Below are 144,179 nucleotides of genomic sequence, written 5' to 3'. Positions count from 1 at the left end.
GAGCAAAACAGGTCTAAACATACCTGAATTTATCCAATAGAAACTCTTGTTTGCAACTGTTGGACTAATGATTACACCATATATCAGCTACATGCAGGAAAGTCTGTCACTGTCTGTCACATCAAATTTGTCTCTCGAACCTGTGTGCACTTACGATGTAAACTTTCATTTATAGCCTAGGTTGTAGCAACCTCATGATGGGGCATTGGGAAAATTAGAGTATAGCCTAAATCTATCAATGTTACATTAGAACTGGGTGAATGGAATTTGAGTGAGAGTCATCTGATATGCTGAAATAGAAATAAGGCCAATGTTCAAGAAGAAAAACAAAAAACAAACATCCTTCCTCGTCTTAAACGGCACCTGCCACCACGGATACAAGATGGTATAAGATCATGGCCTATGGTATTAGGGGTTGAAGTTGGGAACAGTTATTCTATTCATATCCAAGGATTCTAGTAGTCCAGATGATCTTTGCAGTGTTGTGCTGCTTGTATCTGCATACAACCTGAGTCAGTGACACTTCAAAGTGCTCAAAGTCAGATGAAGTCGCTGGATGGAAAGATAAACTTTTCTACTGGTACACAGTAGTGCTTGAGAAGGCATTTGTTCAAGGAGGTACAAAACATGACATGTGGGGGGATACCAAAAAAACACATCAAAGAAACACGATGCTCTGTTTTGAAGTGGGTCAGGAGAAAAGCAAACGAGAGTTTGAGACAGCATTTGTGAAAACAAACAGTTTGCAATCTCTGTGCTAATTTGAATTCTCTGTGTAGGTGGTTATTTCCTCTGGTTAAAGGAGGCTCGTATCAAAGTGCGTGAGTCATGCATGTGAAACTGCAACAGTGGCTCATTCGAAGGGATGTATTTCATCTCACTAACAAGGTTTCCATCCAGCATTTTCATGCAAGTAAAAGTACATGTCTGATAAAGAATGGCCTGATGGAAAGAGCAAATTTGTCAGTTTTGCAAATGTCGACGATACAAAAGTATGATGGGATCTTTTTGTCTGTAAAATTAATTATGCAAAAAATGGCAGTAGAAACGCCATTATGCACAAATGTTGATATAATAAGCATTATATTGAAGTAAACTTGGAGTCACACAATGATATGTTGTGTGGTCCTCCCATTACCAGTGCGATCATTTTGAAATGTAGTACTCCATCAGATATAACTAAATCTATGGCATTTTGACATTACTACTATACAAAACGATCTCCATACACTACTTCCATTCATTTGGATGGGTTACCTTCAGACGATTCCCATGAAACGTATGGAGGTCGTAGAGCAAAAATGAAGAACACCATCATTTTTGTGAGAGTCTCCCCTTTCCGCAGAGTGGTCAAATTAGTTTGTGGCTCAGACGCTACAGATGTTTTTGTGAGAAGACAGATTTTTTAGGATGTGGTCTGACAAACACCACTGTAGCTCGGTCACCTTCCACTGCAGATGTGGAGATGCAGCCCCATGCAAAAAAAAAACGTATCTCTAGTACTGATGGATTTTGATGGGGATTTTTTGTTTCATTATTATAATCTCCCCAATTTCGATCTTGTCTCATCGCTCCCAATGGGCTCGGGAGGCAAAGGTGAAGTCACGAGTCTTCTGAAACATGACCCGCCAAACCACGCTCCTTAACACCCGCCGCAGGAAACATTATTCAACTGATGACTGGGGTCAGCCTGCAGGTACCCAGCCCGCCACAAGGAGTCACTAGAGCACAATGAGCCCTCCCCTAACCCGGATGATGCTGGGCCAATTGTGCGCTGCCCTATGGGACTCCCGATCACAGCCAGTTGTGATACAGCCCGGGATTGAACCCGGGTCTGTAGTGACACCTCTAACACTGTGATGCATTGCCTTAGACCGCTGCGCCATTCGGGAGGCCCTACGGGGATTTTCTTTAATTAAGTTACTTAGATTGAAGCACGGGTGCAGTAAAAGACTTCTTAAGGATTAGGCTACAGATGAAATAAATTATCATGAACTTCACAGGGTGGTGAAAGTGCACAATGATGAGGTTGATGCTCCTTTCAACTAAATATTGAGGGTCTTCAATTGTTATTCTGGTGACGTGAGGATCGATACTTGGCTTCCGTTTGACAAATAAAAATAATCTCGCTCGTTGGTCCACAATAATCAATTTTTATAATGAGGCATTTGTTTTTACAAAAGCATCAGTAGAGTTGAAAATACGACGGAAACCCATTTAACTTGTATTTTTGATTTGATACATGGGAATTTAATTGAAAAGTTATTTTTATGTGCACTACATCATCATGCACAGCCTAATCACTCGTGGACAGATTCTCGTGGATAGATGAAACAGTGAGAATCTGTCAAGGCACAAGTAGAATTATGTGATTACAAGCAGCAGTAGTTCCTGGTTTTGACTACACTGATTATTTGGACGAATCAGGATTGGGCGAAGGCGGTTCTTAAACTTGTGTGGTGATTTTCAAGCCTGTGTGCAGATGACAAACGGTTTTCACTAGATTTCACAGCCACAAAGTCAAAATTGTCTATATCGTAAAAATTCCTGAAAACGAAAATGTCCTTTTTGGCCATGATAAAAAGTGGTGAAATTAGCGGAAGGGATAGGTTTTGCAGAGAGTTTCCATTTGCGAGGGAGGAGTCTTCACTTTCTTCCTTTGCACAAAGGTAATCACAATTGTTAACAGCATTTCCCCCAGAAGTAAAACAGGAAATTACAAACCTCCGCAAGATCATTTTATTTTTGGTTAAACTGATTACGCACAGTGTTTTATCTGCGAAAAAGTCAATTGGATGGAAACACATCTCTGATGGGAAAATGTGCATTTTTTATTGCGGATTTTAGAATATTTGCATTTCAAATCTATCACCAATTGGGTGGAAACCGAATTACTGATGCTCCACCCCCCCCCCCCCCCCCCCCCCCAAAAAAAAAACGCTATTGATTTCAGCTCCCTTAAGAATTACTCCATTTGTCAGTTTGATCAAGTGTGGCCGAGGTGAAATGGCTAGCTAGTTAGCGGTGGTGCTATAGTGTTTCAGTCGGTGACGTCACTCGCTCTGAGACCTAGAAGTAGTTGTTCCCCTTGCTCTGCAAGGGCAGCGGCTTTTGTGGCACGATGGGTAACGATGCTTCGTGAGTGACTGTGGTTGATGTGTGCAGAGGGTCCCTGTTTCGAGCCCAGATTGGGGCGAGGAGAGGGACGGAAGCTATACTGTTACACAAGCAAAATTATTTGACTGATTTAAGACTGTAAAGCTATGTTTCAGATAATAAAGACATACAGTATCTTTGGTCCAGGTGTTGACATTAAGGGCAGAAAGAAAGAAGTGGATGGACAAGAACCAAGGCCTTAATCTAACTGGATTGCAAAGAATTACAACTACAAGAGATACTATGGTATCAGTGGAGGCTGCTGAGGGAAACCATGTGTTTGATGTTGTTGATACCTTTTCACAAATACCTTTCCGCTCCAGCATTACCACATGCCCTTCCTCCCTGATTAAGGTGCCACCAACCTCCTGCTTATGGTATGTATGGTTAGGGATAATGATAGGTCCCTTCAATACCTGGGCTCCTTTTGTAGGTCCAGCAGAACCAACCAAGCAGTCCGATTAACAGAGCTATGATGGACACCCCCAAAACAGCAAAGATGATCAGGACATAGACATTGTTGGCGTTTCCACGGTCGCTGATAGCATCATCTGCGGCGTTAGAGGTGAATGATGGGGATTCTGGAATAGAAATGGCTCCTTAGGTGAAACTAGATGAGACAGTAAATTAAGGTAAAGCAGAGTAGGGTCATGCTGTCTAGAACATCAATCTTCAAGGAACACCATTTTTTACCAAAGGCTTTAAAAGGTCCATAGTTAGCTCATTTAAAATGGTTGCTTGGGTTGGTTTTGAATTTTTAACAGATAGTACTTGTAAAAAAGTTGTACATTTAGCTGGGTTCAATACAGGCTGGACGGACACTGCTTTAAGATGAATAAAAAACATCATGTGACGTATCATGAAAACCCTTATGCTTGACATTGACTTAGAATAGTTATAGACATTATACTGTGAAGAGAGCGATCTTATAGCCTACCTGCGGTGTTACCATTCGATTGAAGGATAAGCGACACCTCATTGCTTTTTAGCATGGGAGGATCTCTATTGATTTGGAACAACATGATCCAATACGTTCCGTTGTCAACTGATGTCAGATTTTGGATGAAGAAAGAGGCCTCTTTATTCTCAGAGAAGCAGAGGTGGCTTTGTAAGCAACAGCTGTGCACATCATGATTACATTCAGCGATCTTTTTACTATTTTTGTAAAGACCAATTGACCGATTACTAAATACTTTGGACATGTTCTGAAGTGAGAAGCGGATGGTGACCCCATGACCTATGATTCCCACCATTTTCTCTGCCCAGTTGTGTCCTGAAAAAGAGAGAGGAAGTTGTCAACAAGTTAGGACATGACCTGATGATTTAGGTACACAAGATGTTTTTTTTCTTCTCTTTTTTCTATAACTTCTATCTCCACCTGATTGCATAACACTAACTGTAAGTTGCTCTGGATAAGAGTGTCTGCTAAATGACTAAAATATGAATTATATTAATAATATTAAATATAAATGTAAAACTATATTGTAAATGAATATTGTAATGGACCTTTAACATCTTTTCCTTTTAATTAAAAAAAAAAACTATGTTCCATATTACTAATTTTACATTTATATTTAATATTATTAATATAATTCATATTTTAGTCATTTAGCAGACACTCTTATCCAGAGCAACTTACAGTTAGTGCATTCGTCTTAAGATAGCTAGTTGAGACAACCACATATCACAGTCGTAGTAAGTACATTTCTCCTTTAATTAAGAAGTTAATCAGCAAAGTCAGTGCTAGTAGGAAAAGAGAAGTGCCATATACTTCAACAAATGTACACAGTGTTGTGTATATTTTCATCACTGTGCATACAGTATTGTTTATATTTCCTGTATATTTATCTTATCCCAGGAACCCAGTTACCAGTTTTCATTGACTAGAGATATGATCCACAAATATTCCTTGGACAAAAATGTCTTCATTGGGATATAGAAAAAATAAACCAAGCAATATTAAAAAAAACATTTTATGATCAAAGTGGAATAAAAATATTACAAAAATTAGAATGCCTTTTAGAAGGTATGAGAGTGCCTCCAGAAAGTATTCATACCCCTTGACTTATTCCACATTCTGTTGTGTTACAGCCTGAATTCAAAATTGATTGAATTTTTTTTCTCTCTCTCAACCATACCCTGAAATGACAAAGTAAAAACATGCTTTTAGAAATATCTACTTTATGTAAGTATTCACACCCTTGAGTCAATCCATGTTAAAATCCCATTTGGCAGCGATTACAGCTGTGGTCTGTCTGGGTAAGTCTCTAAAAGCTTTGCACAACTGGAACATTCAATGTCATCTTGGTAAGCAACTCCAGTGTAGATTTGGCTTTGTGTTGTAGCTTATTGTCCTGCTGAAAGGTGAATTTGTCTCCCAGCGCAAACCAGATGCATGTTTTAGAATATTTGTGTTCTGTAAAAGCTTCCTTTTTACTCTGTCATTTAGGTTAGTATTGTGGAGTAACTACAATGTTGTTGATCCGTCCTCAGTTTTCTCCTTTCACAACCATTAAAAACTCTGTAACTGTCACCATTGACCTCATGGTGAAATCCCTGAGCAGTTTCCATCCTCTCTGGCAACTGAGTAAGAAAGGATGCCTGTATCTTTGTAGTGACTGGGTGTATTGATACACCATCCAAAGTGTCATTCATAATTTCATCATGATCAAAGGAATATTTGTAAAAAGGCACTTTAGTAATACTGCAAAACATGTGCCAAAGCAATTCACTTTTTTTGTCCTGAATACAAAGTGTTATGTTTACGGCACATCCAATACATCACATTACTGAGTACCACTCGCCCTATTTTCAAGTATAGAGGGGGCTGCCTCATGTTATGTGTATGCTTGTAATCGTTAAGGGGAATTTTTCAGGATAAATAGGGGAACAGAGTGGAGCTAAGCACAGGCAAAATCCTAGAGGAAAACCTGGTTCAGTCTGCGTTTCAACAGACACTGGGAGACGAATTCACCTTTCAGCAGGACAATAACCTTAAACACAAGGCCAAATCTACACTGGAGTTGCTTACCAAGAAGACAGTGAATGTTCCTGAGTGGCCTAGTTTCAGTTTTGAATTAAATCTGCTTAAAAATCTATGGCAAGACATTAAAATGGTTGTCTAGCAATGATCAACAACCAATTTGACAGAGCTTGAAGAATCTTGAAAATAATAATGGGAAATGTTGCAGAATCCAGGTGTGTAAAGCTTTTAGAGACTTGCCCAGAAGGACTCACAGCTGTAATCACTGCCAAATGTGCTTCAACAAAGTAGTGACTAACATTTATTAACCCAGGGGGTTAAATACTTGCATTAGAGAGTATTTTGTGTAGATCGTTGACAACAAAAAGACAATTAAATACATTTTATCCCACTTTTTAACACAACAAAATGTGTAAACAGTCAAGGTGTAAATACTTTTGGAAGGCACTGTAATTGTATGTGTGGGCTACAGAGATGAGGTAGTCATTTGAAAGTCATGTTAAACACTGTAATTGTATGTGTGGGCTACAGAGATAAGGTAGTCATTTGAAAGTCACGTTAAACACTGTAATTGTATGTGTGGGCTACAGAGATGAGGTAGTCATTTGAAAGTCATGTTAAACACTGTAATTGTATGTGTGGGCTACAGAGATGAGGTAGTCATTTGAAAGTCATGTTAAACACTGTAATTGTATGTGAGTCCAAGCAACTTGTTAGGCACATTTTTACTCCTAAATTTATTTAGGCTTGCCATAACAAAAGGGGTTGAATACTTATTGACTAAAGACATTTCAGCTTTTCATTTTTAATTAATTTGTAAAAATGTCTAAAAATATAGATCCACGGGTATTGTGTGTAGGCCAGTGACACAAATGTAATCCAATTTTAAATTCAGGCTGTAACACAACAAAACGTGGAAAAAGTCCAGGGGTCTGAATACTTTCTGAAGGCTCTGTATATAGGCCTACTCTACCCCAATTCAAATAAATGCTATGGAAAACATGTCACTTTGTCACATCATCCACAAGCAAAAAGTCACAAACACATTGGGATGAATTATACAGCCCATTTCGCCACCTTGGCCTATTTATTGCCTTAATTCCCTTATCTTACCTCATTTGCACACACTGCATATATACTTTTTTTTCTCTATTGTATTATTGACTGTATGTTTTGTTTATTCCATGTGTAACTCTGTGTTGTTGTTTGTGTCGAACTGCTTTGCTTTATCTTGACCAGGTCGCAGTTGTAAATGAGAACTTGTTCTCAACTAGCCTACCTGGTTAAATAAAGGTGAAATAAAAAAAAATGAAATAAAAGTACAATCTTGGTTGTTCAGAGACATACCATACATACTCTGTGCTACTGCGTATCACCACCTCTGACCTGTGACTTCGATGATAAAGAGTTGGGTTACTAAAGTTCCTTTTCCTATAGTTTAAGTCATAACTTTTACAGTTCAGGAATGTTTTAATAAATAATAATCCTTCAATATTTGATTCGAACATACACAGTCACTGCCATTCTAGTAGGCTACATCTACAGTACATAGACGGAGGAAGATGGCCTACCGTTGAACAGCACGATGAGGACAACCAGTAAGAGAGGCTTTGGGCTAGAGTAGTAGAACATGATATACACGAGGACCGGATCAGAAGAATGGAGCTTCTATCTTTGGCCTAAATGATGTGTCTTCCCCGTCTGCCTCCACTCGTCTAACGCCTGATCTGTTTCTTCCTACCCTCACACTTGAGCTCATAGTAAAGAGAGAAATGCTGACAGGAACTAGCCTGAACCCATATGTATGTGGAACTACAAGCACCTCCTGTGAACAAAGGCTTCAAAGGGGTTCTGGGACTTGTGGTGCAGACTTGTGAGTGTCTCAAGCGTGCCAATAAAAGCCAGAATAATGTGTCAGTTAAAGAGATAGGCTACTTTTAAAGGTGAACTATGTCAGACATTGTCATACCTCACAACTGTTTTGGAACCAAAGCAAAGCTGGGTCCATGCCACAGCACCTGTGAGCCACTCAAATTGTAAGAAATAAAGAATGAAATTATTCCAAGACACTTCCGATGTATAAAAATGTATGGCAAGATAATAAAAAAAATTGGGGTGACAAGTATATATGGTTCACCAGCAACAAATGATGAGGGATTAATCATCGTAAAATCATTCCTCTGATGATGAAATCAAGAATCAAAACATATATTTTCACGAGTACCACTTGCATAAACAGTAAGACATGACATTAGATGAGGTAAACAAATGCCAAAACAGCAGTTTGAAGCTTACTGGAGGATGTAATGGGGTTCTGTGAGGACATGTCAAAGAGAGAGTTGCCGGTGGTCTACAGTAGTGGAGGGATCAAAACAAAGGGTTTCGTTGTGGTGTCTGTGGTCGTAGGGAGGGCGTCCTCTTCAGCTGTTTTTTTTTGTGTGGTCCTGCTGACATCCTTCTGCTGTGTAAATCCTACCATCTTTTTGTCACTTTAAACTGAGACCACAATTGTTAACTGACTGACTTATCAGCAGTCTCTTTATCATGTTGTACTGTAACAAATGCACTCTCTGGAAACATACCTACTTTGAAGGTTTATTTTTCACACTCCGGCTTGAAGTTCCCCCTCAGTGCAAATGGGATTTAGTCTGACTATCCATCCAAAACACCACTTCCACTATTGTTTCTTCTTCACAGTGAATTTATCATCGATAAAGCAGCAGAATTAAATTCAGGATGAGCAAAATGGGATAAGCTTTCCCTCCCCCAATCCTGAACTCAATCATTTAAGGGAATAAATTCAAAACTGACCCAAGTCACGTCTAGGGGCAACTTCAGCATGCCTTCACATGCGGGAACAGGCAAGCTTATCTGGAGCGGGACATACGTTTTGGGGGGAAATCTGTACCATCCTACAGTATACCCGGTCTAAGGCGTATGGTCTTTTCTCAATAGAAATGGTGCAAGTCAAGTCCCGTTGTAGCATACAACTTTGCTCAAATTCGAGAAGAAAAAAAAACAGGATTCTAAAGCCTCGCACTGTGAAGTCAACCTGGCTGGCCATTGGTCGATTTTTTTGTGTTTCCACTGCCTCCAGAATATGTAAATGTTATGTTGTTAGCTAGCCATTGTGACTGTGCGGGTATCTTGGCTAATGTTGCAAGCTAGTTAGTTAATTGTAGAAAGTCCTACAACTTAGTGTTGCAGCCAAAGATGCGGAAGAAATTGTATTCAACTTCACCACGCTGTAACTAACATTATCCCATCCTCCCGATGCCAGCTAGTCTAATGTTTAACTTGTTAACTAGCTAAACGGTTAACTAGCTAAACGTCGTCGATAGCAAAACAGCAAAACAAGCTCGCTAACTAGTTTAATTCCTAACCTTGCTTGCCATGGCAGCTAGCTAAATGTTTAGCTTGATAGCTATCTAAATGGTTAGCGTTGTTGATAGCATGACATCCTAGCTAGTTATCTTAATTCCTAACCTGCTTTTCACTAGCTAGCGGGCTAACCAAACACACCAGATGACAGGTTTGATAGGATGTAGCAAGCTATCTTTCAATACAAGAACATTCCTGTGTCCAGTTTTCTGAAGGTTAGGCATAGGGTTACAAAATTTGTCGGCTGTATATCAACTGCCTAAAAATATTTGGTATGCTGTGCTCTTCTCTTATACCAACACGTAGGCCTAAACACCGCTGACATTGGGTTGAGTAGGCCATATTTCACACTCATCAATGTTTTTAATAATACACTACACGGAATCATCTAGAATTTAATTTTATGCTGTAGCGTTAAGATTTGGACTGGGCAAAGCAGGACTGGTTCTAAACCAGGCAGTCAGGCTGTACCAGGCAGCTGGTTGGTGTTGGCAGCAGGGAATAACAAATAAAACGTGTACATAAATCCAATGTAGTGTATAGTGCAGTGGCCCAATCTTGGCAACAACTCCACTGTTATTTGTACATTTTCCCACGGTAGACCTCATCTGCTCATAGCCATATCTAATTCATTAGCTAACCTGCTCAGTTTACATACAGCATGGTATATAGCTCGATATCTGTCAGTCAATCACAACTGGCTGAATTTTTTCTAGTTCTGCTACGTCGACAGTACCTAGCTAGCTAACTACTTTGCCACTTTGGACAGCTTATCCTTGGACAAGGCGGTGGAAGCGTTGCTAAGAGCCCGTTTGCTATTGAATGACCAATGGGGTGAGGCGTGGGTCTTGATGGTCTCAGAGTGCGTTTCGGTTCTTATTTTAAGCAACGACGACCTTTGGGACTGGTAGTGACATCTCAGGGCTTCATGCCCTCTTCTATTTCTATTCAATTTAAGGGATTTTTTGGGGCATGGGAAACACATGTTAACATTGCCAAAGCAAGTGAACTCGATAATAAACACTTAGTGAAATAAACAATATAAAAATGTTACAGTAAACATTAAACTTACAAAAGATCCAAAAGAATAAAGACATTTCAAATGTCATATTATGTCTATATAGTGTTGTACTGATGTGCAAATAGTATCAAAGGGAAAATAAATAAACATAAATGTAGGTTGTATTTACAATGGTGTTTGTTCTTCACTGGTTGACTTTTTCTTGTGGCAACAGGTCACAAATCTTACTGCTCTGATGGCACACTGTGGTATTTCACCCAATAGATATGGGAATTTATCAAAATTGGTTTTGTTTTCGAATTCTTTGTGGTTCTGTGTGTAACCGATGTGAAATGGCTAGCTAGTTAGTGGTGGTGCACGCTAATAGCGTTTCAATCAGTGACTTCACTCGCTTTGAGTAGTGGTTCCCCTTGCTCTGCAAGGGCTGAGGCTTTTGTGGAGCGATGGGTAACGATGCATCGTGGGTGACTGTTGTTGATGTGTGCAGAGGATCCCTGGTTCGAGCCCGGTGAGGGGACAGACTAAAGTTATACTGTTACATGTGTAATCTGAGAGAAATATGTGTCTCTAATATGGTCATACATTTGGATAGAGGTTAGGAAGTGCAGCTCAGTTTCCACCTCATTTTGTGGGCAGTGTGCACATAGCCTGTCTTCTCTTGAGAGCCAGGTCGGCTTTCGGCGGCCTTTCTCAATAGCAAGTCTGTCCATAGTCAAACATTTCCTTAATTTTTAGTCAGTCACCATGGTCAGGTATTCTAAACCAAGTTTGTATCCTATACCCAACCTGTACCCTTATCCTAAACCAGGTTCATATCCTCTACCCAGGTATTCTGCTTCCAAATATCGGAGAATATGCCAGAGTTGAGGATGATGAAGAGTTTAACTATAGCCAATTGTAATTTGTGGTCTGTATCATCAACCCCACAGGCTTTTTTGGGTTGGAGGGTTTGTATTTTGTCCTGTAGTTAATTCAATGTAATTGGAGAATCCAGTGAGTTCTGGTAGTCTTTAATAGTTGATTCTATTTGATCATGTATATGTTTTTTGATGTTTGTTCTTTGTTATAGAGCCAAAAATATTGGAGAAGTGGTTTATCCATACAGCTTCTGTTTTGGATAGATAACTCTTCGTGTTGTTGTTTGTTTAGAGTTTTCCAATATCTTCTCAATGTATCGGTCTGGTGAAGGTCAGGTTTGCCAAGGTACAAGTGGGTCAGGGTGTTTTTTTTCCTAAGCTTGATTTGATTAAAACAAACTTTTATGGATTTAAAATGTAAAGAATTAAAGTAAACATAAATAACTAATAAGAGGAGGAGGGGTTGGGTAGAGGATATGAACCTGGTTTAGGGTAAGGGTTTACATTTAAAGGGAAGGGCTGTGAATAGGATACAAACCTGGTTTAAGGTAAGGGGACTTGGGTTAGGGAGGGGTAAATAACTGTATTAAAAATAGAAAGAAGGGAATGGAAACTTGTTGTTTAGGATACTAAAGAACAAGTTATTTCAGTATCCTAATTACCTTTATTACCCATCCCCCCTAACCTCTCCTCCAAATCAAGACTACCAATCCTAAATTGAGAGAAAAGATGACTTGAAGGAAGGTGAAAAAAATAACAAGAACCTTGAGTGAAAATATGTTGTTTGACCAAAGAAAGATTGGATGCAAATATCAACTGAATTCTTTCAAAATTTTTCATACAATTGATTTCACTATTTTTTTTGTTTCAAAAAAAAAATCTCCCAATGTGCATTACTTCACTGTCGCTTACAATATAAATACTATTATTTACGTAATTATTTTCATTTGGGGCTAATTATTTTGAACTCAAATTGGCTCTTGGAAGATGTTGTCGTAACACCGTTCAACATTTGAAGTCTTGAACGAGACCTTATGTTTCCAACAACCGTTGAGAAGGTTACGCTTGGTTCGTTACACTTCCGGAAGCGGAAATGTTGTTATGGTAACAGTAGCAAACGTTTATTCAAGCCTCTTGAGGCTTTAGCTCAATCTCCATTGCCATGTTTTTATGTATTATTTGCTAAATAAGCTTTTTTTTTTACCAACAAACACACCATAATACATACGCAGTTAAAATGGAGGGAACAGATACCGGAGGAAATACTTACCTCATTAGACCGAATTATCATCACAAGTAAGTTGCCATACTCAATGCTAGCGGTAAAGTTAGCTACCTAACGTTAGCTATGGTAGAGAGGAAGAGGCGAAGTGAGAGGTTTTACTGTGCCCAAGAAAATCATTTGGGTGGTTGTTGGAGGTTCAAAGGAGTTAAGGTAGTAGTGGTTGGGAGGAAATGGCGACTGCTTGAATCTGAAAGTGTCCAAAAGTGAAGTGTGTGACAATGAATGTAAAATAGTGAAATCAAAGAATGGAACAAAACGAGCAAAAGTTGTGGTAGAAGACAAGGATCGGTCCAATAATGCACTGCGTTAAGAGATTCATTTGGGAACTCCCATTTGCAATATAACGTTATAGGACTGAAGAAATGTGGATTCAATCAAGGTGACTAGAAGTTGCCGAGTTTACTGGTTAATTGTGTTGATGAAGAACAGAAGAAGCGTGCGCTGGATCTGGCTAAGTTGTTCACGTCAGAAACAACACGTATTGATCTTCGCAGTAGGGCGCCTGCCAAAGGAGTTATAGCTGGAGTCTCGTTGGATATAGATGACGAGTACATTAGTCAGACAAGCCCAGGAGTGGTCAGTGTACGTTACCTGACCCGTATGGTAAATGGAAGGAAGGAGAAAAGACTATCGATGTTATTGTTGTTTGATGAGGGTGGATATCATTTGTGGAACGTTCCAAAAACGTTGTAAATGACAAGGTTGTCAACAAACAACGCATACAAAGTTGTATAGCGGCAGAATAAGATACCAGGTAGGCAGTCGACTTTTTAATTACGGTTTTCACTCACCACGTTTATTCTGGAAAATGTCTGCCCTGGTAGCCTATGGACAAACATTAAGAATAAGCTACGTGGTAAATTGATGCCTATTCGTCAGCTAGTTGAATTGATCATGCTACTTTGTATGCGTTGTTTGTTTGCATACTTGTACCCTACGAAGTTTTGGGAACAGGCGATAGCCTCAGCTACACAGATTATTCCTCTATCTATGTCCTGTAGTTTACATGCGCATCTGCCCTCTCATTGGCTAGAATTGTCCTACCTGATCTCGCCTCCCACCTGCCTTCCATATTTGAGGACATATTTCACATTTTTAGAGCGGTCACTCAAATATCTTTCCAATATAATATACAGTCATTAGCTATGCTGCTGCAGCAGTCAACGTTCAAGACATTTTGTTGCACAATTTACTGTTATGTAGACTAGATTAATAGCTAGCTATGAAACAAAATTAGTTGGCCATCTAGCTAGCTAATGTTAGTTAGCAGGGCAGCCTGGTGTGTCTCTGTCTTTCCCTCTCTTTATCATTTTGTTTTTATTTCAGGTTCAAAGCAGCTGTTGTGAAGGAATGCATTCATGATATCCTGAGAGAACAACTGTCTGGGGTGCAGTATGATCCGGATGAGGTCGGCGTTCTGTCCCGTTCATTAGCAGATTGCATAAAGGACAAACTGAAGGGTGAGAAACTACTCAGCCGTTACAAAGCCTCTAACTGCGGGTGACGTTGTGAAACAACTCTTATCCTAATAAGATGAGTAAATGTATGGCAATGAGTGTCTTTGGCTCTTTTTAAAAAAAATGTTACCTTTATTTAACTATGCAAGTCAGTTAAAGAACATTCTTATTTTCAATGACGGCCTAGGAACAGTGGTTTAACGGCCTTGTTCTTGATTTCCTGCGGTGGACAATTTATTACAGCTGTAAAGTCATTGATAATAATCTGCCGCGTTTCTTTTTTATGGCATTACTTTAAGATATAAGGGGAAAACATGGCTACATTTAATACAATTCACGAGTTGATTTAGAAACTATGTTTAACACTTTCTCATGGTTGGTGTCTTGACAGATTTGTCCAAAATCGTTTGACATAAAACACGACTTTTCTTACCTTGCATTTATAGCAGTGTTGTTTGGCCTTAAATCATATATTAAGCATGCATCAGTTTAAAATAAGTCCTGAATGCTTTGCTACCAGTAGACAACAAAAAAATACATAGGGGCTGACCAATTGGATGGCCTGGTCTGCTTAAATGTGCAGCGCCCATTGTTGGCTCAATAACACACATTTTAGTTTGACCATTGTTATCAGGAAATATGCCAAAAGTATGGAAATCATCTCTTGTGCTGCCACTCCATAAAGACGGGGAAAGTAGTGATCTCAATGAATATCACCCCATTCCAAGGCTTCCTTGTCTATGATTCTAGAATCCTTGGTAAATGTACAACTTTGCATGGTTTAGTCCTGGACATCAACCACTGCAGTCAGGGTTTAGTCCTGGACAACAACCACTACAGTCAGGGTTTAGTCCTGAACAACAACCACTACAGTCAGGGTTTAGTCCTGGTCAACAACCACTACAGTCAGGGTTTAGTCCTGGACATAGTACAATTACAACAACCACTACAGTCAGGGTTTAGTCCTGGTCAACAACCACTACAGTCAGGGTTTAGTCCTGGACAACAACCACTACAGTCAGGGTTTAGTCCTGGACATAGTACTATTACAACAACCACTACCATCAGGGTTTAGTCCTGAACATAGTACTATTACAACAACCACTACAGTCAGGGTTTAGTCCTGGACAACAACCACTACAGTCAGGGTTTAGTCCTGAACAACAACCAATACAGTCAGGGTTTAGTCCTGGACAACAACCACTACAGTCAGGGTTTAGTCCTGGACAACAACCACTACAGTCAGGGTTTAGTCCTGGTCAACAACCACTACAGTCAGGGTTTAGTCCTGGTCAACAACCACTACAGTCAGGGTTTAGTCCTGGACATAGTACAATTACAACAACCACTACAGTCAGGGTTTAGTCCTGGTCAACAACCACTACAGTCAGGGTTTAGTCCTGGACAACAACCACTACAGTCAGGGTTTAGTCCTGGACATAGTACTATTACAACAACCACTACCATCAGGGTTTAGTCCTGAACATAGTACTATTACAACAACCACTACAGTCAGGGTTTAGTCCTGGACAACAACCACTACAGTCAGGGTTTAGTCCTGAACAACAACCAATACAGTCAGGGTTTAGTCCTGGACAACAACCACTACAGTCAGGGTTTAGTCCTGGACAACAACCACTACAGTCAGGGTTTAGTCCTGGACATAGTACTATTACAATAACCACTACAGTCAGGGTTTAGTCCTGGACATAGTACTATTACAACAACCACTACAGTCAGGGTTTAGTCCTGGACATAGTACTATTACAGTCAGGGTTTAGTCCTGGACAACAACCACTACAGTCAGGGTTTAGTCCTGGACAACAACCACTACAATCAGGGTTTAGTCCTGGACAACAACCACTACAGTCAGGGTTTAGTCCTGGACAACAACCACTACAGTCAGGGTTTAGTCCTGGACAACCACCACTACAGTCAGGGTTTAGTCCTGGACAACAACCACTACAGTCAGGGTTTTGTCCTGGACAACAACCACTACAGTCAGGGTTTTGTCCTGGACAACAACCACTACAGTCAGGGTTTTGTCCTGGACAACAACCACTACAGTCAGGGTTTAGTCCTGGACAACAACCACTACAGTCAGGGTTTAGTCCTGGACAACAACCACTACAGTCAGGGTTTAGTCCTGGACAACAACCACTACAGTCAGGGTTTAGTCCTGGACAACAACCACTACAGTCAGGGTTTAGTCCTGGACAACAACCACTACAGTCAGGGTTTAGTCCTGGACAACAACCACTACAGTCAGGGTTTAGTCCTGGACAACAACCACTACAGTCAGGGTTTAGTCCTGGACAACAACTACTACAGTCAGGGTTTAGTCCTGGACAACAACCACTACAGTCAGGGTTTAGTCCTGGACAACAACCACTACAGTCAGGGTTTAGTCCTGGACAACAACCACTACAGTCAGGGTTTAGTCCTGGACAACAACCACTACAGTCAGGGTTTAGTCCTGGACAACAACCACTACAGTCAGGGTTTAGTCCTGGACAACAACTACTACAGTCAGGGTTTAGTCCTGGACACAGTACTATTACAACAACCGCTACAGTCAGGGTTTAGTCTTGGACAACAACCGCTACAGTCAGGGTTTAGTCCTGAACATAGTACTATTACAACAACCACTACAGTCAGGGTTTAGTCCTGGACAACAACCACTACAGTCAGGGTTTAGTCCTGGACAACAACCACTACAGTCAGGGTTTAGTCCTGGACATAGTACTATTACAACAACCACTACAGTCGGGGTTTAGTCCTGGACAACAACCACTACAGTCAGGGTTTAGTCCTGAACAACAACCACTACAGTCGGGGTTTAGTCCTGGACAACAACCACTACAGTCAGGGTTTAGTCCTGAATATAGTACTATTACAACAACCACTACAGTCGGGGTTTAGTCCTGGACAACAACCACTACAGTCAGGGTTTAGTCCTGGACAACAACCACTACAGTCAGGGTTTAGTCCTGGACAACAACCACTACAGTCAGGGTTTAGTCCTGGACAACAACCACTACAGTCAGGGTTTAGTCCTGGACAACAACCACTACAGTCAGGGTTTAGTCCTGAACAACAACCACTACAGTCAGGGTTTAGTCCTGGACAACAACCACTACAGTCAGGGTTTAGTCCTGAACAACAACCGCTACAGTCAAGGTTTAGTCCTGGACAACAACCACTACAGTCAGGGTTTAGTCCTGAACAACAACCACTAGTCAGGGTTTAGTCCTGGACAACAACCACTACAGTCAGGGTTTAGTCCTGGACAACAACCACTAGTCAGGGTTTAGTCCTGGACAACAACCACTACAGTCAGGGTTTAGTCCTGGACAACCACCACTACAGTCAGGGTTTAGTCCTGAACAACAACCACTAGTCAGGGTTTAGTCCTGGACAACAACCACTACAGTCAGGGTTTAGTCCTGGACAACAACCACTACAGTCAGGGTTTAGTCCTGGACAACAACCACTACAGTCAGGGTTTAGTCCTGGACAACAACCACTACAGTCAGGGTTTAGTCCTGAACAACAACCACTACAGTCAGGGTTTAGTCCTGGACAACAACCACTACAGTCAGGGTTTAGTCCTGGACAACAACCACTACAGTCAGGGTTTAGTCCTGGACAACAACCACTACAGTCAGGGTTTAGTCCTGAACAACAACCACTACAGTCAGGGTTTAGTCCTGGACAACAACTACTACAGTCAGGGTTTAGTCCTGGACATAGTACTATTACAACAACCACTACAGTCAGGATTTAGTCCTGGACATAGTACTATTAAAACAACCACTACAGTCAGGGTTTAGTCCTGAACAACAACCACTACAGTCAGGGTTTAGTCTTGAACAACAACCACTACAGTCAGGGTTTAGTCCTGGACAACAACCACTACAGTCAGGGTTTAGTCCTGGACAACAACCACTACAGTCAGGGTTTAGTCCTGGACATAGTACTATTACAGCAACCACCACAGTTGTTAATGAACTTGTCAATGTTTTAGACACTAAAATGAAATGTTCCGCTTTTTTTTTTGGACCTGTCAAAAGCTTTTGATACTGTTTATCAGGCTATTTTATTGAATAAGTTGTCCTCGATAGGTCAGAGCTCTGACGCCTGTTGATGGTTTCATGATTATCTTAGTGACAGAACTCAGGCCATCGTGATTGATGGTGTAATGTCTAGAAGTACATAAAGGTGTACCGCAGGGGTCAATTTTTGGAACCTATTCTCTCTATTTATATAAACACATATAAAAAACATATCTCGATGAGCTGGTTGAGAAGCTAAGATTAAAAGTTGTCTTTTTCTACAGAAACAGATGGTGTCTTTCTCTAAGCAGTAGGAAGCAGATTATTCAGTCAACCTTTTTATCTGTTCTTGATTATTGTGATATTATTTATTGAAGTGCAGCTGCTACTACTCTTAAACCTCTGTATGCCATCTATCATAGTGCCTGTCGTTTTGTTAGAGGCGGCGGTTTTGATACTCATCACCGTATCCTGTATCGAAAGGTTGGCTGGACTTCACTAAAAACCCATAGATCTCTACATGAATCCCTTTTTGTTTTACAAGGCCCTTTTTCATAAACTTCCGTCTTATCTAACTTTGTTGTTGAAGTATACACAACCTCAACTATTGAGGTTCCTAAGGTCGCCACAGAGCTAGGTAAATCTGCTTTTAGTTTTAATGCACGGTATTGCTGGAACAAATTTCAAAATACATTTAATAATGTTGATTTTCTGGTGCCTTTCCACATTTGGAAAAGAGATTTTGAGACCTAGATGTCTTCCCTGTCAAAATAAAGGTGAATTTAAAAACACAAAATATTGAGACATTGAACTTGGACCCGGTGAGAATCCTGGATCTCGCTGTCAGACAGTTATTTTGTTATTTTTCTTTCTCAATTTACCTTGTAACAAATACGGTTAATGATAATGGTCTCTCTCTCTCCAATAACAGATGTGGGCTTTGACCGATACAAGCTGGTGGTACAAGTGGTAATTGGAGAGCAGCGAGGAGAAGGTGTCAAGTGAGTGATGTGTCATTGGCTCCTATACCTTTTAGATAATATGTACAGAGGATGTGTCATTGGCTCCTATACCGTTTAGATAATATGTACAGAGGATGTGGCACTAGCTCCTATACCGTTTAGATAATATGTACGGAGGATGTGTCATTGGCTCCTATACCGTTTAGATAATATGTACGGAGGATGTGTCATTGTCTCCTATACCGTTTAGATAATATGTACAGAGGATGTGGCACTAGCTCCTATACCGTTTAGATAATATGTACGGAGGATGTGGCACTAGCTCCTATACCGTTTAGATAATATGTACGGAGGATGTGGCACTAGCTCCTATACCGTTTAGATAATATGTACGGAGGATGTGGCACTAGCTCCTATACCGTTTAGATAATATGTACAGAGGATGTGGCACTAGCTCCTATACCGTTTAGATAATATGTACGGAGGATGTGGCACTAGCTCCTATACCGTTTAGATAATATGTACGGAGGATGTGGCACTAGCTCCTATACCGTTTAGATAATATGTACAGAGGATGTGGCACTAGCTCCTATACCGTTTAGATAATATGTACGGAGGATGTGTCATTGGCTCCTATACCGTTTAGATAATATGCACGGAGGATGTGGCACTAGCTCCTATACCGTTTAGATATTATGTACGGAGGATGTGGCACTAGCTCCTATACCGTTTAGATAATATGTACGGAGGATGTGGCACTAGCTCCTATACCGTTTAGATAATATGTACAGAGGATGTGTCATTGGCTCCTATACCGTTTAGATAATATTTACGGAGGATGTGTCATTGGCTCCTATACCGTTTAGATAATATGTACAGAGGATGTGTCATTGGCTCCTATACCGTTTAGATAATATGTACAGAGGATGTGTCATTGGCTCCTATACCGTTTAGATAATATGTACAGAGGATGTGTCATTGGCTCCTATACCGTTTAGATAATATGTACAGAGGATGTTTGTTTTCCTTTCTCCCAAGCTACTATTTGTGTGCCCAATTTCAAGACCATCTCTGACCATCTTTTTAGTTCACAAGTCTTATGGACCCCACTTATCCTCATAGAAACATTGTTGAGCACTAGAGTGAACAAAGGTACCCTACAGCTTTTAGTAGTAGTTGTATGTGGTGTAACCCTTTAGGGCTAAAAACATAACTAGACTGTAAGGAACTATGAACTCTTGTGTCCTGTACCTTTTTTTTTATCAGGGAGCGTGCATGACACCTAGTGTTGGCTTTAATGTCAAAATGCATTCTGTTGGTCCCTGTGGTTGTTGTATTGTGATTTCCAAAGCTTCTTTCTTTGTATTGAAGTTCATTAAAAGGATCTGATGACTTCTTCCTGTCTCACCAGGATGGCTGCCAGGTGTTTCTGGGATGCTGACACAGACAGCTACGCTCAGGACATTTTCATGAATGTAAGTGTTTTGTCTTCCAGTCTGGTATGAGGGAGGAATTGTCGTTTAAAAAAAAAAAAATGTAATCGTCTGTGATAATTACTATTTTCCCTCCTCTAGGACAGTTTGTTCTGTGTGGCGGCTGCTTTCGGCAGTTATTTCTACTGAGGACAAAAGAAGATGGGAAGATTTTGCAATAGCTTTGCTATTTTAAAAGCACTCATGACTTCAGTAATTGCATAATTACTTTGACACAAGAACTTTTGAAATGAGAGTGCTCCACATAAGACATCCAAATAAACAGAAAAAGATCCTCAAAGCGTCTCCGAGTAGAAGTGATGATCCAGGATCAGTTTAACCTTTTTTTTAGATCATAGTGAGTAGGATTACAGGGACAGATCCTAGATCAGAACTTCTACACTGAGATTCTTTGTGGATTCGAGCCGAGAACTTGCCCTTTCCCTGGGGGAAGATGCACTGTGCAATCTCTGTTGTGTTTTTTGTTGTTGTAAGTAGCAGCAAATTACAGTTAAATACTCTGACAGAAAGAGGACTGTTGCCTTGCTTAATAACTGCAGAGGACAACAAGACAGGCACTGTTTTATTCATACTAATGTCAAGTCAACCTGAGAATAAAACATGCATAACCTACACGCAGACTGTAACTGTAACATGGTGTTAAATGCTGTCTACCAATGTTTCTTTCTAGTGTATGTCACTTTACATCACCCTTATTGCTATTTGTATACAAGATTAGTTTATTAAATGTAATTAATTTCAAATATATTGGCTATTTGACTTGTCATTGGGTACTGCAATTGACTTTCCAATTTAATACAGACATCCTCGCTAATGAGGAAGGCACAAACAAATGAGCAATTGTTAACTTCCTATCTTGTAGCCATAGATGCATGCACTTTATGTAGCTAGGTTATCCAGCTAGTTCCCCAGTGAATATGTTCTGTGGTAATTACCTGGAAGCGTTAGCGTACTTTGCAGCTGGGTCCTCAGTACACTTTCGACTTTGAATTATTGTGTATCTCTCACCACTCAAATGTGTCCTGTGTGGCTCAGTTGGTAGAGCGTTGTGCTTGCAAGACCAGGATTGTGTGTTCAATTCCCACGAGGGACCAGTATAGGGAAAAAAACAAAACATTTATCCACTCACTACTGAAAGTCGCTCTAGAGAAGCGCGTCTGCTAAATGTCTCCGATGTAGTAACACAGGTGAGTTGCTCCTATCTTTCGGTAAACCCTAGATACGGCATGAAAAGTCCATGAGACCGGCCGTTTCTGAAATACTGGAACCGGCGCGCCTGTGATCATACCCACGCTCAAAGTTGCTTAGGTCACTCGTTTTGTCCATTCTAACGTTCAATCGAACAGTAACTGAATGCCTCAATGCCTGTCTGCTTGCTTTATACAGCAAGCCACGGCCACGTGACTCACTGTCTGTAGGAGCGAACCATTTTCGTGGTGGTTTTACCTAATAAACTTGAAACGATTAGGTAACGTATTTGGGCTCTTTTCAACCCATCCTAAATATGGTTGTTATCGCCTGTTCTTTACAAGATTAACTATTTGTGTTGGTCGTGAATGAGGTGGTGGAGTGATGCATTGGAACACCTGACTTAAAAGAAGACCGGTGTGGGAAGTGCACCAATGGAAACGTATAAACACAAAGTGGCACATATGCGGACGGGTTGGTTGTTTAGCAACACAACCTATGCGTGCGCAACTATGGGGCAAAACAGAAGGTGTTGGCTTAGATTGTTGACAACATATTAACTATAGTTTGTCTCCAATTCTTATTGAAAACAAATACATTTGTACAATGAGCACTTGTCTCTCAAATACATGGAATTTTAGCCATATTAGCATAGATGTGACATCAGTCAAAACACCTCAAAACATGCTATCAAGAACAAGATGTCACTAGCTGAATCCCCATTGGGCAGTGTCTTGTCATTGTTGCTAGCTGTCTGGCCATCCAGAATCAGGGCAGTTTCTTGTCATTGTTGCTAGCTATCTGGCCATCCAGAATCAGGACAGCTTCTTGTCATTGTTGCTAGCTGTCTGGCCATCCAGAATCAGGGCAGTTTATTGTCATTGTTGCTAGCTGTCTGGCCATCCAGAATCAGGGCAGTTTCTTGTCATTGTTGCTAGCTGTCTGGCCATCCAGAATCAGGGCAGTTTATTGTCATTGTTGCTAGCTGTCTGGCCAACCAGAATCAGGGCAGTTTCTTGTCATTGTTGCTAGCTGTCTGGCCATCCAGAATCAGGGCAGTTTCTTGTCATTGTTGCTAGCTATCTGGCCACCCAGAATCAGGGCAGTTTCTTGTCATTGTTGCTAGCTATCTGGCCACCCAGAATCAGGACAGCTTCTTGTCATTGTTGCTAGCTGTCTGGCCATCCAGAATCAGGGCAGTTTCTTGTCATTGTTGCTAGCTATCTGGCCATCCAGAATCAGGACAGCTTCTTGTCATTGTTGCTAGCTATCTGGCCATCCAGAATCACAACACACAAATACGTCTGCCCCATTTTTTAAAAAATTGTTTTTATTTTACCTTTAATTAACTAGACAAGTCAGTTAAGAACACATTCTTATTTTCAATGAATCCTGTTGAACTGTGTTGCTAAGAACTGTTTCGGAGACTTTATAGTGTGTGTATATTTGTATGTGTGTGTATACATACATACAGTTGAAGTCGGAAGTAAACATACACCTTACCCAAATACATTTAAACTCAGTTCTTCACAATTCCTGACATTTAATCCTAGTATAAATGCTGTCTTGGGTCAGTTAGGATCACCACTTTATTTTAAGAATGTGAAATTTCAGAAACATAGTAGAGAGAATGATTTATTTCAGCTATTATTTCTTTCATCACATTCCCAGTGGGTCAGAAGTTTACATGCACTCCGTTAGTATTTGGTAGCATTGCCTTTAAATTGTTTAACTTGGGTCAAACATTTCAGGTAGTCTTCCACAAGCTTCCCACAACAAGTTGGGTGAATTTTGGCCCATTCTTCCTGACAGAGCTGGTGTAACTGAGTCAGGTTTGTAGGCCTCCTTGCTCACACACGCTTTTTCAGTTCTGCCCACACATTTTCTATGTGATTGAGGTGAGGGCTTTGTGATGGCCACTCCCAATACCTTGACTTTGTTGTCCTTAAGCCATTTTGCCACAACTTTGGAAGTATGCTTGGGGTCATTGTCCATTTGGAAGACCCATTTGCGACCAAGTTTTAACTTCCTGACTGATGTCTTGAGATGTTGCTTCAAGGTTATGTCGATATAGTTTTACTCTGGATATAGATACTTTTGTACCTGTTTCCTCCAGCGTCTTCACAAGGTCCTGTGGAGTGGTTGAAAAACTAGTTTTAATGACTCCAACCTAAGTGAATGTAAACTTCCGACTTCAACTGTATGAGTACCAGTCAAAAGTTTGGACACACCTACTCATTCAAGGGTTTTTCATTTTTTTATTACTATTTTCCAATATATGCAAAGAGTGTGCAAATCTGTGGCTACTTTGAAGAGTATAAAATATATTTCGATTTGTTTAACACCTTTTTTTTTGGTTACTACATGATTCCATATGTGTTATTTCATAGTTTTGATGTCACTATTATTCTACAATGTAGAAAATAGTCAAAGTGAAGAAAAACCCTGGAATGAGTAGGTGTGTCCAAACTATTGACTGGTACTGTGTATGTATGTGTGTACAGTGCATTCGGAAAGTATTCAGACCCCTTGACTTTTTCCACATTTTGTTACGTTACAGCCTTATTCTGAAATGGATTTAATAATTTGTTTCTCATCAATCTACACACAATACCCCATAATGAAAAAGTGAAAACAGGTTTTTTAGAAACGTTTGCAAATGTATTAAAAACAGAAATAGCTTATTTACACATGTATTCAGCCCCTTTGCTTTGAGACTCGATATTGAGCTCAGGTGCATCCTGTTTCCATTGATCATCTTGGAGATGTTTCTACAACTTTGATTGGAGTCCACCACTGGTAAATTCAATTGATTAGACAAGATTTGGAAAGGCACACACCTGTCTATATAAGGTCCCACAGTTGACAGGTCATGTCGGAGCAAAAACCAAGCCATGAGATCGAAGGAATTGTCTGTAGAGCTCCGAGCCAGGATTGTGTCGAGGCACAGGTCTGGGGAAGGGTACCCAAAAAATGTCTGCAGCATTGAAAGTCCCCAAGAACACAGTGGTGTGTGTGTGTGTGTGGAGCTACCACTCGTCTGCAGAGAACCAGCTGCATACTAATTAGAATGGAAGCGTAGGTAGCATCTGTATATGACAGACTAACGTATTGTGACCCTCGTGGTTTCTAAGCCAGTTTCTCTTGTAATGTAGCGTCTTACATTCAAAACTTTTCATTGTGCATTTCTTTTCTTTGGATACATCTTTCACCCACACGACCATTTGATCAAAAATACAAGTTAACTGTGAAATATAATGAGAACATTTTGGTTTAATCAACAAAACACTATCCAATAGCAAAAAATGCAAGATACATGTTTAAAAAATTGCCCTTTTGAATGGCTGAAAGTGATATGCCAAAGTACTGTATATTATAGTACATTACATTGTTTTCAGATTAGGCTATACCCTTTGCACTACCCATCAAAATTAACTGAATCACATTTCCATCATTTCTATCCCAGGTGTGATCATTGAAGACGTCTTCCACAATCGTTGATGCCAAGAAAATAATGGATTTTTTCCCCAGATATAATTACAACAGAGGTGTACTGTAATCAAATGAAATGAATGAAAGAAATAGAACGTTTAGGAAGTTCTAGTTTGCATCAAGCCTGTTTAGCATTTGGCCAGAAGTTCTCATGCACATAGCGGTGAATGTTCATGCACCTGGGGATAAAATATTTTGGCATGGCCAATCCAAGTGTTCTTTTTTTACGTAAATGAAATATATTACAGTAATCTATTAGACAATGGAATATTAGCGACCCCCCCCCCCCCCCCCCCCATAGCAAAAATACCAAGCAATTCATTTTGGATTATGCATCTGTTCGTGTCAATATCAGATTCGAAAAAAATCATCAGAATTGCGCGTTACAGTCAGCCTCTGTCATGCTATATGTTTATACTTTACAAACATACATTTTCATTCTGTTGTTCACAATCTCAACAAACACTGGTCCAGTTTTTTATTTTTTGTGGTCTTAGTCAAGTGAAAATGTGCTGAGGTTTTTGATACAGCTGCCTTTTTGACGATGTGGTTTTGAGGGTTGTAATTAAGAGTTGTGAAGATTTACCACATACTTGTGAAAATTGCACCAATGGTCTGCGTTGCGTCATGTAGTCTCCGTTGCGTCATGCGGTCTGCGTTGCGTCATGTGGTCTCCGTTGCGTCATGCGGTCTGCGTTGCGTCATGTGGTCTACGTTGCATCCTTTCAGTTTTTCTCAGCTAAAAACAAAAATCTTATGTCTAACTTAAATCTGAAAATATCTTTCTATATCCCAGTTGATTGATTTGTGTTGTCTCCATATGCCTCTGTCATTATTGGATTACTACTTGAATACTTGAGTTCTGATTTATTTAGTGTTGTCTCCATATGCCTCTGTCATGATTGGAACACTGCTTGGCTTACTGTTCGAACACATGAGTTCTGCTTATCGTTGACTGTTTGAATTGATTGTTTCCTACACTAGCTTTCGGCTGAATTTATTTTCAGTCTGCAGTGAACCTGCATCTAAAGGATGACAATGTAAGAAACGCTCTTGCTCTGTTCAGATTATTTAATATTTTGCACTCTAATATGGTAACAATGTTCAATCCTATAGTTTAAATATTTGCACATGAGCAAACACCATTAGCACCTATCTCTTTCTGATTACAAATAAAAATCGAATTTGTTCTCCGCAAATGGATTACGCATCCTTTCATCCGTATCGTCTGTTTCTCAAATAGACAATGATTTCAGCGTTGTCTCAATCATGAGCGAGGTCATCCTCCAACTCGTTCTGTGCCTTTTTCATAATTGCTGACTGACGACGTTTCACACTGCCGTTTATTTCCTGGTGTAAGTGGAAAGTCGGACGACTCGGATAGAGACGGAGTAACGGTGAGCCGTAAAGGAAGCTCCTTTTTAAAGAGCAGGACGTTTAAGACAATTAGACAAATTGCTGTTGGATGTACTGCAAATGCCAAGTAACTACTCAAAGCACTTTTTATTTTGGTTGACCATTTTGGCACACAACTCAAGCTAGTCATAAATAGCATTTCAGAAAACAGATCATGGTCTCACTGAATAGCAATTACCCTTAAGGGCAGATGGCAGCGGTTTTATTTTCAAATTCAAAAAATAGGAGCTAATCTCCTTTGGTGGAAAGAATGACACGTACTCAGTCTTAAATCAAAATGCATAGCTCGCTCTCCTTGAGTTTCTCATTGGGAATTTACAATGCAGATGAGCAATACCATCACATAGCACTGTCAAACTGATTCTATGATGACTTTTTCCAACCCTCCAGTTTGGTCTCCATTTACCTCTCCCCATCTATCTCTCGCACTCATTCTGAGATAGATGCATGACTAAGAATCTCAATTCAAGCCCCGCCCACACCACCACAGAACCACAATTAGGTCGACTGTTTGATGATCCTTTACCAATCGCCTCACTTTCCCTTTTTACACAGAAAACAATGTAGCCTAATTATTTCGTTCTTTCAATTATTGTTTAAACAAAGGTTGTAATATCATAATAATGCATTATAATACAAATAAAATATGATTATGTTCCAAAGTAACATATGCCATTTAGCAGAAACTTTTATCCAATGCGATTTACAGTCGTGTGCGTACATTTTATTATCGTTATGATGTGCTTCTGTAGCTTATTTTCTGGGGAACTATTATCCCTTTAGAAACATTTGATTGACATTTGTCACGTAATGGAGCCATGTTGATGTTGATGCATGTGATAGTCCTAATTTGGAATGGAACAAAACTGCCTCTGTGCGGTTCTAGGCAATAGTTTGAATGAGTGTGAATGTGTTTAGCAGGTAAATGTTTGAATGTGTTTAGCAGGTCTCTCTTACATCACAGATGTTTTTTTCTGAGGATTAAATTACCTTCAGATGCGATCAAATATATAGGCCTCCTTGATGATTCACTATTTATTCTGAAACAAGTTGTAAACACTTTTTCAATTTCATGTGCACTAAGAATATAAATGGCCTGGACTAAATTATTTAAAATTCAAATGAAGTTGTTTGGAGGCAATGATTCTGGTTTACTGTGTAATTCATTTCACCTGCGCAAAGTTGCAGCAGGGTCTACAGGTAAAAAAACCCCAATACATTCAAGTTTTAAAAAGGAAAAACAGAGCATTCTGCTCCATTGCACAAGTGCAAGTGTATCAAAACATTAGACCTAATCTGTATCTGTAACACAGAACACTGGGTTCCGTGATCTCATTCCCCCGAGAGTGAAGTGTGTTACCTATTGTGTTGCCCTCGTATGGCCATATGGACTGTGAGTTCTACTATGTGACCCTAAATGCATTCTATCCTGTAAGGCCTCACCTTCTGAGGCACCTTATGTGCTATAAGTGATTTCTCCGTAACGCAGGGCCCTCGAAAATTCTATGAAACTGTCTCCTCGGTTCAGGTCTGTGATGGTTCACTAGGCAGTACTGACTAACCGATTTATGGAAGCTTCAGAGAACAGAGCGAGCTCAATCATAAGACTGCTCATTTAATATGCACATTTCCGCACACCTTAACTTAACCAATAGCAACACTTTTGTGAGGTCTCCTGAGCAATGTAAAGTAAATACAATGTGACAGTATAGTTTTATTTCTGGCATAGGTAATTGGCAAGTATTAGCAGGATACCTGGCACAATGTGAGATTGAACACTACAACCGCTTTTTTTTTTATTAGGTAGCTGTCCCAAAATCTTCCCCTCTTATATAATGTCCAAATGGTAAAGGTTCAACCGACATGTTCCCAGCAATAGACCAATGCCATTTCTTATTTTAAACCAACCATACTCCTGAAGAAACACTAGTACATAAACTGGCAATGTTATTTTGTCATCTGAGAATTCAAGTGCATTGAAAATTGAAAATCACTCTCTGGCATAAAAGCACAACTTTGTTGAAAATCTAGATCAAATCAAATTTTATTCATCACATACACATATTTAGCAGATGTTATTGTTGGTGTAGTGAAATGCTTGTGTTTCTAGCTCTAACAGTGCAATAATATCTAACAATTCACAATAATACACACAAATGTGGGCTGGGTGGTAGCCTAGCGGTTAAGAGGTTGGGCCAGTAACCAAAAGGTTGTTGTTTCAAATCCCCGAGCTGACTAGGTGAAATCTGTCAGTGCCCTTGAGCAAGGTACTTAACCCTAATTGCTCCTGTAAGTCATTCTGGATAAGAGATCGACTAAAATTGAAAATACATTTATAAATATTAGGATGAGCAATGTCGGAGTCTGGATTGTGTATGGGATAGTATGTGAATAGAATATTTAGTAGATCTATAGAATAGTATATGTACAGCAATAGTTGAATAGGATGGCATCTCTCTCTCTCTCTCTTTTTTTTTAGATCGTGTTCAAGCTCTGGCTAGGCCACTCAAGGACATTCAGAGACTTGTCCCGAAGCCACTCTTGCGTTGTCTTGGCTGTGTGCTTAGGATCATTGTCCTGTTGGAAGGTGAACCTATGCCCCAGTCTGAGGTCGTGAGAGCTCTGGAGGACTTTGCTTTGTTCATCTTTCCCTTGATCCTGACTAGTCTCCCAGTCCCTGCCGCTGAAAAACATCCTCACAGCATGATTCTGCCACCACCATGCTTCACCGTAGGGATGGTGCCAAGTTTCCGACAGACGTGACGCTTGGCATTCATGCCAAAGAGTTCAATCTTGGTAACATCAGACCAGAGAATCATGTTTCTCATGGTCTGAGAGTCCTTTAGGTGCCTTTTGGCAAACTCCAAGTGGGCTGTCGTGCCTTTTTACTGAGGAGTGGCTTCCATCTGGCCACTCTACCATAAGGGTAGTGGAGGGTAGTGGAGTTCTGCACAGATGGTTGTTCTTCTGGAAAGCTCTCCCATCTCCACAGAGGAAATCTGGAGCTCTGTCAGAGTGACCATCGGGTCACCTCCCTGACCAAGACCCTTCTCCCCTGATTGCTCAGTTTGGCTGGGCGGCTATCTCTAAGAAGACTCTTGGTAGTTCCAAACTTCTTCCATTCATGAATGATGGAGTTTACTGTTTTCTTGGGGACCTTCAATGCTGCAGAAAATGTCGGCACCCTTCCCCAGATCTGTGCCTCAACACAATCCTATATTGGAGCTCTACGGACAATTCCTTCAAACTCATGGCCTGGTTTTTGCTCTGACATGTACTGTCAACTGTGGGACCTTGTATAGACAGGCGTGTGCCTTTCCAAATCATGTCCAATCAATTGAATTTACCACAGGTGGACTCCAATCAAGTTGTAGAAACATCTCCAACATGATCAATGGAAACAAGATGCACCTGAGCTCAATTTCGAGTCTCAAAGCAAAGGATCTGAATACTTATGTAAATAAGGTTTTTCTGTTATTTGTAATACATTTGCAAAAATGTTTAAAAAAAAACTGATTTCGCTGTCATTGTGGGGTATTGTGTGTAGATTGAGGGGGGGGGGGGAAATAATTTAATCAATTTTAGAATAAGGCTGTAACGCAACAAAACGTTGAAAAAGTCAAGAGTTCTGAATACTTTCCGATGTACTGTAGATATGAAATAAGTAACGCAGTTTGTAAACATTATTAATGTGGATTACTGACACTGGGTTGGATTTCTCTCATAATCCACACCTGTTTTTTTCCAGGAGCTTTAGAATAAATGTAAAATAATATTTATTGATTTATTTATTTATTTTAGACAAGGGCATCGGATTTTAACTGAGATGGTCAATATAATTCCCTTTTTTCCTTCAGAAAATATCTTTACATAACATCCATGTGAAATCAAATCCATTTTCAAAACTCACAAGGCCTTAAATCTAGCTGAATGAAATATCAGAGATCATTCAGTATTCAAAGTCTGGCCTTAATGCCACTAGAGGGGAAAATCAGTGAACATCAAAATATGAATCATGGCTTTTCCAATAAGACACAACTTCCGCTTATTCAGTTCACATTGCACGTATTTTGACCAAGCTAATCATTCAAAGGCCACTCTTGCCAGGGAGGCAGTAAGGCAACTGGCAGTTTTCCATGACAACAGAAGCTCAGCTTTGAATATCCACACACCCACCCAGCAACTGAGGTTGTTTATCAGTCCCACTACCCACCCATCCATTCCATGAGTCTCTGTTAGACCCCCCCCCCCCCCCTCCCCATACTGCCCCTTCCAGGTGGAAGGAAAGAAGGAAGCAAAAGTCTGAATTCACAGAGTATTCAAAACATTGTGTTTCTATAGACTGACCAGGTGAATCCAGACACAAATCAAATTTAAATGTATTTGGCGCATGTATACAGCCCTTAACCAACAATGCGGTTTTAAGAAAAACAAAAAAAGTACAAAATAAAAGTAATGTACCGTACACTGAGTATACAAAACATTGTGTTTTCATGACATAGACTGACCAGGTGATTCCAGCTCAAAGCGAAGATCCCTTATTGATGTCACTTTGTTAAATCCATTTAAATCATTGTAGATGTTTGCCATTCAGAGGGTGAATGGGCAAGAGAATATTAAAGTGCCTTTGAACAGGGTATGGTAGTAGTTGCCAGGCACACCGGTTAGAGTGTGCCAAGAACTGCAACGGTGCTGGCCTTTTCACACTCAAACGTTTCAAGTGTGTATCAAGAATGGCCCACCATCCAAAAGACATCCAGCCAATTTGACACAACTGTGGGAAGCATAATCCCAGTCGGTATTCACGTAATAATAAGCAATTCACCTCGACCACGCTCACAAATTGGGGAAAACCAACATTGTTTACCATTGACTCCCATTGTAATAGAGGCAACTTCGTTGTCAATAAAACATTTTTTGTTATATAGAAAAACATGTTGAAAAGCTGCTGTGTTGTTCAATGTACATGTAGCCAGATCTAAATATCCCAACCTGCGGTTCTGTGAGAAGAGCCCTGTGGCTTCAGGCTATTCGGTGTGCGAAATGTGGGGACTCGGTGTCCAAGTAGACGACAAGTAGTTATGTATGTGGAAAACATAATCACACGTAAGACATTTAACTTCTTTAATATAGTCTGTTTGTATCTCCACTCACTACTTGTAGCTGTATAGTCCGTTTGTAAGTGACGTTGGTCTTGGCTAGCTTAATGTTCTGGTCAGTAGCTAGTTTAATGTTCTGGTCAGTTCTGGTCAGTTTCTTTCTCTCCTGAGCCCTAGGACCATGTCTCCGGACTACCTGGCATGATGACTCCTTGCTGTCCCCAGTCCACCTGGCCGTGCTGCTGCTCCAGTTTCAACTGTTCTGCCTGCGGCTATGGAATCCTGACCTGTACACCGGACGTGCTACCTGTCCCAGACCTGCTGTTTTCAACTCTCTAGAGACAGCAGGAGCGGTAGAGATACTCTTAATGATCAGCTATGAAAAGCCAATTGACATTTACTCCTGAGGTGCTGACTTGCTGCACCCTCGACAACTACTGTGATTATTATTATTTCACCATGCTGGTCATTTATGAACATTTGAACATCTTGGCCATGTTCTGTTATAATCTCCACCCGGCACAGCCAGAAGAGGACTGGCCACCCCTCATAGCTTGGTTCCTCTCTAGGTTTCTTCCTAGGTTTTGGCCTTTCTAGGGAGTTTTTCCTAGCCACTGTGCTACTACACCTGCATTGCTTGCTGTCTGGGGTTTTAGGCTGGGTTTCTGTACAGCACTTTGAATTATCAGCTGATGTACGAAGGGCTATATAAATGAATTTTATTTTATTTGAATTTATCTATGATCTTCATTGCGTTTGGGAGCGATTGATACGTTGTCTAGATTCTCTGCTTCTAGTGATTCTGAACGGAGTTGCCTGTTATAATTTTGGCTGAGCGATTGGCATGTAGTATTTTAATCATATTATTAAATTGGAGACAATTCCCATATATTCCAAGACCGACCAGAGATCCAGTGCGCTGAAAGTATTGGGACGGTGACACATTTGTTGTTGTTTTGGCTCTGTACTCCAGCACTTTGGATTAAAACATTTTTTTATTATAATAATTTTACAAAAGCTAACCTCCCCTGTTGTTGTGATGGTGAGAGGTTAGCATGTCTTAGGGGAATGATATAAAATGCTAACCTCCCTGTTATTGTAATAGTGAGAGGTTAGCATGTCTTAGGGGTTATGATATAAAATGCTAACCTCCCCTGTTGTTGTGATGGTGAGAGGTTAGCATGTCTTAGGGGTATGATATAAAATGCTAACCTCCCTGTTATTGTAATAGTGAGAGGTTAGCATGTCTTAGGGGTTATGATATAAAATGCTAACCTCCCCTGTTGTTGTAATAGTGAGAGGTTAGCATGTCTTGGGGTTATGATATAAAATGCTAACCTCCCCTGTTGTTGTAATAGTGAGAGGTTAGCATGTCTTGGGGTTATGATATAAAATGCTAACCTCCCCTGTTGTTGTAATAGTGAGAGGTTAGCATGTCTTGGGGTTATGATATAAAATGCTAACCTCCCCTGTTGTTGTAATAGTGAGAGGTTAGCATGTCTTGGGGTTATGATATAAAATGCTAACCTCCCCTGTTATTGTAATGGTTAGAGGTTAGCATGTCTTGGGGTTATGATATAAAATGCTAACCTCCCCTGTTATTGTGATAGTGAGAAGTTAGCATGTCTTGGGAATATGATATAAAATGCTAACCTCCCCTGTTATTGTAATAGTGAGAGGTTAGCATGTCTTAGGGGTTATGATATAAAATGCTAACCTCCCCTGTTATTGTAATAGTGAGAGGTTAACATGTCTTGGGGTTATGATATAATATGCTAACCTCCCCTGTTATTGTAATAGTGAGAGGTTAGCATGTCTTAGGGGTATGATATTTGTGTGTCTGTGTTATATTTGTGCGTCTGCAGACAATTACATTTGATTTATTTCACCTTTATTTAACCAGGTAGGCAAGTTGAGAACAAGTTCTCATTTACAATTGCGACCTGGCAGAAGCCATAATCTATCTGCAACATTAAAGCTGATCTACCCTCTAAAATTAACAAATTAAAAAACTTTTGACTACCTGAAATCATATGTGATTTTTTCCCAATATTTTTGTTCCCCTAAAATGGGGGGACCCCAAAGTGCTGTGATTTTGTAAACGATTCACCTGATGTGGAGGAAATACCCTCAAATTAAAGCTGACTACAATTTCAAAACAACAAAACATTTGCCACTGTCCAAATACTTCTGGAGCTCACTGTATGACCATTCTAGTCTATCAAAAGCTTTTTCTGCACAGAGAGATTATACAGCCCAAGGTGCTGTTGTTTCATCATTCTTGCTTGACAAAAAGGATGGTGTCATTCTCTACACAGGATGCATTATAGGTCTGGACACAGATAGTTGTTGAGCTATTGAGTAGAGTTTCCCAACTCCGGTCCTCCAGTACCCAGATGTCCTTTACCATTCGGCCATCAGATTTGCCACCAATGCTCCTTATAGGACACATCACTGCACTCTATACTCCTCTGTAAACTGGTCATCTCTGTATACCTGTCGCAAGACCCACTGGTTGATGCTTATTTATAAAACCCTCTTAGGGGGGAGTGAGGCCCATCTGAGATATCTACTGCAGCTCTCATCCTCCACATATTCCTCCACACGTTCTACCAGTCACGTTCTCTTAAAGGTCCCCAGAGCACACGCATCCCTGGGTCACTCGTCTTTTCAGTTCACTGCAGCTAGCGACTGAGTTGCAACAAACACTCAAACTGGACAGTTTTATCTCAATCTCTTCATTCATAGACTCAATCATGGACACTCTTACTGACAGTTGTGCTTGCTTTGTGTGATGTATTGTTGTCTCTACCTTCTTGACTTTTGTGCTGTTTCCGTGCCCAATAATGTTTGTACCCTGTTTTGTGTTGCTACCATGTTGTTGTTATGTTGTGTTGCTACCATGCTGTGTTGTCATGTGTTGCTTCCTTGCTATGTTGTTGTCTTAGGTCTCACTTTATGTAGTGTTGTTGTCTCATTGTGATGTGTGTTTTGTCCTATGTTTATATTGTATTTATTTATTTTAATCCCAGGCCCCCGTCCCCGCAGGAGGCCTTTTGGTAGGCCGTCATTGTAAATAAGAATTTGTTCCACACTCACTTGCCTAGTTAAAGGTTAAATTAAAATGTAATAAATACCCCCAACAGCACACATTATTGTTGTATCCCCAGACAAAAACACCTGATTCAACTTGTCAAGGGCTTTGATGATTAGTTGACAAGTAGAATCAGCTGTTCTTGTCCGGAGCCACAACAACAATATGTATTGTTGGGGGTAGTCGAGGACTGGAGTTGGGAAACTCTGGAGTAGAGAGTAGAAGTGTACGTTCACATGCTAATCGGAGTAATCGGAAGATCCTAATTCCCAGTGGGTAATTTCACTTGAATGACCCTCAAAGTTGCCCAGGGTTTTCCCAAACTCGGTCCTGCCCCTAGGAAACCCTGTTCTAGCCAACAGCTCACAGACTGTGCAGGAAGCCTACGCATACGATGACAACTATTATGGACAAAAGAGCTAGATTATTTTTATTTGTCAAACGGCAGCATCAAGCATCGAACATCAGGGTAGCCTAGTGGTTAGAGCGTTGGACTAGTAACCGTAAGGTTGCAAGTTCAAACCCCCGAGCTGACAAGGTACACATCTGTCGTTCTGCCCCTGAACAGGCAGTTAACCCACTGTTCCTAAGCCGTCATTGAAAATAAGAATTTGTTCTTAACTGACTTGCCTGGTTAAATAAAGGTAAAAAAAATAAAATCATGTCACCAGAATAAGACCCTATTTATGGGAAAGCGGCATCAAGCTCATCACCGTGCGCTTTCACCACCATGTGAAGTTCATCCTAACATATTTCATCTGTAGCCTCATAAACTGGCGGTTTTGGAGCAGTGGCTTCTTCCTTGCTGAGCGGCCTTTCGGGTTATGTCGATATAGGACTTGTTTCACTGTGGATATAGATACTTTTGTATCTGTTTCCTCCAGCATCTTCACAAGGTCCTTTGCTGTTGTTCTGGGATTGATTCGCGCTTTTCGCACCAAAGTATGTTCATCTCTAGGAGACAGAACGCGTCTCCTTCCTGAGCGGTATGACGGCTGCGTGGTCCCATGGTGTTTATACTTGCGTACTATTGTTTGTATAGATGAACGTGGTACCTTCAGGCATTTGGAAATTGCTCCCAAGGATGTACCAGACTTGTGGAGGTCTACAATCTTTTTTCTGAGGTCTTGGCTGATTTCTTTTGATTTTCCCATGATGTCAAGCAAAGAGGCACTGAGTTTGAAGGTAGGCCTTGAAATACATCCTCAGGTACACCTCCAATTGACTCAAATTATGTCAATTAGCCTATCAGAAGCTTCTAAAGACATGACATCATTTTCTTTAATTTTCCAAGCTGTTTAAAGGCACAGTCAAGTTAGTGTATGTAAACATCTGACCCACTGGAATTGTGATACATGCACAAAGTAGATGTCCTAACCGACTTGCCAAAACTATAGTTTGTTAACAAGAAATTTGTGGAGTGGTTGAAAAATTAGTTTTAATGACTCCAACCTAAGTGAATGTAAATTTCCAACTTCAACTGTATATACAAAAGTATGTGAACAACCCTTCAAGTTAGTGGATTTGGCTATTTCACCCGTTGCTGACAGGTGTATAAAATAAACCTATCCAAGAAGTCAGTTTGTCAAATGTATGCCCTGCTAGAGCTGCTCCGGTCAACTGCAAGTGTTGTTATTGTGAAATGGAAATGTCTAGAAGCAACAACGGCTCAAAAGTGGTAGGCAAAGTGGTAGGCCCCTCAAGCTTACAGAACGGGACTGCCAAGTGCTGAAGCGAGTAGCACATAGAAATAATATGTCCTCTTTTGCAACAGTCACTACCCAGTTCCAAACTGCCTCTGGAAGCAACGTCAGCACAAGAACTGTTCATCACCGTGCGCAATACCAAGCGTCGGCTGGAGTGGTGTAAAGCTCGCTGCCAGTGGACTCTGTAGCAGTGGACACACATTCTCTGGAGTGATGAATCACGCTTCACCATCTGGCAGTCTGACGGACAAATCTGGGTTCGCGGGATGCCAGAAGAACACTACATGCCCCAATGCATAGTGCCAACTGTAAAGTTTGGTGGAGGAGGAACAATGGTTTGGGGCTGTTTTTCATTGTTTGGAGTAGGCCCCTTATTTCCAGTGAAGGGAAATCTTAAGGCATACAATGACATTCTAGACAATTCTGTGCTTTCAACTTTGTGGCAACAGTTTTTTTTTGTTTAGCATGACAATGCCCACATGCACAAAGCGAGGTCAATACAGAAATGGTTTGTCGAGATCGGTGTGGAAGGACTGGCCTACACAGAGCCCTGATCTCAACCCCATCGAACACCTTTGAATTGGAACGATGACTGCGAACCAGGCCTAACCCCTGCAGCAATGTTCTAACATCTAGTGGAAAGCCTTCCCAAAAGAGTGGAGGCTTTTATACCAGCAAAGGGGCACCAACTCCATATTAATGTCTATGATTTTGGAATGAGATGTTTGACGAGCAGGTGTCCACATACTTTTGGTCATGTAGTGTACTTTACTCGCATAAAAAGGTTTGAAAAATGTAAATTGGCTGTCACTAACCAGGTCATCTAAATATTTGTTTGTTGATGAATGGGGACCTTGGCATTATTTACTTTACGCACACGGTCCCCACTTAGATTGATGAAATTCCCCTCAAATAACTAAAAACGCAGACACTTTCCCTCAAGATGATATGTAAACCAGCTTTTCAAAGTAAGATATTCTCAATGTGGCATTTAAACTGAAGAAGCCAAGTCGTCTGTATACTTCATTCTGGCATTTTGTCAATTTTATGCCCTTATCACAAGTTAGCTCCGTAACTCCTCTTGATTTTGGGAGAACTCTATTCACAGTAGAAAGGTTTTCAAAGGCCAGAGGACATTTTTAGCAGTGTTGGAGAGACAACATCGCAGGGGGTAGGAGAAACAGTAGAACATTGCAATTTCTGGAGGCTGCTGGGATGTGAAGATCAAAATACTAACCCCCTTGCAATTTCCACTATTAGCATCATCAAACTAGCTGAACTCTCTCACATGTCTGATGGAAATCGTGCTATAGGTGTTATGGTGTGTGAAGAGAATACATTATCACCCCCCCCCCCCCCCCCCCAACATGAAAGAAATGCTATAGTATAAATACTATAGTGTTCACTGTAGTGTTTTTGTGGACTGTGTTGCAGATATGACTGTAGCATTTACAGTTTACTATAGTATAAATACCGTATTAAAAAAACTGTAGTTTATATACTACAGTAATTACTTGTGTTTTCGCGGACTGTAGTATACTGCTTTCAATGTAGTGTTTTATTATCTTTGACATAGCATTAGGGTCTTTCTTCTTAAGGAAATATTACAAATGAAAATTGACCAGTAGGACTGAGGGCTGAACGGAGAATTCAGAGCTTCTGCTCTTTTCTATAACCTGTATACAGTACATGGTCTATACTTGGCACATGTACAGTGTCTTCAGAAAATATTCATACCCCTTGACTTATTCCCCATTTTGTTGTGTTACAGCCTGAATTCAAAATGGAATATACACTGCTCAAAAAAATAAAAGGAACACTAAAATAACATCCTAGATCTGAATGAATGAAATATTCTTATTAAATAATTTTTTCTTTACATAGTTGAATGTGCTGACAACAAAAAATCACGCAAAAATCATCAATGGAAATCAAATTTATCAACCCATGGAGGTCTGGATTTGGAGTCACACTCAAAATTAAAGTGGAAAACCACACTACAGGCTGATTCAACTTTGATGTAATGTCCTTAAAACAAGTAAAAATGAGACAAAGTAGTGTGTGTGGCCTCCATGTGCCTGTATGACCTCCTGACAACACCTAGGCATGCTCCTGATGAGGTGGCGGATGGTCTCCTGAGGGATCTCCTCCCAGACCTGGACTAAAGCATCCGCCAATTCCTGGACAGTCCGTGGTGCAACATGGCGTTGGTGGATGGAGCGAGACATGATGTCCCAGATGTGCTCAATTGGATTCAGGTCTGGGGAACGGGCGGGCCAGTCCATAGCATCAATGCCTTCCTCTTGCAGGAACTGCTGACACACTCCAGCCACATGAGGTCCAGCATTGTCTTGCATTAGGAGGAACCCAGGGCCAACCGCACCAGCATATGGTCTCACAAGGGGTCTGAGGATCTCATCTCGGTACCTAATGGCAGTCAGGCTACCTCTGGCGAGCACATGGAGGGCTGTGCGGCCCCCCAAAGAAATGCCACTCCACACCATGACTGACCCACCGCCAAACCGGTCATGCTGGAGGATGTTGCAGGCAGCAGAACGTTCTCCACGGCGTCTCCAGACTCTGTCATGTGCACGGTGTGAACCTGCTTTCATCTGTGAAGAGCACAGGGCGCCAGTGGCGAATATGCCAATCTTGGTGTTCTCTGGCAAATGCCAAACGTCCTGCACAGTGTTGGGCTGTAAGCACAACCCCCACCTGTGGCCCTCATACCACCCTCATGGAGTCTATTTCTGACAGTTTGAGCAGACACATGCACATTTGTGGCCTGCTGGAGGTCATTTTGCAGGGCTCTGGCAGTGCTCCTCCTGCTCCTCCTTGCACAAAGGTGGAGGTAGTGGTCCTGCTGCTGGGTTGTTGCCCTCCTACGGCCTCCTCCACGTCTCCTGATGTACTGGCCTGTCTCCTGGTAGCGCCTCCATGCTCTGGACACTACACTGACAGACACAGCAAATCTTCTTGCCACATTTCGCATTGATGTGCCATCCTGGATGAGCTGCACTACCTGAGCCACTTGTGTGGGTTGTAGACTCCGTCTCATGCTACTACTAGAGTGAAACCACCCCCAGCATTCAAAAGTGACCAAAACATCAGCCAGGAAGCATAGGAACTGAGAAGTGGTCTGTGGTCACCACCTGCAGAACCATTCCTTTATTGGGGGTGTCTTTGCTAATTGCCTATAATTTCCACCTGTTGTCTATTCCATTTGCACAACAGCATGTGAAATGTATTGTCAATCAGTGTTGCTTCCTAAGTGGACAGTTTGATTTTACAGAAGTGTGATTGACTTGGAGTTGCATTGTGTTGTTTAAGTGTTCCCTTTATTTTTTTGAGCAGTGTGTCTTTATATATATGTATATTTCTTCATTTTCTCAACCATCAGATTTATTGAAAATTAAAAACAGAATCTCATTTACATAAGTATTCACACCCCAGGAGGTTGGTGTCTACTTAATTTGAGAGGACGGGCTAGTGGTAATAGAGTGGAATAAGTGGAATGGTATCAAATATCAAACATGGGTTCAATGTGTTTGATGCCATTCCATTCGCTAATTTACAGCCATTATTATGAGCCATTCTCCCCTCAAATAAAATGTTATTAGTCACATGCACCGAATACAACAGTGAAATGCTTACTGACAAGCCCTTAACCAACAGTGCAGTTTAAAAATACAAATAAGAATAAGAAATAAAAGTAACAAGTAGTTAAAGAGCAGCAGTAAAATAACAACAGTGAGACTATATACAGGGGGTACCGGTTAGTCGAGGTAATTGAGGTAATATGTACATGTAGGTAGAGTTATTAAACTATGATAGATAATAACAGAGAGTAGCAGTGGCGTAGGATAGGAGGGGGGGGGGCAATGCTAATAGTCTTGGTAGTCATTTTATTAGATGTTCTGGAGTCTTATGGCCTGGGGGTAGAAGCTGTTTAGAAGCCTCTTGGACCTAGACTTGGCGCTCCGGTACCGCTTGCCGTGTGGTAGCAGAGAGAACAGTCTTTGACAATTTTTAGGGCCGCCTGGGATAGAGGTCCTGGATGGAAGGAAGCTTGGCCCCAGTGATGAACTGGATCGTTCGCACTACGCTCTCTAGTGCCTTGCGGTTGGAGGCCCAGCAGTTGCCGTACCAGGGAGTGATGCAACCAGTCAGGATGCTCTCGATGGTGCAGCTGTAGAGCCTTTAGAGGATCTGAGGACTTCTGATGCCAAATCTTTTCAGTATCTTGAGGGGAAGTAGGTTTTGTCTTGCCCTCTTCACGACTGTCTTGGTGTGCTTCGACCATGTTAGTTTGTTGATGATCTGGACACCAAGGAACTTGATGAGAATGGGGGCATGCTCGGTCCTCCTTTTCCTGTAGTCCACAATCAGCTCCTTTGTCTTGATCACGTTGAGGGAGAGGTTGTTGTCCTGGCACCACATGGCCAGGTCTCAGTCTTTACAGAGGAGGTCAATCTCATCGTTGTCGGTGATCAGGCCTACCACTGTTGTGTCATCTGCAAACTTAATGATGGTGTTGGAGTCGTGCCTGGCTGTGCAGTCATGAGTGAACTGGGAGTACAGGAGGGGACTGAGGGGAACCCTGTGTTGAGGATCTGCGTGGCGCATGTGTTGTTACCTACCCTTACCACCTGGGGGCGGCCCATCAGGAATTCCAGGATCCATTTGCAGAGGGAGGTGTTTAGTCCCAGGGTCCTTAGCTTATTGGGGCAGCAGGTAGCCTAGTGGGGGATCTGCATGGCGGATGTGTTGTTACCTACCCTTACCACCTGGGGGCGGCTCGTCAGGAATTCCAGGATCCAGTTGCAGAGGGAGGTGTTTAGTCCCAGTGTCCTTAGCTTATTGGGGCCAGTAATTGAAAGGTTGCTGGATCGAATCCCTGAGTTGACAAGGTAAAAATCTGTCGTTCTGCCCCTGAACAAGGCAGTTAACCGACTTTTCCCCGGTAGGCCACCATTGTAAATAAGAATTTGTTCTTAACTGACTTGTCTTGTTAAATAACGGTTAAACCAAAAAAAGTATTGATGAACTTTGAGGGCACTATGGTGTTGAACGCTGAGCTGTAGTCAATGTATAGCTTTCTCACATAGGTGTTCCTTTTGTCCAGGTGGGAAAGGGCAGTGTGGAGTGCAATAGAGATTGCATCATCTGTGGATCTGTTAGGGCGGTATGCAAATTGGAGTGGGTCTAGGGTTTTTGGGATAATGGTGTTGATTAAATCAAATCAAATGTATTTATATAGCCCCTTCTTACATCAGCTGATTTCTCAAAGTGCTGTACAGAAACCCAGCCTAAAACCCCAAACAGCAAGCAATGCAGGTGTAGAAGCACGGTGGCTAGGAAAAACTCCCTTAAAGGCCAAAACCTAGGAAGAAACCTAGAGAGGAACCAGGTTATGTGGGGTGGCCAGTCCTCTTCTGGCTGTGCCGGGTGGAGATTATAACAGAACATGGCCAAGATGTTCAAATGTTCATAAATGACCAGCATGGTGAAATAATAATAATCACAGTAGTTGTCGAGGGTGCAGCAAGTCAGCACCTCAGGAGTAAATGCTGGCTTTTCATAGCTGATCATTAAGAGTATCTCTACCGCTCCTGCTGTCTCTAGAGAGATGAAAACAGCAGGTCTGGGACAGGTAGCACGTCCGGTGAACAGGTCAGGGTTATATAGCCACAGGCAGAACAGTTGAAACTGGAGCAGCAGCACGGCCAGGTGGACTGGGGACAGCAAGGAGTCATCATGCCAGGTCGTCCTGAGTTATTGTCCTAGGGCTCAGGTCCTCCGAGAGAGAGAAAGAAAGAGAGAAAGAGAGAATTAGAGAGAGCATACTTAAATTCACACAGGACACCGGATAAGACAGGAGAAGTACCCCAGATATAACAAACTGACCCTAGCCCCCCGACACATAAACTACTGCAGCATAAATACTGGAGGCTGAGACAGGAGGGGTCAGGAGACACTGTGGCCCCATCCGATGATACCCCCGGACATGGCCAAACAGGAAGGATATAACCCCACCCACTTTGTGACTCAACCCACTCAAGTGACGCACCCCTCCTAGGGAAGGCATGAAAGAGCACCAGTAAGCCAGTGACTCAGCCCCTGTAATAGGGTTAGAGGCAGAGAAACCCAGTGGAGAGAGAGGAACTGGCCCGGCAGAGACAGCAAGGGCGGTTCGTTGCTCCAGAGCCTTTCCGTTCACCTTCACACTCCTGGGCCAGACTACACTCAATCATATGACCCACTGAAGAGATGAGTCTTCAGTAAAGACTTAAAGGTTGAGACCGAGTCTGCGTCTCTCACATGGGTAGGCAGACCACTCCATAAAAATGGAGTTCTATAGGAGAAAGCCCTGCCTCCAGCTGTTTGCTTAGAAATTCTAGGGACAATTAGGAGGCCTGCGTCTCGTGTAGGTATGTAAGGCAGGACCAAATCAGAGAGATAGGTAGGAGCAAGCCCATGTAATGCTTTGTAGGTTAGCAGTAAAACCTTGAAATCAGCCCCTGCCTTAACAGGAAGCCAGTGTCGGGAGGCTAGCACTAGAATAATATGATCAAATTTTTTGGGTTCTCGTCAGGATTCTATCAGCCATGTTTAGCACTAACTGAAGTTTATTTAGTTATTTTTCTGGGAAAGTAGAGTATTGCAGTAGTCAACCTAAAAGCTGTCCTTGAAACAGTCTTGATATGTTCGTCAAAAGAGAGATTGATGTGAGCCATCACCAGCCTTTCAAAGCACTTCATGGCTACAGACGTGAGTGCTATTGGTCGGTAGTCATTTAGGCAGGTTACCTTTGTGTTCTTGGGCACTCAGCAGCCTCCATTGATTCACATCCCTTAGTTTCCAGCTGTGAGTCTTTCTGGGTTAAGTATCTAAGAGCTTTCCACAATTGGATTGTGCAACATACACACAATACCCGTGGATTTATAGTTTCAGACATTTTAACAAATTCATAAAAATTGAAAAGCTGATATGTCTTGAGTCAATAAGTATTCAACCCCTTTGTTATGGCAAGCCTAAATACATTCAGGAGTAAAAATGTGCCTAACAAGTTGTTTGTGCAATAATAGTGTTTAAGATGACTTTCAAATGACTACCTCATCTCTGTAGCCCACACATACAATTACAGTGTTTAACATGACTTTCAAATGACTACCTCATCTCTGTAGCCCACACATACAATTACAGTGTTTAACATGACTTTCAAATGACTACCTCATCTCTGTAGCCCACACATACAATTACAGTGTTTAATATGACTTTCAAATGACTACCTCATCTCTGTAGCCCACACATACAATTACAGTGCCTTCCAAAAGTATTTACACCTTGACTGTTTCCACATTTAGTTGTGTTAAAAAGTGGGATAAAATGTATTTAATTGTCTTTTTGTTGTCAACGATCTACACAAAATACTCTGTAATGCAAGTATTTAACCCCCTAGGTTAATAAATGTTAGTCACTACTTTGTTGAAGCACATTTGGCAGCGATTACAGCTGTGAGTCCTTCTGGGCAAGTCTCTAAGAGCTTTACACACCTGGATTCTGAAACATTTCCCATTATTATTTTCAAGATTCTTCAAGCTCTGTCAAATTGGTTGTTGATCATTGCTAGACAATCATTTTCAGGTCTTGCCATAGATTTTCAAGTAGATTTAATTCAAAGCTGAAACTCGGCCACTGAGGAACATTCACTGTCTTCTTGGTAAGCAACTCCAGTGTAGATGTGGCCTTGTGTTTTAGGTTATTGTCCTGCTGAAAGGTGAATTCATCTCCCAGTGTCTGGTGGAAAGCAGACTGAACCAGGTTTTCCGATTTTGCCTGTGTTTAATTCCATTCCATTCCCCCCCCACCTCCGAAGAACTCCCCAGTCCTTAACAACTACAAGCATGCCCATGACATAATGCAGCCACCACTATGCTGTAAAATATGGAGAGTGGTAATGTGTGTTGTATTGGTTTTGCCCCAGACATAACATTTTGTATTCAAGACCTAAGATTAATTGCTTTTCCACATATTTTTTGCATTATTACTTTAGTATCTTGTTCCAAACAGGATGGATGTTTTGGAAAATTTGTATTCTGTACAGGCTTCCTTCTTTTCACTCTGTCAATTATTTTAGTGTTTTTGAGTAACCACAATGTTGTTGATCAATTCTTAGTTTTCTCCTATCACAGCCGTTAAACCCTATAACTGTTTTAAAGTGACCTTGTCCTCATGGTAAAATCCCTGAGCGGTTTCCTTCCTCTCTGTCAGTTGAGTTATGAAGGACACCTGTATACACCATCCAAAGTGTAATTAATAACTTAACCATGTTCAAAGGGATATTCAATAAATGTTGCAAAGAATGCACATATTGGTACATGGATAAACATTTTTTTTTTAAGTAGGAGAGGCATTAGGGAACGTCCCTGGTCTTTGTGGTTGAACCTGTGTTTGAAATTCACTGCTCGACTGAGGGACCTTACAGATAATTGTATGTGGGGGGTACAGAGATGAGGTAGTCATTCAAAAAATTATGTTAAACACTATTATTGCACACAGAGTGAGTCCATGTAATGCATCATGTGACTTGTTAAGACTCATTTTTACTCCTGGACTTATATGGGCTTGCCATAACAAAGGGGTTGAATATCTATTGACTCAAGACATTTCAGCTTTTCATTTTGAATTAATTTGTTTAAAAAAAAAGCAAAAACCATTTTAAAACTTTGACATCTTAATCCATTTTAAATTCAGTCTCTTAACAACAAAATGTGAATCAAGTCAATGGGTGTGAATACTTTCTGAAGACTCCAATTTGGGATATGGTGGAGGGGAATGGGCAGGTTAGGATTTAGCATTTTTTCATGTGGGCCAAACGCTGTTATGAAGCTTGTATAATAATCCATCAATTCTCCTGCTCCCCGTGCAGTCTGATCATCCGTATGGATTAAAGAGATTCTTAATGACACCTCCCTCCTCTGCCATTCCTTTCCAGCAGAGTGGGCGGAAGCATCACTTTGAGACTGAGGAGCACTGTAATGTGTTTATTTTATTTTATTTTGCCACTGGGTACAAGTGGGCTCTTGTTCTCTGACTACTGAGTGGCTGGGCACAGGTGTCCCTGCACAGTCATTCAATATATTCCCATCCATGCCCCCCACACCTCTTGGCTTCAGGTTTACACATCCACAGACAAGTTACAGCACAGCTGCTGATCTCCTTCCTCCAGTCAAAAACACGTGTTATGCACAAAAAAAGCTGAATCCATATATATGCATATACAAACATCCATTCTCTCCACTTTTCACTTCTGTTGTTTAGCAGGTTTACAGTACACTCTTCACTTCTGTTGTTTAGCAGGTTTACAGTACACTCTTCACTTCTGTTGTATAGCAGGTTTACTGTACACTCTTCACATCTGTTGTATAGCAGGTTTACAGTACACTCTTCACGTCTGTTGTATAGCAGGTTTACAGTACACTCTTCACGTCTGTTGTTTAGCAGGTTTACAGTACACTCTCCACGTCGGTTGTTTAGCAGGTTTACAGTACACTTTTAAAAATAAAGGTGCAAGTTGGAGCCACATAAGTTTCTTGGGAGCGATGCCTTAAGGTGCCTTAAGGGAATAATTTTATGGTCTCTGAAGAGACATACATGGGATGGTTCTTTGAAGAAAGATACAAAACTCCAAAATCATAAATGTTTTGACCCACCAGGAGTGGAATTGAAAAGCCCTGCTGTAGGGTCTTTAACCTTATTTGCATATTTCCCAGGGTGCCTTTCAAGTGATTTTGTTACCAGAGTTACCAGTACTACCCATGACTGTTTGCTAATGACAGAGACATGGTTAATTTTCAGTCATGTGGCCTTAACCAAGTGAGAGACAAAGCGAATATGTTGTCATTCAAATAAAATTATTAACATTACATTTTACGAGTCTCATTTTGAGGGCCTAGTTTCAAGTGATGTGCAGTTCGCCAACGATTCTTTATTTTTTTACTGACCCGATTTTGTTTTTCCAGAGTCACTTGTTCATTCTGGTCATTTGTTTAACCTGCTGGCCGCAATGAATTCTACAGTGTCCTCCTGTGCCTGCAGAGACGTGCTGTCTGTCATACAGCATATGCATGCACAATACATCATGGTGCAAGGCAACGTAGAGAAGAAATAGACATGTTTAGAACTGATAATTGATCTCATGGTGCAAGGCAACGTAGAGAAGAAATAGACATGTTTAGAACTGATAATTGATCTCATGGTGCAAGGCAACGTAGAGAAGAAATAGACATGTTTAGAACTGATAATTGATCTCATGGTGCAAGGCAACGTAGAGAAGAAATAGACATGTTTAGAACTGATAATTGATCTCATGGTGCAAGGCAACGTAGAGAAGAAATAGACATGTCTAGAACTGATAATTGATCTCATGGTGCAAGGCAACGTAGAGAAGAAATAGACATGTTTAGAACTGATAATTGATCTCATGGTGCAAGGCAACGTAGAGAAGAAATAGACATGTTTAGAACTGATAATTGATCTCATGGTGCAAGGCAACGTAGAGAAGAAATAGACATGTTTAGAACTGATAATTGATCTCATGGTGCAAGGCAACGTAGAGAAGAAATAGACATGTTTAGAACTGATAATTGATCTCATGGTGCAAGGCAACGTAGAGAAGAAATAGACATGTTTAGAACTGATAATTGATCTCATGGTGCAAGGCAACGTAGAGAAGAAATAGACATGTCTAGAACTGATAATTGATCTCATGGTGCAAGGCAACGTAGAGAAGAAATAGACATGTTTAGAACTGATAATTGATCTCATGGTGCAAGGCAACGTAGAGAAGAAATAGACATGTTTAGAACTGATAATTGATCTCATGGTGCAAGGCAACGTAGAGAAGAAATAGACATGTTTAGAACTGATAATTGATCTCATGGTGCAAGGCAACGTAGAGAAGAAATAGACATGTTTAGAACTGATAATTGATCTCATGGTGCAAGGCAACGTAGAGAAGAAATAGACATGTTTAGAACTGATAATTGATCTCATGGTGCAAGGCAACGTAGAGAAGAAATAGACATGTTTAGAACTGATAATTGATCTCATGGTGCAAGGCAACGTAGAGAAGAAATAGACATGTTTAGAACTGATAATTGATCTCATGGTGCAAGGCAACGTAGAGAAGAAATAGACATGTTTAGAACTGATAATTGATCTCATGCTGCAAGGCAACGTAGAGAAGAAATAGACATGTTCAGAACTGATAATTGATCTCGTGGTGCAAGGCAACGTAGAGAAGAAATAGACATGTTTAGAACTGATAATTGATCTCATGGTGCAAGGCAACGTAGAGAAGAAATAGACATGTTTAGAACTGATAATTGATCTCATGCTGCAAGGCAACGTAGAGAAGAAATAGACATGTTTAGAACTGATAATTGATCTCGTGGTGCAAGGCAACGTAGAGAAGAAATAGACATGTTTAGAACTGATAATTGATCTCATGGTGCAAGGCAACGTAGAGAAGAAATAGACATGTTTAGAACTGATAATTGATCTCGTGGTGCAAGGCAACGTAGAGAAGAAATAGACATGTTTAGAACTGATAATTGATCTCATGGTGCAAGGCAACGTAGAGAAGAAATAGACATGTTTAGAACTGATAATTGATCTCATGGTGCAAGGCAACGTAGAGAAGAAATAGACATGTTTAGAACTGATAATTGATCTCATGGTGCAAGGCAACGTAGAGAAGAAATAGACACGTTTAGAACTGATAATTGATCTCATGGTGCAAGAATTGATTGTTGAATTCTACCCTCAATATGTGTACAGTAAGTATAAAGCTTGGCAGACAGTTGACAACTCCCAATAAAGACCACGGAGGCAGGAGTATCGTATTGAATCTTTAGTGAGATATTTTTTATTTTTTATGTAAAACTGTAAAATACAGAAAAGAGAATGTTGTCTTCCAAAATGTTCTGCATAAATTCCTTCACAAATGCATACGAATTATGAATAGCATGACTCCATTCATTTAGCTACCATCACAAGCTAATAATAGTGGCCTAGCTAGCCAGTACAACAAATTACTTGCAGAATTGACTTCACAAGTGCCACAAAATGGACTACCAATACACCAATACACCTGTTATGTATACATACAACATAATCACAACAGTATAATCTTGTAACTCAAAGATACCTAGGCACTCACATTAGCCAGATACATTATAAAGTAAAGGACGCTGAAGTTGCATGTAGAAACGATAGCTAACATAATAACACCCAATGTATTCCCTATGGCGATTAGTTAGCACACATTAGCTTAGCATCATTGAGACTCTAAAGGCTAGAATTAAAAAAATAAACTAAATCTTCTAGAAGGCACAGCTTTAATTAACAAAATCATATACCAAACACTTGAAAACAAAGGTAATCTACTTGCAGACTATCTTTCAAAGGGCCTAGAGAGTCAAAAAAAATATTGAGCTCGTCCGTGATGCTGCCTCTCTTCAGATCTGATTGGATAGGAGTGATGCGCTCTTGAACAGAAAGTTAGCTGATTTAAAGCGACAATATTACATTTTGCCACTAGATGGAGGTGGAGAGCTATTGGGCAATACCGACGTAAAGTATGAAGGTAGGAAGAACCACACATGTGCAGGCCGTCAAATCAAAGGCATTCTTTCAATAAAACATGTCAGTGTCATTTTCACGAAGTTGTCTGCAATTTTTTTTTATGTAATTACATTTTTCCTAGCAGTACAGTTAGTCACTAATGTACATGAACAGTCTAAACAGCTCTGCTAGGGTGAGTAAAATGGTCAGAGTGAGGTGTTCTCAAATTTCTGTCTGGAAGTAGCTAGCAAGCTTGCCAACTTTAGCCAGTTAGCTTGGGTGCTTGACAGCCATTGTGGGGTCCAGTGGCGCACCGTCATTCGGTTAATAATGCCGCATAAAAAAACAGGATGTCTTTTTTTGCTTTCATGAGTAAGGCAGCTCCCAAAAAAAAAAACTGCAAGCATTGCAATGCAGTCACTAGCCTGAGACGAGCTCCGACTGGGAAAATACGTTTTGAGCGATCATCCAACTCGGAATTGTAAATTGGGACCTCAGACCTCTTTCTAGAGCTGCGACCTGAAGATCACTGACATCATCATGATTCAACCTTGTATTTTTCAGAGTTCCCAGTCGTCTTGAACACGCCAATCAGTGTTGAGCTGAGCTCAATTGTGGGTTGTCCAGGCGCAGCAGTAGCTAACTTGCTAAATCAATCCTTTCCTAAGCCGTGGATGGAGATGGGGATTTGGACTTAATTATCTGTACAGGCCAATGATTATGACGGCGATTATGATCTAACCATCAATTCACATATTGTGCCACTGTCCTGAGACGATTGACGTTCAATATGTAGTCTAGTAAGCTCACGTTAACTAGCTAGCTAACTTAGCTGGTTCATTGTTACCCATGCGAAGAAGTTAGGCTAGCAAGGGTTTTAGCCAGGTAACCAAGGACAACAAAAACTAAAAGTGTACTGTATGACAGAGCCACAGACCGTTTAGCCAACATGAAAGAGAGGAGAACGGCATTGGTGTTCAACTAGTCTTGGTGTTCAACTAGTCTTGGTGTTCAACTAGTCTTGGTGTTCAACTAGTCTGCAAGTCCCCAAAAAGTGTTTTACTTGCGCACGCACACACAGACAGAAATAAGAACCTTTAGCAACATTGATTGGACTAAATAGTTTTTTGTATCTTCAAGTTTGTTTTCAGTGTATTAACCAAAGTATAAACTCAGCAAAAAAAAAGAAACTTCCCTTTTTTCAGGACCCTGTCTTTCAAAGATAATTCGTAAAAATCGAAATAACTTCACATATCTTCATTGTTAAGGGTTTAAACACTGTTTCCCATGCTTGTTCAATGAACCATAAACAATTAATGAACATGTAGCTGTGGAACGGTCGTTAAGACACTAACAGCTTACAGACGGTAGGCAATTAAGGTCACAAGAGGCCTTTCTACTGACTCTGAAAAACACCAAAGGAAAGATGCCCAGGGTCCCTGTTCATCTCTGTGAACGAGCCTTAGGCATGCTGAAAGGAGGCATGAGGACTGCAGATGTGGCCAGGGTAATAAATTGCAATGTCCGAACTGTGAGACGCCTAAGACAGCGCTACACGGAGACAAGACGGACAGCTGATTGTCCTGATTGTCAATTCGTCTAGGCAAGGTGTCTAAAATGTTCCACAGGGATAGTGGCCCATGTTGACTCTAATGCATCCCACAGCTGTGTCAAGTTGGCTGGATGTCATTTGGGTGTGTCGTGAAAATTCAGTACTAAGAGAGATTTGGTCATTTCTTCAGCCAATCATCTTTATTTAATATCGAATAATTATTTCAATAATGAGGCTGGTTGACCCCCCATCCCCCACCCTTGAGTGTTGGACAGAGTAACCTAACCTTTACACAAATGCAGAGTACTATATATAGCTGACACTAACAATGTGATGAAAGTGCGTGTTGTTGATTTTTTTCTGCTACTGTGTGACTGTTGTCTTTTTGTTGTCACGAGCCTTATTGTATATCACGGTGTATGAACGTGGTGTAGCGGTCTAAGGCACTACATCTCAGTGCTAGAGGTGTCACTACAGTCCCTGGTTTGATTCCAGGCTGTATCACAACCTGCGATGATTGGGAGTCCCATAAGGCGGCGCCCAGTATTGTCCAGGTTTTTTTCATCTTTATTTAACCAGGCAAGTCAGTTAATAAGAACAAATTCTTATTTTCAATGACAGCCTAGGAACAGTGGGTTAACTGCCTGTTCAGGGGCAGAATGACAGATTTGTACCTTGTCAGCTCGGGGATTCGAACTTGCAACCTTTCGGTTACTAGTCCAACGCTCTCACCACTAGGCTACCCTGCTAAATTAGTTGACAGATTAGTTATTTTGACTGAACAAGTCGAAGTAAATTCCCATCACTACTAGTTTTTCCAGTAATACAGTGGCCTGAAAGTCATAGTTTACAGGCCACATCGGGCCTGCAAAGCACATTCTGCTGATGTGTAATAGTTCCACTCCAACATTTCATGTGTTTTATTCACCCGCAAGGTGCATTCATAATTACTGCCAGGATTGGGAAGATTACGATACAAGACTAATTTAAATCTAAACTGGACCAACCATTTCAGTAGCAGATGCAATAAGTCCAAGTAACTGATTGGAATAGTTTAGAAAAATATGTTATATCTTTTTTGAGTTGCAGAAGATGAAGGAATCAATCAATGGTACACAGATATTGAAACAAGCAATTAAAAAAAAATCTACCTGCAATAGAGCATGCTGGGAAATATGATGGGCGTGGTTCTGGTTCAACTTTGGTTATTAACACCAACACTGGGGTTCTTTTACACCACTGGGTGTTTATTGAACTCTTTACGGTGTTATTTTAACTCTTTACAGTGTTATTTTAACTCTTTACAGTGTTAATTTAACTCTTTACAGTGTTATTTTAACTCTTTACAGTGTTATTTTAACTCTTTACTTTGTTAATTTAACTCTTTACAGTGTTAATTCAACCCTTTACAGTGTTATTTTAACTCTTTACAGTGTTATTTGTGTTAATTTAACTCTTTACAGTGTTATTTTAACTCTTTACAGTGTTAATTTAACTCTTTACAGTGTTATTTGTGTTAATTTAACCCTTTACAGTGTTATTTTAACTCTTTACAGTGTTATTTTAACTCTTTACAGTGTTATTTTAACTCTTTACAGTGTTAATTTAACTCTTTACAGTGTTATTTTAACTCTTTACAGTGTTATTTGTGTTAATTTAACTCTTTACAGTGTTATTTTAACTCTTTACAGTGTTATTTTAACTCTTTACAGTGTTATTTGTGTTAACTTAACTCTTTACAGTGTTATTTTAACTCTTTACAGTGTTAATTTAACCCTTTACAGTGTTATTTTAACTCTTTACAGTGTTATTTTAACTCTTTACAGTGTTATTTTAACTCTTTAAAGTGTTAATTTAACTCTTTACGGTGTTATTTTAACTCTTTACAGTGTTATTTTAACTCTTTACAGTGTTATTTTAACTCTTGAATCAATACTAGAAATGTTACACTGAAAGATCAACGCTAGTTAACACTGGCCATTTTGCTGTGTGCTATGAAAGGGACACATCGGCAAACTTCCAGAACCTTTTAGAATTCTAAAGAACCATAGACGCCATGTCGAGAACTACACGCTTAGCTCAAAGGTTATTTATCAGGCAATTGTTATTTCTAGGAAGCTTAAGAGCTAACCTTTATTTTTTTTTCAGTCTAGCTTCTGGTACACACCTCAAGTCATTCTGATCATTTGCAACTCTTATCCCCAAACATCACCACCCGCTATCCTCCAAGCCTCTGCATTGGGATAGATTGCTGTCTCTTTATCACAGTTGGCCCCACATGTAACCTCCATGGTGTGATGATGAGGACAAATACACCCTGACAGGGGTGGACTGGGACCAGACACTTTTTTGTTTTGGTTTTTTGAGGCCCCCCACATCAACCATTTTTTTTCCTTCCCTTTGAGGCCTCCATTATGAGCCAGAGAATTATCATTTGTTAGACAGGCCCACAGGGCTAAAAATGTATTAGCCCATCTGGCATTTTCCCAATATACCAGATGCCCAGTCCACCCTGCTGTCATCTTCCTATGGTTCCATAAGAGTTTATCCAAGCAGGCACTGGCAGTGTTTGAGTTAAAGCACTCAGAGACCTCTGTCCCTCTATATTTGTCTGCCATGTCGTTGTTAAACAGGGTGTGTCATTGCCAAGCAGGGTGCATTTTAATTTATATAGATGTGAGTCAACCTTTCTAGGAACAGAGACAAAGCATCGCTACACTGAACAATGTATCCCAATGTACTATGAATAGACCTCTTGGGGCCACAGAGGACTGCATTGTAGTGGCTCCTTAATAAATCACCATGGTGCCGAAGTACACAAGGCACAAGGTTTAATCAACTTGTTTGTTTCTGAAGCATGCCCCCCTTTGATGATGGACATTTTGGTGTTTCTTTTTGTCAAGATGGCTGGTGCATGTGGCCTTTTGTGTTGCCAGATTCTTGAAGAAAATAAATAGCAGAGGTGTGCTTCAATCATTCCAAAACAACCTCAGGTGCTCCTGGAGGCCAATCAGAATTGAAAAGCAGAAGGAAAAATTCTAACTACAAAAAGTGGCATAACAAATCCAAGTCCAGGTGCTCGTTTGGGTTTGAAAGTGAAAAAGTATTTAATGTATGGGCTAAGACATAATTAAAATACACCAGGCGTATGCCTGGCGGGTGTCTCAATTGTGTTGGAAGATTGTTAGCAATTTTTTTTGCTGGGCCTGAATCGGAAACCGTTCGTGTGGTGACGTCACCTGTGTCACTTTTTATTTTGTTGCCCTTTGGACTCAACCAGCCCTCTGTTGTTTTTACTTACTCCCAATTTCATACTGCAACAAGCAACATCTCAATGTAAATAAAAATGTATGAATTGTTGCCTATAGCAAAATACATTTTTTCCCCAGAGTAAGGTATTCTACAATATGTAAGTCGTCAGAGCTCAATGATAACAATGTATTGTTATTTATTTGGAAAGTCAGTGGCCAATGTGTATATAAATAAACAGACAGCTGTGTGTAATTAGTTCATAAAACAGAACGTTTTTGGTACATTTTTAGACCACAGCGTTTTCCAGCAGGTAACCAAACACGGTTTGTATACTTTTGTAGTTGCACTCCTGAGATCTCTGGAAGATGGCTGTCGCTAGCGTCCCAAATCCTAATATTGTTACGTATTTATTATTATTTTATTTTTTTAACTGACGGATCCCATTCAGCTCTGTGTGTCTGCATTCAAGAGGTTATAGTTGCATACTATACAGTTTTCTCCAGCTAGGGGGCAGAAACCTTTAATACGTTCAGGGAGGTAAGGATAGATTCTGCAGTGACAGCAGAGAATTTTTGGTGAAGGTTGACCTGGCTGAAGCTCCTAGGTCTCTGTCAAAGGCTGTAGGTTGTCATCCCAGATGATCCTCTGAGCTGCTGATGATCGCCCTCGATATCAAATTGTATTCTGTCACTTGCAGTGAATACAACAGGTGTAGGTAGACCTTACAGTGAAATGCTTACTTACAAGCCCTTAACCAACAATACAGTTTTAAGAAAATACCAACAACAACAAAAAGGTAAAAGATAAGAATCACAAATGATTAAAGAGCAGCAGTAAATAACAATAGCAGGGCTATATACAGGGTATTACGGTACAGAGTCAATGTGGAGGCTATATACAGGGTATTACGGTACAGAGTCAATGTGGAGGCTATATACAGGGTATTACGGTACAGAGTCAATGTGGAGGCTATATACAGGGTATTACGGTACAGAGTCAATGTGGAGGCTATATACAGGGTATTACGGTACAGAGTCAATGTGGAGGCTATATACAGGGAGTACAGGTACAGAGTCAATGTGGAGGCTATATACAGGGGGTACTGGTGCAGAGTCAATGTGGAGGCTATATACAGGGGGTACCGGTACAGAGTCGATGTGGAGGCTATATACAGGAGGTACTGCTACAGAGTCAATGTGGAGGCTATATACAGGGGGTACCGGTACAGAGTCAATGTGCGGTTAGTCGAGGTAATTGGGTAATTGAGGTAATATGTTAATGTAGGTAGAGTTATTAAATTTTAAAATTATAGATAATAACAGAGAGTAGCAGCAGCGTTCCTGGGGGGGGGGGGGGGTGCAAAGCAAATAGTTTATCAAAATAGTTTGATTAGCTGTTCAGGAGTCTTATGGCTTGGGGGTAGAAGCTGTTCAGGAGCATCTTAACCTAGACTTGGCACTCCGGTACCGCTTGCCATGCGGTACCAAAGAGAACAGTATGACTAGGGGGGCTGGAATCTGACAATTTTTAGGACCGTCCTTTGACACCACCTGGTATAGAGGTCCTGGATGGCACCAAGCTTGTCCCCGGTGATGTACTGGGTCGTACACAGTACCCTCTGTAGTGCCTTGCGGTCGGAGGCTGAGCAGTTGTCATACAACAAGTCAGGATGCTCACGATGGTGCAGCTGTAAAACCTTTTGAGGATCTGAGGACCAAATGCCAAATCTTTTCAGTCTCCTGAGGGGGAATAGGTTTTGTCATGCCCTCTTTATTTTAGATTAAAAGCAATCTGGTGTGCTTGAACCATGTTAGTTTGTTGGTGTTGTGGAAACCAAGGAACTTGAAGCTCTCAACCTGCTCCACTATAGCCTCGTCGATGAGAATGGGGGCGTGCTCAGTCCTCCTTTTCCTGTAGTGCACAATCATCTCCTTTGTCTTGATCACCTTGAGGGAGAGGTTGTTGTCCTGTTGTTCACACGGCCAGGTATCTGACTTCCCCCCTATAGGATGTCTCGTCGTTGTCGGTGATCAGGCCTACCACTGTTGTGTCATCAGCAAATTTAATGATGGCGTTGGAGTCGTGCCTGGCCGTGCAGTCATGAGTGAACGATATGCTGTCACGGGGAGAGAAAGGCCCCTTAATGACAGTCCCGGTCCTTGGAGAAAGTGTAGATGCCAACTTTGTATCTAATCCCTCACTGAGGCACGAACAGTTGACATGGTTGACATGTTTTTTTTTTGGTGGTGGGGGGGTGGGGGGGGGTGAAGGTTGGGGCGGCTAGATAAAGAATTCAAGTAATCTGAAGTAATCCTCCAGATTAGAGCCTCAATTCTGCTCGGACAATCCTACCGATATCATATCTTAATTAGAGCAGTTTCTCACAGCCCGAAAATGAGTCTGCAGCAACAGGAAATGTGAATTATTATGTGGATCGTAATTAATGGATTTTTGTAGGGGTTGATAGGTTTTTCATTAGGGAAAATAATGCCTGAAATATTAAAGTGCAAGCCTTTTTAAACCTCGAATACACTGCAGTTATCAAATTAAGATAGGAGATCTGTACGTCAGGACCTGCATAAGGACAGTTATTTGATTGAAGGGCAGCGCAATTAAGACAACTCTCACATGGGGAAGGCTGTCATTGTAATTTGTATTTTATTACGGATCCCCATTAACTGCTGCCAAGGCAGTTAAAAACAATAAAACAGTACACGACTCATTATCACGACTCATTAACACAACTGATTAACACAACTCATTAACACAACACATTAACACTAATCATTAACACAACTCATAGTAATGATGAGAATTTGAAGAATAATCTGTATTTTAAGCACCCGGCAGAAAACTGCCGTTATTATAAATTTGACTGTGTCAAGGAGAAGATGTATTGGTGCCTGCACATAAAAAAACAGTGAAGATTATTATTTTATTCCTGGTCTTCATCTTTTAGTCCTTGTTTTGACCATTTTAACTCTTTGCCATTTTGAAAACTGTTTTTATTTATATACACTACTGGTCAAAAGTTTTAGAACACCTAATCATTCAAGGGTTTTTCTTTATTTTTTACTATTTTCTACATCGCATTCTCTCAACCAGCTTCACCTGGAATACTTTTCCAGCAGTCTTGAAGGAGTTCTGAGCACTTGTTGGCTGCTTTCCCTTCACTCTGCCGTCCAACTCATCCCAAACCATCTCAATTGGGTTGAGGTCGGGGGATTGTGGAGGCCAAGTCATCGGATGCAGCACTCCATCACTCTCCTTTTTGGTAAAATAGCCCTTACACAGCCTGGAGGTGTGTTGGGTCATTGTTGAAAAACAAATGATAGCCCCATTAAGCCCAACCCAGATGGGATGGCGTATCGCTGCAGAATTGTTAGGAATTTTATGAATAATGACTAAACAACATCTCAATTTTAAATAGAACTATAACTAATTAAAACTCTACTCTGTTTTATTATATCTGATTAATAATATTAATTCATAAGGGAGGGATTGTGGAGCATGAAACATGGGGTAATTCAATTAAATAAATACCATTCCAGCCAGGTTGGAGAGGACTGGAATTGTGGGTTTTAAGTAAGCAGAAAGGATCGTTAACCTATGGATGAACCGACTCAAATTAGCTCTGGGATGTTTAGATAAGGCAGTGAGTGTTTTCCTAGATTTTTCATTATCTGGAACTGTCTGTTGAATAGTGATAGATGAAGACTTCAGAAGTTTAATCTTGATATAACTGTGTGTCTGGAGTGAGCGAGCGAGGGGGTGGGTAATTAACTTTTGAACCTGTTGGGTTCTGGTCGATAGGAGGAAGGACATTTTATAACCTATGACGTCATATTTTGTATATAAACTGTTGTTCGTGGTTTCATGGCAGCGCGCTCCGAGAATAAATACTATTATCTAATTTTGATAAGACTGGTCTCTGTCTATTTTATGCAAATAAGAATCTTACAAATTCTCATAAAATAGACTAAGTGAATTCAATTAATGAACACATATTGGAATTATGAAATTACATTAACAAGAATGCTGTGGTAGTCATGGTGGTTAATTGTGCCTTGAATTCTAAATACATCACAGACAGTGTCACCAGCAAAGCACCCACACAACATAACACCACCTCCATGCTTTACTGTGGAAAATACACATGCAGAGATCATCCGTTCACTCACACCGCGTCTCACAAAGACACAGCGGTTGGAAACAAGAATCTGAATAGAAAGAGGAGTGGGAGGCCCCGGTGCACAACTGAGCAAGAGGACAAGTACATTAGAGTGTTTAGTTTGAGAAACAGACGCCTCACAAGTTCTCAACGGCAGCTTCATTAAATAGTACCCACAAAACGCCAGTCTCAATGTCAACAGGGAAGAGATGACTCCGGGATGCTGGCCTTCTAGGCAGAGTTGCAAAGAAAAAGGCATATCTCTGTCCAGTGTCTGTGTTCTTTTGCTCATCTTAATCTTATATTTTTATTGGCCAGTCTGAAATATGGCTTTTTCTTTGCAACTCTGCCTAGAAGGCCAGCATTGCACACTCTTGTCATTCTCTCAACAAGCTTCATGAGGTAGTCACCTGGAATGCATTTAAATTAACAGGTGTACCTTTTTAGAAGTTCAAATGTGGAATTTCTTTCCTTCTTAATGAGTTTGAGCCAATCAGTTGTGTTGTGACAAGGTAGGGGTGGTATACAGAAGATAACCTTATTTGGTAAAAGACCATGTCCATATTATGGCAAGAACAGCTCAAATAAGCAAAGAGAAGCGACATTCCACCATTACTTTAAGACATGGTCAGTCAATCTGGAAAATTTCAAGAACTTCGAAAGTAGCAAAAACCATCAAGCGCTGTGATGAAACTGGATCTCATGAGGACCACCACAGGAAAGGAAGCCCCACAGTTACCTCTGCTGCAGAGGATAAGTTCATTAGAGTTAACTGCACCTCAAATTGCAGCCCAAATAAATGCTTCACAGAGTTCAAGTAACAGACACATCTCAACATCAAATGTTCAGAGGAGACTGCGTGAATCAGGCCTTCATGGTCCAATTGCTGCAAAGAAACCACTACTAAAGGACACCAATAAGAAGACGAGACTTGCTTGGGCAAAGAAACACGAGCAATAGACATTAGACCGGTGGAAATCTGTCCTTTGGTCTGAAGACTCCAAACTGAGGGATTTTTTGTTCCAACCGCCGTGTCTTTGTGAGACGCAGAGTAGGTGAACGGATGATCTCTGCATGTTTAGTACCCACCGTGAAGCATGGAGGAGGAGGTGTGATGGTGTGGAAGTGCTTTGCTGGTAGCACTGTTGGTGATTTATGTAGAATTCAAGGCACACTTAACCAGCATGGCTACCACAGCATTCTGCAGCAATACGCCATCCCATCAGGTTTGCACATTTGTTTTTCAACAGGACAATGACCCAACACATCGCCATGCTGTGTTAGGGATATTTGACCAAGAAGGAGAGTGATGGTGCCGCATCAGATGACCTGTCCTCCACAATCACCCAACCTCACCCCAATTGAGATGGTTTCCTTCATCGCAGAGTGAAGGAAAAGCTGCAAACAAGTTCTCAGCATATGTGGGAACTCCTTCAAGACTGTTGAAAAAGCATTCCTCATGAAGCTGGTTGAGAGAATGCCAAGAGTGTGCAAAGCTGTCATCAAGGCAAAGGGTGGCTAATTTGAAGAATCTAAAATCTAAAATATATTTCGATTTGTTTAACACTTTTTTTGATTCCATATGTGTTATTTCATAGTTTCAATGTCTTCACTAATATTCTGCAATGTAGAAAATAGTAAAAATAAAGAAAAATCCTTGAATGAGTAGGTGTGTCCAAACTTTTGAGTGGTACATTATATACAGAAAAATATATCTCATAAATTAGAAGAGACTGTTCCAGTTCTTTTAGTTCAACCATTTTTATGTGAATGGCATCGGCCAGCTCTCTCACACGTGGTGGCAGTGGTGAGATAGGTTCACTATTACCCAACGGCAAGGCCCAAGATTTAGAAGAAAAGGTTTGTAAGGATCAGTGTGCTATTCGACGGTGGGTGACAGGACTTCATTCAGGAGGTTGCTGGACCTGAGGACTAGTTTGTCTGGAGGATGGAGCGTGGCCAGTGCCCAAGGGGTGAGCCGTTCATGAGTCCACTGGTGCTAAAGTGAGCTAGGAGGAGAGCTACTTCCGCGGCTTCATCAGGTGACGCTCAAAGGTCCATGGGGGCAGTTTCCCGGGGCTCCAGAGGGAGGCAGCCTAATGGTCTAGTCTGGAGGCCCAGCTTGGGGAACCCCAGTTCAAATCAAATCAAATTGATTTATATAGCCCTTCGTACATCAGCTGATATCTCAAAGTGCTGTACAGAAAACCAGCCTAAAACCCCAAACAGCAAGCAATGCAGGTGTAGAAGCACGGTGGCTAGGAAAAACTCCCTAGAAAGGCCAAAACCTAGGAAGAAACCTAGAGAGGAATCAGGCTATGTGGGGTGGCCAGTCCTCTTCTGGCTGTGCCGGGTGGAGATTATAACAGAACATGGCCAAGATGTTTAAATGTTCATAAATGACCAGCATGGTCGAATAATAATAAGGCAGAACAGTTGAAACTGGAGCAGCAGCACGGCCAGGTGGACTGGGGACAGCATGAAGTCATCATGTCAGGTAGTCCTGAGGCATGGTCCTAGGGCTCAGGTCCTCCGAGAGAGAGAAAGAGAGAAAGAGAGAATTAGAGAGAGCATACTTAAATTCACACAGGACACCGAATAGGACAGGAGAAGTACTCCAGATATAACAAACTGACCCTAGTCCCCCGACACATAAACTACTGCAGCATAAATACTGGAGGCTGAGACAGGAGGGGTCAGGAGACACTGTGGCCCCATCCGAGGACACCCCCGGACAGGGCCAAACAGGAAGGATATAACCCCACCCACTTTGCCAAAGCACAGCCCTCACACCACTAGAGGGATATCTTCAACCACGAACTTACCATCCTGAGACAAGGCTGAGTATAGCCCACAAAGATCTCCGCCACGGCACAACTCAAGGGGGGGGGCGCCAACCCAGACAGGATGACCACATCAGTGAATCAACCCACTCTCAGGTGACGCACCCCCTCCAGGGACGGTATGAGAGAGCCAGTCTACACTCAATCATATGACCCACTGAAGAGATGAGTCTTCAGTAAGGACTTAAAGGTTGAGACCGAGTTTGCGTCTCTGACACGGGTAGGCAGACCGTTCCATAAAAATGGAGCTCTATAGGAGAAAGCCCTGCCTCCAGCTGTTTGCTTAGAAATTCTAGGGACAATTAGGAGGCCTGCGTCTTGTGACCGTAGCGTACGTGTAGGTATGTACGGCAGGACCAAATCAGAGAGATAGGTAAGCCCATGCAAGCCCATGTAATGCTTTGTAGGTTAGCAGTAAAACCTTGAAATCAGCCCTTGCTTTGACAGGAAGCCAGTGTAGGGAGGCTAGCACTGGAGTAATACGATCAATTTTTTTTTGGTTCTAGTCAGGATTCTAGCAGCCGTATTTAGCACTAACTGAAGTTAATTCTGCAAGAGGGCGAGCTGGTGGGGCTGACACTCGTCGTCTGGCGTGAGGAGCTGTCTGCCGCGGGACAATGTAGTTGTTTTGCTCAACGTGCCTCGCGAGAGGTGCATGTCATCACCACCATATCATCAAATGGCAAGAGTTGTAATTGTGTGGCCTGTTTGTTACAGGCTAAGAGTGGGTTCACATCACTTTTGTCTAGCTAGGTAAGAAGGGAATGATGTGCGATGCCAACGCAATCCTTTAAACGTTGCTACTTATTTATATTGGATTTGTGTTTGTCTTGTACTCCAGGTTCCTGTTCAGCGTACGTTATTCCTATCTTGCCATAGTTGTGATCACATTTCACCTGAACCAGTTATGTGTGTAGTAATTGAGCGTTTGTGTCTGAATTGGTATTGGCTAAAGAGGTAATTGTAGGCCCCTCTCCCTACTGTAAATGAGATAATGAGCTACACGTGTGTTTGTGGGAGAGTGCCAGTGGGAAGAGAGGTAAGCAGGGATAGACCGGCAAAAATTATTCTTGGTCTTGTTTTGAACTTTTTGCCATTCATCCAAATTTGGAAGAAACTGGTCCAATTGCTTTATGTGAAGGGCATTGGCCTGCCCTCTCACACATTGCCATTACCATTGATGTTGCACATAGGGGGAAAATTAGCCCCATTAGTTAGGTCTAGGAAGAATCGTTGCGTGAAAAAGCAGATCAATTAATGGCATACTGTGTTCACTTCTCATATGGAATCAAGTATTATTTATCCCTAGAATATCAAGTCACTAAGGTCGTTATGAACAATGTACCATTATAAAACGTGTTATGGAAAATTAGCACACGTCATCAATTCACTTCACACACTGCATGCAACCCATGTTTTTTTGTTGTTCATCTCAAGAGGTTGTTTTTAATGGTGTAGCCAATGGTGGACCAATCTTCACTCATATGCCGCAAATATCACAGAAAATGTTGGCAAAGCACTTGACTGACCCCTTAATCTTTAACAGCTTACAATATTCAGTATCTATCACAGTGACAACGTGATGCATCCTCCATGAATACTTTCTCAACTAGAAATCAGAATATCTAAACACTGTAGATGATTATTGTAATACATAATATATGCCATTTAGCAGACGCTTCTATCCAAAGTCACTTAGTCATGTGTGCATACGTTTTACATATGGGTGGGTCCCGGGAATCGAATTCACTAGCCTGGCGTTTACAAGTAGCCATGCTACAAGCGCCTTGCTCTACCAACTGAGCTTACAAAGGACTACTCTGAGACAAAATCTGTATCTGCATTGTTTATCAAATTAGAAGTGGAATTGTAATTAGACACAAAAGAAAAGGTTATTCGTAACTGCAAATATTAATGTCATTAGCTAGCTTTCCATCCAACTGCTGACAGAAAATATGCACATTTTCCATCCAGTGGTGCGTTTTCGCCAAACTGAATTGTTGCGGATAAAATCAGTGTGTGATGAAGTAGTGTACACAAAATGTACTTATTAAAAAAACAACTTAAACCGAATTCAAATCTAATGTTCAATGTATTTCTATTGCATTTTCAACTCTACCAATCATTTTGTCACGAAAACTGTTGCGTAGCAAATGTGCCTAGTCTGGTCTCGGCACGTGCTCTCCAGCCAACAGACTGCAAATAGGCTACAGTGCGGGTATGCTAGTCTACAATACATTATGAGATTATTCTGGAAAAGAGCGAGAAAATGTGTTTTTGTCAAGCATCGATCATCATCACGTCACCAGGAAGAAGACCCTCAACATTTATTGGAAAGGAGCATCAAGCTCAAATCTCCCCCCTCTCCCCTGTAACTATTCCCCAGGTTGTTGCTGTAAATTACAATGTGTAATTTATCTGGTAGAATAAGGGTTAAATAAAACAAAATATTGTGCGCTTTCACCCCCCTGTGAAGATAATGTTAACTTATTTTATCTGTAGCCTATAACTATTATATCAATATTTGCACATAAAGGTGTTTCCATCGCCATTTCTCTAATACATTTTGTGCTGAAACTTCCTCTTTCCATAACAGCTGTCTTTATATATATATTTTTTTATACGGTACGACTTCACTCTAATAAAATCTGTGGATGGTTAGTTAGTGTTTATTTTCATTAGTGATGATCGAATTGAACTTAATTTGCATTCCACACTCCACAGTTTGACTTCTTGGCAAACATCCCATATTGCAAAACAAACAAACAAACAAACAAGCCGTCTGTTCTCTGTGCTGCCTTCACACAATATTCACCACGACATCCTGATATACTAAGGAAGTTGGGGGACATCCCCTATAGGACTGTCGGGGAAAGATGTGTGAAATATGAAAGGTTTTAAAAGCACTGTCTATGGGTTCCCGAAGGTCACATGATATGTTATTCTGGAAAGTCCTTAAACGTGAAAGACCTCCATCTTTGGAATTTGGTATTAGAACACTGTATGATTGGCATAGTGTGAAATATGATAAGACGGATTTAGAAAATGGTGTAATGTAAAAGAAGCTTTAGTCAACGCTTTGAAAAGTAAATTACTCATTGAATTTCCGCTGGTGTGAACTGAAATTTGCACTCTGACCTTACAAGGGCAGTTATCAGTAGGATACAGTTCAGAGAGATGGTTCTCAGGGGGGAACAAGAAGAGGACAGGCAGTAGGGCATAAAGGGTAGCCTGGGGGGATAAACTGTGTACCTTGATCTGACGTTGTGAGAATCAAGTAAAGGTTATTATTGCCGCTTATGTACTCTGGCTAATATTCTGGCACTAGGCTTGTAGCAGTTGCCACTATCGAGAATGTTGTGTATGTATATTGAATGGACATGTTGCACAAATGTTTTTTCATAGTTATCACCACTGAATGACTAATTGATTTGTTCCTGAAAGGAAACCCGGGATGACAGGGATTTAGCAGTCTTTGTATACGAATAGAAAACAGGAAGAACCCCCAAGGACAGACCTTCGTTTGGATCGGGTCTACGTGACTGCCAATGTTCAGCCGTCTAAAGTGGTTTGTTGAAATACTGTACCTTTTCAGAACACGGCCCACTGTGCGCAAATCGCCTCCACATGTGGCTCCACATAATGTGGCTACAATGTGACTCCACATAATGTAAAGGCTTATTTTTCAATAAAATCTATTAAAGAGTAAGTACTTCTCAGTCTCTGAAGATTCTGTTTTTAATAACGCGTTGCAAGAATCTGCGTTGGTTTCATTCCAGTGGGCCTGAGTCATCTTTGTCCAACGGGAGAGTAGAAGATGAGATGGTCAAACCCACTATAGATAAAATGTTGTCAGTGAACTATTACATATACTTCAGTATGAAGTCCCAGTGGTTAGTATACCATTGCCTTGACCTCATCAGTCCACCTAAAATAGAAACATGGTGGAAGCTTGAGTCATTGCCCCCCCCCCCCCCAAAAAAAAACAACAACAAAAAAAAACACCATTTGTCTGAAGAAAAGAGGCAACCTTTCTCTGTGCCCTTTAACATTGATTTACAAATTCCCCTTGGGTACAGTTTGGTGCTTGGGTCATAAAAAAAAGCTGAACTATCACTGCTGAGACAAAAAAAAAGGCCTTACAGCAGAGATGCATATTTAATTGTCTGTAATTTAGAAATATGGAGAATATTTAGTCATCCGTAAAATAATGGTGTGTGGGTCAAAGCCCTTTTTTTAATTTTTTTTTTTACAGTTTGTCAGGTACAATTAAAATGTCTTTCAAACAAAGTAATTGGAGGAACATTTAGGTGTATTCATTTTATTTCCCAGACAGAAAAATACCATACTTTTAATACTTCTAAAATAAAGCTTTATGGTTGGTAATCACCTCTGTCAATTTGCACACTAAAATCCAGTTTAAATCAACCCACACATTATTTGTAGACTAGTTTCGACATAACCAAAACAACTATTTAACAAAACTGTGTCAATGCAGGTATCGATTTCACTGACAGTTAACGTAATGATTATTGTTTGAGGGGATGTGTTCTCAGAAATTGCTGATGTTACCACTAGATCAACATCCCTTACATAACGTGTATATAATGCATTCCAACACAGAACTCGTCTTACAATATTTGGCGTAACCTGTTTTGGTAAAGCTTTGCATCTTGGTAAAGCTTTTCCACGACATGTTTCAGTTTTCCGTTACATATTTAATAAGCAAAACAGAAGCACAATGCATATTTCAAGCGAAAATAAATAAAATAATTTTTTGGACCTCATACCCTGTCGAACACAATAACTCAGTACAATGCAAGACTTGGACTGAAACAGATTCCGCTACTGATTTTGGAAGCCGGTACTTTTTATATTTAGGTGCAGGCGCTCTACAATACTTTTGAGATAATATTTTATAAGAGGAACAGGTGCTCAAGCAGTAGAATATTTTAGGTACCGGTAAAAATTCAAGTATTTTTTAAATGTGTATTTTATTTTTATTCACCCATTGTTTTCCAAAGTACAATATTCCTCTCTTGCAGCTTTATACAGTAGTGGCACTACAGCACAAATCTCCGCCTCACTGGAGAGTAGTCCCCCCCCCCCCCCCCCCCCCGGAAACTCTTCTGCACTGAAACTATCACACAGGAATACATTTACAAGAAAAAGAAGCAGATAGATAGAATCATGCAGTTGCATTCAGTCAAAATCTCAAACAGTGAGAGTCTGTACAAGATTGTTGATCAGTCTGTACCCACTGTTGACCAGATGGTCCCTCTCCTTTGGTTTGTGAAAATGTGAAAATGTACACCCCCCCCAATCAGATAGTGTGGTCAGAGGGATGAATCAGTTTGTTAGCTGTAACTGCCTGTTTGCATGTACAGTCCATGTTTTGTCAGAGCAGCGAAATGGTCATTTACTGTGCCTGACACAGGTGTTGTCGCTCGGGCGATGATGGATGAGAACATGAGGTGGTACGACAGCTCCTTGCAGAAGGACTGACAGATTTACACATTCCTGGCTCACACACCACCTCCAAGAGTAGATGGAAACTAACAGCTGCTGGGATGACAGTTCAATGAGGCCAACCTCGATAAAAGGTTTGTTTGGTGAAATTGCGTTCAGAAGATTTGATGTTTTCCCCACAGGACTTCAGTGCACATCTTCAGAAGGCCAGTTTTTTTCACAGCTCTGCTGAAGCACCCATTCGGCGGTGTACACTCTCCGAAAATCAATACCCGTTTCTTGTCATTTGCTATCCTGTACATCTTATACTGTAAAAATGGATACATTCAGGGGTGGCAGGTAGTGGTTAGAGCCTTGGACTAGTAGCTGAAAGGTTGCAAGATCGAATCCCCGAGCTGACAAGGTAAAAGTCTATCGTTCTGCACCCGAACAAGGCAGTTAACCCACTGTTCCTAGGCTGTCATTGTAAATAAGAATTTGCTCTTAACTAAGTTAGTTAAATAAAGGTAAATGAATACATGACTTTAGTGGAGTAGTCTACTCCTTAATAGAAAGATTAATTGTTTAGTAACAAAAAGCAACATGTGTGCAACGATGGTGCAAAACAGACAGGGTTGGCTTAGATTGTTGACAACGTGTAAACTATATTTTGTCTCCAATATTTAAGTTGCACAATGAGCACTTGTTGTCTCTGAAATACACTGTTACAGTTGTTGGTAAGCTAGCTAGCATTTTTTTTTTTGCAACGTTAGCATAGAAGTGACATCAGTCAAAACAACTCAAAACAAGACATGGTATCAAGAACAAGATAAAACTAGCTGAAACGACCTACCTACGAGTCCCCACTTTCTTGTCATCTGGCCGTCCAGAATCACAACAACACACTGACTTGACTGGAAAGAAGCGTAATATTAATCTGAAGCTTAAACTCTTAAAGGGATACTTCAGGATTTTGGCAATGAAGCCCTTTATCTATTTCCCCAGAGTCGTGAACTTGTAGATACCTTTTTTATATATATCTGCGTGCAGATTGAAGGAAATTGCTAACTAGCATTAGCGCAACTGCTAATTAGCGTTGGAACAATGACTGGAAGTCTATGGTAACTGCTAGCTTGCTGTACCATAGACTTCCTCTCATTGTGCTAATGCTAGTTATAATTGGCTCGCAAAGCTGCCTCTAACTTCCTTCATACTGGATGCAGAGACATAAACATTGTATCCATGAGTTCGTCTGACTCTGGGAAAGTAGATAAAGGACTTCCTTAACAAAATACCTTTAAGAGTTATGACTTGGATTTAATAGTTTCAGATAAAGGCAAATCAAAGTCATAAGTCAATGCACTGAGTAAGTCACTCTGGATAAGAGTGTCTGCTTAAATGTCCAAAATGTAAAGGCCAAAATAATACAATTAAATAATTATGATGGTAAAAAAAAAAGTTTAAACAATTAAGTTTGATTTTGCATTTAGCACAAATACCCTCGGCTGTAAAGATGACCTTTCCCCTTTCACATTATGTCAGTGCTCTTACTTCCTAATGATTCTCCATCGTTTTGGAGGTTCCAGACAGTGTCTCTTTTTCATCAGTTTAGACCAGTGGTATTTAGATCCGATCCAGGAGGTGTGGAGTTCTGCTGGTTTTCTGTTCTACCTGATAATTATGAACCGTTCAGGCTCTCACAGGCCAAGGCTCGTGCAAGGCTATTACTTAATAATTATTAATTGCACCCACCTGGTGTCCCAGGTCTAAATCAGTCCTTGGTCAGAGCTTCAGATTCAAATGCTCCTGGTGTTTTAATTTATTTTTATTTTTATGAATACATCGAATTGTTAAATATGTGTTTATCTACTGTGAATCTATACATTGTTTTTGTACATAGTCACGCTCATGTTTGTACGTTTTACATTAGTGAAACAGATCCTCAGAGATCATTCACCAGATTGTTGATGGACACATACAGTGTCTGGGGAAATTTTAAAAGCTATTTTTTTTCAAAAATGCCAATCTGCAGCAGGATACCTCTGTTAATAACGTGACAAACTCTCCTGAATGGAGGCGTCAAGTTCATTAGCAATATCCAACGACTCATGCAATGACATACATTTCTGAAAATATGCAGTTGACGGTGCAGCTACATCTATTTTGAAGCAAAATGTTTTTCTTTTTTTTACTGTAGTCCGGTACAGGTTAACTTTTTTAATACCCTTTTTTAATTATTATGCTCAGAAAGCAAGTGTAGATGTTACATTTCACTAACAGGCTACACCTGTTGTATTATACGCATGTGACAAATGGCATTTGATTTGAAGCTGCTCATCTCATGTTCTATTTAGTACATACTGCAAATCCGTTGCACCATTTTTAAATCACTCAGTGATTTGAGAACTATATACATTCGTCAAACAACCACGTTGGACATCATCTTTGAAGCAGCTTTGACAGGGCATCTCGGGCCTGTTTTCAATCTGAGCTGTGAGGAAAATCAGCTTTAAGCCATCTCTTGAGACTGGATGTTCAAAAGTTTTGTGCTGTTGAACATGAAATGCTAGACAGGAGTGCAAAAGCAGTGATGCAGAATCTACCAGGTCTTCTAGATGAGAATTATCGATTTGTCTGTATCTCCTGAGATATCTTTTTTTCATAGAATTGCTCAAATAATACGTCAAAGCATCAGGTTTTAATTTGTTTTGTTTTCTTGTGTTTAGGGAGTTTAGTGACAGGAGAAGTCTACTGTGGTATGGTGACCAAAGCTTGCAATAACAGACTGGACATCCTTAGATCCTTAAAATCCCTTATAACAATACATCTCAATCATCCCAGAATCATCGTCCATCTGATCAGTTTAGTGTATTAATTCTCCTCTGCTAGGAAGTCCTTTCAAGGAAAGGTGGTCTCATGCTCCTTGTCTTCGTGTAGGCCCGCAATGCCATTAATGGGCGTGGCCTCACTGAGAATGCTGCGGAGTGTTACCCGGGTAACACTGAGTGACTGCTTCCTGGGCACGGGGTGCCGTGGCCGATGACACATCACTTCCTTGAACATCTCTCTGAAGCGGGTGGACATGAGGTTGTAGAGGATCGGGTTGACGGCCGAGCTGAGGTAGAAGAAGACGCCAGAGACCACGTGGACATACTTGTACACCTCCAGCTGGATGCTGGTCCACTCGTCGATGAAGCTCCACATGAGTCTGTCGGTGTGGAACGGAGCCCAACAGATTCCAAAAACCACCACCAGAACAACTAGAAAGGGAGAGAGAGAGAGGGAGAGAGAGAGAGAGACTTAGTATTTTCATATTCTGTTGACATCAAAAGTATGAAATAACAAATATGGAATCATGTAGTAACCAAACAAGTGTTAAACAAATCAAAATACATTTTAGATTTTAGATTCTTCAAAGTAGCCACCCTTTGTCTTGATGACAGCTTTGCACACTCTTGCCATTATCTAAACCAGCTTCATGAGGTAGTCACCTGGAATGCATTTTAATTAACAGGTGTGCCTTGTTAAAAGTTCATTTGTGGAATTTCTTTCCTTCTTAATGCGTTTGAGCCAATCAGATGTGTTGTGACAAGGTAGGGTGGTATACAGAAGATAGCCCTATTTGGTAAAAGACCAAGTCCATATTATGGCAAGAACAGCTCAAATAAGTAGGGAAAAACGACAGTCCATCATTACTTCAAGACATGAAGGTCAGCTAATCTGGAAAATTTTAAGAACTTTGAAAGTCTCTTCAAGTGCAGTTGAAAAAACCATCAAGTGCTATGATGAAACTGGCTCTCATGAGGACCGCCACAGGAAAGGAAGACCCAGAGTTTCTTCTGTTGCAGAGGATAAGTTCATTAGAGTTACCAGCCTCAGAAATTGCAGCCCAAATAAATGCTTCACAGAGTTCAAGTAACAGACACATCTCAACATCAACTGTTCAGAGGAGACTGTGTGAATCAGGCCTTCATGGTCAAATTGCTGCAAAGAAAACACTACTAAAGGACACCAATAATAAGAAGAGACTTTCTTGGGCCAAGAAACACAAGTAATGGACATTAGACCGGTGAAAATCTTTCCTTTGGAAGTCCAAATTTGAGATTTTTGGTTCCAATTGCCGTGTCTTTGTGAGACGCAGAGTAGTTGAACGGACAATCTCTGCATGTGTGGTTCCTACCGTGAAACATGGAGGTGGTGTGATGTTGTGGAGGTGCTTTGCTGGCATACTTAACCAGCATGACTACTTCAGCATTCTGCAGCGATATGCCATCCCATCAGGTTTGTGCTTAGTGGGACTGTAATTTGTTTTTCGACAGAACAATGACCCAAAACACCTCTCCAGGCTGTGTAAGACCTATTTAACCAGGATGGAGAGTGATGTCCTGGCCTCCACAATCACCCGATCTCAACCAAATTGAGATGGTTTGGGATCGCAAAGTGAAGGAAAAGCAGCCAACAAGTGCTCAGCATATGTGGGAACTCCTTCAATACTATTGGAAAAGCATTCATCATGATCCTGGTTGAGAGAATGTCAAGAGTGTGCAAATCTGACATCAAGGCAAAAATCGGCTACTTTGTTACTACATGACCACATACAGTGCCTTGCGAAAGTATTCGGCCCCCTTGAACTTTGCGACCTTTTGCCACATTTCAGGCTTCAAACATAAAGATATAAAACTGTATTTTTTGTGAAGAATCAACAACATGTGGGACACAATCATGAAGTGGAACGACATTTATTTGATATTTAAAACTTTTTTAACAAATCAAAAACTGACAATTGGGCTTGCAAAATGATTCACTCCTACAGACAATGAATAACGTGACTGTAGCTTGCTATATAAAGCAGGCAGACAGGCATTGATGCGTTCAGTTACTGTTCGACTGAATGTTAGAATGGGCAAAACAAGTGACACTAAGCGTGGTATGATCATTGCGCAACGGTTCCCGTGTTTCAGTATATCTGTTGTGGGGGGGTTAAGTGACTTGCTCAAAGGCACAACAGCAGGCAATGGCATCTAGGATTTGATAACAGCAACTCTTCGGTTTGCATGCTGACTTCGTGCCAGATGTTTCCCGTCAGACCCGGGATTCGAACTGGGGAAAGGGCATACCTAGTCAGTTGCACAACCTAATGCATTCAACCGAAATGTGTCTTCCACATTTAACTCAACCCCTATGAATAAGGTGAAGGTGGCAATTGTTGCTGGGGGTTAAATGCTCAACGGTAGAACAGCTCAGGGATTTGAACCAGCAACATTATGGTTACTTGCCCAATGCTCTTGGCTACCTGCCGCCAAATGATGCCCATTCATCGACAATATACAGTGCCTTGCGAAAGTATTCGGCCCCCTTGAACTTTGCGACCTTATGCCACATTTCAGGCTTCAAACATAAAGATATAAAACTGTATTTTTTTGTGAAGAATTAACAACAAGTGGGACACAATCATGAAGTGGAACGACATTTATTGGATATTTCAAACTTTTTTAACAAATCAAAAACTGAAAAATTGGGAGTGCAAAATTATTCAGCCCCCTTAAGTTAATACTTTGTAGCGCCACCTTTTGCTGCGATTACAGCTGTAAGTTGCTTGGGGTATGTCTCTATCAGTTTTGCACATCAAGAGACTGACATTTTTTCCCATTCCTCCTTGCAAAACAGCTCGAGCTCAGTGAGGTTGGATGGAGAGCATTTGTGAACAGCAGTTTTCAGTTCTTTCCACAGATTCTCGATTGGATTCAGGTCTGGACTTTGACTTGGCCATTCTAACACCTGGATATGTTTATTTTTGAACCATTCCATTGTAGATTTTGCTTTATGTTTTGGATCATTGTCTTGTTGGAAGACTAATCTCCGTCCCAGTCTCAGGTCTTTTGCAGACTCCATCAGGTTTTCTTCCAGAATGGTCCTGTATTTGGCTCCATCCATCTTCCCATCAATTTTAACCATCTACCCTGCTGAAGAAAAGCAGGCCCAAACCATGATGCTGCCACCACCATGTTTGGCAGTGGGGATGGTGTGTTCAGCTGTGTTGCTTTTACGCCAAAAATAACATTTTGCATAGTTGCCAAAAAGTTCAATTTTGGTTTCATCTGACCAGAGCACCTTCTTCCACATGTTTGGTGTGTCTCCCAAGTGGCTTGTGGCAAACTTTAAACGACACTTTTTATGGATATCTTTAAGAAATGGCTTTCTTCTTGCCACTCTTCCATAAGGCCCGGTTTGTGCAATATACGACTGATTGTTGTCCTATGGACAGAGTCTCCCACCTCAGCTGTAGATCTCTGCAGTTCATCCAGAGTGATCATGGGCCTCTTGGCTGCATCTCTGACCAGTCTTCTCCTTGTATGAGCTGAAAGTTTAGAGGGACGGCCAGGTCTTGGTAGATTTGCAGTGGTCTGATACTCCTTCCATTTCAATATTATCGCTTGCACAGTGCTCCTTGGGATGTTTAAAGCTTGGGAAATATTTTTGTATCCAAATCCGGCTTTAAACTTCTTCACAACAGTATCTCGGACCTGCCTGGTGTGTTCCTTGTTCTTCATGATGCTCTCTGCGCTTTTAACGGACCTCTGAGACTATCACAGTGCAGGTGCATTTATACGGAGACTTGATTACACACAGGTGGATTGTATTTATCATCATTAGTCATTTAGGTCAACATTGGATCATTCAGAGATCCTCACTGAACTTCTGGAGAGAGTTTGCTGCACTGAAAGTAAAGGGGCTGAATAATTTTGCACGCCCAATTTTTCAGTTTTTGATTTGTTAAAAAAGTTTGAAATATCCAGTAAATGTCGTTCCACTTCATGATTGTGTCCCACTTGTTGTTGATTCTTCACAAAAAAATACAGTTTTATATCTTTATGTTTGAAGCCTGAAATGTGGCAAAAGTTCGCAAAGTTCAAGGGGGCCGAATACTTTCGCAAGGCACTGTACTATTCCTGTACTCTCTGTGGCTGTAGTATTGTATGTGTAAGGCAGGGGTGTAAAACTTCATTCCTGGAGGACCAAGTGTCTGCTGGGTTTTTACTACTCCCTTGTGAGTAATTGGTCAATTAAAGTAATTGATGAGTTAGGAACACCTGGTTGTCTTCTAGGTCTTTTTATTTCAATATTTTTTAAATAAATTGTATTTGATCACAAGGTCATACAAAGGTCGCTGAGGAATGCAGAAGAGCTGCATCAAAATAGATATAGAAACAATGTATAATATCAACAGAAGTAGTTAGATACTGACTGATTTGTTTTCCAAGATGACTTAGCATACATGAGAGGAAAAGAGTCGTCAGGTAGCCTCGTGGTTAGAGCGTTGGGCCAGTAACGGAAAGGACTTGCTAGCACAGAATCTGTTCCAGGATTTATACGATGGCATTGAGGACTACACCATATCAGTCACTGGCTTCATAAATAAGTGCATCGATGACGTCGTCCCCACGGTGATTGTACCTACAGACCCCAACCAGAAACCATGGATTACAGGCAACATTTGCACTGAGCTAAAGGGTAGAGGTGCCGCGTTCAAGGAGCGGGACACTAACCCAGGCGCTTATAAGAAATCCCGCTACACCCTCAGGCGAACCATAAAACAGGCAAAAGCGCCAATACAGGGCTAAGATTGAATCGTACTACCGCTTCGACGCTCACCGGATGTGGCAGGGCCTGTAAACTATTACAGACTACAAAAGGGAAGCACAGCCGCGGGCTGCCCAGTGACACGAGCCTACCAGAAAAGCTAAATCACTTCTATGCTCGCTTCGAGGCAAGCAACACTGAGGCATGCATGAGAGAATCAGCTGTTCCCAGACATCTGCCACACTGACCCTCAACACTGGAGCCCCTCAGGGGTGCGTGCTCAGTTCCGTCCTGTACTCCCTATTCACCCACGACTGCATGCTCAGGCACGACTCCAACACCATCATTAAGTTTGCAGACGACACAACGGTGGTAGGCCTGATCACTGACAACGACGAGACAGCCTACAGGGAGGAGGTCAGAGACCTGGCCGGGTGGTACCAGAATAAGAACCTATTCCTCAACGTAATCAAGACAAAGGAGATGATTGTGGACTACAGGAAAAGGAGGACCGAGCACGCCCCCATTCTCATCGATGGGGCTGTAGTGGAGCAGGTTGAGAGCTTCAAGTTCCTTTGTGTCCACATCACCAACAAACTAGAATGGTCCAAACACACCAAGACAGCCGTGAAGAGGGAACGACAAAGCCTATTCCTCCTCAGGAAACTAAAAAGATTTGGCTTGGGTCCTCAGATCCTCAAAAGGTTCTACAGCTGCAACATCGAGAGCATCCTGACTGTTTGCATCACTGCCTGGTACGGAAACTGCTCAGCCTCCGACCGCAAGGCACTACAGAGGGTAATGCGTACGGCCCAGTACATTATTGTGGCCGAGATCCCTACCTTTCAGGACCTCTATATTAGGCGATGTGAATAGAAGGCCCAGAAAATCGTCAAAGACCCCAACCACTCAAACCCTTGACTATTTGCTCTGCTGCCGCACGGCAAGAGGTACCGGTGTATCAAGTCTGACACCAACAGGCTCTTGAACAGCTTCTATCCCCAAGTAATACGACTGATAAATAGCTAACAAAATAGCTACACAAACCGAGCTTACCTTGTATCTTTATTTACCTTTTATTTCCCTACACACACTGTCACTCCAACACACACACAAACACTCACTGCATAATCTGCTCACTTATTCATAATATGCACATACATTTATACTGACTCCTCACAGCCACACACCCAATCACATACATTTACAGTGGGGCAAAAAAGTATTTAGTCAGCCACCAATTGTGCAAGTTCTCCCACTTAAAAAGATGAGACAGGCCTGCAATTTTCATACACTTCAACTATGACAGACAAAACGAGAAGGAAAAAAATCCTGAAAATCACATTGTAGGATTTAATATTAATTTATTTGCAAATTATGGTGGAAAATAAGTATTTGGTCACCTACAAACAAGCAAGATTTCTGGCTCTCACAGACCTGTAACTTCTTATTTAAGAGGCCCCTCTGTCCTCCACTCGTTACCTGTATTAATGGCACCTGTTTGAACTTGTTATCAGTATAAAAGACACCTGTCCACAACATCAAACAGTCACACTCCAAACTCCACTATGGCCAAGACCAAAGAGCTGTCAAAGGACACCAGAAACAAAATTGTAGACCTGCACCAGGCTGGGAAGACTGAATCTGCAATAGGTAAGCAGCTTGGTTTGATGAAATCAACTGTGGTAGCAAAAATTACAAGACCACTGATAATCTCCCTCGATCTGGGGCTCCACACAAGATCTCACCCCGTGGGGTCAAAATGATCACAAGAACGGTGAGCAAAAATCCCAGAACCACACGGGGGGACCTAGTGAATGACCTGCAGAGAGCTGGGACCAAAGTAACAAATCCTACCATCAGTAACACACTACGCCGCCAGGGACTCAAATCCTGCAGTGCCAGACGTGTCCCCCTGCTTAAGCCAGTACATGTCCAGGCCCGTCTGAAGTTTGCTAGAGAGCATTTGGATGATCCAGAAGAAGATTGGGAGAATGTCATATGGTCAGATGAAACCAAAATAGAAGTTTTTGGTAAAAACTAAACTTGTCGTGTTTGGAGGACAAAGAATGCTGAGTTGCATCCAAAGAACACCATACCTACTGTGAAGCATGGGGGTGGAAACATCATGCTTTGGGGCTGTTTTTCTGCAAAGGGACCAGGACGACTGATCCGTGTAAAGGAAAGAATGAATGGGGCCTTGTATCGTGAGATTTTGAGGGAAAACCTCCTTCCATACCCAGCAAGGGCATTGAAGATGCCTTTTTGAAGATGCCTTTCAGCATGACAATGATCCCAAACACACCGCCCGGGCAATGAAGGAGTGGCTTCGTAAGAAGCATTTCAAAGTCCTGGAGTGGCCTAGCCAGTCTCCAGATCTCAACACCATAGAAAATCTTTGGAGGGAGTTGAAAGTCCGTGTTGCCCAGCAACAGCCCCAAAACATCACTGCTCTAGAAAATATCTGCATGGAGGAATGGGCCAAAATACCAGCAACAGTGTGTGAAAACCTTGTGAAGACTTCTGTCATTGTCAACAAAGGGTATATAACAAAGTATTGAGATAAACTTTTTTTAATTGACCAAATACTTATTTTCCACCATAATTTGCAAATAAATTCATTAAAATCCTACAAATGTGATTTTCTGCTTGCTTAATTACTTATTTTATTGTGTATTTCATATTTCTTATTCTTATTTCTCGTGTTTTTTTTCTAGTAATACATTGTTATTGATTATTGCATTGTTGGGTTTGCAAGATAGGCATTTCACTGTACTTCTGCATGTGATATAAAAACCTGAAACATTTTCAATGTTTTATTTACCTGAAAGAAGTTTGTCCTTTGACCAATGAAGTATGTCACAGTGTGACTAATGTGACCAATGAAGTACGTCACAGCTAGCACCAGCTCCAGTGTTAATTAGCCCAACTCCCAAGTTCAGCTCGCCTCCTGTGGCTGTGCAGGTAATCTCCGGTTTTCTAGAATTGTTATTCTCACGGTTTTATCCTTGACTGTGTGTGAATGTTAGAACTTTAATACAATATTTGTTTCCTGATGAAGATGTCAATGTTTTTTTCAAATTTTTGTCATTGTGCAGCATTATTTTGCAATTATTTTTGTGCTAGCTATGGAAGTACTGTTAGCCACATTTTTCCTGCCAGCTGACTCGCTAGCTAGATAGCTAGCTAAGGTGTAGCAGTTTGTATATGGTTTTTGAGTCACTGTATTGTTATAGCATGTTACGAATCCCTTTTGGCCCAACAGTCTAGGGGGGATGGTAGTGAGACCCGTAACATAACTCATGTAAATTATAATAGTGACAAAGTAAAAGTGAACGAAATAACCACGACAACCGAAAAAATTCCGTCAAACTCAGGGTTTATTTCTAAACACACGGTAATGGGGGGAGCAGGAAAAAGGGGCTGAGCTGGACCCAAGGAAAGAAACAATAAGTATTCAAAACACCCCTAAGCTAGACTAGCCTATTTCAACAACAGCTAACTAACTAACCAAAAATACAGTGGGTGGTCCGCCCAGTTCTAACTAGTGTGTTTTAACAAAGTTTACCTACGGGTAGTGTATGCCCATGGGCGACTTGTCTTGGTTTCCCCTTTTCCCACCAGCAAACACCATAAGCAAAAACAATACTCACAGGAGATGACAAAGTGATATGGAGGTGCTCAAACAAAAGAAGAGGTTAATTAATACACAAAGAGAGAGATCTACATACATGGCATTTACAAAGAGATTGTGCTACTGAAATCTATCAAGAGCAGCTATCTACCAACATGGCATTACAAAGATTGAGCTCTCCTGAAATCTACCAAGAACAGCTATCTACCAACATGGCATTACAAAGATTGAGCTCTCCTGAAATCTACCAAGAACAGCTATCTACCAACATGGCATTACAAAGATTGAGCTCTTGAACAAACAAATTATGGGGTTTTTAAACCATGGGGAAGGAACTGTGATAGGGTAGGAAACAGGAGGAGGTGTGTCTTCTGATTGATGGGTTGATTGTTGACTGATTGGGGAGTAATGATTTTCACCTGTGAGGGGAGAATGAGAGAAAAGAAACACACACACAGGATACACACACAGGATAACTGTATCCGTAACACTCCCACCCTTAAAAGAGCAACCCTAGGGATTGCGACCACAGTATTACAATTAATACTCACAACAAAATTAATACTTACAACAACAACGTCAACCTTGCCAAAACATACAAAAATCATTTTTACACACGAGACAAAGCATCTGCCAACACATTATCTGAACCCTTTTTGTGGCGGATCTCCAAATTATAATTTTGTACAATCAGCGCCCAACGCATAAGGCGCTGGTTCTGGTTGTACATTCGGTGGAGAAAAACTAAGGGGTTATGGTCAGTATACACAATCACTGGTAGGGCACTGGAACCAATGTATACTTCAAAGTATTGCAGAGCCAACAACAAAGCAAGAGCTTCTTGTTCTATTGTCGCATAGTTTGTTTGACATTTATTAAATTTACGGGAAAAATAACAAACAGGATGATCTACTCCACTCTTGTCCTGCTGCAGTAGAACAGCACCAGCACCTCTGGCACTAGCATCTACCTCAAGCTTGAACGGTTGTTCAAAATCCGGAGCAGCAAGTACAGGGGTACTACATAAGAGTGCTTTCGCTGATTCAAAAGCTCTCTTACAATCAGGGGACAACACAAATGGTCTTGCCGGACTGAGCAAATCAGTCAATGGAGCAACTACCGCAGAGAAATTTTTACAGAAGCTACGGTAGTAGCCAACCATCCCTAAAAAGCGGCGTAGCTCTCGTCTAGTGGTAGGTGCAGGGAATGCAGTTATAGCCAAGACCTTGGCATCAACAGGGCGCACCTGTCCATGGCCAACCTCTTTACCGAGATAGGTAACAGTAGCCTTCCCAAACTCGCACTTTGCTAAGCTCAGGGTTAGAGAAGCAGCTGCCAACCGTTCACATACTACCCTTAGCAAGTCAACATGATCTGGCCACTCAGACGAATATATCACTAGGTCATCAAGGTATGCACTACAATTAGGAACGCCAGCTAATACGGAGTTAACCAGTCGTTGGAAAGTGGCTGGTGCATTTCGCATCCCAAAAGCCATGACTGAGTACTGAAGGAAGTTGTCTGGGGTCACAAAGGCAGAAATCTCAGAAGCACGTGAAGTTAACGGAACCTGCCAGTAACCTTTTAAGAGGTCCAACTTGGTTACATACTTAGCAGCACCAATAGTATCGATACAGTCATCCAGTCTGGGTAACGGGAACGAATCTGGCATTGTGACAGAATTTACCTTTCGATAATCCGTACATAACCTGGACGTACCATCAGGTTTAGGAACCAGAATGCAAGGAGAACTCCAAGGGCTTGAACTTGGCTTAGCCAGGTCATTCTCCAACAAATATCTCACCTCATCCCTCATTATCTTCCTCTTGGAAGTGTTGATACAATATGGGTGTTGCTTGATAGGAGTAGCATTTCCAACATTAATGTCATGTTCCAACACATTTGTGCGAGTAGGAACGTCATTAAAGAGACATGGAAAACTGTGTAGTAGCCTCACAATATCTTTAGCCTGTCCATCCGTTAAATGAACCAGACCTGACTGGATAGACAGCAGCATTTCTGAGTTGGGCAATCTAACACACTGCTGCTGAGTATTGCGCAACTCCAAGCCATCAACATCATCAATATGACAGTCCACTATCATCGCAGTAGTAGCAGAGGAGACAGCAGTACCTTCCTCTGTTTTTGAACTATCTAACTGTGTGATGGGTCGGGTGTGGTATGCTTTCAACATGTTAATGTGACACACACGAGATTGGCGTTTTCTATCAGGAGTTTGAAGCACATAGTCAGTTTCACTTATTTTCTTTTCAATTAAATAAGGACCAGAGAAACGAGCTGACAGTGAAGATCCTGGAACAGGTAATAACACCAGTACTTGGTCACCTGGCTGTAGTGGACGAGAAACAGCCTCTTTATCATAGTGTCTTTTCATGCTCCTCTGTGAGGAAGCCAGAGCTTCCTTTGCAAGAGCACAAGCTTGGTGTAGGCGCTCACGAAAGCGACTAACATAGTCCAACACATTCTCATCTCTGGTACACAACTCTTGGGACAAGAACTGTTCTTTAAGGACTTTCATTGGTCCTCTTACTGTGTGACCAAACACTAGTTCAGCCGGGCTGAAACCTAGGGACTCCTGCACAGTTTCACGAGCAGCAAACAAAACTAGAGGAACTCCCTCATCCCAATCTTTCTCAGATTCCAAACAATATTTACGTAGCATAGACTTCAGTGTCTGATGCCATCTTTCAAGCGCACCCTGAGACTCTGGGTGATAGGCGCTTGATACACGGTGCGTAATTGATAAGGATTTCAACACCTGCTTGAAGAGCTTGGATAGGAAATTGGTACCTTGATCGCTTTGTACCACCTTAGGTAACCCGAATGTCGTGAAGAATTTTATTAAGGCTTTACTCACTATCGGAGCTGTAATCCTTCTCAGAGGAATAGCCTCGGGGTATCTTGTAGCCATACACATTATCGTTAACAAAAACTGGTTACCCGATTTTGTCTTCGGTAACGGTCCGACACACCACATGCTCAAATGGTTCACCTATGACAGGTATAGGACACAGAGGAGCGGGAGGAATAACCTGATTTGGTTTTCCTGTTATCTGACAGGTGTGGCATGTCCGACAGAACAGAGCCACATCTTGTTTTAAACCCGGCCAAAAGAAATGTCGAAGGATCCGATCATACGTCTTTGTAATTCCTAAATGACCAGACCACTGGTGATCATGAGCAAGGGATAACACATTTTGTCGAAAGGCTGTAGGAATTACTATTTGGTAAACAGCATTCCAATCTCCACCTGCATCAACATGGGATTTCCATTTACGCATGAGGAGATTACCATCAATGAAGTAAGCCACATTCTTCTTCTTCACCTCTTCTAACGAGACAACACTAGAAAAACATTTAGCAAGCTTGTTGTCAACCTTTTGGTTAGCAATCAGCTGCTCACGAGTGACTGGTAATTGTATTGCATCAGCAATAACTTCAACGTACTTTGATTCTTTCCTGGGCTGTTTGTCAGAGGTGATCAGCTTTTTATTTTTTATTTTACCTTTATTTAACCAGGCAAGTCAGTTAAGAACAAATTCTTATTTTCAATGACGGCCTGGGAACAGTGGGTTAACTGCCTGTTCAGGGGCAGAACGACAGATTTGTACCTTGTCAGCTCGGGGGTTTGAACTCGCAACCTTCCGGTTACTAGTCCAACGCTCTAACCACTAGGCTACCCTGCCGCTTCTCAGAGGTATCACACAATCCATCCTCTTGATCATCCTCTTTGAACAGAACAGTGTTCGACAAATCTATCACGTCACCCTCTTGTAGTGCCTGAGCACGAGTGACAGCACAAGCGGGGAACACATGTGGATAACTCTGTGCCAACTCATTCGAGAGAGAGTGGTCACTTTTATCCAATACTTCCAATACGGGTACTACCTTTCCTCCGGCAATATCGTTACCCATTATAAAGGTCACACCTTTCACTGGCAACTTAGGACGTACCCCCACTCTGAATATTCCACTGATTAACTCAGAGTGTACTTTCACAAAGTGCAACGGCACTGGGACAAAACCCATTTCAATACCCTGCACTAACACACTGGAACCACCGTATGTATCGTCAGATAAGGGCAACACATCAGACAATATAAACGACTGCGCCGCACCAGTATCTCTAAGGATTTTAACCGGACGCTGAGATGCTTCGTCATTCGTTAGGGACACAAACCCATCGGAAATGAATGGTTCATAACTGCGGTCGGGGACTGGGTCTTTCAAACTACAGTTACCCTGAGGCACCTGTTTTGTTGCAGACCTCACAACCGTACGAATTAGAGCAACACCTGTTGGTGGCTTGGCACGAAGAGGCATCCCTTGTTTGCGTTTAAGCAGGAAGCAATCATTAATCATATGTCCCACTTTATGACAATAGAAACAGGAACGCTCATTCTTCTGGCGTGCTTTATATACTACTGCTGGCCGACTAGGGCTAAAGGTAGGAAACTCAGTGGTTCTACTCTCAGTTTGAGCCGAAAACACACTCTTGTGCGTCAACACAAACTCGTCTGCCAACACAGACGCTTCTGCCAGGGAGGATACTTTCTGTTCGTTTAGATAAACTACAATGCGTTCGGGTAAGCAATTTTTAAACTCTTCCAACAAGATTAACTCCCGGAGAGAGTTGAAATCAGTTACCTTACTAGCAGCATGCCATTTATCAAACAGATTTCCCTTGTCTCTAGCAAATTCCACATAAGTCTTACTAGAAGACTTTCTATGAGACCTAAATCTCTGTCGGTATGCCTCAGGCACAAGCTCATAGGCACGAAGAACAGTAGCTTTGACCACTTCATAATTCAAACTGTCCTCTAGAGGTAGCGCTGACAAAACCTCTTGGGCTTTACCAGTTAATTTACACTGAAGTAATAGGCACCATACCTCTTCAGGCCACTTCAATGCTACGGCTATACGCTCAAATACACAAAAATAGGAGTCAACCTCCGACTCTCTGAACAAAGGTACTAAGGCTATCTGCCTACTAATGTCAAACGTGTTTGAGGACACAGCTGGTGAGGACGACTCACTAACAGTGACAGCAGGAACGAAGGCTAGCCTCGCTGTCTCTGCCTCCAGTTCCATCTGGCGCATTTTAAACGTCATCTGCCTCTGTTCTCGTTCTCGTTCTTTTTCTGCCTCAATTTTACACATCTCCAAATCTAAATGCCGCTGTTCTTTTTCTGCCTCAATTTTACCCATCTCCAAATCTAAATGCCGCTGTTCTTTTTCTGCCTCAATTTTACACATCTCCAACTGGAGAGTCTCTCGCCTAATTTGGGCTCTCTCTTCCACCTCTAGTTGTAACTGTGCTAAACGGACATCCCTCCTGGCATCACCGTTTGACAGTGGGGAGAGTGGTTCAAAATGGGACAATGTGGCTGGTGTTTTAGCCTCGCCCTCATTCTCAGATACCAATGGGCTTACAGGAGCAGCAACATCCCCTACAGGGTTAGTATGCTCAGGCAGCGGTAACACAAGCACCTGCTCTTCCAACAATACATTTAACACTAGCTGTTTAACCTCCGCCTTAACTACACTCTGCGGAATCGATATTGAGTAATGGTCAGCCAAGGTCATTAAATCAACTCTACGACATTTATCAAAAACCTCCCACGAAGGATTATCCAAAAAGGACTTCAAATCAAAAGTAGCCATCTTACACTACTTCACAAGAGCCAACGAAAATAGCAAACACTAATGCTACTTCAGCTATGACGCTCAACACTGAACTATACCACTACAACAATCTACATGAGCGGCATGGGTGTCAGTAAAGACAGATCCCGGATGAGCCCCCACTTATGTTACGAATCCCTTTTGGCCCAACAGTCTAGGGGGGATGGTAGTGAGACCCGTAACATAACTCATGTAAATTATAATAGTGACAAAGTAAAAGTGAACGAAATAACCACGACAACCGAAATAATACCGTCAAACTCAGGGTTTATTTCTAAACACACGGTAATGGGGGGAGCAGGAAAAAGGGGCTGAGCTGGACCCAAGGAAAGAAACAATAAGTATTCAAAACACCCCTAAGCTAGACTAGCCTATTTCAACAACAGCTAACTAACTAACCAAAAATACAGTGGGTGGTCCGCCCAGTTCTAACTAGTGTGTTTTAACAAAGTTTACCTACGGGTAGTGTATGCCCATGGGCGACTTGTCTTGGTTTCCCCTTTTCCCACCAGCAAACACCATAAGCAAAAACAATACTCACAGGAGATGACAAAGTGATATGGAGGTGCTCAAACAAAAGAAGAGTTTAATTAATACACAAAGAGAGAGATCTACATACATGGCATTTACAAAGAGATTGTGCTACTGAAATCTATCAAGAGCAGCTATCTACCAACATGGCATTACAAAGATTGAGCTCTCCTGAAATCTACCAAGAACAGCTATCTACCAACATGGCATTACAAAGATTGAGCTCTCCTGAAATCTACCAAGAACAGCTATCTACCAACATGGCATTACAAAGATTGAGCTCTCCTGAAATCTACCAAGAACAGCTATCTACCAACATGGCATTACAAAGATTGAGCTCTTGAACAAACAAATTATGGGGTTTTTAAACCATGGGGAAGGAACTGTGATAGGGTAGGAAACAGGAGGAGGTGTGTCTTCTGATTGATGGGTTGATTGTTGACTGATTGGGGAGTAATGATTTTCACCTGTGAGGGGAGAATGAGAGAAAAGAAACACACACACACACAGGATACACACACAGGATAACTGTATCCGTAACATAGCAGGTGATAAATGTTTTTTCTTGATTGTTATCGCTAAATATATGTGCCCTGTTTTCATGATTTCGGGTAGATCATTGAAATCAATCAATAACACCAACTTTTTGGACTCATTCAGAAGTTTTTACCTAGAAGTTCCATTTATATTCCTAAACATAAGTTGAAAATGATGCTATCGCTGCTTCCCGTTGACAACAACTTTTGATGAATATCCCAATGTCAAAACACAGTTTCGAAGTGTCCAAATCAATAAGGGAGCGTTTCCATTTCAGTCAAGGGGAGCATTTAGTATTTATTTATTTAGTCCAGGGGAGCATTTAGTATTTATTTATTTAGTCCAGGGGAGGGTTTAATATTTATTTATTTAGTCCCGGGGAGGGTTTAGTATTTATTTATTTAGTCTAGGGGAGCGTTCAGTATTTATTTATTTAGTCCAGGGGAGTGTTTAGTATTTATTTATTTAGTCTAGGGGAGCGTTTAGTATTTATTTAGTCCAGGGGAGGGTTTAGTATTTATTTATTTAGTCCAGGGGAGTGTCATGTAATTTATAATCGATTAGATGTCATATTGCTCATTGTTTGGGAATTAGTTGCTGATTATATCTCGATGTGTGCCCTACGCTGCCACTCATCCTTGAAGCTCTGCTGGGGGGCGCATCAAGTGCGCCTTTTGTGGTCTCAATCAAATGATCCGTAGACTATGCTATAGGCTATAGACCTAAGCTATACGAAGAGCATGCTCGGAGAAGCACAAGGAAAAGTAATATACAGTGGGGAAAACAAGTATTAGATACACTGCCGACTTTGCAGGTTTTCCTAGTTACAAAGCATATAGAGGTCTGTAATTTTTAAAATAGGTATACTTCAACTGTGAGAGAAGGAATCTAAAACAAAAATCCAGAAAATCACATTGTATGATTTTTAAGTAATTAATTTGCATTTTATTGCATGACATAAGTATTTGATACATCAGAAAAGCAGAACTTAATATTTGGTACAGAAACCTTTGTTTGCAATTCCAGAGATTATACGTTTCCTGTAGTTCTTGACCAGGTTTGCACACACTGCAGCAGGGATTTTGGCCCACACCTCCATACAGACCATCTCCAGATCCTTCACCAAGGAACTTGAAGCTCTCAATCTGCTCCACTACAGCCCCGTCGATGAGAATGGGGGCTTGCTCGGTCCTCCTTTTCCTGTTGTCCACAATCATCTCCTCAGTCTTGGCTACGTTGAGGGATAGGTTGTTATTCAGGCACCATCCGGCCAGGTTTCTGACCTCCTCCCTATAGGCTGTCTCGTCGTTGTCGGTGATCAGGCCTACCGCTGTTTTGTTGTCTACATACGTAATGATGGTGTTGGAGTCATGCCTGGCCATGCAGTCGTGGGTGAACTGGGAGTACAGGAGGGGAATGAGCACTCAACCCTGAGGGGCTCCAGTGTTGAGGATCAGCATGGCAGAAGTGTTGCTACCTACCCTCACCGCCTGGGGGCGGCCCGTCAGGAAGTCCAGGATCCATTTGCAGAGCGAGGTGTTTAGTCCCAGGATCCTTAGCTTAGTGATGAGCTTTGAGGGTACTAGGGTGTTGAACGCTGAGCTGTAGTCAATGAATAGCATTCTCACGTAGGTGTTCCTTTTGTCCAGGTGGGAAAGTGCAGTGTGGAGTGCAATTGAGATTGCATCATCTGTGCATCTGTTTGGGCGGTATGCAAATTGGAGAGGGTCTAGTGTTTCTGGGATAATGGTGTTGATGTGAGCCATTACCAGCCTTTCAATGCACTTCATGGCTACGGATGTGAGTGCTACGGGTCTGTAGTCATTTAGGCAGGTTGCCTTCGTGTTCTTGGGCACAGGGACTATGGTGGTCTGCTTGAAACATGTTGGTATTACAGACTCAATCAGGTACATGTTGAAAATGTCAGTGAAGACACCTGCCAGTTGGTCAGCACGTGCCCGTAGCACACGTCCTTGTAATCTGTCTGGCCCAACGAATGTTGACTTGTATAAAGGTCTTATTCACGTCGGCTACGGAGAGCGTGATCACACAGTCGTCCGGAACAGCTGATGCTCTCATGCATGCATCACTGTTGCTTGTCTCAAAACGAGCATAGAAGTGATTTAGCTCGTCTGGTCATCCTTTTCCTGTAGTCCACAATCATCCCCTTTGTCTTGATTACGTTGAGGAATAGGTTCTTATAATGGTACCACCCGGCCAGGTCTCTGACCTCCTCCCTATAGGCTGTCTCGTCGTTGTCAGTGATCAGGCCTACCACCGTTGTGTCGTCTGCAAACTTAATGGTGGTGTTGGAGTCGTGCCTGAGCATGCAGTCGTGGGTGAATAGGGAGTACAGGACGGGACTACTTCTGATAGAGTTCAGTGTGTCAAATCGGAGGGCCTGTTGTCCGGGCCTCTGAAAGTAAAAGTGAACGAAATAACCACGACAACCGAAATAATACCGTCAAACTCAGGGTTTATTTCTAAACACACAGTAATGGGGGGAGCAGGAAAAAGGGGCTGAGCTGGACCCAAGGAAAGAAACAATAAGTATTCAAAACACCCCTAAGCTAGACTAGCCTATTTCAACAACAGCTAACTAACTAACCAAAAATACAGTGGGTGGTCCGCCCAGTTCTAACTAGTGTGTTTTAACAAAGTTTACCTACGGGTAGTGTATGCCCATGGGCGACTTGTCTTGGTTTCCCCTTTTCCCACCAGCAAACACCATAAGCAAAAACAGTACTCACAGGAGATGACAAAGTGATATGGAGGTGCTCAAACAAAAGAAGAGTTTAATTAATACACAAAGAGAGAGATCTACATACATGGCATTTACAAAGAGATTGTGCTACTGAAATCTATCAAGAGCAGCTATCTACCAACATGGCATTACAAAGATTGAGCTCTCCTGAAATCTACCAAGAACAGCTATCTACCAACATGGCATTACAAAGATTGAGCTCTCCTGAAATCTACCAAGAACAGCTATCTACCAACATGGCATTACAAAGATTGAGCTCTCCTGAAATCTACCAAGAACAGCTATCTACCAACATGGCATTACAAAGATTGAGCTCTTGAACAAACAAATTATGGGGTTTTTAAACCATGGGGAAGGAACTGTGATAGGGTAGGAAACAGGAGGAGGTGTGTCTTCTGATTGATGGGTTGATTGTTGACTGATTGGGGAGTAATGATTTTCACCTGTGAGGGGAGAATGAGAGAAAAGAAACACACACACACACAGGATACACACACAGGATAACTGTATCCGTAACATAGCAGGTGATAAATGTTTTTTCTTGATTGTTATCGCTAAATATATGTGCCCTGTTTTCATGATTTCGGGTAGATCATTGAAATCAATCAATAACACCAACTTTTTGGACTCATTCAGAAGTTTTTACCTAGAAGTTCCATTTATATTCCTAAACATAAGTTGAAAATGATGCTATCGCTGCTTCCCGTTGACAACAACTTTTGATGAATATCCCAATGTCAAAACACAGTTTCGAAGTGTCCAAATCAATAAGGGAGCGTTTCCATTTCAGTCAAGGGGAGCATTTAGTATTTATTTATTTAGTCCAGGGGAGCATTTAGTATTTATTTATTTAGTCCAGGGGAGGGTTTAATATTTATTTATTTAGTCCCGGGGAGGGTTTAGTATTTATTTATTTAGTCTAGGGGAGCGTTCAGTATTTATTTATTTAGTCCAGGGGAGTGTTTAGTATTTATTTATTTAGTCTAGGGGAGCGTTTAGTATTTATTTAGTCCAGGGGAGGGTTTAGTATTTATTTATTTAGTCCAGGGGAGTGTCATGTAATTTATAATCGATTAGATGTCATATTGCTCATTGTTTGGGAATTAGTTGCTGATTATATCTCGATGTGTGCCCTACGCTGCCACTCATCCTTGAAGCTCTGCTGGGGGGCGCATCAAGTGCGCCTTTTGTGGTCTCAATCAAATGATCCGTAGACTATGCTATAGGCTATAGACCTAAGCTATACGAAGAGCATGCTCGGAGAAGCACAAGGAAAAGTAATATACAGTGGGGAAAACAAGTATTAGATACACTGCCGACTTTGCAGGTTTTCCTAGTTACAAAGCATATAGAGGTCTGTAATTTTTAAAATAGGTATACTTCAACTGTGAGAGAAGGAATCTAAAACAAAAATCCAGAAAATCACATTGTATGATTTTTAAGTAATTAATTTGCATTTTATTGCATGACATAAGTATTTGATACATCAGAAAAGCAGAACTTAATATTTGGTACAGAAACCTTTGTTTGCAATTCCAGAGATTATACGTTTCCTGTAGTTCTTGACCAGGTTTGCACACACTGCAGCAGGGATTTTGGCCCACACCTCCATACAGACCATCTCCAGATCCTTCACCAAGGAACTTGAAGCTCTCAATCTGCTCCACTACAGCCCCGTCGATGAGAATGGGGGCTTGCTCGGTCCTCCTTTTCCTGTTGTCCACAATCATCTCCTCAGTCTTGGCTACGTTGAGGGATAGGTTGTTATTCAGGCACCATCCGGCCAGGTTTCTGACCTCCTCCCTATAGGCTGTCTCGTCGTTGTCGGTGATCAGGCCTACCGCTGTTTTGTTGTCTACATACGTAATGATGGTGTTGGAGTCATGCCTGGCCATGCAGTCGTGGGTGAACTGGGAGTACAGGAGGGGAATGAGCACTCAACCCTGAGGGGCTCCAGTGTTGAGGATCAGCATGGCAGAAGTGTTGCTACCTACCCTCACCGCCTGGGGGCGGCCCGTCAGGAAGTCCAGGATCCATTTGCAGAGCGAGGTGTTTAGTCCCAGGATCCTTAGCTTAGTGATGAGCTTTGAGGGTACTAGGGTGTTGAACGCTGAGCTGTAGTCAATGAATAGCATTCTCACGTAGGTGTTCCTTTTGTCCAGGTGGGAAAGTGCAGTGTGGAGTGCAATTGAGATTGCATCATCTGTGCATCTGTTTGGGCGGTATGCAAATTGGAGAGGGTCTAGTGTTTCTGGGATAATGGTGTTGATGTGAGCCATTACCAGCCTTTCAATGCACTTCATGGCTACGGATGTGAGTGCTACGGGTCTGTAGTCATTTAGGCAGGTTGCCTTCGTGTTCTTGGGCACAGGGACTATGGTGGTCTGCTTGAAACATGTTGGTATTACAGACTCAATCAGGTACATGTTGAAAATGTCAGTGAAGACACCTGCCAGTTGGTCAGCACGTGCCCGTAGCACACGTCCTTGTAATCTGTCTGGCCCAACGAATGTTGACTTGTATAAAGGTCTTATTCACGTCGGCTACGGAGAGCGTGATCACACAGTCGTCCGGAACAGCTGATGCTCTCATGCATGCATCACTGTTGCTTGTCTCAAAACGAGCATAGAAGTGATTTAGCTCGTCTGGTCATCCTTTTCCTGTAGTCCACAATCATCCCCTTTGTCTTGATTACGTTGAGGAATAGGTTCTTATAATGGTACCACCCGGCCAGGTCTCTGACCTCCTCCCTATAGGCTGTCTCGTCGTTGTCAGTGATCAGGCCTACCACCGTTGTGTCGTCTGCAAACTTAATGGTGGTGTTGGAGTCGTGCCTGAGCATGCAGTCGTGGGTGAATAGGGAGTACAGGACGGGACTACTTCTGATAGAGTTCAGTGTGTCAAATCGGAGGGCCTGTTGTCCGGGCCTCTGACAGTCTCTTTGGGGGTGCCACAGGGTTAAATTCTTGGACAGACTCTCTTCTGTATACAACAATGATGTCGCTCTTGCTGCTGGTGAAGTCTCTGATCCACCTCTACGCAGACGACACCATTCTGTATACTTCTTTGGACACTGTGTTAACAACCCTCCAGACGAGCTTCAATGCCATACAACTTTCCTTCTGTGGACTCCAATTGCTCTTAAATACAAGTAAAACTTAATGCATGCTCTTCAACCGATCGCTGCCTGCACCTGCCCGCCCATTCAACATCACTACTCTGGACGGCTCTAACTTAGAATATGTGGACAACTACAAATACCTAGGTGTCTGGTTAGACTGTAAACTCTCCTCCCAGACTCACATAAAACATCTACAATCCAAAGTGAAATGTAGAATTGGCTTCCTATTTCACAACAAAGCATCCTTCACTCATGCTGCCAAACATACCCTTGTAAAACTGACCATCCTACCGGTCCTCGACTTCGGCGATGTCATTTACAAAATAGCCTCCAATACCTTACTCAATAAATTGGATGCAGTCTATCACAGCTTTGTCACCAAAGCCCCATATACTACCCACCACTGTGACCTGTATGCTCTCGTTAGCTGGCCCTTGCTTCATACTTGTCACCAAACCCAAGTCCTCCCTTATCTCAGCTCGCTGGTCACCATAGCATCACCCACCTGTAGCACGCGCTCCAGCAGGTATATCTCTCTGGTCACCCCCAAAACCAATTATTTCTTTGGCTGCCTCTCCTTCCAGTTCTCTGCTGCCAATTATTGGAACAAACTACAAAAATCTCTGAAACTGGAAACACTTATCCCTCACTAGCTTTAAGCACCAGCTGTCAGAGCAGCTCACAGATTACTGCACCTGTACATAGCTCATTTATAATTTAGCCCAAACAACTACCTCTCCCCCTACTGTATTTATTTATTTATTTTGCTCCTTTGCATCCCATTATTTCTATCACATTTGCACATTCTTCCATTGCAAATCAACCATTCCAGTGTTTTACTTGCTATATCGTATTTACTTTGCCAACATGGCCTTTCTTTACCTCCCTTATCTCACCTCATTTGCTCACATTGTATATATTCTTATTTTTCTACTGTATTATTGACTGTATGTTTGTTTTACTCCATGTGTAACTATGTGTTGTTTTATGTGTCGAACTGCTTTGCTTTATCTTGGTCAGGTTAAATAAAGGTGAAATAAAAAAATTGAATAAAAAGTTCCTGCCAAGGCAGCAGCTATTCTTCCTGTGTTTTATTATGGATGACCATTAGTTCCTACCAAGGCAGCAGCTATTCTTCCTGGGGGTTTATTATGGATGACCATTAGTTCCTACCAAGGCAGCAGCTATTCTTCCTGGGTTTTATTATGGATGACCATTAGTTCCTACCAAGGCAGCAGCTATTCTTCCTGGGTTTTATTATGGATGACCATTAGTTCCTACCAAGACAGCAGCTATTCTTCCTGGGGGTTTATTATGGATGACCATTAGTTCCTACCAAGGCAGCAGCTATTCTTCCTGGGGGTTTATTATGGATTACCATTAGTTCCTACCAAGGCAGCAGCTATTCTTCCTGGGGGTTTATTATGGATGACCATTAGTTCCTACCAAGGCAGCAGCTATTCTTCCTGGGGGTTTATTATGGATGACCATTAGTTCCTACCAAGGCAGCAGCTATTCTTCCTGGGTTTTATTATGGATGACCATTAGTTCCTACCAAGGCAGCAGCTATTCTTCCTGGGTTTTATTATGGATGACCATTAGTTCCTACCAAGACAGCAGCTATTCTTCCTGGGGGTTTATTATGGATGACCATTAGTTCCTACCAAGGCAGCAGCTATTCTTCCTGGGTTTTATTATGGATTACCATTAGTTCCTGCCAAGGCAGCAGCTATTCTTCCTGGGGGTTTATTATGGATGACCATTAGTTCCTACCAAGGCAGCAGCTATTCTTCCTGGGGGTTTATTATGGATGACCATTAGTTCCTACCAAGGCAGCAGCTATTCTTCCTGGGTTTTATTATGGATTACCATTAGTTCCTGCCAAGGCAGCAGCTATTCTTCCTGGGTTTTATTATGGATTACCATTAGTTCCTGCCAAGGCAGCAGCTATTCTTCCTGGGGGTTTATTATGGATGACCATTAGTTCCTACCAAGGCAGCAGCTATTCTTCCTGGGTTTTATTATGGATGACCATTAGTTCCTGCCAAGCTATTCTTCTGCAAAATTAAGGCAGTTATACAATTTTAAAAACATTACAATACATTCATTACAGTATTCACAACACACACTCAGGCCCATACACCACTACCACATATCTACCACGGTTCCAAACTTAGACTATCCTCTTTTTTAAACAATAGCCTGTATAGAAATCAAAAAGTCTCTGGTGCTGCAGCATGCAGCTCATTCATTGTCATACTCTGTTGTGCTATCATAAAATATTCTGCTTGTCACTAGTCAGAATTGAATGAATGAAAAGCGATTATATAAAAATACCATTTTTTTTCTCTGACCCGGAATTAAGATGTTAGATTCATGCAGTTATTTTATTATAATGGAGATGTATTCACCCTTGTCCACTCTGGTCTGGGAATCCACAACTTTCTGGCTGTGGTTAGGCTACAAAAATGGAGAACTATTTCTAAAACTGTCTGTCCTAAGAGTGAGGGTAAATGGTAGACATGTTCTCTGCTATCCACTTTGTTTTAATAATTATTTTGGCTGTAGGGGAGGGTCACTTGTTTTTATTGATTTATTTCAAGTGTTTAGGGAGGTTCACTTGTTTTTATTGATTTATTTCAAGTATTTAGGGAGGGTCACTTGTTTTTATTGATTTATTTCAAGTTTTTAGGGAGGTTCACTTGTTTTTATTGATTTATTTCAAGTATTTAGGGAGGGTCACTTGTTTTCATTGATTTATTTCAAGTTTTTAGGGAGGGTCACTTGTTTTTATTGATTTATTTCAAGTTTTTAGGGAGGGTCACTTGTTTTTATTGATTTATTTCAAGTTTTTAGGGAGGGTCACTTGTTTTTATTGATTTATTTCAAGTGTTTAGGGAGGTTCACTTGTTTTTATTGATTTATTTCAAGTATTTAGGGAGGGTCACTTGTTTTTATTGATTTATTTCAAGTATTTAGGGAGGGTCACTTGTTTTTATTGATTTATTTCAAGTTTTTAGGGAGGGTCACTTGTTTTATTGATTTATTTCAAGTTTTTAGGGAGGGTCACTTGTTTTTATTGATTTATTTCAAGTTTTTAGGGAGGGTCACTTGTTTTTATTGATTTATTTCAAGTTTTTAGGGAGGGTCACTTGTTTTTATTGATTTATTTCAAGTTTTTAGGGAGGGTCACTTGTTTTTATTGATTTATTTCAAGTTTTTAGGGAGGGTCACTTGTTTTTATTGATTTATTTCAAGTTTTTAGGGAGGGTCACTTGTTTTTATTGATTTATTTCAAGTTTTTAGGGAGGGTCACTTGTTTTTATTGATTTATTTCAAGTTTTTAGGGAGGGTCAAAACGAAAAAAGGTTAAACGCAGCACTATTTTGTTAATCACTCATATCAATATCAATTTGAAATCAATTGAGGCGGGGGGGCAAACGTCTGGGGTGTATGCGCTGGTTAAACTAACACAAAGGCCACACTGAATCTGATAATCATTTTCATATCAGTGGTTAGAAGAAGAATTTGCTGAAGACGGTCATCTGAACTTCTGGAAAGTCGGGTGGAAGTTTCGTGAGGCTGGCGAAACGTAAAAAGGGAACAAATCAGTTACATTGTTATTTAACTTTGACGAATCACAACCCGCCATAAGATATCAACAGTGACAAGGGTTGGCTGTTATTTAAGTGATAGTTTGACTCAAATCCGTATATAGGTGTGAGGCCAGCAACTTCTATACAGAGAGCACTCCAACATTTACAATTGGAACTAAATATCACACAGAAACCTGAATTCCAATATAAGAATCCAATAGAAAAATCCTATCAGATTTTGGAACCAGTGCTATTGTAGTCATAAGCCTGGGAAACTCCAGCCTGATTGGTGTCACACTTTTTCTCCTTTTTCTCCTTTTTCTCCTTCCGTACTAAACACACCTGATTTAAAGTAATTGCATTTTAAAATGAAGATCATGGTTAGTTGACTATTGACTATTGGAGTCAGGTGTGTTCGCTGGGGCTGGGACAAAACTGTGACACCAATCAAGCCCCCGAGGACTGGAGTTGCCCAGGCCTGTCCTATAGGATAGGTTCCAAAATCTGATAGAATTTTCAATAGGATTTTTAATTATTGGAATCCTATAGGATTTTTCGGCTAGGGTAAGAGCAGCCAGCAGGTCAGGTTTTTTAACAACACTAGATGACTACACCTGCTCATCGTGACCACACCTTCTCATCGTGACCACACCTACTCATCAAACATCTCATTCCAAAATCATGGGCATTAATATGGAGTTGGTCCACCCTTTGCTGAGATTTCCACTAGATGTTGGAACATTGCTGCAGGGGGACTTGCTTCCATTCAGCCATGAGCATTCGTGAGGTCGGACACTGATGTTGGGCGATTAAGCCTGGTTCGCAGTCAGCGTAATGTCGGCTGTAATGTAACAAAATGTGGAAAAAGTCAAGGGGTCTGAATACTTTCTGAAGGCACTGTATGTTCTCTCCCTTTCTGCATGAAGCGCTCCTTATCTTGAAAGTCATCAAAACGTACAACGAAGGGTCGTGATTTGGAGATCTCTCTGCCTATTGAATTCACGGCCTAGGCGGTGAGCCCGTTCCTCAAAACGTACAACGAAGGGTCGTGATTTGGAGATCTCTCTGCCTATTCCAGTGAATTCCCGGCCTAGGCGGTGAGCCCGTTCCAAGGCCAAAGGAGTGTCGAATAATTTTTTTACCCAGGACCTCCTCGAAAAACGGTTGATTAACTTAACTGGATCCTTTTGGTATATTTGCAATAATCCTTATGTTTGAGAGGTGAGAATAATTCTCCACCATGTCCACTCTCTCTTTCAATAGTTTAATTTCTGTTTTTAGAGTTTCATAGCCTTTTTCTAACAATTCGGTCACTGCAACCAGACAAGCCGATCTCCAACTCTGTTACTTTCGTACCTTGCTCCTGTATTGTAGTTTGCATTCCGGCCAGGGTGGTAACGATGGGAGACAAGGCCGCGTCCACGGCATCTTTTACCAGGGTTGTGAGTGTGACTGAAAGATCCGATATCAGTCCACTGGTAGCTCATCGGGTGATAACAATGCACTGTTTAAGATGAGGAGTCTGTAGCTGTTTTGTACTGTGCGTACGCAAAGATGTAAATTGGCTGTGAGATTTCCTCCAAACTTGCGCTTAAGACATCATTCACTAACAACATTTTCCATTAGATTTGTTTAAAAAAAATCCCTATTTGTTCAGAGTTCTTTCTGGAACGTTCCCATGAGCACCATAACCCCCCCCCCCCACCTAATTGAATTTATTCCACATTACACACACACACAAATATACAGCACCCCTGGTGCCACTGAAATCTCTGCTCCGTGTTTTTTTTATAGTAAACACAGAGCAGATAATGGTTGAAAAGATTCCCCGTGTTTGAGGTGTTTTCACATATAGTCCTCTTTAAAAGAAACGATCTCAGTCCTATTTAACGGGAAATTTGGTGTAAAAAATAAATAAAAAGGGCGTAAAATCTCAGTTGTCTTTGCATTCATACTGCTTTTGAATGAGGACTCAACTCTCTTTTGCCAGTTCACTTGACCTAGTTTGTGGTCCGAGTCCTCTTTGCATTCACATTGCTATGTTTAGAAAGGAACCAAGATCTTTTTCCTACATGCATTCTGGGTTTTTACAAAGTGCAGGACAAGCCAGTAGGGGGCTGAGGGCACACATTGTGTTGTGAAATCTGTGAATGTATTGTAAATCTTTCAAAATGGTATAAACTGCCTTAATTCTGCTTTGGCAGCAGCTAATGGGGATCCATAATAAATACAAATACAGAACCAATCAGAATGTGTTATCGGACAGCTACTGTAGATATACCTACATCCATTTTAGAAGCTAATAGATTGCATTTAGTTAAAATACGAGACATAAATCATTGTAATCAGAAGATACTATTAACAATTAACTGTTTGATTAACATAATAAATAGCAATTGAATAACGGCAGATTAAATAATGCTGTAATTGAAAATTGTCCACCCAATATAGGCTACTGTCCCTTTAAGAGCTAGAATAGATTTTGTACCCCATGTTGTGATGTTGTCTTCTCACACTATCCAACCCCCACAATCAATACACAGCTGATGAAGCTCTCTTAGCCTATAGTTCACATATTGGAAAGGTGTAGTATAGTGTGAAGGGTTATGTCAGTAGTCTAGTGTGAGGGGTTATATCAGTAGTCTAGTGTGAAGGGTTATGTCAGTAGTCTAGTGTGAGGGGTTATATCAGTAGTCTAGTGTGAAGGGTTATATCAGTAGTCTAGTGTGAGGGGTTATGTCAGTAGTCTAGTGTGAAGGGTTATATCAGTAGTCTAGTGTGAGGGGTTATATCAGTAGTCTAGTGGGAGGGGTTATGTCAGTAGTCTAGTGTGAGGGGTTATGTCAGTAGTCTAGTGTGAAGGGTGATATCAGTAGTATAGTGTGAAGGGTTATATCAGTAGTCTAGTGTGAGGGGTTATATCAGTAGTCTAGTGTGAAGGGTTATATCAGTAGTCTAGTGGGAGGGGTTATATCAGTAGTCTAGTGGGAGGGGTTATGTCAGTAGTCTAGTGTGAAGGGTTATATCAGTAGTCTAGTGTGAAGGGTTATATCAGTAGTCTAGTGTGAAGGGTTATATCAGTAGTCTAGTGGGAGGGGTTATATCAGTAGTCTAGTGTGAGGGGTTATAGCAGTAGTCTAGTGTGAAGGGTTATATCAGTAGTCTAGTGTGAGGGGTTATGTCAGTAGTCTAGTGTGAGGGGTTATAGCAGTAGTCTAGTGTGAGGGGTTGTGTCAGTAGTCTAGTGTGAGGGGTTATATCAGTAGTCTAGTGTGAGGGGTTATGTCAGTAGTCTAGTGTGAAGGGTTATGTCAGTAGTCTAGTGTGAGGGGTTATAGCAGTAGTCTAGTGTGAGGGGTTGTGTCAGTAGTCTAGTGTGAAGGGTTATATCAGTAGTCTAGTGTGAGGGGTTATATCAGTAGTCTAGTGTGAGGGGTTATATCAGTAGTCTAGTGTGAAGGGTTATATCAGTAGTCTAGTGTGAAGGGTTATATCAGTAGTCTAGTGTGAGGGGTTATGTCAGTAGTCTAGTGTGAGGGGTTGTGTCAGTAGTCTAGTGTGAAGGGTTATATCAGTAGTCTAGTGTGAAGGGTTATATCAGTAGTCTAGTGTGAGGGGTTATATCAGTAGTCTAGTGTGAGGGGTTATATCAGTAGTCTAGTGTGAAGGGTTATATCAGTAGTCTAGTGTGAAGGGTTATATCAGTAGTCTAGTGTGAGGGGTTATATCAGTAGTCTAGTGTGAGGGGTTGTGTCAGTAGTCTAGTGTGAGGGGTTATATCAGTAGTCTAGTGTGAAGGGTTATATCAGTAGTCTAGTGTGAAGGGTTATATCAGTAGTCTAGTGTGAGGGGTTATATCAGTAGTCTAGTGTGAGGGGTTATATCAGTAGTCTAGTGTGAAGGGTTATATCAGTAGTCTAGTGTGAGGGGTTATATCAGTAGTCTAGTGTGAAGGGTTATAGCAGTAGTCTAGTGTGAGGGGTTATATCAGTAGTCTAGTGTGAGGGGTTATATCAGTAGTCTAGTGTGAAGGGTTATATCAGTAGTCTAGTGTGAAGGGTTATATCAGTAGTCTAGTGTGAGGGGTTATATCAGTAGTCTAGTGTGAGGGGTTGTGTCAGTAGTCTAGTGTGAAGGGTTATATCAGTAATCTAGTGTGAAGGGTTATGTCGGGAGTCTAGTGTGAGGGGTTATGTCAGTAGTCTAGTGTGAAGGGTTATATCAGTAGTCTAGTGTGAGGGGTTGTGTCAGTAGTCTAGTGTGAGGGGTTATGTCAGTAGTCTAGTGTGAAGGGTTATATCAGTAGTCTAGTGTGAGGGGTTGTGTCAGTAGTCTAGGGGTTATATCAGTAGTCTAGTGTGAGGGGCTATAGCAGTAGTCTAGTGTGAGGGGTTGTGTCAGTAGTCTAGGGGTTATATCAGTAGTCTAGTGTGAAGGGTTATAGCAGTAGTCTAGTGTGAGGGGTTGTGTCAGTAGTCTAGTGTGAAGGGTTGTGTCAGTAGTCTAGGGGTTATATCAGTAGTCTAGTGTGAAGGGTTATAGCTGTAGTCTAGTGTGAGGGGTTATGTCAGTAGTCTAGTGTGAAGGGTTATGTCAGTAGTCTAGTGTGAGGGGTTATGTCCGTAGTCTAGTGTGAGGGGTTATATCAGTAGTCTAGTGTGAGGGGTTATATCAGTAGTCTAGTATGAGGGGTTATGTCAGTAGGATAGTGTGAAGGGTTATGTCAGTAGTCTAGTGTGAGGGGTTATGTCAGTAGTCTAGTATGAGGGGTTATGTCAGTAGTCTAGTGTGAGGGGTTATGTCAGTAGTCTAGTGTGAGGGGTTATGTCAGTAGTCTAGTGTGAAGGGTTATAGCAGTAGTCTAGTGTGAGGGGTTATGTCAGTAGTCTAGTGTGAGGGGTTATATCAGGGGAAACAGTGTTACAGTAGTCTAGTGTGAAGGGTTATAGCAGGACAAACAGTGTTACATTGGTCTAGTGTGAAGGGTTATAGCAGGACAAACAGTGTTGCAGTAGTCTGGTGATCCACATCTACGCAGTTGACAACATTCTGGAATAATCTGGCCCTTCTTTGGACACTGTGCTAACAAACCTCCAAACGAGCTTCAATGCCATATAGCACTCCTTCCGTGGCCTCCAACTGCTTTTAAATGCTAGTAAAACTAAGTGCATGCTCTTCAACCGATTGCTGCCCGCACCCTCCCACCCGCCTAGCATCACTACTCTGGACGGTTCTGACCTAGAATATGTGGACCAATACAAATACCTAGGTGTCTGGTTAGACTGTAAACTCTCCTTCCAGACTCACATTAAGCATTTCTAATCCAAAATTCAATCTAGAATTGGCTTCCAATTTCGCAACAAAGCTTCCTTCACTCTGGAGTGGAGTTGCCCAGGCCTGTCCTATAGGATAGGTTCCAAAATCTGATAGGATTTTCAATAGGATTTTTAATTATTGGAATCCTATAGGATTTTTCGGCTAGGGTAAGAGCAGCCAGTAGGTCAGGTTTTTTAACAACACTAGATGACTACACCTGCTCATCGTGACCACACCTTCTCATCGTGACCACACCTGCTCATCAAACATCTCATTCCAAAATCATAGGCATTAATATGGAGTTGGTCCACCCTTTGCTGCTATAACAGACTTCTGGGAAAGATTTCCACTAGATGTTGGAACATTGCTGCAGGGGGACTTGCTTCCATTCAGCCACGAGCATTCATGAGGTCGGACACTGATGTTGGGCGATTAGGCCTGGTTCGCAGTCAGCGTAATGTCGGCTGTAATGTAACAAAATGTGGAAAAAGTCAAGGGGTCTGAATACTTTCTGAAGGCACTGTATGTTCTCTCCCTTTCTGCATGAAGCGCTCCTTATCTTGAAAGTCATCAAAACGTACAACGAAGGGTCGTGATTTGGAGATCTCTCTGCCTATTGAATTCACGGCCTAGGCGGTGAGCCCGTTCCTCAAAACGTACAAAACGGACCTAGAATATGTGGACCAATACAAATACCTAGGTGTCTGGTTAGACTGTAAACTCTCCTTCCAGACTCACATTAAGCATTTCTAATCCAAAATTCAATCTAGAATCGGCTTCCAATTTCGCAACAAAGCTTCCTTCACTCATGCCGCCAAACATACCTTCGTAAAACTGACTATCCTAACTGACTATCCTGCCGATCCTTGACTTTGGCAATGTCATTTACAAAATAGCCCCCAACACTCTACTCAGCAAACTGGATATAGTCTATCACAGTGCCATTCGTTCCAGGTCATCTAGAAGTCTTTGCTGGTTAAAGCCCCGCCTTATCTCAGCTCACTGGTCACCATAGCAGCACCCGTAGCACGCGCTCCAGCAGGTATATTGCTCTGGTCACCCCCAAAGCCAACTCCTCCTTTGGCCGCCTTCCAGTTCTCTGCTGCCAATGACTGTAACGAATTGCAAAAATCGCTGAACCTGGAGTCTTATATCTCCCTCTCTAACTTTAAGCATCAGCTGTCAGAGCACCTTACCGATCACTGTACCTGTACATAGCCAATCTGTAAATAGCACACCAGACTACCTCATCCCCATATTATTACTTACCCTCTTGCTCTTTTGCACCCCAGTATCTTTACTTGCACATCATCATCTGCACATCTATCATTCCAGTGTTAATGCTAAATTGTAATTATTTTCTCCTCTAGGGCCTATTTATTGCCCACCTCCCTACTCTTCTACATTTGCACACACTGTACATTGATTTTTTTTCTATTGCGTTATTATTGACTGTACGTTTGTTTATGTGTAACTCTGTGTTGTTGTTTTTGTCGCACTGCTTTGCTTTATCTTGGCCAGGTCGCAGTTGTAAATGAGAACTTGTTCTCAACTGGCCTACCTGGTTAAATGAAGGTGAAATAAATTAAATTAAATAGCCGCATTGCGTTCACATTGTCCTGCAAAAGGGAACAAAACTGCGGAATTCAAGCGAATCAAACTCACACCACCTCTGGAGATGGTCTCAGTTCGATTCACTTCAGGGGACTCTCCCCACCATCACCATGGGGCACTCTGTTCACAACGTTGACATCAGCAAAACTCCTCGCCCACATAACGCCATACACATGGTCTGCGGTTGTGAGGCAGGTTGGACGTACTGACAAATTCTCTGAAACGACGTTGGAGGCAACATATGGTAGAGAATTGAACATTCAATTATCTGGTAACAGCTCTGGTGGACATTGCAGTCAGCATGCAGTCAGCATGCCAATTGCATTTGTTGCATTGTACTGGGACAAAACTGCACATTTTAGAGTGGCCTTTCATTGTCCCCCAGCACAAGGTGCACCTGTGTAATGATCATGCTGTTTAATCAGCTTTTTGATAATGTCACACCTGTCAGGTGGATAGATTATCTTTGTCACGTGCGCCGAATACAACAAATTCTATTGTGTTCATTGTCTGTAGCTTATGCCTGCCCCATACCATAACCCCACCGTCACCATGGGGCACTCTGTTCACAACGTTGACATCAGCAAACTGCTCGCCCACATAACCTTACAGTGAAATGCTTACTTACAGGCTCTAACCAATAGTGCGGAAAAAAAGGTGTGTGTGTGTGTGTGTGTGTGTGTGTGTGTGTGTGTGTGTGTGTGTGTGTGTGTGTGTGTGTGTGTGTGTGTGTGTGTGTGTGTGTGTGTGTGTGTGTGTGTGTGTGTGTGTGTGTGTGTGTGTGTGTGAAGAAATAAAACAACAGTAAAAAGACATTTGAAACTAAGAGTAGCAAGTCTATATACAGACATCGGTTAGTCAGGCTGATTGAGGTAGTATGTACATGTAGATATGGTTAAAGTGACTATGCATATATGATGAACAGAGAGTAGCAGTAGAGTAAAAAGAGGGGTTGGCGGGTGGCGGGACACAATGCAGATAGCCCGGTTAGCCAATGTGCGGGAGCACTGGTTGGTCGGGCCAATTGAGGTAGTATGTTAAGGGACAAATGCTCACGAACAAGGATGTAAACACATTTGTTCCAAGAATTTGAGAGAAATATGCTTTTTGTGCATATGGAACATATCTGGGATATTTTATTTCAGCTCATGAAACATGGAAACAACACTTTACATGTTGCGTTTATTTTTTGTTGTTTAATGTATGTCATGATTCGACTACATTTTCACGTAAAAATGTTGCTGGAGAACCTTAACATTACTTTGAATGACAAACGTACTGTCGTAATGATACTACCGTGCTAAATGAATGAATTCATCTATCAGAGCAGTGGTTTCCCCCCCCCCATCTCATCTTCAGTAGATTAGTCTGTTTGAAGAGCATGTATTGGATATTGGTTCTTTACTTTAAATACTTCCCAAAGGAAATGATAAGGAATAGTACTGGATATGATGGGTATTTTCAATGAACAGCTATAAAGATGCTTAATACACATCAGCAAATAGATTACACAGGGCATATTAGTCAGGTCTTTAGTCTTATCTATCTCTGTCTTGCTTGAGTCTATATCTTTGATCATTTCACAACCATTGTTTGTTTGTTTGTTTTTTTGCTGTTCTTTACATTGCCCGAGAGACACAATCACAAATATATTGACGAAGGATATGGTCACTGTCTTTCGACAATTAATTTTTTATCTTATAAAATGCTCTTGAGGTTTTCAATTACAACAACAACAAAAAAAGTGCAACTGGAGTTATCAAACGAGGTACAATAGGGAATGTTTGAACAGTTACTCTACTATTTAATTCACTAACTTAGTTGTACGTTCCCTTCAGTCTCAAAAAAACCAACTTGTTGCATGCATACTTTACATTCAAGTTCCTCAAGCAACTTAACTCAGTCTTGGTCCCAAATCATCCCTGCTTGTCGCTTTTTCACGGGTTTACAAATATATCACAAAAACACCTCACAGGTGTGTAATAAATGACATCCCAAGAAACCCAGGAGTCGCCCTTTGAACTTAACAGTCTACTGGGATGGGTCAAGGGTCAATGAATTCAAGATACATGGCCTCTGCTATCGTGGATGAGCGTAAATTAAATATGTTTACGTGGATGTCAGGAGGGCCGGGAGAGGGGGGGGGGGGGTGGAGGAGGGGGTGGAGGAGTTAGCAGCAATACTCACACAGCATCTTGGTGACCTGGCGTCGCCGGGCTTTCTGCTGCTGGCTGCGGACGTTGCAGTAGCTGTTGCGGCTTGTCTCAGCCTCCATCACCTGGAGCATCTTCTCACGTTTGAGTTGCAGGCCGATGAGCAGGTAGAGAGCGCTGATGGTCAGCATGGGAAGCATGAAGAAAAGCAGGGTGGTCACTTGGATGGTCAAGTTGTACATCCAGCGGGGCTTGACCAACGTACAGATGGCTGACTCTGGGATTTCCTTCCTGGTGGTGCCCCCTTCTGCCGACTGCAGGGTAAAGATGCCGTGCAGGCTGGTGTTGGGCACAGCACATAGCACTGAGATCCCCCACACGGTCATAATGACCCGTTTGGCATGTGTGTGCGTCACCACGTACTTGGCGCGCAGAGGGTGCACCACAGCGATGTAGCGCTCCACGCTGAGCGCCGTCACATTGAGGATGGAGGCGAAGCAGACCGTCTCGAACAGGAAAGTCTTAAAGTAGCAGCCTCCCTTGCCCAGGAGGAATGGGTAGTTCTGCCACATCTCGTAGAGCTCCAGTGGCATGCCCAGCAGCAGCACCAGCAGGTCAGACACTGCGAGGCTGAACAGGTAGTAGTTGGTGGGCGTGCGCATAACCTTGTTGCGAGCGATGACGATGCAGGTTAGCAAGTTGCCAAACGCGCCCACCAGGAAGATGAGCAGGTAGGTGAGGCAGATGGGGAGGAAGACAGAGGAGCGCAGAGGGCCCAGGTACTTCTCTAGATACTCCTCCTGTGTCAGGCATGCATCTACCAGCCCCGCTCTGCCGTTCAGGTCAGAGGTCAGGTTGCCACACATCCCCTCCTGTGGGCAATCCCAGCTGTCAGCGGAGGAGCAGTTGTACCTGGATGTCATCCTGTTGAGATACGAAGCCTGCAGAGGCAAGACATTTATATTTTATTTATATGATTTATATTTATATATTATTTTCTGTAATATGCTCTTGTAGTGATAATACAAGTTAGAGTCCCTGCACTAAGCAAAAAGTTATTTAGTAAAATATAAAGTGCAGGATCATAAAATATGTTGGTAGTATATGTGGACGTAAATGGCTGCCCTCTGTTGATAGTGTCTGAATGTGTGATTATTAATGTTGAACAGAATAATGTTCCCAGCGTTTTGCTATAAGGATTTTCCCGAAACAGACAGGTTGAAAACTGAGAGTGGCTAAACTCTAATTACCGGCTGTTTAAAGCTCAGTGGGGGCGATTTAAAGTTTCTGAGAAACTTGGACTTTTGTCCTGTTCAGTCCTGGGTGCACGTTTTGGTTTCCATCAAGCAAAACTTGATGGTGAACTGGTTAATTGAATCAGCTGTGTAGTGCTAGGGCAAAACAAATCGATGTGCACCCGTGGGGCCCCCAGGACCGAGTTTGGGAAACCATGCCCCAATGAACATAAATTACACTGAATTATAATTTTTTGTTGATCTTAAATTTTAAAAAAGACACAGCTAGCACATTTGGTTCCTTGGCAGTTGTGGGAACGTATGTTTTTGGTTTCACATTGGTTGTGGGAACGAAGCCATACACGTCCTGAACGTACGTTTATGGTTTCACATTGGTTGTGGGAACGAAGCCATACACGTCCTGAACGTACGTTTATGGTTTCACATTGGTTGTGGGAACGAAGCCATACACGTCCTGAACGTACGTTTATGGTTTCACATTGGTTGTGGGAACGAAGCCATACACGTCCTGAACGTACGTTTATGGTTTCACATTGGTTGTGGGAACGAAGCCATACACGTCCTGAACGTACGTTTATGGTTTCACATTGGTTGTGGGAACGAAGCCATACACGTCCTGAACGTACGTTTATGGTTTCACATTGGTTGTGGGAACGAAGCCATACACGTCCTGAACGTACGTTTATGGTTTCACATTGGTTGTGGGAACGAAGCCATACACGTCCTGAACGTACGTTTATGGTTTCACATTGGTTGTGGGAACGAAGCCATACACGTCCTGAACGTACGTTTTTGTAGATGTTTTGGGAACAGATGTGAACATTTTCCCTGTTCTGGGGGCGTTTATTTTTAGGTTGCAGGGATGTTCTGAGAACGTTTTACTCTGGTTACTTGAATTTTTTAATTTAATGCACTGAGAACAGAAATTCTTGGTTATTTGGAAGTTTCCTTCAATAAGACTTTTAATGACACTGCTAGCTTAATGTCTTCTTTTTTTATTACTCTAAGCACATACAGGACACATGGAAATTAATTTATTTTATTAAGCAGTAACCATGAAAACACATTTATTTTTTATATAGCGCTTGTTTGATTATGTGTTTGCCATCAATACTTGTCCACACTCCAAAAAATGCTGGGTTAGAAACAACCCAAATTGGGAAAATATGTGACAGAACACACGTTGAGATATTTGATCTCAGCCATTTGGGTCACAAACAACCCACTGTTTTCTTTAAGTTGGGTTGTTGATGCTGGTTTATTGAGTTATGATCCAACCGGTCAGATCAGAACACTGGAGATGTGGCTTAGTAGGGAAGTGGCTTTCAGATAATCATTTTTGGCACCCCGTGAATGTAATTCCTATTAATCTGTTCTGTTGTATTGTCAAAACATGTTAAGGTTGAGCACTGACACTTTTGTAGCTTTAATAAGGCTTACACAAGTGTATGAGTTCCTTAAGTGCATATGCATATCACAATGTTGGGAGAGTGCCCACTTTGTTATAATATATAAAAATATATAAATTTAGATTAAAATGTGGGGTTTGGCTTTCAGATAGGTATGTTTGTCCACCTGTGAGAGTAAATGTCTTTCCTGTTCATGCTATGTTTGTACACTGCACATTGAACTCTCACGGGTGGCCAAAAATAACTATCTGAAAGCCACGGCCGTACTAAGCCACACTAGTCTTCTGATCTGACCCGACGGATCATAGCACAATAACCCAACTAAGTGACCCAACTGGCTGGGTCAAATATAACCCAATGTTTGTTCTGCCCACTATTTACCCAGTGCTGGGTTGTTTTTAACCCATGATGTTTTCAGAGTACAAGGATAACAAGGTGCTTTGATCCAAACCAGGCCTGGCATTACAGTATATTTGTCAGTAATTGCACTACATTACTACATGTGAGTTCATTGAATACAAATGAGCTGTAAGTGTTCGGGTGGTCGGGCCAACTACTCACAATCAACTACTTGGACAACAACAGCTATCCAAGTCTCATCTGTGTCAATACTTGTGGGTTTGATGAAAGCCCAACGGAGCGTGACTGTGATCCCTGCACCATGCACCTGACACTCACCCCAGGTTTTTCCACTACTCTTCCTTGGTATATTGGTTTTGAATGGCTTGCCAGATGAGCTCAAACCACCAAAGTTAACGTCACTCAGGGGTGTCTCTGAACGTCATCTGATGGTAATGTGAAGGCCTTTGAGGTCAGCGCCAGGCAATAGATGTCATATGACATTCTAGAGAGGATCATAGAGATGTGCTCCATCTAGGAGCCAGCCAATCTACAGTATATAATGTATACAATACAATATAATGTACACTTGTTAATAGCTGGGGGGGGGATGGAGTTGGCTCTATATTGACAAGTCAGAGCAAGGAGCAAAAACAAACATACGATCCCCCTGCAGTGACTCATATCTGATCAAGGAAAGTCCATCATCAAGCCCCTTTGAAATGACAACCCAAAGGAAGTTAACCCAATGCGCTTGAGGACGACATCAAAGAGAGGGAGGAGATGGGTATAAACATATATATATATATATATAAACAGAGGAAGGTTAAGGACATGGTGAATAGACGTCGAAGATAGAGTCCACATGTCCACGATCCCATTAAATAATCAATTAACATCCGATTAGACATTAATGATTTGGTTCCACATGTCCACGATCCCATTAAATAATCAGTTAACATCCGATTAGACATGAATGATTTGGTTTTAGGTGTTTGAAAACAAATCATGAAAATCAAATCAAATCAAATTTTATTTGTCACATACACATGGTTAGCAGATGTTAATGTGAGTGTAGCGAAATGCTTGTGCTTCTAGTTCCGACAATGCAGTAATAACCAATTAGTAATCTAAGCTATCAATTTCACAACTACTACCTTATACACAGTGTAAGGGGATAAAGAATATGTACATAAAAATACATGAATGAGTGATGGAACAGAACGGCATAGGCAAGATGCAGTAGATGGTATCGAGTACTGTATATACATATGAGATGAGTAATGTAGGGTACGTAAACATATAAAAGTGGCATTGTTTAAAGTGGCTAGTGATACATTTTTTCCATACATTTTCCATTATTAAAGTGGCTGGAGGTGAGTCAGTATGTTTGCAGCAGCCAGTCAATGTTAGTGGTGGCTGTTTAACAGTCTGATGGCCTTGAGATAGAAGCTGTTTTTCAGTCTCTCGGTCCCTGCTTTGATGCTCTACTGACCTCGCCTTCTGGATGATAGCGGGGTGAACAGGCAGTGGCTCGGGTGGTTGTTGTCCTTGATGATCTTTATGGCCTTCCTGTGACATCGGGTGGTGTAGGTGTCCTGGAGGGCAGGTAGTTTGCCCCCGGTGATGCGTTGTGCAGACCTCACTACCCTCTGGAGAGCCTTACGGTTGTGGACAGGATGCTCTCGATTGTGGATGTGTAAAAGTTTCTGAGTGCTTTTGGTGCCAAGCCAAATTTCTTCAGCCTCCTGAGGATGAAGAGGCGCTGCTGCGCCTTCTTCACCACGCTGTCTGTGTGGGTAGACCAATTCAGTTTGTCCGTGATGTGTATGCCGAGGAACTTAAAACTCTCCACCCTCTCCACTCCTGTCCCGTCGATGTGGATAGGGGGGTGCTCCCTCTGCTGTTTCCTGAAGTCCACGATCATCTCCTTTGTTTTGTTGACGTGGAGTGTGAGGTTATTTTCCTGACACCACACTCCGAGGGCCCTCACCTCCTCCCTGTAGGCCGTCTCATCATTGTTGGTAATCAAGCCTACCACTGTAGTGTCGTCTGCAAACTTGATGATTGAGTTGGAGGCGTGCATGGCCAAGCACTCTTGGGTGAACAGGGAGTACAGGAGAGGGCTCAGAACCCTTGTGGGGCCCCAGTGTTGAGGATCAGCAGAGTGGAGATGTTGTTACCTACCCTCACCACCTGGGGGCGGCCCGTCAGGAAGTCCAGTACCTAGTTGCACAGGGTGGGGTCGAGACCCAGGGTCTCGAGCTTGATGACGAGCTTGGAGGGTACTATGGTGTTAACCTCTCTGATCTCCCCATCCCGGATCCGGTATCAGGAATACAGACTCAAGCTCATTACCATAACGCAACGTTAACTATTCATGAAAATCGCAAATTAAATGAAATAAATATGCCATCTCTCAAGCTTAGCCTTTTGTAAACAACACTGTCATCTCAGATTTTCAAAATATGCTTCTCAACCATAGGAAAACAATAATTTGTGTAAAAGTAGCTAGCTAGCGTAGCATTTAGCGTTAGCATTAGCGTTAGCATCCAGCACGCAACATTTCAACAAAAACATAAAAGCCTTCAAATGAAATCATTTACCTTTGAAGAACTTCTGATGTTTTCAATGAGGATACTCTCAGTTAGATAGCAGATGCTCATTTTTTCCAAAAAGATTATTTGTGTATTAGAAATAGCTCCGTTTTATACATCACATTTGGCTACCAAAAAAAAACGAAAATTCAGTCCTCAAAACGCGAACTTTTTTCCAAATTAACTCCATAATATCGACTGAAAACATGGCAAACGTTGTTTAGAATCAATCCTCAAGGTGTTTTTCACATATCTCTTCATTGATATATCGTTCTTGGAAGCATGGTTTCTCCCCTCAATCAAATGGAAAAGTACAAGCAGCTGGCAATTGCGCACCGAATTCCACGCAGGACACCAGGCGGACACTTGGAAAATGTAGTCTCTTATGGTCAATCTTCCAATGATATGCCTACAAATACGTCACAATGCTGCTAACACCTTGGGGGAACGACAGAAAGTGTAGGCTCATTCCTTGCGCAATCACAGCCATATAAGGAGACAATGGAAAACAGAGCTTCAGAAATTCTGCTCATTTCCTGGTTGACGCATCATCTTGGTTTCGCCTGTAGAATGAGTTCTGGGGCACTTACAGACAATATCTTTGCAGATTCTGAGTGTTTTCTTTCAAAAACTGTCAAGAATATGCATAGTCGAGCATCTTTTCGTGACAAAATATCGCGCTTAAAACGGGAACGTTTTTTATCCAAAAATGAAATAGCGCCCCTAGAGATCAAAGAGGTTAAATGCTGAACTGTAGTCGATGAACAGCATTCTCACATAGGTATTCCTCTTGTCCAGATGGGTTAGGGCAGTGTGCAGAGTGGTTGCGATTGCTTCGTCTGTGGACCTATTGGGGTGGTAAGAAAATTGGAGTGGGTCTAGGGTGTCAGGTAGGGTGGAGGTGATATGGTCCTTGACTAGTCTCTCAAAGCACTTCATGATGACGGAAGTGGGTGCTACGGGGCGGTAGTCGTTTGGCTCAGTTACCTTAGCTTTCTTGGGAACAGGAAAAATGGTGGCCCTCTTGAAGCATAAGAGGATTGATTGAATATGTCCGTAAACACACCAGCAAGCTGGTCTGCGCATGCTCTGAGGACGTGGCTGGGGATGCCGTCTGGGCCTGCAGCCATGCGAGGGTTAACACGTTCAAATGTTTTACTCACATCGGCTGCAGTGAAGGAGAGTCCGCAGGTTTTGGTAGTGGGCCATGTCAGTGGCACTGTATTGTCCTCGAAGCGAGCAAAGAAGTTGTTTAGTCTGTCTGGGAGCAAGACCTTCTGGATCCGTGATTGACTGTAAGACCCTGCCACATACCTCTTGTGTCTGAGCCGTTGAATTCCGACTCTACTTTGTCTCTATACTGACGCTTAGCTTGTTTGATTACCTTGCGGAGGGAATAGCTACACTGTTTTGTATTCGGTCATGTTTCCGGTCACCTTGTCCTGATTAAAAGCAGTGGTTCACGCGAATGCTGCCATCTATCCATGGTTTCTGGTTTGGGAATGTTTAAATAGTTGATGTGGGTACAACATCGCCGATGCACTTGCTAATAAACTCGCTCACCGAATCAGCGTATTCGTCAATGTTGTTGTTTGACACATATCCCAGTCCACGTGATCGAAGCCATCTTGAAGCATGGAATCAGATTGGTAGGACCAGCGTTGAACAGGGGGGGGGGGTTGAGCGCAGGAGCTTCCTGTTTTAGTCTCTGTCTATAGGCTGGAAGCAACAAAATGGAGTCGTGGTCAGCTTTTCCGAAGGGAGGGCGGGGGAGGGCCTTATATGTGTCGTGGAAGTTAGAATAGCAATGATCCAGGATTTTACCAGCCTTGGTTGCACAATCGATATGCTGATAGAATTTAGGGAGTCTTGTTTTCAGATTGGCCTTGTTTAAATCCCCAGCTACAATGAATGCAGCCTCAGGATATGTGGTTTTCAGTTTACATAGAGACAAATGAAGTTCGTTCAGGGCCATCGATGTGTCTGCATGGGTGGGAATATATGCGGCTGTGATTCTAATCGAAGAGAATTCTCTTGTTAGATAATGCGGTTGACATTTGATTGTGAGGAATTCTAAGTCAGGTGAACAGAATTTATGTTAATGTTAATGAGTTTCTGTTCTTTAATCTGCAAGAAAATGAAGAAAATAGCCTATTACAGACAACGTTTGTTGACTGTAATAGGCTATACATATACATTAGCCAGTTTAATGAGTCTCTTGCAGATATTCACATGCATTCTATCAGCAGCACATTGTGTGGAAAATAAAGTTAGCTGGCTGCCAAATCAAGCCAAACCATGGCCATGTCAATTGTCCTTGGCATTTCAATTATATTACAGCTTTTCCATCATGCCTCTAACAAGCCCTTATTGCTTGCTGCTGCTGTTGACAGACACAAGATTTCCTGGGCGCTACAGAGGAGACAACAGAGGAGACAACAGAGCAGTGTCCATCCGGCTACCAGATGTTTCACTTAGTGTCCGGAGAATCCAGCATCATAAAAGAGTGATATCTTCATGTTTCATATTTTATACTGTAAATCCGTTGACATTACTGTCTTAGTAGATAAAAAGCTCAGAAGAGAGGCAGGCTCCAACGGCTCAGGACAGACACAAAGCCGTTCGAAACTCCAGCGCAAACAAGATTCTGAGCAATAACATGTTTTCATGAAAATGTACATTATGTTCTGTGGGTTGTATCCTAAAGGCTTTTGATGATAAGAGAAGACAAATCTGACCAACACTGTCGCATTAATTATTCCATTCAAGTTTCTTGTGCCTTTCATTCACTTTAATATCTACCTACACATCATGACCAAAGTAGGCGGGGCGGACACCTGGTTGTCGAACATCTCATTCCAAAATCATGGGCATTAATACAGAGTTGGTTCCTCCTTTGCTGCTATAACAGCATCCACTCTTCAGGGAAGGCTTTCCACTAGACATTGGAACACTGTTGCAGGGGACTTGCTTCCATTCAGCCACAAGAGCATTAGTGAGGTCGGGTACTGATGTTGGGTGATTAGGCCTGGCTTTGCAGTCAGAGTTTCAATTCATCCCAAAGGTTGTTGATGGGTTTGAGGTCAGGGCTCTGTGAAGGCCAGTCAAGTTCTTACACACCGATCTCTTTTTATACGGACCTCGCTTTGTGCACAGGGGAATTATCATGCTGAAACAGGAAAGGGCCTTCCCCAAACGTCTGCCACAAAGTTGGAAGCAAAGATTTGTCTAGAATGTCATTGTCTGCTGTAGCGTTAAGATTTCCCTTCACTGGAACTAAGTGGCCTCGCCCAAACCATGAAAAACAGCCTCAGACCATTATTCCTCCTCCACCAAACTTTACAGTTGCCACTATGCATTGGGGCAGGTAGCATTGTCCTGGCATCCACCAAACCCAGATTCGTCCGTCGGCCTGCCAGATGGTCAAGTTTTATAAATCACTCCAGTTTCCACTGCTCCACAGTCCAATGGCGGCGAGCTTTACACCACTCCAGCCGACGCTTGGCATTGAACATGGTGATCTTGTGTGCAGCTGCTCAGTCATGGAAATCCATTTCATGAAGCTCCCAACAAACAGTTATTGTAGTGTCTTTGCTTCCAGAGACAGTTTGGAACTCGGTAGTGAGTGTTGCAACCGGGGACAGATGATTTTTACTCGCTACGCGCTTCAGCACTCGGCGGTTCCGTTCTGTGAGCTTCTGTGTCCTACCACTTCGCAGCTGAGCCGTTGTTGCTCCTAGATGTTTCCACTTCAAAATAGCAGCACTTTTAGTTGCACGGGGCAGCTTTAGCAGGGCAGAAATTTGACGAACTGACTCGTTGGAAAGGTGGCATCCTATGACGGTGCCACATTGAAAGTAACTGAGCACTTTAGTACGGGCCATCCTACTGCCAATGTCTATGTCTATGTCTATGTCTATGTAGATTGCATGGCTGTGTGCTCGACTTTATACACCTGTCATAAATGGGTGTGGCTGAAATAGACGAAACACATGAGCTTGTGGCACACCCAGAGAAAATTATTTTATATAGAGGTGCTGACTAATGGCGAATAAACTATATTTGATTTGTTGTCTTACCATCGATCACACAGGCTTTGTGACCTATTACTTGGTCGACTCATACCAACACCTCTGCACATAGGGATAATCTAAATACAGTGCATTCAGAAAGTATTCAGACCCCTTCACTTTTTTCACATTTTGTTACATTACAGAATTATTCTAAAATTGATTCAAATATTTTTTCTCATCCATCTACACACAATAACGCATAATGACAAAGCAAAAACAGGTTTAGCAATTTTTTCTAATTTATAAACAAAAACTACTGAAACATCTTTACAGAAGTATTTAGACACTTTACTCAGTACTTTGTCATAGCACCTTTGGCAGTGATTACAGCCTCAACTCTTCTGGGGTATGACACTACAAACTTGGCACACCTGTATTTAGGGAGTTTCTCCCATTATTCTCTGCAGATCCTCTCAAGCTATTTTCAGGTCTCTCCAGAGATGTTAGATCGGGTTCAAATCTCGAAGCCACTCCTGCGTTTTCTTGGCTGTGTGCTTAGGGTCATTGTCCTGGTTTCCTCCAGATGTGATACTGAGCATTCAGGACAAAGAGTTCCATCTTGGTTTCATCAGACCAGAGAGTCTTGTAGGTAGCCTAGTGGTTAGAGCATTGGACTACTAACCGAAAGGTTGCAAGATTGAATCCCTGAGCTGACAAGGTGAACATCTGTTGTTCTGCCCATGAACAAGGCAGTTAACCCATTGTTCCTAGGCTGTCATTGAGAATAAGTATTTGTTCTTAACTGACTTGCCTAGTTGAATAGAGGTAAAAAAAGAGAATATTTTAGGTGCCTTTGGCAAACTCCAAGTGGGCTGTCATGGGCCTTTTACCAAGGTGTAGCTTCTGTCCGGTCACTCAACTATAAAGGCCTGATTGGTGGAGTTCTGCAGAAATGGTTGTCCTTCTGGAAGGCTCTCCCATCTCCACAAAGGAACTCTGGAGCTTTTTCAGAGTGACCATCGGGTTCTTGGTCACCTCCCTTACCAAGGCCGTTCTCCCCTGATTGCTCAGTTTAGCCTGGCGGCCATCCTTAGGAAAAGTCTTGTGTGGTTCCAAACTTCTTCTATTTAAGAATGATGGAGGCAACTGTGTTCTTGGGGACAGTCAATGCTGCAGATATTTTTTGGTACCCTTCCCCAGATCTGTGCCTCGACACAATCCTGTCTCGGAGCTGTACAGACGATCCCTTCGACCTCATGGCTTGGTTTTTGCTCTGACATGCACTGTCAACTGTGGGACCTTACATAGACAGGTGTGTGCTTTTCCAAATCACATCCAATTAATTGAATTTACAACAGATGGACTCCAATCAAGTTGTAGAAACATCTCAAGGATGATCAATGGAAACAGGATGCACCTAAGCTCAATTTTGTGTCTCATAGCAAAGGTCTTAATATTTAAATAAATAAGATATTCCTGTTTTTAAAATGTTTGATAAATCTGCATAAATGTCTAAAAGCTTTTCTTTTTGCTTTGCCATTATGGGGTATTGTGTGTAGATTGATGAGGAATTTTTGTTATTTAATCTGTAACAAAAATTCAAGGGGTCTGGATACTTTCCCGAATGCACTGTACATACAATAGGCCTCATTAAAAGAACAGTGATGGTGGGCAGAGCATTGCCAGCGAAGTTGGAGCAAGAGAGAAAGCTGAACCCCCCCCAAAATTATCCTCTCAAAATCAACTCCACATTTTCACTAAAACCCACTCTGCTCACATCCTCTGATTCCAACACAGAAAAGCTGCTTTTTAAAACAGTCAAAGCATTTTTTGGAAGGACAACTATTTCTCTCATACTGTAATGAGTTGGAAGTCACATTTCATAGACATGGAAACACTGAACAGTTACTTTAATCTAGTTTCATTCAAGAGAGTTCTTAGACTTTACATCAATAGGTCAAGGTATTACCCCTTCTGTTTCTACCTCATTTTGTGGGCAGTCTGCACATAGCCTGTCTTCTCTTGAGAGTCAGGTCTGCCTACAGCGGCCTTTCTCAATAGCAAGGATATGCTCACTGAGTCTGTACATAGTTAAATATTTCCTTAATTTTGGGTCAGTCACAGTGGTCAGCTATTCTGCCAGTGTGTACTCTCTGTTAAACACCAAATAGCATCCTAGTGTCATGACGTTGGCCTGGGGGTAGGTTTATGACAGTCATAAATACCTCTTCTCCCCTTTTCCTCTCTCTACCCTACTGAGGTTACATTTGCAAAACCCTTGGTTTTAACATAGAGATTTTGGGAACATCAGAAGGTGGGGGGAAATGAACTCTATTCTGGTAATCCAAACAATTGAACATATGCGGTGGTACTTAATGAATATGATGTCAGTTCGGTTGTCATCTGAGACATTCTCATCAATGATAAGATGACATAAACTCTACAGTGGAAAGTCTACACATCAGAGTTATCGGATTCACATGGAATTGTTGTTCAATTTAAATGTTTGAATACGAAATTATTTGTGATGGGATGAAATGTGATTTTAGCTTCTAAAATGTGAGATGTGGGTTTTCATAAGATAGGGCTGCTCAATCAGTGGCCCGCCCTGTGAAGGGACATGGGCTATAACACTTTTCAAACACACCCTCTTCTCCCTTCCTATATAAAGCCTTGACGACAATAGAACTTCCTGTTCCGGGGATGTAGGACGACGGTCCTATGTCAGAATGGTTCAGTAATAACTACAGAACGAAGCCAACATCAGCGTGAGCTTTGGTTGCGAATGGTATGAACTTTGAACTCTTATTCACTACAGAAGTGATACCGCAGCTGCAAACGCAGGTTAGGAAGGAACAGACAGAGTATCCCGTCTACCACACAATGACGTTACTACAACGTATTCAATTGACCACCAGAGACATTCTTCAAAGGACAAAGGACTCGGCTTGGCAACACGGCCTTCCATCTACCACCAACCTACTGAAGTGCAGCTCAGAGTAAATATTTATTGCATTTTCCTTTTCCAAATTGGCGGTAATTTAGAATGCATAAGATACTGTATTTACCATAGCCCAGCTTCTTCCCTTTGTTCCTCAGTCTTCCCGCTCTTTCACTCAACCCATCCCCTTTTATTTTGTGTAACAAGCTGTCCGAGCGCTAGGGACGTTTTCCTTTATGACGTAATTTGTAATTAAGTTATGATTAATTGTGTGTATGTGTAATTCTGTGTGATTAGTTAGGTATTTAGTAAATAAATAATTAAACCCAATTTTGTATTGCTGATTCAACTTGTTAGCCAGGGTTCGTGCAGATAAAATAATTTACAACTTTCAGATGAGACTGAATTCATTATAATTAATTATAATTAATTATAATTGATATTGACTGCTATGGATGTAAAATATTACTAGGTCTTTAAGAGTTTATTTGGAAGATAACAGCTCTATAAATATTATTTTGTGGTGCCTGACTTTCTAATTAATTATATTTACATGATTAGCTCAATCAGGTGATATTAATTACGGAGAAATTATTTTATAGAATAGCATGTCATATCAATTTTAATCCAGCATAACCAAATACACGACAAAACTAACAACAAAAATGAATCTTATATTTGGATGTGGAAATGTATTCCACCCCAGAATCAGTTAGCAGGTTAAACCTACTGAAAAAAAGAGTCAATCAATGTTCCACCACCCAACGCAAGAATTCGTTTTTTTTTTTTTAGTTGATTGCCCATTTCAAAACCAAGGGAAACGTAAAGTGATAGCATACTTTATCTGAACTCCCCTTTTAATCACAGGAAACTGCCAATGACACACATACTTTATCTGAACTCCCCTTTTAATCACAGGAAACTGCCAATGACCCACATACTTTATCTGAACTCCCCTTTTAATCACAGGAAACTGCCAATGACCCACATACTTTATCTGAACTCCCCTTTTAATCACAGGAAACTGCCAATGACACACAAACTTTATCTGAACCCCTTTTAATCACAGGAAACTGCCAATGACCCACATACTTTATCTGAACTCCCCTTTTAATCACAGGAAACTGCCAATGACACACATACTTTATCTGAACTACCCCTTTAATCACAGGAAACTGCCAATGACACACATACTTTATCTGAACTCCCCTTTTAATCACAGGAAACTGCCAATGACCCACATACTTTATCTGAACTCCCCTTTTAATCACAGGAAACTGCCAATGACCCACATACTTTATCTGAACTCCCCTTTTAATCACAGGAAACTGCCAATGACACACATACTTTATCTGAACCCCTTTTAATCACAGGAAACTGCCAATGACCCACATACTTTATCTGAACTCCCCTTTTAATCACAGGAAACTGCCAATGACACACATACTTTATCTGAACTACCCCTTTAATCACAGGAAACTGCCAATGACACACATACTTAATCTGAACCCTTTTTAATCACAGGAAACTGCCAATGACACACATACTTTATCTGAACTACCCCTTTAATCACAGGAAACTGCCAATGACACACAATATCAGCCAACTGCCCAAGGAATCCTTTCCACAATATCAGCCAACTGCCAAAGGAATGCACTCCAGAATATCAGCCAATTGCCCAAGGAATCCACTCCAAAATATCAGCCAACTGCCAAAGGAATGCACTCCAGAATATCAGCCAATTGCCCAAGGAATCCACTCCAAAATATCAGCCAACTGCCCAAGGAATCCACTCCAAAATATCAGCCAATTGCCCAAGGAATACACTCCAAAATATCAGCCAACTGCCAAAGGAATCCTCTCCAAAATATCAGCCAACTGCCCAAGGAATCCACTCCAAAATATCAGCCAACTGCCCAAGGAATACACTCCAAAATATCAGCCAACTGCCCAAGGAATACACTCCAAAATATCAGCCAACTGCCCAAGGAATCCTCTCCAAAATATCAGCCAACTGCCAAAGGAATACTCTCCAAAATATCAGCCAACTGCCCAAGGAATACACTCCAAAATATCAGCCAACTGCCCAAGGAATACACTCCAAAATATCAGCCAATTGCCCAAGGAATCCTCTCCAAAATATCAGCCAACTGCCCAAGGAATCCTCTCCAAAATATCAGCCAACTGCCCAAGGAATCCTCTCCAAAATATCAGCCAACTGCCCAAGGAATCCTCTCCAAAAGATCAGCCAACTGCCCAAGGAATACACTCCGAAATATCAGCCAACTGCCCAAGGAATCCTCTCCAAAATATCAGCCAACTGCCCAAGGAATACACTCCAAAATATCAGCCAACTGCCCAAGGAATCCTCTCCAAAATATCAGCCAACTGCCCAAGGAATCCTCTCCAAAATATCAGCCAACTGCCCAAAGAATCTTCTCCAAAATATCAGCCAACTGCCCAAGGAATCCTCTCCAAAATATCAGCCAACTGCCCAAGGAATCCTCTCCAAAATATCCGCCAACTGCCCAAGGAATCCTCTCCAAAATATCAGCCAACTGCCCAAGGAATACACTCCAAAATATCAGCCAACTGCCCAAGGAATCCTCTCCAAAATATCAGCCAACTGCCCAAGGAATCCACTCCAAAATATCAGCCAACTGCCCAAGGAATCCACTCCAAAATATCAGCCAACTGCCCAAGGAATCCACTCCAAAATATCAGCCAACTGCCCAAGGAATCCACTCCAAAATATCAGCCAACTGCCCAAGGAATACACTCCAAAATATCAGCCAACTGCCCAAGGAATCCTCTCCAAAATATCAGCCAACTGCCCAAGGAATCCTCTCCAAAATATCAGCCAACTGCCCAAGGAATCCTCTCCAAAATATCAGCCAACTGCCCAAGGAATCCTCTCCAAAATATCAGCCAACTGCCCAAGGAATCCTCTCCAAAATATCAGCCAACTGCCCAAGGAATCCTCTCCAAAATATCAGCCAACTGCCCAAGGAATACACTCCAAAATATCAGCCAACTGCCCAAGGAATCCTCTCCAAAATATCAGCCAACTGCCCAAGGAATCCTCTCCAAAATATCAGCCAACTGCCCAAGGAATCCACTCCAAAATATCAGCCAACTGCCCAAGGAATCCACTCCAAAATATCAGCCAACTGCCCAAGGAATCCACTCCAAAATATCAGCCAACTGCCCAAGGAATCCTCTCCAAAATATCAGCCAACTGCCCAAGGAATCCTCTCCAAAATATCAGCCAACTGCCCAAGGAATCCACTCCAAAATATCAGGAACTCCTGTGAAATAAGAGCATTTGTGGACATAACTAAGTTCTCTTTTATTTACAGTATCTGTCACTTCTTTTTACGGGTCAATAGGAAAGGGATTCGAAGACAATCTTTCATATGACACTTCATGTGACAGTCCTGTCATCCAATCCCTGTAGTCTGAATGTTTTTTGTTCTGCTATTTAAACATAGGAATAGCTCTGCCATCTCTGTCAAAATCAAAATCAAATCAAAAAAATTAAATCAAATCAAATGTTATTTGTCACATGTGCCGAATACAACAAGTGTAGATCTTACCGTGTAAAGCTTTGCTTACAAGCCCTGAAAACCAACAATGCAGTTCAATAAATAGCACTACAGTCAACAAGTGCTACAAAGTGCAGTGTTCAGAGGGACTATCGGTACCTTTTGGCTCCTAAACCAACATAATAGTTTAGACGTCACTGAAAGGTTTGATCATCAGAACCATTGAACTAGTCTGAAAATCCAGCTCAATCTAAGAGTAAGTAAAACCCTGAATTCCGGGACTAAAATAACTGCTGGGAAATGTGACATGGTAACATTAGTAGCTGTACAAATTCTGGATTGCGTTTCAAGACTTTGTGTGAGTGCCAAAGATCAAGTGAATTCACAGACTGCTGACTTGGTTTGGGAAAACATCATTTCACATTTAGCAGTAATAAAACGAGTAGTCGTCTGTCATAGTGAGCTTGACTTAACTGTACTGTACCCTGGGGTGAACGGTTGACTAATTGAAGGCGATAGAGCACTCACAAATCAAATCAGCAAAACCTTTCAGCTTCCGAGTTCAAATCAAGGCAAGGCAATGTGTTTTTTTTTTATCCTTGAAGAAACTGTTGTCAGTTTGTAAAGGGCATGAGATCTCGATATGATGTCATCGTGTATTAATTGTAATGCCATGACTGGTTTTTATTAAATCTCTGATAAAATAACGTAATGAATGTGTCATGTAATGAATAATGTGGTATACAATTGAAGCTATGAACAATGTATGAAATAGATTGTTTGTATCACAGGAAACATTGATATATTTATACTGAATTAATGTACGATTTATACTGTATTAATGTACCATACTTTTTACACAAAAAAATCTCTACAAATGTTATCATGCCGACATCATACTGTAAAAACTCCTAAATACATTTGAAAAAATCTAAGAAAATACATTGATGTAAGTTTCTCAGCAAGAATAGTCTTACCTCCTAATTTTTCTGCTTTTCCCACCTTATATTCCTATGATGTCACACAAGTATCTTCTTAAGTAATGACTCTACAGCTCTTATTCAGTCATTTCCTACAGAGTGAAATCTCGCTGGTCAGTTGGTTTTAAGTCCATGTTTGTGAGCGTTCTTTCAGTAACTGTCCTTTCAGTCTGTCACACGGTGAGTATACTCCCCCTGTGCGCTCTCTCTCTCTCTCTCCTTCCTCTCTATCCTTCCTCTCTCGCTCCTTCTCTTTCTCTCTCGTTCTCTCTCTCTCCTTACTCTCTCTCCTTCCCCTCCATCTCTCTCTCCTTCCTCTCTGTCCTTACTCTCTCTCCTTCTCTCTCTCTCCTTCCTCTCTGTCCTTACTCTCTCTCTCCTTCTCTCTCTCTCCTTCCTCTCTGTCCTTCCTCTCTCTCTCTCATTCTCTCTCTCTCTCCTTACTCTCTCTCCTTCCCCTCCATCTCTCTCCTTCCTCTCTGTCCTTCCTCTCTCTCGTTCTCTCTCTCTCCTTACACTCTTGACTCCCCTCCATCTCTCTCTCTCCTTCCTCTTTCTCTTTCTCCTCTCTCCTTCCTCCTTCCACTCTCTCTTTTTCCTCTCTCCTTCCACACCATCTCCCTCTCCTCTCTCCTTCCTCTCTCCCTCTCTCACTCTCCATCCTCTCTCTCTATCTCCTTCCCCCCTCTCTCTCCTTCCTCTCTCTCTCCTTCCTCTTTCTCTCTCTCTCTCAATCTCCTTTCTCCTCTCTATTCTTCTCTCTCTCCTTTCTCCTCTCTATTCTTCTCTCTCTCCTTTCTCCTCTCTATTCTTCTCTCTCTCCTTTCTCTCTCTCTCCTTGCTCTCTCTCTCTGCTTCCTCTCCTCTCTCCTTCATCTCTCCCTCTCACTCCTTCCTTTCTCTCTCTCTCCTTTCCTCTTTCTCTCCTTTCAATTCAATTCAATTCAATTGGCTTTATTGACATGGCAAGTTCATTACTTTCATTGTCAAAGTATACATATACAAATATACATGTTATATGTTATGTTATACATGTTATACATGTTATATGTTATAAATATTATTAACAGCAACTACACAAACAGCAACTACAACAACAATATTAATGAGTATAACAATACAATAGTGTAATAGTATAACAATAGTGTAACAATAATATAGTAGTAGACCAGTCTCAACATGACTGAGAAGACATGATATGGTATGAAAGACAAAACAAAGCTAAATGGGAAATATTATTGACATTATGTTGCATTTTTCACTGGCTGTCCCTCAGGTTGTGGCAGGAGGACACATATTTGGCTGCCAAAACTGCACATTTCGGCTTTTCACCCAATAAATATTAGATTTTTCTTCATCCTTTATAGTTTCAAATTCTTTGTATTGAATTATAATTTTGGGAAATAAATATTCTCTTAGGTCTGAGTATTTGTCACAGTGTAATAGGAAATGTAGCTCTGTCTCTACCTTTTACCTGGAGCAGAGTGAGCACAGCCTGTCCTCTCTGGGCAGCCAGGTTTGTCTGTGACGACCGGTCTCTATAGCCAGACGGTGCTCACTGAGTCTGTACCTAATCAGTGTTATCCTCAGTTTTCTATCAGTCACGGTGGTCAAACAGTCTGCCACAGAGACAAATAGCATTGAAGTTTACTTAGATTTTTGTGGTGTCTTTCCAAAAGGTGAAATATTTTTATTTTTACTTTGTGATGATTTGTTTGGGCCATATTTTCTGAGTGCTGTCCTGAGGCTCTATGGGGTTGGTTTGGGTTGGTGAACTGAGCCTCAGAACCAGCTGGCTGAGGGGACTCTTCTCTTGTTTAATCTCTTCACATTGTAGAGCTGTGTGATGGAATGTTTTGGGGTCACTTGTTTTTAGATGGTTGTAAAATTTGATGGCTCTTTTTTATATTCGAATGAGGAGGGGGTATTGGCCCAATTCTGCTCTACATGCGTTATTTGGAGTTTTTCTTTGCACTTGCAATACAGTCTTGCAAAACTCTGCATGCAGTATTTCGATTGGATGTTTGTCCCATTTGGTATATTCACTGTTAGAGAGTGGACCCCATACTTCTGTACCATATAGAGCAACTGGTTCTATAACCAACATTTTGAGCCAGATTCTAATTGGAATTTCTATTTTAATGTTCCTTTTAATGGCATAGAATGCTCTTCTTGCTTTGTCTCTCAGCTCTTTCACAGCCACGTGAAAGCTACCTGTGTTGCTGATATTTAGTCCTAGATATGTGTAGTTTTTGGTTTGTTCTAATATAACTGTGTCCAAATATAATTTATATTTGTCATCCTGATTTCCAGACCTTTTTTTGAATATCATTATATTTGTTTATTTTATGTTAACGGTCAGATCCCAGGTCTGACAGAACCTGAACAGATAATTTAGGTGATGCTGTAACCCCTCTTTAGTGGGAGACAGCAGCACCAGGTCATCTGTCTACAGTAGACCCTCCTTAGTGGGAGACAGTAGCATGAGGTCATCTGCGTACAGCAGACACTTGATTTCAGTGTTGTGTCGGGTGATACCAGGTGCTGCAGATTCTTCTAATGTTTTTGCCAATTCATTAATGTAGATGTTAAATAGTGTTGGACTTATTGGGCAGCCCTGTTTCACTCCCCGTCCCTGACAGAAGAAGTCTGTTTGCTTGTTGCTAGTTTTAACCGCACATTTGTTTTTAGTGTACATTGATTTAATAACATTGTGTGTTTTCCCTCCAATACCACTTTCTATTAGTTTATAAAAAAGACCTTTGTGTCAAATTGAATCTAACGCTTTCTTGAAATCTACAAAACACGAGTAGATTCTGCCTTTGTTTTGGTTTACTTGTTTGTCAATTAGTGTGGAGGGTGTAAATGTGGTCTGTTGTACGATGTGTTTTTAGAAATCCAATCTGGCTTCTGCTCAGGATGCTGTGTTCATCAAAGAAACGATGTAGTCTGATATTTATAATACTGCAGAGAATTTTCCCAAAGTTGCTGTTAATGCATATAGCTCTGTAATTATTTGAGTCAAATTTGTCTCCATTTTTATAGATTGGTGTGATCAATCCTTGGTTACAAATGTCGGAGAAAATACCTGCAGTGAGGATAATGTTGAAGAATTTGAGTATAGCCAATTTAAATTTGTGGTCTGTATATTTGATCATTTTATTTAAAATACCATCAGCACCACAGGCCTTTTTGGGTTGGAGCGTGCATAGTTTTTCCAATAATTCTTCTTCTGTAATTGGGGGATCCTCAGGATTCTGATAGTCTTTGACTGCTGATTCAAGGATTTGTAATTGGTCTTGTATATCTTTTTGTTCTGGGCTCTTTGTTATATTGCTGTAGAGGTTTGCAAAGTGATTTCTCCACATATCCCCATTTTGGATAGCCCATTCCTCATGATGAGGTTTGTTTAAGTTATTCCAATTCTCCCAGAAGTGGTTTGATTCTATGTATTCCTCAATTCCATCCAGCCAATTTCTAATGTGCATTTCCCTTTTTTGTTCTTAGGGTGTGTTTGTATTGCTTCAGTGTTTCTCCATATTGAAGGCGTATATTTTTTGTTGTCTGGTTCTCTGTGTTTATGATGAGATATATTTCTCAATGACTTTCTTAGATTTCTCCAATTATTATCAAACCATTTTTCATTATCTGTTATTTCTGGTTTGTTTTTATGTTTCTTTAGATTAGAGGCTAATTTGTCAAATATAAAGTTTCTGTTCCAAACGGCCAAATGTACACCTTCATTGCTGTAGGAGAATGTCAAGGCTAAAAAGTTGTCCAGGAGAGATTGTATTTTTTGGCTACGAATGTCTGTACTGTTTGCACTCCATCTATAGGCCTGTTTAGTACCATGTCATTTATTGGGCCGTGATGCTTCATGGTTGGGTTCTGCTCTTCTCAGATACACTGTGATTTTACTGTGGCCCGAGAGAGGTGTTAGTGGGCTGACTGTGTATGCTCTGAGAGACTCTGGGTTTAGGTCGGTGAGGAAGTAGTCTACAGTGCTGCATCCAAGGGATGAGCTATAGGTGTACCTACCAAAAGAGTCCCCTCTCTGCCTACCATTGACTATGTACAGACCCAGTGTTCGACAGAGATGCAGGAGCTGTACTCTGTTTTTGTTTTCACTTTGTCATAGTTGTTTCTGGGGGGGTATGTGTGGAGGGAAAGGTTGTTGCTTCCTGGTAGGTGTTTATCTCCTTGATTGTTAACCAGATAAAGAATTCTCCTGTTTTGATCAATTCGATGGAATTAAATAGTTCAGATTTATACCATATTAGCATTCCCCCTGAGTCTCTGCCCCATCAGATTCCTTTTAATTTATTGGATGGTATGATTATCTCCCTATAACTTAGTGGACAGCCAGTGGAAACATCACCTCCGCACCATGTTTCCTGTAGTACTACAATATCAACATCATCAATTTCTTGACCTTTAAAATGAGACAAACACTCACAATCCAATAACTATTATAATAAAGGATTTATCAATTAACGTAACGTCTTATTATGCAAATGTGATTTGTTTATCATTTAAGATAGCATTTGTGTCATGCCACTTGGGTGGGTGTAGTGTGATGATGGTGGAGTATTTGCGCTCATCTTACCATGACCCCCGGCCTATCACATGTGAGTATAGTAGACTCAGCATTTGTTTAATGTCACTCATTTCGTTGGTGGGCGTAGCTCTGCCTGCTGGGCTGTGGCTCCTCCAGGTGGGGGTCTGGGATGGGGAGGAGGGGGTGACAGGCCTCGTCTGGGTAGGTCGAAAGCTTGGCTGGGGTGGTCTGTGCTATACTGGCTGTGGTGGGCATTGAGGTTGGTGGTGCTGTGGTCATGGCTGGGGGGGCCAGGGTGCTGGTCCGGGGTGTTTTCTCAGTGATCTCGGAGGGGTGGAGATTGCTCCGCTGTACCTGGATGGAGAGGTCGGGCTGCGGTTTAAAGCAACGTCCTTGAGTGTTTTGGCAAGGATGGGGACTGTCTCCCTGTACAGGTGAACATGGTCATAGAGACAGTCCAGATCGAGGGTGGGATGATGGGCCAGGGGTACATTGGCTCGCAGAGCACAGTCCCGGGAGAGGCTGGCGTTTATTCTTTGGATTGTGGCAGGGTGGAAGTCCTTCCTCTGTAGAAGGGTTGACACCACAATCCTTGAGTTGGGGAAGATTGCGGAGGCCTTCTCAATCACTCCCCGTAGTGAAGTGGCCACCCTCTCCTGCTGAGCACGGAGGTCTTTGCATCCGGTGTGTATGATTATGTGGCTTGGCGACCCGAGATGGGCCTTATCAAGCAGCTCCATGGCACTCTGCGTTGTTGGGCACCACACCTTTCTCCTTTTGTGTCTAGGGAAAAGTTTATTCTCCTGAACAAACTTTCCATTTGAGTCCATCAACAGAACGATGTCAGCCAGTTTTATTTTAACATTTTTGATTTCACTTTTATTTAACCAGGTAGGCAGGTTGAGAACAAATTCTCATTTACAACTGCGACCTGGCCAAGATAAAGCAAAGCAGTGTGACACAGACAACAACACAGAGTTACACATGGAGTAAACAATAAACAAGCCAATAACACAATAAACAAGTCAATGACACAGTAGGAAAAAAATAAAGTCTATATACAGTGTGTGCAAAAGGTATGAGGAGGTAGGCAATTAATAGGCCATAGGAGTGAATAATTACAATTTAGCAGATTAACACTGGAGTGAGAAATGAGCAGATGATGATGTGCAAGTAGAGATACTGGTGTGCAAAAGAGCAGAAAAGTAAATAAAATAAAAACAGTATGGGGATGAGGTAGGTAGATTGGGTGGGCTATTTACAGATGGACTATGTACAGCTGCAGCGATCGGTTAGCTGCTCAGATAGCTGATTTTTAAAGTTGGTGAGGGAAATAAAAGTCTCCAACTTCAGCGATTTTTGCAATTCGTTCCAGTCACTGGCAGCAGAGAACTGTAAGGAAAGGCGGCCAAATGAGGTGTTGGCTTTGGGGATGATCAGTGAGATATACCTGCTGAAACGTGTGCAGCGATCGGTTAGCTGCTCAGATAGCTGATGTTTAAAGTTAGTGAGGGAAATGGCTTTGGGAATGACCAGTGAGATATACCTGCTGGAGATCACGCTACGGGTGGGTGTTGTTATCGTGACCAGTGAACTGTGGTAAGGCGGAGCTTGACCTAGCATAGACTTATAGATGACCTGGAGCCGGTGGGTCTGGCGAATATGTAGCGAGGGCCAGCCGACTAGAGCATACAGGTCGCATTGGTGGGTGGTATAAGGTGATTTGGTAACAAAACGGGTGGCACTGTGATAGACTACATCCAGTTTGCTGAGTAGAGTATTGGAAGATGTTTTATAGATGACATCGCCGATGTCGAGGATCGGTAGGATAGTCAGTTTGACTAGGGTAAGTTTGGCGGCGTGAGTGAAGGAGCGTTGGTTGTGAAATAGAAAGCCGATTCTAGATTTGATTTTGGATTGGAGATCTTTAATATGAGTCTGGAAGGAGAGTTTACAGTCTAATCAGACATCTAGGTATTTATAGTTGTCCACATATTCTAGGTCGGAACCGTCCAGGGTGGTGATGCTGGTCAGGCGGGCGGGTGCGGGCAGCGAACGTTTGAAAAGCATGCATTTGGTTTTACTAGCGTTTAAGAGCAGTTGAAGGCCCCGGAAGGAGTGTTGTATGGCATTGAAGCTCATTTGGAGGTTAGTTAGCACAGTGTCCAAGGAAGGGCCAGAAGTATACAGAATGGTGTTGTCTGCGTAGAGGTGGATCAGAGAATCGCCCGCAGCAAGAACAACCTCATTGATATATACAGAGAAAAGAGTCAGCCCGAGAATTGAACCCTGTGGTACCCCCATTGAGACTGCCAGAGGTCCGGACAACATGCCCTCCGATTTGACACACAGAACTCTGTCTGCAAAGTAGTTGGGGCACCAGTTGAGGCAGTCATTAGAAAAACCAAGGCTATTGAGTCTGCCGATAAGAATACGGTGATTGACAGAGTCGAAAGCCTTGGCCAGGTCGATGAATACGGCTGCACAGTACTGTCTTTTATCGATGGTGGTTATGATATCATTTAGTACCTTGAGAGTGGCTGAGGTGCACCTGTGACCGGCTCGGAAACCGGATTGCACAGCGGAGAGGTACGGTGGGATTCGAAATGGTCAGTGATCTGTTTATTAACTTGGCTTTTGAAGACTTTAGATAGGCAGGGCAGGATGGATATAGGTCTGTAACAGTTTGGCTCTAGGGTGCACCCCCTTTGAAGAGGGGGATGACCGCAGCAGCTTTCCAATCTTTAGGGATCTCGGACGATACGAAAGAGTGGATGAACAGGCTGGTAATAGGGGTTGCAACAATGGCGGCGGATAGTTTAAGAAAGAGAGGGTCCAGATTTTCTAGCCCAGCTGATTTGTACTGGTCCAGGTTTTGCAGCTCTTTCAGAACATCTGCTAGCTAGATTTGGGTGAAGGAGAAGCTGGGGAGGCTTGGGCGAGTAGCTGCGGCGGGGTGGAGTTGTTGGCCGAGGTTGGAGTAGCCAGCAGGAAGGCATGGCCAGCCGTTGAGAAATGCTTATTGAAATTTCGATCATCATGGATTTATCGGTGGTGACCGTGTTACCTAGCCTCAGTGCAGTGGGCAGCTGGGAGGAGGTGCTCTTGTTCTCCATGGACTTTACAGTGTCCCAAAACTTTTTGGAGTTAGAGCTACAGGATGCAAATTTCTGCTTGAAAAAGCTAGTCTTTGCTTTCCTGACTGACTGCGTGTTTTGGTTCCTGACTTCCCTGAACAGTTGCATATCGTTGGGACTATTCTATCGCAGACCACCATAGGATGTTTTTGTGCTGGTCAAGGGCAGTCAGGTCTAGAGTGAACCAAGGGCTATATCTGTTCTTAGTTCTGCATTTTTTGATCAGGACATGCTTATCTAAGATGGTGAGGAAATTACTTTTAAAGAATGACCAGCCATCCTCGACTGACGGGATGAGGTCAATATCCTTCCAGGATACCCGGGCCAGGTCGATTAGAAAGGCCTGCTCGCAGAAGTGTTTCAGGGAGCGTTTGACAGTGATGAGGGGTGGTCATTTGACCGCGGACCCATAGTGGATACAGGCAATGAGGCAGTGATCGCTGAGATCCTGATTGAAAACAGCGGAGGTGTATTTGGAGGGCAAGTTGGTCAGGATAATGTCTATGAGGGTGCCCATGTTTACGGATTTAGGGTTGTACCTGGTGGGTTCCTTGATGATTTGTGTGAGATTGAGGGCATCTAGCTTAGATTGTAGGACTGCCGGGGTGTTAAGCATATCCCAGTTTAGGTCACCTAACAGAACGAACTCTGAAGCTAGATGGGGGGCGATCAATTCACAAATGGTGTCCAGGGCACAGCTGGGAGCAGAGGGGGGTCGATAGCAGGCGACAACAATGAGAGACTTATTTCTGGAGGGATTAATTTTTTAAATTAGAAGTTCGAACTGTTTGGGTACAGACCTGGAAAGTATGACAGAACTTTGCAGGCTGTCTCTGCAGTAGATTGCAACTCCTCCCCCTTTGGCAGTTCTATCTTGACGGAAAATGTTGCAGTTGGGTATGGAAATCTCAGAATTGTTGGTGGCCTTCCTAAGCCAGGATTCAGACACGGCAAGGACGTCAGGGTTGGCATAGTGTGATAATGCAGTGAGTAAAACAAACTTAGGGAGGAGGCTTCTGATGTTGACATGCAAGAAATCAAGGCTTTTTCGATCACAGAAGTCAACAAATGAGGGTGCCTGGGGACACGCAGGGCCTGGGTTGTTGGTAGCTCTAATTTAGTTCCACATCACCCGAGGAACAGGGGAGGAGTAGGATCAGGGTACGGCTAAAGGCTATCAAAACTGGTCGCCTAGAGCGTTGGGGACAAAGAATAAAAGGAGGAGATTTCTGGGCATGGTAGAATATATTCAGGGCATAATGTCCAGACAGGGGTATGGTGGGGTGCGGGTACAGCGGAGGTAAGCCCAGAGTGATGATAAGAGAGGTTGAATGTCTGGACATGCTGGTTATAATGGGTGAGGTCACCGCATGTGTGGGAGGTGGGACAAAGGAGGTATCAGAGGTATAATGAGTGGAACTCGGGGCTCCGCAGTAAACTAAAACAATGATAACTAACCTAAACAACAGTATACAAGGCATATTGACATATGAGAGAGACATACAGCTCTCTCTTTCTCTCTCTCTCTCTGTCTCTCTCTCCCTCTCTGTCTCTCTCTCTCTCTCTCTCTCTCTCTCTCTCTCTCTCTCTCTCTCTCTGTCTCTCTCTCTCTGTCTCTCTCTCCCTCTCTGTCTCTCTCTCTCTCTCTCTCTCTCTCTCTCTTTCTCTCTCTCTCTCTCTCTCTCTCTCTCTCTCTCTCTCTCTCTCTCTCTCTCTCTCTCTCTCTCTCTCTCTCTCTCTCTCTCTCTCTAATTTGCTTTATTGTACATACTGCCAGAGCTTACTTACTTTGTGGATATTTACAATATATTATCTTTCTTTTTTTAGGTATTATATATTTTGTATTGTAGATATGTAGTGCTGTTTGGGCCCCAGGAAGAGTAGCTGCTTCCTTGGCATCAGATAATGGGGATCCCTAATAAATACAAATTCCAAAATACAATCTCTCTCTCTCTCTCTACCCCCTCTATCAATTCAATTTAATGGGAAATATATGTTAACATTGCCGAAGCAAGTGAAGTAGATGATAACCTAAATTGAAATAAACAATGAACGTTAATAAAGACATTTCAAATGTCATATTGCGTCTATATACAGTGTTGCAACAATGGGCAAATAGTTAAAGTACAAAAGGGAAATAAATAAACATAAATATGGGTTGTATTTACAATGGTGTTTGTTCTTCACTGGTTGTATTTACAGTGGTGTTTGTTCTTTACTGGTTGCCTTTTTCTTGTGGCAACAGGTCACACATCTTGCTGCTGTGATGGCACACTGTGGTATTTCACCCTGTAGATATGGGAGTTTATCAAATTTTGGTTTGTTTTTTAATTCTTTGTGAATCTGTATAATCTGAGGGACATATGTGTCTTTAATACATTTGGATGGAGGTTAGGAAGTGCAGCTCAGTTTCTACCTCATTTTGTGGGCAGTCTGCACATAGCCTGTCTTCTCTTGAGAGTCAGGTCTGCCTACAGCGGCCTTTCTCAATAGCAAGGATATGCTCACTGAGTCTGTACATAGTTAAATATTTCCTTAATTTTGGGTCAGTCACAGTGGTCAGCTATTCTGCCAGTGTGTACTCTCTGTTAAACACCAAATAGCATCCTAGTGTCATGACGTTGGCCTGGGGATAGGTTTATGACAGTCATAAATACCTCTTCCCCCGTTTTTCCTCTCTCTACCCTACTGATGTGAAATTTGAAAACCCATTGGTTAACATAGAGATTATGGGAACATCAGAAGGTGGGGGAAATTAACTATATTCTGGTAATCCGACCAATTGAACATATGCGGTGGTACTTAATGAATATGATGTCAATTCGGTTGTCATCTGAGACATTCTCATCAATGATAAGATGACATAAACTCTACAGTGGAAAGTCTACACATCAGAGTTATCCGATTCACGTGGAATTGTTGTTCAATTTAAATGTTTGAATATAAAATTATTGGTGAAGAGATTAAATGTAATTTTAGCTTCCAAATGAGAGATTTGGGTTTTCATAAGGTTAGGGCTCTGCTCAATCAGTGGCCTGCCCCTGTGAAGAGACATGGGTTATAAAACTTTTCAGACACACCCTTCTCGCTCCACCATATAAAGCCTTGACGACAATATAACCTCCTGTTCCGATGATGTAGGACGACGGTCCTGTCAGAATGGTTCAGATAATAACTACAGAACGAAGCCAACATCAGCGTGAGCTTTGGTTGCGAATGGTATGAACTTTGAACTCTTATTCACTACAGAAGTGATACCTCCTAGCCGTTGAGTTAGCAACAGCAGCTGCAAACAAGGGTTAGGAAGGAACAGACAGAGTATCCCGTCTATCACACAACGACGTTACTGCAACATATCCAATTGACCACCAGAGACATTCTTCAAAGGACAAAGGACTTATTTATTGCATTTTCCTTTTCCAAATGGGTGGTAATTTATAATGCATAAGATACTGTATTTACAATAGCACAGCTTCTTCCTTTGTCCCTCAGTCTTCCCGCTCTTTCACTCAAACCCAGCCCTTTTCTTTTGTGTAACCAGCTGTCATATCTGTTCTGCCCGCTAGGGACGTTTTCCTTTATGACGTCATTTGTAATCAAGGTATAATTCATCCTTTGTATATGTAATTCTGTGTGATTAGTTAGGTATTTAGTAAATAAATAATTAACCCCAATTTTGTATTGTTGATTCAATTTGTTAGCCAGTGTTCGTGAAGATAACCAAAAATGTACAACTTTCAGATGAGACTGAATTAAGGTGACGATTAATATTGACTGCTATTGATGTAAAATATTACTAGGTCTTTAAGAGTTTATTCGGAAGATAACAGCTCTATAAAAATTATTTTGTGGTGCCCCGACTCTCTAGTTATTTACATTTACATGATTAGCTCAATCAGGTAATATTAATTATGGATAAATTATTTTATAGAATAGCATGTCATATCACTTAATCGGGCATAGCCAAAGACACAACACTATTTTGCTCTGATTTTTTGTTAATGCTGTCCTCAACCAAGGAGGGCCTACAGCAACACCTACATATCCTGTAAAGTTGCTAGATATTGGCAGGAAGTGGTGAAGAGGCCAGAAATTGAGGTTCTGGGCTGGCGTGTTTACCTGTGGTCTGCGGTTTAGACAGGTTGGACGTAGTGCCAAATGAGCTAAACTAACACTGGAGGCGGCTTATGGTAGAGGAATTAATGCTCCCTCAAAACTTGAAACATTTGTGGCATTGTGCTGTGTGACAAAACCGCACATTTTAGAGTGGCCTTTTATTGTCCCCAGCAGAAGGTGCACCTGTGTAATAATCATGCTATTAAATCAGCTTCTTGATTTGCCACACCTGTCAAGTGGATGGATTATCTTGGCAAAGGAGAAATGCTCACTATCAGGGATATTAACAAATTTGTGCATATTAGAGAAATAAGCTTTGGGAATTTTCAAATCACATTATGCTTGCTTGCAAAGTGACGTGTAAGTCCTGTTGGAATCCTACTAGAGTTAAATTACACTCTAGTTTAAATTTGTATTCACTCACAACCTGTATCCATAATAACTGCCGGGATTGGATAAAGTATGAGGCGATTACTTATTCATTTATTAAACCGGAACAACCATTTCAGTAATGGGTGCAAAAAAATCGAACTAAATCATTTTATTAGTTTAGAACAAAATACAGTGCCTTGCGAAAGTATTCGGCCCCCTTGAACTTTGCAACCTTTTGCCACATTTCAGGCTTCAAACATAAAGATATAAAACTGTATTTTTTTTGTGAAGAATCAACAACAAGTGGGACACAATCATGAAGTGGAACGACATTTATTGGATATTTCAAACTTTTTTAACAAATCAAAAACTGAAAAATTGGGCGTGCAAAATTATTCAGCCCCCTTAAGTTAATACTTTGTAGCGCCACCTTTTGCTGTGATTACAGCTGTAAGTCGCTTGGGGTATGTCTCTATCAGTTTTGCACATCGAGAGACTGAAATTTTTTCCCATTCCTCCTTGCAAAACAGCTCGAGCTCAGTGAGGTTGGATGGAGAGCATTTGTGAACAGCAGTTTTCAGTTCTTTCCACAGATTCTCGATTGGATTCAGGTCTGGACTTTGACTTGGCCATTCTAACACCTAGATATGTTTATTTTTGAACTATTCCATTGTAGATTTTGCTTTATGTTTTGGATCATTGTCTTGTTGGAAGACAAATCTCCATCCCAGTCTCAGGTCTTTTGCAGACTCCATCAGGTTTTCTTCTAGAATGGTCCTGTATTTGGCTCCATCCATCTTCCCATCAATTTTAACCATCTTCCCTGTCCCTGCTGAAGAAAAGCAGGCCCAAACCATGATGCTGCCACCACCATGTTTGACAGTGGGGATGGTGTGTTCAGCTGTGTTGCTTTTACACCAAACATAACGTTTTGCATTGTTGCCAAAAAGTTCAATTTTGGTTTCATCTGACCAGAGCACCTTCTTCCACATGTTTGGTGTGTCTCCCAGGTGGCTTGTGGCAAACTTTAAACGACACTTTTTATGGATATCTTTAAGAAATGGCTTTCTTCTTGCCACTCTTCCATAAAGGCCAGATTTGTGCAATATACGACTGATTGTTGTCCTATGGACAGAGTCTCCCACCTCAGCTGTAGATCTCTGCAGTTCATCCAGAGTGATCATGGGCCTCTTGGCTGCATCTCTGATCAGTCTTCTCCTTGTATGAGCTGAAAGTTTAGAGGGACGGCCAGGTCTTGGTAGATTTGCAATGGTCTGATACTCCTTCCATTTCAATATTATTGCTTGCACAGTGCTCCTTGGGATGTTTAAAGCTTGGGAAATCTTTTTGTATCCAAATCCGGCTTTAAACTTCTTCACAACAGTATCTCGGACCTGCCTGGTGTGTTCCTTGTTCTTCATGATGCTCTCTGCGCTTTTAACGGACCTCTGAGACTATCACAGTGCAGGTGCATTTATACGGAGACTTGATTACACACAGGTGGATTGTATTTATCATCATTAGTCATTCAGGTCAACATTGGATCATTCAGAGATCTTCACTGAACTTCTGGAGAGAGTTTGCTGCACTGAAAGTAAAGGGGCTGAATAATTTTGCACGCCCAATTTTTCAGTTTTTGATTTGTTAAAAAAGTTTGAAATATTCAATAAATGTCGTTCCACTTCATGATTGTGTCCCACTTGTTGTTGATTCTTCACAAAAAAATACAGTTTTATATCTTTATGTTTGAAGCCTGAAATGTGGCAAAAGGTCGCAAAGTTCAAGGGGGCCGAATACTTTCGCAAGGCACTGTATATACCTATACAGTAGTATTACGACAGTATACATACCATATTATAAACTGGATTGATTCAAGCCCTGAATGGTGATTGGCTGACACGGGTATGACAAAACATTTTTTTTTTTAACTTTTCTAATTACATAGGTAACCAGTTTATAGTAACAATAACACACAATAGGGCCAATATACCACAGCTAATGGCTGTGTCCTGGCACTCAGTGTTGCGTTCTGAAGTATTCAATAGTATTTTTTCATGTGGGTATAGCACGACAATGGATGAGTTGCTAATCACACCCTTCATAGCTGTCTGGGTGTGTCCTGTGCTCCACAAAGAAGCCACCTAATTGTTGTATCATAAAATGACAATTGGGATGTTGAGTACCTGTTCAGGGATATGCCAATGATATAACGTTTAAACACTGTGTATTATTTAAAGGCAGCCGGTGTCTTTTATCCACTCAGTTCTCTCATTTGTGTAGCAATGGAGCCAGAGGAGAAGGTGTCATTTTGTGATACTTACGTGCTGTCCTGTAGTCTAGATCCTCTTGATGAATAACAATATGGTCACGTCCAACAGGTGTTCTCAAGCCCTCCTGGACTATTGAATGTTAATAAGTGTCATGATGACCTTTAAGGCTCCATTTGTCTCAACTGACATCGTATACTTGGGACCAAGTAAGGTGAAGCTATGGAACAGTATGAACCAGTATGAACCAGTATGAACCAGTATGAACCAGTATGAAACAGTATGAAACAGTATGAAACAGTATGAACCAGTATGAACCAGTATGTTGACATGTTCCTGACATGACCATTTGTAATTTATATGGCAAAGTATTGTGAATTCATTAAGAGCCAACCCTCCGAGAGAGTTGCAGACTTTTTCCTCCAGTCAAGGTTACTAGAAGCTTCACTGATCTACGTGCGAGCGTGCACGTGGGAGTAGTGGGATTTTTTTGGGGTAGTGGACACCTTTTGGTAACATGATATAAGCAAAGGTAAATTGACCGTTAATTAACATAAACACATTTAGCATCTCCTGGCTTCCACACAAGCCACTGATGCAGACTTTTGGAAACAACTACATTTTAAAAGGTCTAATAAATCCTTGTAATGTAGCCTACACCTTCACGATAAATCCATTATTTATTTTAGACCGGTCTAAAGAAAGATGATATGAAGAAAATGTAGTCTATTTCAGAAGAACAGAATAGTCCTGATCTGGCTATGCCATCATATGGCTGTGGGCTACACTAGTTCATTTAGCAGATAAGATTTGCTTAGAATTCCATGGAATTATTTTATATTATAGTATGAAGAATACTAAGTATATATGTGGGCTCCCGAGTGGTGCAGCAGTCTAAGGCACTGCATCTCTGTGCAAGAGGTGTCACTACAGACCCTGGTTCAATTCCAGGCTGTATCACAACCGGCTGTGATTGGGAGTCCCATAGGGTGTCGTTTGGCCGGGGAAGGCCGTCATTGTAAATAAGAATTCGTTTTTAACTGACTTGCCTAGTTAAATTAAATATATACAATTTAATAAAATAGAAAGGATATTTTCTCAAAACAATTTAATGGAGTGCGCACATGCGGCTATTCTGTGTTGAGCGTTAACATAGAAATATGTACTCCTATATGCTTAATTTAGAGTTATTTATGTAACTTTAGTTGTGATACAAAAGTTGGGCTATATGTTTTGATTTTTAATACATTGCATGCGACTCTAAAGATGATTTGAAAAAAGTAGCTTGTTTTTTGTGCTGGCCCAGCCAGAAGAGGACTGACCACCCCTCAGAGCCTGGTTCCTCTCTAGGTTTCTTCCTAGGTTCCTGCTAGTTTTTCCTAGCCACTGTGCTTCTACTTCTGCATTGCCTGCTGTTTGTGGGTTTTTAGGCTGGGTTTCTGTACAGCACTTTGTGACATCAGCTGATGTAAGAAGGGCTATATAAAAACATTTATACATTATTATAAATTAAAAATACATTTGAATTTGAATTTGATTGACTTCATCAGTCTCTCATTCACAATTTGACAAACACTTGTTCCCTTCTCCATGAATGCAGTGTGCTCCAAAGCACCTCTCATTGACATGGCTCTGTTTCACGTGATCAGGTCTTTTTCACAGGCTATAACTGAAGATAGACACTTCTGGGATGCAACAGCGAGTGTCCTTATCCAATTCCGAGGTGCATATTGGAGATATTGATTGAACTGGTTACATTTACTTTTCATCAGCCAACAAGATGAACAGCAAAAGCACTAGCCTATGTCAATCTACTACCCTCTATAGTACAAAAGTTGACCTATTCTATTCTGAGCCAGAAATAAATATTGCAAACATAGTCTGGGACAGTAGATCCCAAATTAATACAACCACTAGCATAAAAAAAAAATGTGTTTATGCAATGAGGCTGACGCAACAGATCAGAACATTTATCTTAAAATGTTGATAAACGATTAGGCGATTTCTTCACGCGGCAGTAGGCTTGAAGCGCAAATGTTCCGTTAGAGGAAGAAAAAAATGGCCGTAAATGCAATTATGCATGTAATGCTTTTATTATAAAGGTGCATTTTTATGGTGAAAAATGAGCTTCCCCAAACTTGAAACTCACGTGCTACGTATGTATGCTAGTTAGACTCTACACCCCTTGTAAAGCAGATTTAATGTGCTTAATTGTAAGTTATTTGGCCACTTTAGTTGTGGCACAAACCTTATCAAAACATATAGGCCTATGGGCTAGGCTACATGAGATGTGATACTAACCTTATTAAAACATATAGGCCTATGGGCTAGACTACATGAGGTGTGATACTAACCTTATTAAAACATATAGGCCTATGGGCTAGGCTACATGAGGTGTGATACTAACCTTATTAAAACATATAGGCCTATGGGCTAGGCTACATGAGATGTGATACTAACCTTATTAAAACATATAGGCCTATGGGCTAGGCTACATGAGGTGTGATACTAACCTTATTAAAACATATAGGCCTATGGGTTAGGCTACATGAGGTGTGATACTAACCTTATTAAAACATATAGGCCTATGGGTTAGGCTACATGAGGTGTGATACTAACCTTATTAAAACATATAGGCCTATGGGCTAGGCTACATGAGGTGTGATACTAACCTTATTAAAACATATAGGCCTATGGGCTAGGCTACATGAGGTGTGATACTAACCTTATTAAAACATATAGGCCTATGGGCTAGGCTACATGAGGTGTGATACTAACCTTATTAAAACATATAGGCCTATGGGCTAGGCTACATGAGGTGTGATACTAACCTTATTAAAACATATAGGCCTATGGGCTAGGCTACATGAGGTGTGATACTAACCTTATTAAAACATATAGGCCTATGGGCTAGGCTACATGAGGTGTGATACTAACCTTATTAAAACATATAGGCCTATGGGCTAGGCTACATGAGGTGTGATACTAACCTTATTAAAACATATAGGCCTATGGGCTAGGCTACATGAGGTGTGATACTAACCTTATTAAAACATATAGGCCTATGGGCTAGGCTACATGAGGTGTGATACTAACCTTATTAAAACATATAGGCCTATGGGCTAGGCTACATGAGGTGTGATACTAACCTTATTAAAACATATAGGCCTATGGGCTAGGCTACATGAGGTGTGATACTAACCTTATTAAAACATATAGGCCTATGGGCTAGGCTACATGAGGTGTGATACTAACCTTATTAAAACATATAGGCCTATGGGCTAGGCTACATGAGGTGTGATACTAACCTTATTAAAACATATAGGCCTATGGGCTAGGCTACATGAGGTGTGATACTAACCTTATTAAAACATATAGGCCTATGGGCTAGGCTACATGAGGTGTGATACTAACCTTATTAAAACATATAGGCCTATGGGCTAGGCTACATGAGGTGTGATACTAACCTTATTAAAACATATAGGCCTATGGGCTAGGCTACATGAGGTGTGATACTAACCTTATTAAAACATATAGGCCTATGGGCTAGGCTACATGAGGTGTGATACTAACCTTATTAAAACATATAGGCCTATGGGCTAGGCTACATGAGGTGTGTCGCAAAAGAAAAAGGCATTGTTTCTTGCCTTAAGCTGGGGATCATTAACAAGTGATAATATATCATTCACAAGTGACAGGCTAATATTGTCACCCATTAGACTATTCTTGATTTTATTTGTTTTTTACTGTACATACACTAAATAATATATGTGTGAAATTTGTTTTGATTAAGAATGGACCATTATCATCACCTGTTTCGAAACAGGGGCAGGAGAAAAAATACATGTAATCTATGCACTGACATAGTGAATGGAAGACGATTTTCCCGTGTTTCATTTTCATGCCAGCCAGATAGACTATACTCCTTTTGTAAAGATAAGTAATGTGCTTAATATTAGAAAAGTTGATAAATAAATATAGTAGGCCTAGCCTATAGAAAGCTGATCGGCTCCTCCTCTTTTTAATAGAGGCCATCCCCCTGTTTTCTCAAGCAATTGCATAGCCTATAGATATGTTGCGCAACATGGGCTCATGGGCGCTTATGAAGTGTTTGATTAGAATTTTGATTACATTTGCATTGATGTCAGAGTGATTAGAGGGACAAAAGATTGCTGAGTACCAGGCAGTTAGCATGTTTGGTAGGCTACTAATGGCCAGCAGCAGCATTAGAGCTTGGAGAAGCCTAATTACCATGACTAAAAGGTCACATGGAATTTGACTGCTTTCATGACTCGCGGCCGCCGGTGTGGCGGTAATACAGTCACGGCAACAGCCTTAGTGCCCGACCTCACTAATGCTCTTGTGGCTGAATGGAAGCAAGTCCCCGCTGCAATGTTCCAACATCTAGTGGAAAGATTTCCCAGAAGAGTGGAGGCTGTTATAGCAGCAAAGGCTAACTCCATATTAATGCTCATGATTTCGGAATGAGATGTTCGACGAGCAGGTGTCCACATGCTTTTGGGTTATGTAGTGTGTGTTTATTTGACTTCTGTTATATAGGCTTAATTCATAGTCATATTGCAGGACATGTCTCTTTATTCCCGCTCCACTACAAATATTAGGCTACCAATTATTCAATGCTTATTAAATAGCCAACCATTATCAAGTAAATAGACTGGTAGCCTATTGCAGTATCGCTGTAGTGTGATATAGCCTAATAGCCAACTTACCAGAAGATAGAAACACAATCAAAATGCAACATCTTTTGCATAGAAGTGTGGGCTGTAGGCAGCATTTACTTTTAAAAAGTTCAATAGACAATCAATCTTGCAGAATTCGAGGCCAGTGTTTGGCATTCACTGTAGGCGGCATTTTTGGTTTGAAAAAAGCAAAAGATTAAAACCTTCAACAGAAATGTGAGAATAATTGTTGTTCCACTTTGTTGTAGAAAAGGACGTGGCCCAAATCATACAGCAAATGAGGGTGGGTTTTTATTTTCTTTTTTTTCCTTCCGTAAACTGTTTTATTCAAACTTTTTTTCAGCGGGGACCTCATTTTATCAGGCAGAATGTCTGGTTGATCCACATTTTTTGTTAAGAACCCAAAATCTAATGAGAGCCGTCTGCCAAATTAACTAAATTAAAAAAAGTATATGTAAAAACCCCTCCTGAGGAAATCCTCTTTAGACCACACATACCTCGGTGTCAGCTGAGGTGGCACAGGTTTGAGTTTAGACTAAGCAAACCCACAACGCCAGCTGTGATTGCGGACAGTTATTGATTTCCTAACCATACCACGTAGAGCATTGGCTACACGGCTGGAAATGGTTCAACTTTGAGACTATCTATCCCCACAGAATAAGAGTAAATCTTAGATGCAAATTACTAGTCTGCAGCTAGAAATGATGTAAACCTGGGATGCAATTACCGATAACAGCCGAAACATCTATCCTATGAGAACATTTCTGAATGGTACTCTGAAGTATCCATTCTAACCACGAAAGACTTTGATCTTCACGTAAACAGAAAGAGCGAGAGAGAGACTCGGATGAACTCTCCAGCAGACAGACTGTTAGGCGTGTATATGGGAGGCGAAGTCAAGTGCAGGAGAGCGGAGTATAATACCGGTCAACAAACGACCGCACATCAAACATACTAGTGCCAAAAAAACATAACAAAAGTGCAGCGCCTGACAAATGTCCACGTAACAATAAACAATTAAACACAAAGACATGATGGGGAACAGAGGACTAAATACATGTAGATTGATTGAGGAATGGAAACCAGGTGTGTATGGAACAAGACAAAACAAATGGATACATGAAAAATGGAGCGGCGATGGCTAGAAAGCCGGTGACGTCGATCGCCGAACACCACCCGAACAAGGAGAGGAGCCGACTTCGGCGGAAGTCGTGACACGGACCGGATTGGGCGTAAATAAATATTGATTGCAATTTTTCCCGAATGAGTGAGCTTTCATGTGCAAAGGATTAGCATTTCAATTAATGTAATTATCAATTGTGTGTAGAGATCCCTTTTGTCTTTCCCACTCTTTCTCCGTCCACACCCCCTTCCCTTTGTCCACACCCCCTTCCCAGTCCACACCCCCTTCCCAGTCCACACCCCCTTCCCTTTGTCCACACCCCCTTCTCAGTCCACACCCCCTTCCCAGTCCACACCCCCTTCTCAGTCCACACCCCCTTCCCTTTGTCCACCAAGCCATCATATCGGCTTAGCCCAGTAGGGAATCTTCCCTATTATCTGTTAGTAACAGATCTACTGTTCTTTGTTTATGCATTTCTGTGATTATTTAGTTAGTTAGTAAATAAATGATTAAGCCAAATGGTGTATGGATGATTCATACTAAAGGATGGGTTCGTGCAGATAACCAACAATTTACGACTTTTGGAAAGAGACTGATGTGAGGTAAAGAATAATTCATTGATAAGAAGAATAATTGATCAGATATTAAAATATCTGTAGAGTTATATTAGGAAAAATATAACTTTGTAATCTGAAGATGTTCCTTGGTGCCCCGACTTCCTAGTTAATTACATTTACATTATTAGTTTAGTCACGTAATAATAATTACAGAGAATTGATTAGATTAAATTACAGTCTTCACTTTTAATGATGCCAAAGACAAGACAGAGCTCTTCCCTGAAACAAGGCCAATGATAACATCCACTGTGCTTCGCAGTTAATTTACAGGAGTTATGTTCATTTTCACATTTACACTGCCTTCGGAAAGTATTCCACATTTAGTTACGTTACAGCCTTATTCTAAATTGGGTTAAATAAATCAAAAATTCTCAGCAATTTAATACCCCATACTGACAAAGAAAAACAGGTTTTAAGAAAAAAAAATTGTAATACCTTATTTACATAAGTATTCAGACCCTTTGCTATGAGAATTGAAATTCTGCTCAGGTGCATCCTGTTTCCATTGATCATCTTTGACATGTTTCTACAACTTGATTGGAGTCCACCTGTGGTAAATGCAATTGATTGGACATGATTTGGAAAGGCACACACATTAAGGTCCCACAGTTGACAGTGCATGTCAGGGCAAAAACCAAGCTATGAGGACGAAGGGATTGTCCGTATAGCACCAAGACAGGATTGTGTCGAGGCACAGATCTGGGGAAGGGTACTAAAACATTTCTGCAGCATTGATGGTCCCCAAGAACACAGTTACCTCCATCATTCTTAAATGGAAGAAGTTTGGAACCACCGAGACTCTTCCTAGTGCTGCCCACCCGGCCAAACTGAGCAATCGGGGGAAAACGGCCTTGGTAAGGGAGGTGACCAATAACCCGATGGTCACTCTGACAGAGCTCTACAGTTCCCCTGTGGAGATGAGAGAATCTTCTAGAAGGACAACCATCTTTGCAGCACTCCACCAATCAGGCCGTTTTACTAGTGGCCAGACGGAAGCCACTCCTCAGTAAAATGCACATGACAGCCCACCTGGAGTTTGCCAAAAGGCACCTAAAGACTCTCAGACCATGAGAAACTAGATCCTCTGGTCTGATGAAACCAAGATTGAACTCTTTGGCCTGAATGCCAAGCGTCACATCTGGAGGAAACCTGCCATCATCCCTATGGCATGGTGGTGACAGCATCATGCTGTGGGAATGTTTTTCAGCGGAGGGACTGGAAGACTAGTCAGGATCGAGGCAAAGATGAACGGAGCAAAGTAGACAGATCCTTGATGAAAACCTTCTCCAGAGTGCTCAGGACCTCAGACTGGGGCGAAGGTTCACCTTCCAACAGGACAATGACCCAAAGCACACAGCCAAGACAACGCAGGAGTGGCTTCTGGACAAGTCTCTGAATGTCCTTGAGTGTCCCAGTCAGAGCCCAGACTTGAACCTGAACGAACATCTCTGGAGAGACCTGAAAATAGCTGTGCAGCAACGCTCCCCATCCAACCTGACAGAGCTTGAAAGGATCTGCAGAGAAGAATCAAATAAACTCCCCAAATACAGGTGTGCTAAGCTTGTAGCGTCATACCCAAGAAGACTCGAGGTTACAATTGCTGCCAAAGGTACTTCAACAAAGTCCTGAGTAGAAGGTCTGAATACTGTGATAGCGAAAATGTCTAATAACCTGTTTTTGCTTTGTCATAATGGGGTATTGTGTGTAGATTGATGAGTGGGAAAAAACGATAAAATACATTTTAGAACAAAATGTGGGGGAAATCAAGGGATCTGAATACTTTCCCAATGCACAGTACATTCTGGTCATTTAGCAGACACTCTTATCCAGAGTGACTTACAGTTAGTGAGTCATTTAGCAGACACTCTTATCCAGAGTGACTTACAGTCAGTGAGTCATTTAGCAGACACTCTTATCCAGAGTGACTTACAATCAGTGAGTCATTTAGCAGACGCTCTTATCCAGAGTGACTTACAGTCAGTGAGTCATTTAGCAGACACTCTTATCCAGAGTGACTTACAATCAGTGAGTCATTTAGCAGACACTCTTATCCAGAGTGACTTACAGTCAGTGAGTCATTTAGCAGACGCTCTTATCCAGAGTGACTTACAGTCAGTGAGTCATTTAGCAGACACTCTTATCCAGAGTGACTTACAGTCAGTGAGTCATTTAGCAGACACTCTTATCCAGAGTGACTTACAATCAGTGAGTCATTTAGCAGACGCTCTTATCCAGAGTGACTTACAGTCAGTGAGTCATTTAGCAGACGCTCTTATCCAGAGTGACTTACAGTCAGTGAGTCATTTAGCAGACGCTCTTATCCAGAGTGACTTACAGTCAGTGAGTCATTTAGCAGACACTCTTATCCAGAGTGACTTACAGTCAGTGTGTCATTTAGCAGACGCTCTTATCCAGAGTGACTTACAGTCAGTGAGTCATTTAGCAGACACTCTTATCCAGAGTGACTTACAGTCAGTGAGTCATTTAGCAGACGCTCTTATCCAGAGTGACTTACAGTCAGTGAGTCATTTAGCAGACACTTTTATCCAGAGTGACTTACAGTCAGTGCATTCAACTAAGATAAGCATTTCGCTACACTCACAATAACATCTGCTAACCATGTGTATGTGACCAATAAAATGTGATTTGATTAGAGATAGATAAACAACAACATATCCACCATATGACAGTCGTAGCAAGTAAGTGAAGTAAGCAAGTGTTGTTGCTTTTTGGTCGGCTAATTGCAAATGTATTTTAAAATAAAAAATACATGTTTTTTTTTATTAAGTTTATTTTGATACATTGATCGTTATGGTATTTTGTCATTTTTGCCTATCTCTGGTTGCAGCGTTCGTTCTCTGATTTATCAGTAAAAACATGTTGAGTGCTACAGTTTGATAAATCCTAATCATTTGTGGCGCATGCAAACCCTTGAAAATCCATGTATGCCAGAATTTAGTCAAACATTTACGCACAATTGATAAATGAGGCCCCTGGTACTTCTTTAAAAAGTATGCTACTGTTAAATCTTTATAATGCCAGGTAAGTGAGAGAATTTAATTATTAAAATAATGTAATGTAAGGACACAATATTCTACATTTATGTGAATAAATG

The 144,179-nt window shown here is 41.5% G+C and overlaps 3 protein-coding genes across 4 annotated transcripts in view; 1 reads left to right on the top strand and 2 right to left on the bottom strand.

Moving 5' to 3' along the window:
* The window catches only part of LOC139414912 (uncharacterized), a 9,651-nt gene extending 1,696 nt beyond the window's left edge, over nucleotides 1-7,955 (bottom strand). The window contains exons 1-3 of the mRNA XM_071162534.1: nucleotides 7,711-7,955; nucleotides 4,094-4,429; nucleotides 3,573-3,737 (exon numbers count right to left, since the gene is read on the bottom strand). Coding sequence (XP_071018635.1) covers nucleotides 3,573-3,737; nucleotides 4,094-4,429; nucleotides 7,711-7,771 — 562 coding nt within the window. The 5' untranslated portion in view covers nucleotides 7,772-7,955. The remainder of the gene's footprint in view (nucleotides 1-3,572; nucleotides 3,738-4,093; nucleotides 4,430-7,710) is intronic.
* Nucleotides 7,956-12,482: 4,527 nt separating this feature from the next.
* LOC139414905 (dynein light chain Tctex-type 2B) lies at nucleotides 12,483-21,395 on the top strand. The gene is made up of 5 exons (XM_071162521.1): nucleotides 12,483-12,694; nucleotides 14,010-14,143; nucleotides 19,127-19,196; nucleotides 20,569-20,632; nucleotides 20,732-21,395. Exons 1-5 carry the CDS (start codon nucleotides 12,636-12,638, stop codon nucleotides 20,777-20,779), a joined length of 375 nt encoding a protein of 124 aa, XP_071018622.1. The 5' UTR covers nucleotides 12,483-12,635; the 3' UTR covers nucleotides 20,780-21,395.
* Nucleotides 21,396-68,359: 46,964 nt separating this feature from the next.
* Nucleotides 68,360-120,424, bottom strand: LOC139414893 (neuromedin U receptor 1a). 2 transcript variants are annotated; one of them, XM_071162508.1, is made up of 3 exons: nucleotides 120,172-120,424; nucleotides 103,129-104,018; nucleotides 68,360-69,801 (listed from the first exon to the last, which is right to left on the bottom strand). In XM_071162508.1, the coding sequence occupies exons 2-3, from the start codon at nucleotides 104,015-104,017 to the stop codon at nucleotides 69,440-69,442; spliced, it is 1,251 nt and encodes a 416-aa protein (XP_071018609.1). In that variant the 5' UTR covers nucleotide 104,018; nucleotides 120,172-120,424; the 3' UTR covers nucleotides 68,360-69,439. The 2 variants fall into 2 exon arrangements, with proteins under 2 accessions (XP_071018609.1, XP_071018601.1); XM_071162500.1 differs by having other exon boundaries at nucleotides 103,129-104,035; nucleotides 120,172-120,335.
* Between the last annotated feature and the right edge of the window lie 23,755 nt (nucleotides 120,425-144,179).

Source organism: Oncorhynchus clarkii, chromosome 1 (assembly GCF_045791955.1).
Source record: "Oncorhynchus clarkii lewisi isolate Uvic-CL-2024 chromosome 1, UVic_Ocla_1.0, whole genome shotgun sequence".
NCBI lineage: Eukaryota > Metazoa > Chordata > Actinopteri > Salmoniformes > Salmonidae > Oncorhynchus > Oncorhynchus clarkii.
This window is presented reverse-complemented; position numbering and strand designations above follow the sequence as displayed.

Bases quoted from the DNA above. Each gene is read 5' to 3' on its own strand.
- LOC139414905 (XM_071162521.1), top strand. From the start codon at position 12,636: ATGGAGGGAACAGATACCGGAGGAAATACTTACCTCATTAGACCGAAT. The intron at 14,144-19,126 runs GTGAGAAACTAC...CTCCAATAACAG, and splicing joins CATAAAGGACAAACTGAAGG to ATGTGGGCTTTGACCGATAC. The intron at 19,197-20,568 runs GTGAGTGATGTG...CTGTCTCACCAG, and splicing joins CAGCGAGGAGAAGGTGTCAA to GATGGCTGCCAGGTGTTTCT.
- LOC139414893 (XM_071162508.1), bottom strand. From the start codon at position 104,017: ATGACATCCAGGTACAACTGCTCCTCCGCTGACAGCTGGGATTGCCCA. The intron at 69,802-103,128 runs GTGAGTATTGCT...CTCCCTTTCTAG, and splicing joins CCAGGTCACCAAGATGCTGT to TTGTTCTGGTGGTGGTTTTT.